The sequence below is a fragment of the Catharus ustulatus genome, chromosome 3, assembly GCF_009819885.2.
Source record: "Catharus ustulatus isolate bCatUst1 chromosome 3, bCatUst1.pri.v2, whole genome shotgun sequence".
Taxonomy (NCBI): domain Eukaryota; kingdom Metazoa; phylum Chordata; class Aves; order Passeriformes; family Turdidae; genus Catharus; species Catharus ustulatus.
Genome location: NC_046223.1, coordinates 98,754,350 through 98,898,528, shown reverse-complemented (window position 1 = coordinate 98,898,528; position 144,179 = coordinate 98,754,350). Strand labels below are relative to the sequence as shown.

General features: G+C 39.6%; 3 protein-coding genes across 7 annotated transcripts; 2 read left to right on the top strand and 1 right to left on the bottom strand.

Annotated features, from left to right (window-relative positions):
- The first annotated feature begins 51,580 nt into the window (after positions 1-51,580).
- ALKAL2 (ALK and LTK ligand 2) lies at positions 51,581-66,053 on the top strand. The gene is made up of 6 exons (XM_033054165.2): positions 51,581-51,824; positions 52,674-53,005; positions 55,329-55,382; positions 55,491-55,571; positions 57,972-58,038; positions 64,568-66,053. The coding sequence occupies exons 2-5, from the start codon at positions 52,723-52,725 to the stop codon at positions 58,034-58,036; spliced, it is 483 nt and encodes a 160-aa protein (XP_032910056.1). The 5' UTR covers positions 51,581-51,824; positions 52,674-52,722; the 3' UTR covers positions 58,037-58,038; positions 64,568-66,053.
- Positions 66,054-68,789: 2,736 nt separating this feature from the next.
- Positions 68,790-88,923, bottom strand: ACP1 (acid phosphatase 1). 2 transcript variants are annotated; one of them, XM_033054168.2, is made up of 6 exons: positions 88,780-88,923; positions 78,245-78,318; positions 77,859-77,972; positions 73,469-73,530; positions 70,768-70,873; positions 68,790-69,884 (listed from the first exon to the last, which is right to left on the bottom strand). In XM_033054168.2, exons 1-6 carry the CDS (start codon positions 88,820-88,822, stop codon positions 69,807-69,809), a joined length of 477 nt encoding a protein of 158 aa, XP_032910059.1. In that variant the 5' UTR covers positions 88,823-88,923; the 3' UTR covers positions 68,790-69,806. The 2 variants fall into 2 exon arrangements, with proteins under 2 accessions (XP_032910059.1, XP_032910058.1); XM_033054167.2 differs by lacking the exon at positions 77,859-77,972 and adding an exon at positions 78,028-78,141 and having other exon boundaries at positions 88,780-88,918.
- A 242-nt stretch (positions 88,924-89,165) lies between these two features.
- On the top strand, positions 89,166-140,690 carry SH3YL1 (SH3 and SYLF domain containing 1). Of its 4 annotated transcripts, none has more exons than XM_033054162.1 (10): positions 89,166-89,191; positions 102,643-102,753; positions 103,752-103,865; positions 104,374-104,438; positions 106,996-107,108; positions 110,179-110,307; positions 111,017-111,179; positions 111,815-111,884; positions 112,572-112,628; positions 140,105-140,690. In XM_033054162.1, coding segments are annotated over exons 1-10 (1,023 nt in total). In that variant the 5' UTR covers positions 89,166-89,190; the 3' UTR covers positions 140,305-140,690. The 4 variants fall into 4 exon arrangements, with proteins under 4 accessions (XP_032910053.1, XP_032910054.1, XP_032910052.1 ...); XM_033054163.1 differs by having other exon boundaries at positions 89,189-89,234; XM_033054161.2 differs by lacking the exon at positions 89,166-89,191 and adding an exon at positions 101,897-102,131.
- The last annotated feature ends 3,489 nt before the right edge of the window (positions 140,691-144,179 follow it).

Genomic DNA, 144,179 nt, shown 5'->3' with positions numbered 1-144,179 from the left:
TTAAAAAGTCTTCCCTTATCAAGAATTTGGGCAACCAATTACCTTCCATGGCTTCCAATGCTTCTTCATCCATAATCTGAATCTTGAAATGATGATGAAGTGGGGGGAAAAAAAGGTGGGGACAGAATAAGCTCACAAAACCCAGTAATGAATACATGGGCATGTCTGTTGCTTAGGGAATCTACCCAAGCTGAGAAGTCCTCATTTATGGTTAAATGCAACTTCCTTCAGTGTAAGGGCTGGTGCACGCAGATTACATATCCCATTCTCCCTCACAGTTTATCAGCTGTTCCTTCCTACCCTGCACTGTCTCACAACAAAATCACACAGCTGTTTGCAAGGTTTCCTGTTTTATCCTTTAAAAACCTGGCACCAATGAAAAATAACCCTTAAAAGATGACTCATTCAAGAAGAAATTGCTTCTAGCATTATTTTCTGTCTTTCACTCAATCTACTCACAGTTTAACACTCAGGATTTATAGAATGTTGGCCTCAACATTCCATCAAAATGTCTAAAGAAAAGCTATTCCAGATGAAGAAATTATATTCACATGTACAGAAGCTAAGGAAGTCTTCTTCAGGGACATTAAAACCAGGTTTCAATTCTCAGCAATAAATCTTGCCTCTGTGTGATCACTTCAGAAATCCGCAAATCCACTCACCAAAAACTGATATATTCAGTATTCAGCAACATTAAATTTTTCCACTACATATACATCAAATTTCTGCATCTATTCATCTACAGGCAACTCAGCTCTATTAGAACAGACAATTCAAGGGCACGTAAGTGTGTATATATATATATATATATATGTAAATGGTAAAGAATATGGAGGAAAATAAGAAGTAGGTCATGGTGTGGTTCCAGCTAGCAAAAGATTTAAAAATTTGAGTAATATAGGAAAGCTAGACAGGGAAATGGGAACAAAAAGGCTGGTATCATCATCAGGATAAAGGAAATCCAAAGACCTTGATATAAACTAAGAGTAGAAATTGGCAGCAGCGCACCTTACAATTGACTTCCAGAGACTTCTACTACATATCCTGGGATGCATTTTTATACGTTTCTTAGATATGCACTTAGACATGACTATAACTACAGACATGGTGTGACACATGTTTAAAATAAAATTTTAAAAAATAGGATCCCTTGGAGTTAAAGTATAATGCAATAATCTAAGGAAGTGGAGAGAGTATGAAGAGTCAGCCTTATCATAGATACTTTCAGTTACTGTGATATTGTAGCAGAGATTTTAACAGAATGCAAAACACATCTAAGTATGCAACAATTTTTTGTTTCAGAATCAGCTATAATTTAATCTGGCTTTATTTCACTTATACTATGGCCTAGTTTTCCACACACATCCACGTTTGTACTTCTAAATATATTTACCTGGGTTTTCACTATATGCATAATTTAAACCACCACAAAAAGTATGCAAGAAGAAATCAGTGTAAAGAAAAATGTACTCAGGGCTTTTCCACTGAAATTCTGGTTGAGCTGTGTCTTTAGTGGAATAACTTTCAATTTTTTATCATTCAGTAATCAATACTCCAATCAATAATATTAGGTACTCTGAATTTTAATGATGGAATTATTAAGGTTTTCTTTGTTTCATACTGCCCAATTTTCATGGATGTTTTTAGGAGGAGAGTTATTACCTGATATTCTCCTGATTATGAGATATTTAATTCCATATCGTCTTTACCTCCCAATATTACATTTTAGTTCTCTGTCTCTGATACTAACCCCATTCCCTGTTTCAGTTTGCCTATAACAGAACAACTTCTTCTCTTGAAATCTATGCTAGTATTGGGTGGGGTAGAATTACTTTTCTTCCCAGTGGCTGGTATGGGGGTGTGTTTTGGATTTGTGGTGAATACAGGATTGATAATACAGGGATGTTCTTGCTATTCCAGAGCACAGTTTACACAGAGCCAAGAACTTTTCTGCGTTTTGTACTGCCACAGTGGTGAGGAGGCTGAGGCCGTGTGTAAGGTTGCGAGGAGACACAGCCAGGACAGGTGACCCAGATTGACCAGAGGGATATTGCAGAGCATCATGCTTGGTATATAAAGAGGAGGGAAGAAGGGAGATGGGGGGATACATTTGAAGTGATGACATTTGTCTTCCCAAGTAACCAGTGTGTGTGATGGGACCCTGCTCTCCTGGAGGTGGCTGAACACCTGCCTGCCCTTGGGAAGTACTGAATTTATTCCTTGCTTTGCTTTGCTTGTATGTGTGGTTGTTGCTTTTCATATTAAACTGCCTTTTTCCCAGTCCAATAATTCTCTGTCTTTTACCCTTCCAGTTCTCTCTTCAGTCTTGCTGGTGAGGGAAAAAGCAAGTGGCTGCCTGGGCCTGTTTGCTGGCTGGGACTAAACCATGACAACATCCCAAATAACCTGCTTAAAACACATCCATTGCTACAAATGAAATAAAACGACAGAATCTTCCTCTGTTGATGCTAGCAGTATAATTTTTTTGTCCTGTTGGATGCAGGAAGATGGTTGCACTTGCAGTATAATGATTTGCCTCTACTTTCATTCAGATAAAAGCTCTAGGTCTATGACAAATTTATATTATGAGTCACTTTCTGTAAGGTCGCTGTAGGTGCATTACATCACAGGGAGAGGTACAATTCAGCATTGCATTTCTGTATTATATCACTGGAACAATTCTGCCAAGTTTTGTCAGCAGGATGAAGGGTCAGGTTCAAAGTCTGTGAGTTCTTTGTAAAATTACAAAATAAAACCAGATGAGTATTCATTCAAGCACCTGGGAAAATGAAACCCTTCCTTTCAAGGCCAAAGGTAGTCAATACTTTTCTCTTTTCAAGGAATTTATATTTTTGTGCATATAATAAACAAAAATAAAAGAAACCCAGAGCATTTATATTAAGGTGAAAGACAGCAGAAGCAGACAGGAATTAACAAAATCTAATGTATAAAGCACATAGCCCAAAATTAATTTTGACAATTAACTTTTTCCTTTGCTTCTTTTTGTACTGACACAAGTATCCATTGACATTTATTCAATGGACACACTGTGGACACACTTACCTCTTGGTTTTATTTTCTTGTGACTTGGATTTATTTCTTTCAGTCATTGAACACTCAGACTCAGGAATTCACTTCCATGGGTCCATTTTGAGCCCCTCAATAGAATAACTCAGTGGTTTCTTTGGACAGAGCTCTTCTGCTCTCATTTGCAGAGCTTTAGTACTAAAGAACCTAATTTATGATCAGCCCAGAGCCAACTTGTACATGGTCTGCTCAGACAACGGACAGAGGATCTTTCTATACCCACTCCATAAATGGAGTACACCCATTAAATGACCTCTTGACCACATCTTCAAGCATCTTTGCAATAAACTGGTGAACCATGAGCATTTACTTTCAGATTTTTGAATGCTGTGCAGAAAATTGTATTTTTTTCTCCAGTGAGCTGCTGTAGATAACAATCTGTAACAATTTGCAGCAAAGAAATTTTTGTGCCAAAATGATGCTGATTTTATCTCTGTGCTTATTTTGAGAACTGGTTAAAATTCTCATTCAGCTCTTGATGCAGCCTAGAGAATCAGCAGAATGTGTCTTCCCTGTGATTTCTCCTCTTGATTCAGCTGTAAATTGCAGAGTACTCATTTGGCTTTGACCCATGAACATAAATGGAGAAAAATGGTCCTTAGCCACCATTTGTTTCTTCTCATTTCTTTCAGCTGTGTCTAGAAGCTAGAAGATAGCAAATCTAGTTTCTTTGTTAGGTGTGGAAGAATGACTAGTGAAAGCTGAAACACTATCAGGCTTTAAGCTCTTTAGATCGGACATGTCGAATCAATTCTGAAGTTTGGTGATTGTATTTGTTGGTTCATATTCCAGTTGAGGATCTGGACCATAGTCTAAATAAACCAAATGTGATCATCTAATAGCCATAGCAAAAGAATAAAAAACTGAAATATCATTATTTCAAGTTTCCTCTGAGCCATAACCCATATAGCCTCTGATACTAGAAACAGCTTTCTATCAAGAGCTGCAGTTGGTTTCAGTGTAAAGACCAAACCATAGATGTTTAAATCTTAGAAGTGAAGTTCTGTTTCTGTTTGACTTCCTAGATGACCTAAGGTTATAGATGATTTAAAACAGATGATGCAGAAAGAAAAACAATGATACCACCAACAGTTAAAGATTGGGAATGAATTGAGGTTTTTTCCATATGTTCTTCAGGAGGTAAAGGAAAGATTCTTGGACTCACTAACCAGCAAATCTGTTCTACCTGGTGCAGAGTTTAATTCTTCATTCATTACTTGCCTTCATTTGGTGGATCCTTGTTTGATAATTATTTTTCTGTGTAAATAAAATGAAATAACGAAAATTATTTCCTGAAAAGTTCTTCACTTAAGCCTTTTAGCATTTTGTAACTCTCATTTATGCATATTTTCTACATGATACCTCATGAAATTGTATATAGAAATGAGAAATAAGTCACTTTCAAATCTGGAAAAAGATTCCTCTCCTGAAAAATAACAGGTCTCTTCCAGAAAGTAAGAGCAAGAAAAATAAGAATAAAAACTGAAAAATTATGCATTATTTTGGTTAAAATATGTTACAAAATACTGATTTATAATCAGAAAAGTCAGGAGATATTCATAGTTTCACTAAGTTTCACTAAGTCAGAGACAACATTTTGCTTGAAAGCTGTCCAACACTAGAATAAGACAGGTTCATCCCAGCATGGCTGCATCTGTCAGCACTCAGTAGAGGGCATAACAGGCAAATTATATGTCTTAAGTTATTTGTGATTTATTAGAAACATAGCTCTGCATCCATTCTGGCTGAAAACTTCCAATACAGAAGGACAAGGTCCATCAATACAAGATCTTTGATAAGGATTGTATTCATTAGATGATCAAAAATTGAATATTCTGATTTCAATTAATAAAAGGGATGTTTCTGCTGTCACCAAAAAGTATCTATTCCCTCTTTGCTGATAATCACAAAAAGCCTTCCTTCTATGTTGTTGCTCTTTTTCTGCAGGGTACTACTGCTACACATTTCCTACCATTTTTTTTCCTGATCTATTTCCCTCTTTTCTAAATAAGCATGAAAAGCTATCAGGAAGATTGAAGAGAAGACATGGTCTACGAAGCATATTTCGCATTGAATCTCTTCTACCATATCTGTCCATAATTTCTGAGTGACTCAGAATGTGGATGAAAATGTAAGTTTATGAAATGAAAAGGTATCATCTGTATAAAACATCAGAAAGCTGGTAGAATTGACAGAAGTGATTGTTCTTGTCACATGAAGCACTTTGCATGTAATTCTGTGAGCATTTTCAAGTGTTCTCAGGCTGCAGCCCATTGGCCCTTCAGCTCCTGGTAGAGATTATTTGCTAAGTGTTCTGCATATCTGTAATCACTACATCAGAATTAATAAACTTCTTCAGAAAAAAATAGTGTCAGTAACCTTCCCTCTCCAAAATACACCCCATTCTATTGAAGAGCACGACTCCACAGTAATTTAAAAAATTTTGGATAGCAGAGAACTGTTAAAGCTATTCAGGTCTTTTTGCTGTCGTGACATTGTTTTCATTCACAACAGAAGGCTACTTTTTTTTAAAGTGTATAAAGTCTGTTGAAGCAAGATTTTAAGAAAACTCTCAAACACCTAAAAATTCCAAAAAAACCTACTGAATTATGTACAGCATTTCAGTTGAAGATAATTTTATTTACTTATTACATATTATATTTATCTGTGCTTTCAGGTAACACAAGATCTATGCAAAACTTATTGTTGTTGATTCCAATTTTGATTATTCAGTTGATCCCACACTTCTCGAACTCTCACCTCTCTTTGCCAATAACAAGTGACAGAATTAAAAATGTTGGAGCATGATCTAAATTTTCAAGAATGGATAGTGATTTAAGATTGCTGAAACAGCTGGGAATCAAGCACATTAAATTTTATAAATGCAAGAGCTAGCTTTCAACCAGGGAACTTCTGAATGTTTTAGGGGAAATAAGCTTAAAAACAACACAAGAACTGAATCATTCAAAGAATGCATTATAAAATTCTGAAACACAACTGAGCTTATCTTTTCAGTTCTTTATTCTTGTTCTGAATTGCTGTGCAGTACAAATTTACCATACTGACAGTAGTGGCAATATCAGGATATAGACAATACAACGATAGACCTCATCTTTGTGTTGAAAGTGCCAATAGCAAAAATTGGAGACCAGCATAGTTAGCAGTTCAGTCCAATCCATTAAGAGAATAACTTTCTTAAGGATAGAATTTTGCAAAAAACAACAAACAAACCCAAGCAAAACAAACAAGCAAACAAACAAACAAACAAACAAGCAAACAAACAAACAAGGGGGTGTACCAGGTAAAAAAATAGCTTCTCTGTTTTATATCCCTTAATCCCTGGTTTTAAATGCAAGCAAATTAGAGTAGCAATCTTTTCAAAGCAGAGAATAACAGTAGTTTGTAAAGCTTTATTTCAAAATGGTAATATCTTTTTAAAGGTTTTTATTTTTACAGCATGGAAAAATATTTCCTGTCTATCTCCAGCAACAAAAAAGAATTGTGGCATTTTGTCAGTGCAGAAAATAAAGAAAGAGTAGATCTACCTCAGTCTTTGGGAGCCATGGAAAAAGTACTTCTGGACACTTGAAGGAATGTAAATTAATTTGCAAAGCATCCCCTGTTCTTTTCTTTAATCAGTTTGGCATGAGGAAAGGCTGGGGGCTGGGACTTTTCCCCTTTTCTGGACCCACTGAGATCGGTATCCCAAAGGTGGATGCAGGTCAAAATCCACACTGATGGCATTTGTTTGAGACCCTTCTGACCCTGCTAGAACTCAAGCAACAACCTCAGTTCCACTGAAAATTCACCTCCACAGCTAACCTAAATTTAGATTCCTTACATTTATACACTCAGCTGACTCTTATCAGACAGCTGAGTTATCTAATCCCCCAGGACTTCCACTTTGAATGATGAAAAGAAATAGGTGTCTACAGTAATTCTGTCTTATCTAAGAACACAGATCAGAGTGAACTGCCTTCTGAAAATATCTTTCATTTCCTCTCTTCATTGAACAGCAAAGTTCCTCAGTTTAGCAGTTGAAATTAGGAGAAGTAAATCTGAGCCTATCAGTCCCAAGGCACTACAACTTTTAAAAGTGCTAAAGGTCTGCTTTAAACTTCTGCTAAAGGAGTACCATGGGTTTGCTATTCTGCTTGTACATGGTTAAATTGTTCTCTTAACGATCTTCTTTCTGGTTGACAAAATTATAATTTAAAATTCTATTCTTTCTTTACATTTGCTCAGTTTATGCTTTATACTAGATACCAACCACGTGTTACTTGGAAATACAATACTACGAAAAAGACATGGTAGTACAGGATAGGATCTTCATTTTGTTGGACAAAGTGCTGAATAAAAGCAAACCATTTTACTAGCTGAGGTAATCTGTAATTGTAACAGTTCTTGTTAATAGAGAACAGAGATGATTCTTTGACTGTTGGATCTAACATGGTCACATCAAATTGTGTTTGACTCCTTTTTGAAAGTTGACCACTAGTGAAATAAAGTAGCTGATTGAAAAAAAAATCGATAACTTAAATTCAGTTACCCAGGGTTTTCATTATAATCTCAAAACTCAGTCCAGAGGGTTGTGTCCATATGGAAGAAGGAAAACTCACCATCTTAGAAAAAGTCTTAATGAAACCTATGACTGTTAGATAGGACTTTTCACACTAATCTGGTCTATCCTGATTTACATTTTTTAATAACCATAACAGTTTCTGGGAGATGATAATAAACTGGGCAAAGGGTGAGAATACATTCAGGTTTTTCCAATTCACAGCATTGTTGTTGATAAAAAACCTCACCAAATAACTAGGTTTTCTCCACATGGAAGCAAGTGACATATTTTTGGTTCTTCAATCAGACAGCATCAGATAATTCATATTTAAAACAAGGATTTTTCACTCATACATTCTGCAGCCTACTACAAATAATAATCAATAAAAATATTTACACTTCTCGCAGAACTTTGTGGATTAATTTGACACCCTCCAAAATTATGAACATAGTCAAGAAATCACAAAAGTTTTAAGTTTGGATGGCATCTCTGGAGATAGCCTAATCGAACTTCCAACTCAGAGTAGGGTCACCTGAATAGGGCACCCAGGACTGACTAATCTGGCCTCTACGATGGGAGCGTCTGCATGAGCGGCTAAAGAAGAGCAGCTGATGTCCTTTACCTGGACCTCTGTAAGGGCTTTGGCGTGGTCTCACACAGCATCCTAGGATGCTAAAAGGAGATGGATTTGAAGGATGATATATTTGATGGATAAGGGGCAAGCTGGATGAATGCACACAATGAACTGCAGCCAGTGATTCAATGTCCAAATACAAAACAGTATCAAGTGGTGTATCTCCACAACAGGACCAGTACTGTTCAATATCTTTATTAATGATACAGACAGTGATCAATAAAATCTTTTCAGTAAGAAATTTGTGGATCAGCATCCATTTCCCACTCTTTTTTCAGAAATATCTGGAGAATGAGATTGTAACAATATTCTACTTCCGCTACAAATACCGCAAATCTATGTGCATCCGTGCACTTTCATTTACCTGCATAAACATAAAAGATTAATAAACAGGCTAACTTATGCTCATCTTGACTGGAACTGGTTTTCTGATCCTTACTGATTCTTTGCTTTCAGAACATATTACTGAGCTTTGCTAACAAAGCACATGCTTCACTCACCTCATGTGCTAGCCTGCATAAAAATGAGTAATCTGCTATTGCCTAGTGTTAATGAAGACAACTGTATTACTTTATTGCTTGCTGTTATTGCTTTAGATTTGCATAGCTTCCAAAATGTAGTCTCATCCCTTAATTTCAAAGATGGAATTTCAAAGGAGTGATTTGTGATTAATTTTATCTTTTTTTCTACTTAAAGTGATAGAAAATTGGAAAATAATCTGTATTCAGACTGAAGATGGTAAAAACACATGGCTGTCCATATACTACTATTAAAGTACTTTAAATATAGGCAAAGTTTACCCAGGTCCATTCACATATGCTAAGAAATTCCTGCTTAGTACTTTTTCTCAGTAAATCTGCTGAGTAAATAAAACCTTCATGAATTTTTTGGTCTCTTCTCATTTGTCCTGTACTGTGGCTGCTTAAGTAGATTCCTTGGACTGTGTAATCCCTATCTGTAATGTCCAAAAACACCTAAAAAACACCTATCCAAATTCTTTTTTCCCACAGTTATTGTGCATTGACCCTCTGAATTTAGTAGACATCATGAGGTAAAGATTTACATCTACAATGCAATGCATCTTTATGGCATTTTTCAAAGTATGCTCATAAACCCCGTCTGCTCAATCATGAAAAACATCTGGTTGACTAGTGAACAAAATAGCAAACTATATTAAGCTGTATTTCCAGAATGTAACCCACAAACCCTTTATATCAATGAAGTTTTTCTGTCCTATCAGCAGTGTCACTTGCTACAACAAAGCCACAGATTCATGAGGCCATAGAAGGCCTCTTCCAGCTGCAACAAGGCTGAAGTGCATGGTCACAGAAAGAGCTGAGGATTTCTAATACTCAGGTTCTGAAGAGGTTTTTTTTGTTCCAGTTTTTGTCAAGACTTTATGTAAAAACAAAGGCAGGTGACAGAATCAGAGTTAGTATAAAGTAGAGAATATTTTTCCTGCTAGCAAGCAGTCAAGGAGTTAGCTGAGCAGAATGATCCTACATCAAGTTAGAATGGGCTGCTGGAGATATCCAGTGTGCCAGAGTCTAACATGCACTTAAACTTTTGGTTTTTTCAGCTTTGAACAAGAATTGCTTTTCATCTACAAGAAAATTGAGGAGACAGGACACCACCACTCCAACTTAGCACAAATAACAAGTGTGACATTTTTCATTCCCAGAGAGGTTTGAAGAAATATTAAAGGTATATAATTTTATTTTGGACGTCATTGGGCATAAATCTTTGATCACCAGCAAGTCCCACAGAGAAAAAGCCATGTTATCTACCAGGATCAGCAATGGTCCTGTTCTATTTACATCATCATGCAATTTCTGGATGTTCTTTTCAGTCCAAAACTGAGAAGGCCACTGTGATCTCTGAAATCCAGCAAATCTGTGACTATCAGGTTTTACCTGAATTTTCATGTTTTCTTTACCTAAACTTTTTCTTGTACCTAATTCATTCATGCCTTATGTCATAATCCAAATTTTACTCACCACAGGCTTTAATCTTTAGATTTTGTTACAACCTTGTTTACTAGATTTGAAAAGCTTTCATCCAGCAGTTTTCTGTTCCTTATGTAGCTACTCATTGACAAAAGTCAAGTTTATCTTTTGCCTCTTCTATGGGCAACTCATCTGAGCACATACCAGAAAGATCTGAGCAGACTTTACATTAGTTTTTTTGAACTCATTCTTACACACTCTGCTGTGGAATCATGACCTGATTTTCCTGTACAAACTTCTGTTTCTAGAGTATAGATGTGCATTGTCAATGACTTTTTCAGTGTCTTATTGAGAGCACAGTATCAAACATAGTAAGATTTTAGAAGAAACAAACATTTTACTTTATATTCTAGAATTATGAAATTTTTTATTCTAAATCCAAACAATTTCTGTACAAACACCTTTTACTTTCAGTGTTTTCTTTTTTTAGTTTTTGTTTAGGTTTTGGTTTGTTTGGTTGGTTGGTTGGTTGGTTGGTGGTTTTGTTGGGGTTTTTTTTGTGAGGAGGACGTGTTTCATTTACAAAACCTTTTTTCCTTTCTCAGAATTCGTGCCATCCCTAAAGTTTTGAAAAACCTAAATGTTTTCAGATTGATTCAACAGCTATTAAAATCAGTTGGAAAATTAGGCTCATCTATGGTGAGTTTCAAATCAAAAATAAAAGTCACTATTTACACTATGATGCTAAGTTACAGTGTTAGTTTTGAGTACAAAGAAAATTAATTTCACCTAAAATCTGTGTCTAAAAAGTTAGATGTTTAAGTCCAACTCAGTTACTCCCTTTATATATAATGGTGTCTGAAATGCATCATAAAATAGGTGCCTAAGATGAGTTAGTTACCTGAGTCACCCTCTCCAAGCATATTTTTTTCTTCGCTGACTATAGAAAGAATTATTGTCCTAGATTTAGAAGAACAGCTTTTAGGTATTTCAGGAATGATTCAAGTGCATATATATCAGACGTGCTGAAGATTATCTGAGCTATCCTCATGGGGCCAACAGAAACAATCCATCTGCCACACTCTGGGGACTCAAAGGTGAATCTCCTGAGGTTTTGGGAGGGTAATTTGACCAGAACCATGAAAGCCATGAGCATAGTGGAGGTATTCAGATGCAGATTTGTGTGCCAAAGCAGATATGCATAGGCATGCAAATTAAAGCAACTTAATAGGAGATAAAAGTGAGGGCAGGTTTCCTCAAGATCACTGCTCCACAAACACAGTTGTCCTCTGAGTGGTGATATTACACAGTGCTGAGCTCTGCAGATCTACCACCCACTAGGATTGCACTACGTATTAAACTACATTATTACTACATGTTAAACTTGAAGCATATAGAATCAAGAATTAGAACTTCAAAAGCTCTACCTTATCTAGCAAATTTCTTGAGAAATCTACATTTCTTTCAATCAACCTTTCCTGAATTAAATCACCAAAAGTGAAACAAGGATGAAAAACATTCTCTCATAGTACAAATAAATTGTCTGATCACTGGAATAATGATTCATTTTTTCCTTTTCCTCCTTCCTGTCTGCTCAAAAATAGTAATTAAATAAGTCAAAATAGAAGGGTTTTGTCTTTCCTTCTGGCAACAAGAAGAATGAGATTAAATGGACGGGTTTTGGTCTCTTCCCACTCAAGAAGGGCCAGTTCTGGTTTAGGCACTTAAATCAGGGACCTGATGAATAAAAATCAGCTTTAACTCAAGATTATTGCTTGAAGCTATGCTAAGGCACATGGAGGACAGGAGGTGATTTGAGACAGCCAGCACAGCTTCACCAAGGGCAAGTCTGCCTGACCAATCCAGTGGCCTTTCCTCAGTGGGGTGACTACATAACTGGACAAAGCAAGAGTTACAGATATCATTTATCTGAACTTGTGTGAAGACTTTGACATAGTCCACAAAACATCCTTCTCTTCAAATTTGAGAGAGATGGATGGACTGTTAGATGAATAACGAAGTGATTGGACAGTCACACCCGGAGGGTAGTGGTCAAAGGCTCAGAATCCAAGTGCATGTCAGTGAAAAGTGGTGTCCCTCAGGGGTCCGTATTGGAACCCGTATTATTTAATGTTTTCATTAATGACATAGACAAAGGAATTGGGTGTTCCCTCAGCAGATTTGCAGATGACACCAAGTTGTGGTGCAGTGACACACCTGAAGGACAGGAAGCCATCCAGAGGGACCTGGACAAGCTGGAGAAGTGGTCCCTGAGAATCTCATGAGGTTTAACAAAACCAAGTGCAAGGTGCTGCACCTGGGTCAGGGCAACCCCCGGTACCAGGACAGGCTGGGGATGAACAGAGCCAGAGCAGGCCTGCTGAGAAGGATTTGGGGATGCAATGGGGCTGAGGGGCTGGACATGACCCAGCCATGTGCCCTTGCAGCTGAGAGAATTGGGATTGCTCAGCCTGGAAAAGAGAAGGCTTGAGGTGACCCAATTGCAGCCTTCCAGTACCTGAAATGAGCCTGCAAGAAAAATGGAGTGGGACTTTCTAAAATGATGTGTTGTGGCAGGAAAATGGGAAATGGCTTCAAAACAAGAGAGTGAAGGCTTAGTTTAGATATTTGGAAAATACTCTTTACTTTGAGGGTGGTGACACACTCGAGCAGGTTGCCCAGAGAAGCTGTGGATGTCCACATCTTCTTGAACACATTCCTGGAAATGTTCAAGGCCAGGTTGGATGGATCTCTGAATAATCTGATCTAGGGGAAGGTGCTCCTGCTCTGTGCAGAGGGATTGGGATTGGAACTGGATGATCTTTAAACTAACTGAGGACATGGTTTGATGTATTGGAGTGAATCTATTGCACTGAGGTACCCAACCTGATGTGCATTACCAGCACATCTCAAATGTGTTTAAAATGCATTAGATTAAACTTCTCTCTCTGAAACTTAAAATAATACATTTGTCTTACATCTATGATGAATTAGGAATGTGTAGGTGGCAGCATACAAGAGATGGTTGACAATGGAGGTCTCTGCAGAGATTCTCTCTATCTGCTACCAGCCTTGAAGGAATTCAGTTCAGAATGCACCAAATGCAGGTGTTTACACATAAATATCTGTAGGTCTTCTGTTTCTCAAATTTTCCTTATATTTAATGGACTATTAGTCAACAGAATCAATCAAAATTAGAAGTTACTCAGCTCACCATAAAATAGGTATCTGGCGGTATAATCTGGAGTTGAATTTTGAACACTAACACTAAATATCAAAAGGTGAACCACCTCCAAGAGGTGATTATTTGTCTGTTCTGACTGCAGACAGATCCTAAACCAATAAATTAGCACAGAAGCCTAATCCTTACATGGCTGGAGCTGGTTTTATTGCAAGATTTTTCCTTTGTCTTACTCTCATATTCATCCATTGGACATTATTTCCACAAATTTCTCTGCTACATTTTGAGTGAACTGCTAACATTGTTAGCAGTGGTTGAAAAAACATGGGGACAAATCCTGATTGTTTTAATTTGTTTTCTCAAGTTTCTGTAAACCATTTTCAAAAGGAAAGAGGTAAACAGGTCTTGGCTTCTCAATGGAAAAATAATCTGATAAAGTGCTATTTTTCTAAAATATATTTTTGGTTTCTCAGAACAGTCAGACTAGGGGGAAAAAGTATTTGAAAGCAAAATGACTTGTAATGATGAATCACAGCTGAGAAAGGGGATATACCAAATCAACTTTTTGGCTGTATTGATTTCAGTGTACAGACAGCTCAATCTCTGATGTAATGGGAAGCATTGTGCATGGCACTTCCCTAAGGACTAAGAGGCTTTATGCTATTACATGAATGTCTCCTAAATGAGGATGAGGATTAATTTTCAGAACTCTGAAACAAATACTTTAAGTAAGTTTTGCTCTCTCACACTCAGCTGGATCTGTTACATAGTAACTCCCACTACTTTATTCTCCAAATTGCAGTAAATTGGCCCTGACTTTTTGAGAGTAGGCCTTATCTCATGTAACCCACAGATAAACCATTTTATTTTGTATTGTTTTTCTAAATTAAAAGAGAAAATTATACAAATTAAAGTCCCCCCAAAGTGTTCTGTTGAAAAACGCACCTAGACATGCTACGTTGGGAAAAACATGAACTCTTGATCCTTTTCTCAAAATCTGACATAGAGACCTGAAGTCAATAAATTTTGTTTTCAAGAGATACAGGGTTTGGGATTGTGTCTTTACTGTTGCAAAGTCATTGATTACATTAAATACAGTATGATTTGAGATCTAGTCAAATCAAGCACAATGCTTTTCCACAAAGAAATTCTAAGAGTCCACTGTTTCCTTGAGGATGTTGTTAGTGTTCAAATAGATACATACCATGTATAGCACATTCATGCAGAAATTCACAATACCCATTTCTTGTCTTTGTCTTTCTTCTTATTTGTATACAGTTTAGGGAGGGGAATATAATAATATGAGGTGTTGAGAGCACTGAATCTCCAAATAAAATATTTCAAGCAGCATGATTCTTATTGGCTCAGCACTACTACTCTGACTTGGATATCCCATACAAATGCAGGCTGTTAAATTATAGGTTCACATTTGATATTGTTAATGGAAATATATTTTTATGTATGCACAAATATGGAACAATGGCACACAAAATAAAAGCCATATCCTACTTAGATTAGGCCTTCATCTGAGTTAAAATCATTGAAACTTGATAATTTTTCTTTTGATGGAAACATGGCATTTTTTCTTTTTATTGAATGGTTTTTGGTAGGTGTCTTGTTAGAGAGACTGGCAAGGCAGACTCACACAGAGTAAATTAAAAACAAAGAGCATTTTTCATTTTAACAGACACAGATATTTTTAAAATGGAGATATCAACAGAGCTATGTTACTCTGAATCTTTCATTAATAGCATGAGTTGCCTTTCAATATTAAAGCAAATACAGCTGAATTCATTCAACATGCAACAACAGCCTGATGCTTCTATCACTCCACAGGAACCACGATAGAGTTTCAGAACTGCATACAGCTTCATAAAATTATTTTACTGAATCATTCTTTTAAGACAGAAGTCTAATCTTCATAGCCATCTTCATGTTTAAACAGTCTGGCAAATTAAAATGAATGTTCTTTGGAGAACAGCTGAAGAATACACTAGGAAATCCCAGGTGAGCTTCTGATCATGCATGAGATACTGCATGACGGACAGGCTTGTTCTTTCTTCATGTATGATGCATATAAAAGATCATGTTGGGTGACTTCAAACAGTAGGTGAAAGTCATTCAGAAATTAGGAGACACAGATCTGCAGGAGTTTCTGTATTTATGGCACTATAATCAGACTACATGCTTGGTATTGGCATGGAATTTATATTCTGATTTAAAATTTATCATATTAAAAATATATAATAAAGAAAATATATCTTAGTAAAGTTATGGACTGGTCAACATCTGACTACAACATCTGCCTACAACTGTCACTTTGCATATATATCACACAGGATGAAGAGACAGTGACATTCCTGTCTGACTGCTGTTTAAAAATTATCTAACAAAATTCATCTTGAAATCTGGCATGGAAGACCAGATATTTACAGCAGCATGAGATCTTTTCTCCCCACATTCAGTGTGTTATGCACTTGCACTCAAAGACAGTCAAGAGTGCTTGCAAGGAAGTTCCTCATACATAAATTTTCTTAGAAAATTTAAGTCAGTTACAGAAAAGGAAGGGACCCTTTAGTGACTTTAGTCTCACCCTCATTTGAATGCCACAGTAATTCAGTATTACTACTTAGATTGATTAATCATGTAGGAACTTTGTCTTTTGCACCATCACAAAGACTCCGACTGAATGAGAGGACTTTGGGAGAAAAGATCTTGCTAAGTATCTTTATCCTGATACAATTAATAACACTACTACAATATTTTGGCCTTGCCTATTCACTTACTTGAGTTCTTCAACATTTAAACTATCTTCTTTGTAACTCAGATACCTGAAACCTTGATTTCCAGTTCTTGCAGTAAAAAGCAGATAATAATTATAATATTTTTTTCTAAAATGTTGTTAAATGTTCAACTTTTCCATCTCAGAAAACCTTTAATTTCTAACAGGAGAAACTCGTGCTGTAAATTTTCCAAGAAATAACTTCCACATGGGCTGTGTTGAACTTTTAAATGTTTGCCTTTCATTTCATGATATTAATGATGAACCTGAAATACTTCAGCTTCCAAAAATGGCTTGACCTGGGCATAGGACTTTGCAAGATGACGAGCTAAGATTGTGGTAGAAAAAGGGGGAAAGAAAGAGTGTGGAAAGATGGCTAGGGGTTAATTAGAGGACACTGAGAAGTTATATTCACATCCTAAGAAGGTGTCATGGTGCAGGGATTTTAGAGTAAAATGCAGTTGCTGCTCCCTGTCTGGAATGCAGCTGCATGCTCAAAACCTCTTCCACAGTGATTCCCCACACACACACACACACCTGCTAAGGGATGGAACAGAGGGTGGAGCAGAGTGGAGACACCGTGGCCAGGCTCTGTTGAAATCCTTGAAGGGGAAGGAACCTGATGGTACTTAGCAGCTGATAAACCACATAACACCTGTCAGCCAGGGCAGATAGGGGAGGAGATGTCCTGCTGCTGAGCCAACAGCTGTGGTGAAATTGCTCTCCTCAGATGAACTTGGTTCACTGTGCCCTAACTGTAATATTAACACACACCTCCATCCCAAAGTTACTCATCTCCATGGTACAATCACCCCTCATGGGCATGTGCTCGAAATTCTTTTTGACTGTATCTTTAAAAGTAAAGCAAGAAAATTTTACACCAATCAGTAACAAAGACATGTATGACTAGAGTCACCCAAGCTCCCCCTAAACAAAGAGAAATAGTGTAAAATCAAGTTGAGAATGGGGGGAAAGCTAGGGAAGACTCTATCTTAACTGCTGGGTTCAGCTGATGTGGTGAGCCTGTCTTCTTCCATGTAGGGATGCCTGTTGGGTAAGAATCACACTCTGTGCAAACTGAACATACTATTGTGGACTAGAGATTGCCCATGTAATGCTTTGAATACATTTTTGCAGTTAGATACTATCACCAGCAATCCTTGAACTTTAAGCTGTTACAATTTTATATTAATAAAGAGTGATATTCCACTAACTGTTGGGCTGGCAGTCCCCAGAAAGAGGGAACATACTGGAGTAAAGAGGAACACCTGCTGAGGGGTCTCCCTTTTGCTGCTGGTGCATCTCCCTGAACAAGTCAGTCCTGCCCTTCCATCCAGCAGGACTGCTCAGTGAAGGGTCCCCATAATGGGGCACTCACAGACTGGCCAGGCACAAGAGTCTTGGCTTTCAGACACATTAAAAACTAAGGGTCAAGGAAACTTCCCCATTTTACATGACAAACAAACATGACCAGGGATTTATTTTTGAAACTCCAGATTTAGACATGATATTTTTGTTGTGTTTTTCCCAACTTGGAAATGAAACTAAAGATAATTTTAGTGAGGAAGTAATATAAAAGAGGATCTTTAATGAAGGCCTTCAGGAGCAGTTATGGAAAGATGTCCACAAAAGCCCACCCCCTCTAGGGGTGAGTACATTTTTATAGGTTTTAGGAAATTAGCAGAATTTATAAAAGCACCAATTAGAAGGACAAGTGGTGATGCAATTCCCCCCAGGTCAAGTCCCTTCTCTGGACTCCCCCCTTCAGCACTAGTTGCACTTTATCCATGAGAATGTATCTCAAAGAGTTGTTCTCAGCCTTGGTTTCCAGGAAGAATCAAGAAAGCACTGGGGCCTGTACCTCCTGGGGCTTGGAGCTATGGAATTTTTGTCTTTCTGCTTAGATAAAAGCTAAAGGAACTAGTGAGGTATGGCAATAGCACACAGAACATCAGATAAAGGTGAGAACACAGCAGTAGCATTATGAGAGGCCGGGGGGAGTGGTACAATATGGAAAGAGAGCAAGACCTGGAAGAGGGATTGGATGGGTGAGGCCAAGGCAGGCAGATCCAGGTCAGTGGAGAATGGAGAAAGGTTGCTAAACCATGCTATTATGTTTTTGTCAGGGCACCCTGTTTTTGTGCACAGATTTGAGAGCTGACTGAACAGGATAGGGTGTGACCATCCCAGCATCAAATCGCATGATTTCTCCAGATGTCTTGGACTCACTAGAAAGCTCAAAGTTCTTGCTTGTCCCATACCTTTCAAAAGGTGTGTGAACACCTCTGTGATTATCATTTGTTTCCTATTTGTGCATCCCCAGATTGCCTGCTGTCATGACAGTTACAAAGACCAACTCTACATATGGGTGAGTGTTCTGAGGTCCAGACATCCAGGTATTATGTTCTCCGAGTCCAACTTCAGGCACCTTCTCATTTCTGATAACAAGCTCCCTTATTGGGGTGCACACCTAACAGTCTGACCCTCAGACTATGTATCTTTCTGTTTATATGTGGACATCAGGACTGCCTTTCTCAAAAGAAATATCCATTAATAAGGAGTCAACAAAGGCCTTGCTTTTGATGTATCTTGCTAACTGAATATAATACCACACATCAGAAGAATTCTCTGGAATCTGGTGACAATTTGTGTAGGGAAATATCTTTTCTAAATTATGACACTGCACTCATCTAGACTGTGCAGAAATACCCAGAACATAGCCAGAGTATGTGACCACTCATCTAGGGAGATGTTAATTTGCTATTAAAAAGATTTTTAAAAGACCATCAAGTAAGATTCTCATTAGCCAAAATTAGGCTCTGACTTCTTAAGAACAAAGTTAAGAAATCATAAGAAATGCTTAGATTATTTAAGTTCTGCTTGAAAGTGGTATGGTCAAAGTTTTGTCTACAAGTCATCTGAGATAAACGAATGAAATTACATCTATTGTTTAATCAGACTAAACATCCTCGATAAAACAGGTGCACTAACAGAGATACTGTATAAACCTACAACATGTCTGCATCAATTTCTCTGTGTGAAAACAGAAACAAGTGGGCAGTGTTACATAATTAATTCTGTAGTCGCTTCTCAATTTTCAGTAATAATCTACAAAGATCTGTAAACAGTATTTGACCACCTTATGTGTTAACATACATAACACAACAACACAATAACATTCTGCATTTTAGACAACCTTTTCTCCTCATAAACCTACAGAATCCTTATATCACCAGTTTGATAGACTGAGGAAAGGATGGAGAACCATTTAAATCATAAATGTAAATGTCAAACAGAGTGGGCCCAGTATCAGTCTGTAGGGTATACTGCTAGTGACTGGTGTCCAGCCCAGCTTTGTGTTGCTGGCCAAGAGTTTGAGTCCAGCAATGCAGTTGTCAGTCCTCCTCACTGTCTATTTCTTTAGCCTATGTCTCACCATTTTTTCTGTTAGGATGTGATGGATGATAGTATCAATATCCTCCTAAAGTCAGGCAACATCAGTCATCCTCTTAAAGACAGGCAACAGTCACTGCCCTCCCCTTACCTACTGACACAGTCATTTGACTCTGGAAGACTATGAGGTTGGAAAGGTAGTATTTGCCCTTTGAAAATTCATGTTGACTACTCCAAATAATATTTCTGTCCTTCATATGTGTGAGAATGGTTTCCAGGAGCGTTTACTCCATTACCTTCTGAGGCACTGACAAGACACTGCCTGTGCTGTAATTCTGTGGATACTCGCTCTTGCCCTTCTTGAAGATAGGAGTGTTACTTGCTGTCCTTCAGCTGTCATGAGCCTCCCCGAATTACCATGACCATTTAAAGATAATTAAAAGTGGCCTACATGCACATTAGCCAGCTCTCTTGACACCTGTAGGAATATGCCACCGGGTCCTCTGGACTTGTTCATTTCCCATTTTTTGGAAAGCTGGGAGAAGACATATACTGGACAGCTGAGGCCAACTGCCCAAAGGGATATCCCGCACGTGTGGGATCATGCTCAATATATAAAGCTGGGGAACAAGGAGAAAAGGGCGTACATTTGGAGGGATGATGTTTCCCAAGTCACTATTATGCATGATGAAGCCTGGCTTTCCTGGGGATTGAACTGTCTGATAGGAAGTGATGAATTAGTCCTTTGCTTTGCTTAACCTGAGTGTGCAGCTTTTGCTTTCTCTATTAAACTGTCTTTATCTCAATGAGTTTTTTAGCTTTTACTCTTCCCATTCCACTGGTGCATGACTGAGCAATCAGCTGTGTGGTGCCTGGTTGCCAGCTAGGGTTAAACAAAGATAGTGCTACTGTAATTATGTATCTTTTCCTTTGACCATTTGGAGATAGAATTTCTAGTGACTTCTTCCCACAAAGGCTATAAATACCATGCATCAAGCCCCCTGAAGAAAAATGAGATAGTAAAAAACACTCTGTGGTCACTCAGTAATTAATATCTCCTTATTTGGAAAAAAAGCTTTCTTATGTTTGAATCAGCAAAATAACTAATCTCCATATATTCTGTTACAATATTTCCTTATTCTGTTTTGTAGTCTATTATGGAGAAGTCCAGCTGCTGGAAAGTTTTCTCTCTTGCCCCAGTCATGATGTTACCACAATCATCACCACTTTACTGCTGTACTTATCACCATAAGGTGATATGCATCAGGGTATCCTTGCAGAGGAACCTGAGGGGTCTTGACTAAATTCTTAACATGACAGGGAAAAGAATTTGCTGTTTCCTTCACATTTTCTCAATTTTAGTCTTGATCCTGTTGCAGACTGCAGCGTTTATGGGCCACAGAAACAACTGGTAGAATTTCCAAACTAATAAAGCCAATTCAAAAACTGTGCTGAAATCAGCTCCAACTGGGTAAAAGGAAATTCTGGCAAGGGGAGATTTGCAACCACCAACTCAGGGGCCACTGACACAAGAAACCCACTGACCCAAAAGAAGAGAAACACTGAGCATGGGGACTAATTAGCATGAGAGGCGAGAAAATCATTAGCCAACAGAAGACAGAATACTAATTAATAAGAGAACTGTGTAACTTGTAGCCAATGAACTCTAATTCCTTTGATATGTACAAATAGTAAAGATTTTTAATAGTTGGTGCATTTGATTTGAGGAATTCCACAAGTACCCAGGCTTGCATAACTCTGAAATAAATGATCAATGTCTCAATAAGCGTGAATTATTGGCTAGTTGCACACCAGGTAACAAATCCAGTTTTTGCATACAACACATGAACTGAGATCTCTTGCAGAGATTTACAATCTGAATAAAAATTTGACCATGAAAACCTATTGGAATGTTAAAAATGCCTCAAATCCTTACATAACTTGCTTGCAACTGGGGATTAGCAGTTACCTTTACTTGCCAGCAGATGCTGGCAGAACACTTTTTCCCTGGGGAGGTTTCTCTCCATCTGCAATTTTAAATAACTTTGGATTCCTCTTTTGATCCATTTATCAACAAAGACCAAAAGCAAACTTTTTGTTTAATGTTTCAAACCAACATCCTAGTAGGCAATATTGACATTATCACTGGGTAGTAGATATGCATGCTTACATATACTTACTGGGGTTTTTTTATACTGTAATTTGTTGCTTTTGTCCAGTCATTTGCACAACTGCTGGAAGAATGGGCAAAGTTCTTACATTTGCTCAGTCTTATGGCTGGTCAATCAGAATATTCTACTAGGAAACTGAAGTATGATGTTAAAAATTCTGTGAAGAACAGAAAATGAGTTATTCAGATTCTAAAAGTGTGCACATACCTCTAAATCCTTAAGTTGTAACCTTTAGCCTAGGAAGTCTTGTGTCAGGCTCATAACATGTGAATGGATCTCTTCCCCTCCTCGCTGAGTATCATCCTGAAGGACAAACACTAGTATTGTGAGTTCTGTGTTGGTCTCTGGGCTGGGGATACATGCCAAATGTACATTTTTTCCTATTGTGGAGCTAAAGACAGCCAGCCCTAGAGGATGGTTCAGTTGTGTCAAGATAGAACAAGCAAGAAGACGACTGTAAATTGTTCTTCCTTGTATCTTTTACCTGTCCACTACTTCCTCATTTAGAGGCATTGTAAATTTCTGATAAACATCAAGGTAAATTTACAGCTCTGGCATCTGCTAAATCATTTATATGTATATACTACAATGTCAGCTAGGTTGTTTTTGTGATGATTGATTCTGTGCTTATAACATTCCAGCTGACAGATAATACAGTTGAACAGATTGGAAAGATATTGTGCCCTTAACAGTCTGGCTTCTGTTATAAAATAATACATTAGATAAATGACATATTATGTTTAGCAATGATGTCTCAGCACAGTTTTACATTTTCAGTATTACCATTAGGTAAGCAGCCTTCACAGCATGCCATTATTTACACTCATGCAGTATCTTGGAGGGTAACATCCAAGAACAGATGTCAGGCATTCTAGCCTTGCAACAAAAGCCTCCAGCATATGATAAACATACAAAAGGAAATGTTCTTAAGTAGGCTGTCAGGTCCCTGCCTTTCTGGAGCCTATGAGCCACATAACACACAGTGGAGTCAACGAAAATCTTTCCATTAACTTCAGTGAGCTTTGGATTAATACTTCCAGTTTCTGTAGTAGTCCTGATCAGCCACTATACAAATGTTAATGAGATGAACTGAACAATACTCTCAGAAGCTGTGAAGACAGAAGACACTGTTTCATCCCTCTGCTTCTGACAAGGGTGAAGTGCCATGATGGAGCAATGTAAGGGGATACCACACAGCGTCTCAACTTGGGAAATGAAATTGCTCATTATAGTCTTTAAAAATCCTAAAGGATTTAGATGGAAGTTTCTATTGGCTCTTTAATAATTCCTCTTAGGGATAAATCCATAAGAGGAATTAGAATGGTGATAATGACTGAGGTTGATATACATTTGCTGAAATTTCTCTCCTGTCAGGAGCATGCCTGACATATAGGCTTTTAAACATTTCAGTACCACTCCTGAAGAGAAAAATACAGTAAATTCACGAATACAAGCCGCACTGACTATAAGCCGCATCTCTGGGTGTTGGTAAATATTTCGGTTTTTGTCCATAGATAAGCCGCACACGAATATAAGCCGCTCTGTCGTTCGCAGCGAGGACCCGCGTGCAATTAGTAACAGAACCGCGGGAGGGCGGGGTTTACTGGCTGAGCTAAGGCTGTGCAGGCTCGGCCCGCTAGGGGCCGCTGACGGGGCCAGATGGCCCAGCCCGGTGCTGCCGCTCGGGGCCGGCCGCCGCTGCCCCTGGGCTCGGTCACCCCGGGTCGGCGCTGCCCCGCGGTGGCAGGCAGGGACGGAGCTTCCCCCGCTCCTACGGCAGCAGCGGCGGGCGGGGACGGAGCTTTCCCGCGCGCGTGGCGCCGGCGACGGGCATGGACAAAGCACCCCGCCTCCTCCCCGAGCCGCGGCAATGGCGGCGCGAACTTCCCCCCCCTCCCTGGGCCGCGGCAATGGCTGCGCAGGGCTCCCGTCGGCTCCCGGAGCCGCGGCAATGGCGGCGCCCCCCCCACGTCGGCTCCCCGGGCCGCGGCAATGGCTGCGCAGGGCTCCTGTCGGCTCCCAGAGCCGCGGCAATGGCGGCACCCGCCCCCCGTCAGCTCCCCGGGCCGCGGCAATGGCGGCGCGGGCCCCCCGAGCCGCGGCAATGGCGGCGCTTCCCCCCCGTCGGCTCCCGGAGCCGCGGCAATGGCGGCGCCCCCCCCCACCGTCGGCTCCCGGGGCCGCGGCAATGGCGGCGCCCCCCGCCCCCCCCCCCCCCACCTCTCCTCCCCGGGCCGCGGCAATGGCGGCGCCCCCCCCCCCCCCTCCCCTGGGCTGCAGCAGAGGAGGAAAGAGAGCTCTCCCGCCTCTCTCCCCGCCCCCCGTGCTGCCTGCAGGGAGCCAGGGCAACACGGTAACACTGTAACAATTGCGAAATGCCGGCTTTTACTGGCCGGTGCTTGGCTCGGCACTCTGGCTGGCACGTCTGGGGTTGTAAATGTCAGAAAATTATTAATATATTAGCCGCACCCGACTATTAGCCGCACTTCCGGGTTTCCACCAAAATTTTTGTCAAATTGCTGCGACTTGTATTCGTGAAATTACTGTACTTGAAAGTAAGTAAAGTGATCACAGGTGATCACTCTGAATTCTGGAAAAAACCCTATTTTCTCACAATGCTAACTTGTTGCTACAGGAAATTCTAGATAATGAAGATATAAAGATGAGTTCAAAATTCTGGGGTATTTTGGAAGAAATGTTCTTCTAACAGTATTGAAAATGTTATGGATACTCAGCCCTGTGAAGCTTCTATGAAAAATGTTCATGTCAGGTCATACTTTGGAATACTATTTCCTAAGCACCCACTCTTGGCCTCTATCACAGAGTGGCTTAGAAAAACGGGATGTCTTGATTTTCAGTGCAAACTCTGAACTGTCTGCACCTGGGTCAAACAGCACATCTTAAATGTTGTGATTTCTTAGGGAGTGAGGCAGAAAATAAAGAAGATAGAACAAAGCCATTTAAAGACCTAAACAGAACAGCTGAGCATTAAGTGGAGGTGTCTCACTGGCATATATAGTTCATGTTACTCTTTTGCAACAGAAAAAACCATGAAAACATAGCAAAAAAACAGCATACGGAAAGCAGTAAAAACTTGAATAGAATTAACACTAGGTTTAAGGTAAATAGTCCCCTATGCCTATACTTGGTAAGGTTTTGGCCATTAGGCTGTCATTTACCAAGATCATATGTCTTGAAATATATATATTGTTTATGTCTTGGAAAACTTACAAATTGCTGTGTCCCCCCTTCAAGCAGGAAAACTTCAGTGGAAGAAGTTTCTCGCTGTTCTCATGTTAAAACTTCCTGTGTAAAAGCAGAAAAATGTCATGATGCCTATTAATTTTGTGAACCCTCAAATCATTTCCTAACATGAAAAGACAGGACACTTCAGAAAACAAAACCTTCACACCATTATAACATGAAGTATTGGCTATATCATGTTTATTTATTATTTTTTTCGTGTTTGTTTACCTGTACACTTCCAGACTGATTTTCTTCCAATATGTAGTATTTTTTTAATATAAAAACAATTAAGTATTGGAACAATCTCTGTCAAAATTGTGAGAAAGTGAAAAAACACACTTCATTTGCAAGTAAGATATGATTTTAAAAACTTTATTTTAACTCAAGAATGACTGGATGAAATTCTGATATAATTACACTGAATACCAGACTGAATTAATTCCATCATTTTCTTGGAATATGATAGATACCATGCAGGAAAATAAATTTGGAAATTTTAAACATACAGTGATTGACATGCCCTGTTGAAAGAATTAATAAAGTCACATGAAAAAATGTAAGAGAACTGTTTGAGTACCAATTACTCCCTAAATTCCTTGACAATAAGAAAGAAAATAAATTCCTACTAAGTGGAAAACTGCTCGCTTTGATGTAGCCAGAATCACACTCTATTTACATTGCAAGCCCATAAGTGAAATATTTTTACAAGAAGTCAGTGTCAGCATCGAAATATTTTTCAAAGAAATTTAATTAAGAAACATATTATTTTTCTCCAGAATAATTTATTGCCCATCTTATTATGTTTATGACCATAATTAAAAATATAATAGCTTGATAATGATGTCAGCATTTCGTTAAATGTTTTATATTTTTATGTATTAATCTTTCCTTGTTTTGTGACTTAGCGTCAAGGGTTTTGCCATAATTTCAAATGATAATTTCTTGTGTTCTTCTAGTGAGCCTCAGAATAAATTATCCTTTATATTATTGATTCCAAGTCAGGCATCTCTTTGAATGCTCTCTTTACACATCTAATCAGAGTTTCTGGTGGTCATTTGTTTACTTATTTTACTCAGAACAGCTAGACCAAAAGGATATACTGGACTTCAAATCTACTTTAATATTGAAATGCTGCAACCTGTTGGTCATCTCTCCATGGATGATAGCTAAGTCAGCATAATCATATCATAGGAGTGTCTCTTCTGTATTCCACAACTTTCTGTTCATCTGCCTATGGCAAATAGCAAAGCCTGACAAGAAACCCTGTCTTAATTCAAGACGGAAATTCTTCCTTCCTATTAAAACTGACCTTCCTATTAAAAACTGGAAATAGCAGCAACACATCAATGCAATCAGTGCGACAGTAAAATAAAAATGGTGTTCTGCTCATACAACACATATTGTTATTTGGGAATTTTATAGGAAGTTAAGTTTTGGAAATAAGTAATTTGTCCTATGTGGACTTCCCTCCCGTGACTGCTATATGGACAGCTTTGTTTCAATGTGCATCTTGCAGGAAGACAAAAGACTGTGACATTTTGACTCTGGCAAACAGAGACCTCCACCCAGCTGCATGCTCATTCTCCCTCCTCAACAGGATGAGGGTTAAAAATAAGGTGGAAAACTTATGGATCAAAGGAAGGACATTTAACAGTTAACATCACAGGCAAAAGAGACTCAGCTTAGGCATAATTAATTTAATTTACTGCAAATTCAAAATGTAGTGGGATAGTGAGAAAAAAAAGACCTCACCACACTCTCCCTTTTCCCAGGCTCAATTTCACTACTTCATTCCTCCTTTATGTCCTTCTCTCAACCCCAAGTGACAAAGGGGGATGCAAAATGGGCACTGTGAACAGTTCATATGAACTCCTCTCTGTTACTCGTTTCCTCTCCCATTTTTCCTCTCTGCCAGTCTTTCAGGTTAAACATGCTCCAACACAGTGTCCTCACTGGCTGCAGCTCCTTTAAGGTGTCTGCTCCAGCATGGAGCAGCACACATGCATGGCTATCGCTTCCTTCAGAACACATCCACCTGCTCCCTGTGGTGTCCTCCACGGACAGACAGCACAGTCCCCTCCATGGGCTGCAGGGGAACCACCTCTGTCACTGCAGGGTTGTGGGGAAATCTCTGCTCCAGGGCCTGGAGCAGCTCCTCCACCTCCCTCAGGTCTCAGCTTGGCATTCACAAGGTTGTTTGTCCCACGTGTTTTATCCTCACCACCTTTTGTGCAGCGTTTCTGCCCTTCCTTCCACACACAGTGCCCACAGTGACCCCACCCCAGCCATGGGCTCAGCTGCACCCCGCGGCAGGCGGTTGGATCCGGCTGGATCCAGCTGGAACTGGCTGTGTCCAGCTGGGGCAGCCCTGGCCGTGGCTCAGCCGTGTCCTGCGGCGGGCAGTTGTATCCGGTTGGATCCAGTTGGATCTGGCTGGATCCGATTGGATCCAGCTGTGTCCAGCTGTGTCTGGTTGGGGCAGCCCCGGCCTCCCCTCATGGAGCTGCCGCTGCTGCCGGGGCCTTGGTGTAGGAGCTCTGTGGAGCGTCTCTGGAGAACGTGGAACCAGCAGCTCTGAGCACAGACACCATCTCCAGACTGGCAAAAGCCACTTCATTGACTAGTAGAGATTCTTTAAAGTATGCCTTTGAGGGTTACATATCTTCTAGACACCTTAATGATTTTCTGTCACTATGGATACAGCCTGCCTACCGCTCAGTGTGGATAGTGTGCCCAGAGGCTCTGCTGCAAAAACGAGGATGAAATTTTTGTAAGTGCCCTGCCCGATGTCTGATGGGACCTGGAACCCAGGAAGGATGTTGTCAGGAGACTGCCATGGCTTGTCCGGGCTCAGACTGCTCCCCTGATTGCTCCATTGGCATGGACATGCTGGTCAGGAATGGCATTACCAGGGAAGATGCGGAGTGTACCAAGCATGACTACAAGGTTCTTGGGGCAATGGTCAAGGGCATGATGGCCCAGGGCTCTTTCTCTGTAATCTTCCTGGGTGAGGGGGAAGATTCAAGGATGGTTGGAAGGATCCTGTGGGTAAACAACTATTTGTAGACCTGGTATCATCATCAGGAATTAAGCTTTCATTACCATTTTTGAGGATTTGAGGACTCCTAGGAAGTTAGAGAAGCACCTGAGCAAGTGGGACAAAATCATCTTTGCCAGCTGACTGGCCAACCTGCTGAGGAGAGCTTTCAGCTAGGAAAGATGTGAGAAAGGAGGTGATGATCAACCATCGGATAAGGAAATGAGAGCTGGTGGCAAGCAAAGATGTAGGGTGATGTGGTCAGGAGAGATATGATAATCAAATCAAAATCATCACGGTAATCATTGAAACAGGGATGAAGACACTATGATGCCATAAATAAGGGAATGATGAGAGGGCTGCATTATGGGAAAAGATGTCACACTTCTGGGAAATCAGCTCAACACTAATTCATGTAGCATGGGAACAATGGAGGAGGAATTAGAGGACCATGTGCAGTTACTAGGCCTCTACAAAGCCCATTAAAAGAAAACTCATTCTGATGATTCATATGTACTTTATAACTTTGTCTCATCCACAATGCTGTTGTTTTTAAGATATATCAATGAAGTGGTGCTAATCTGAACTGTTGCAACTTCTTAGACTTTGATCTAGCTTATTTTGTTCTCTGATGTTTTGAATGACTTCTCTGTGGCTACAGCTAACGATGAGCTGTATGAGTGTTGTTAAGTCGGGTGGAAAAAAGAGATAGTGGGAAAGAACAGATGTCCTTTGAGATAGCATCCTTTTAAAGTTAGGAGGACTGTAAGTGACATAATAGAAAAGGTTTAAGTCACAAGAACCTTTCTTCAGATTTCAACTAGAATCCTTAATCAAAATTACCTCATCCCATTGACACTGTCAAATATGTTTAAAGATACACAAAGTTCACTTTTAAAGACAGGGCATTTGCAGATTAGATTTTGAGGCAGCTCCTTTTACATGAAGTTCATTCTTTATAAGTGTATTGGGTCTGTCTGAGCTGGGGCTCATTTTCCCCAGAGCAGTCCTCAGGGCGCTGTGCTTTGTGTATTGGTACCTAGAAAGGTGATGATTACACACCTGTTGATTACTGCTGAGCAGTGCTGGCACAGAATCAGTGTCTCTCCAGTTGGGCAAAATCTTGGGAGAGGAAACAACCAGGACAGCAGACTCAAACTGTCCAAAGGGACACTTCATACCATATCATGTCTACTCAGATGCAAAAGCATTCATTATTACAATGCTTGGCTTCCAGTGCAACTGCTGTATGTACTCAAAGCCTGCTTCCCAGGAAATGACTGATGGGAAGTAGAAAATAAAGCTTTTGTTTTCCTTTGCTTCTATGCCCAGCCATTATTTTTGAGTTTATTAAACTGCCTGTATCTTTATCTATGAGGTTTTTCCATCTTACTGCTTGGCACCATGGACAAGAACCTAAGATCCATCCTCTGACACCTCCTTTCAGATACTGACATTGACAAGGTCCCCTCTCAGATGTCTCCTCTCAAGTTTGAGCAGCCCCAGCCATTCTTTGTAAGAGAGATGGTCCAGTCCTTTAATCCTCTTCACAGGCCTCCACTGGACCTGCTCCAGGGGCTTCCTGACCTTCTTGTACTGAGGAGCAGAACTGGATACTCCAGATACAGCCTTACTAAGGCTGGGTAGAGGAACATGATCACCTCCCTTGAGCTGCTAGCAAAATTATGAGGAAAATTTTTTATGAACATCTCTATGGCCTAAATTGTCCCTGATGTGTTTATTTCCATTCCAATAAAGAGCTAAGAGGGATTTAATGTCTTATTCTGGCGACATACTAAGAATGCCATCTCTGTTTTTTTCTGATTACTGCAGACATGTGCATACCTATCCCTTGGGGAGTGTGGACTTTGTTCCTCAGTTTGAATGGGCCTCATGAGGACACACACATATACCTTAGAGTGACTCAGGCTGTTCTCTAAGACTTGTCATTTTGCAAGAGGAAAGGGCACTTTCTATATCTCCTGTAGACTCTTTCTACCTTGAAGCATTTAAGAATCATCCGTGATTTCAAATTTCTGAAAAAATAAAGATTTAATCCAAGAAGTAAAGACATAACATTGCTAGCAGGTGGCTAGGACAATCTTCTGGAAATGAGGAGAGCTGTTTATTAAACTGGTAACTACCCAATATAAAATGTAGATGGTGAACAAGGAGCAGAATTCCAATGCCTGGTCAATAATCTATGAAAGCACAGTCCACCCTCTGGTCTCTATCACTCTCTTAATCTTGAACCACTTCTAGAATGGAAAAACAGCTTCTGTAAGGATGCAGAATGCCTGGTCAACACCACCCAAAGCAGCCTTTAAATAATATTGTCATGGAAACGTAATCTTGTAATCACTGCACCACATGATTTCCCTTGAATAGCACATGGCATACAATTCAGGTTCACTGCTTTCTTGATGGAAGCTGTAACTATGTGCCACTACACAAAGGGGAAGAAAGATTGGACTGAGCTTGGTTAAGCTTGGCAGAAAATTGTGCTCATGTTTGCAAAGGCTTCTGTTTGTACAGGGCACCTTGCACAAGCTCAGCATCACCTAAACCACACAATGGAACACAAGTAAAGGTTTATGCTCAGAGTTCTGTAAATTCATCTAAATGTTTGAAGCATATAAAAAAATGGGAATAGTGCAGGGAAAGGAAGACTGCATGTTAATTAAGCATTTAAGCTGTTAAATTTTGTCTTCTTAAATGAAGAAATATATGAATGCATGAAAATATTTGAAAATAACTAAAATTTAAAAAAAAAAATGTTTTGGCACCAGGCTACTGAATGTGAAACTGGGGGCAGATGTGAATTTAAATACAAAATGTTGACAGAGTCAATCTGAGAAGTCAAATTATCTACATAGATGTTGGGCAGTCGGTAGAGCTAATACAAGTATTTTACATCTAAGGACTAATTATGATAGTTGTTACTGTTACCAGAGAGCTCTACACATTTAGACTGTGATGATTTTAATTACTTCAACTCATCTGCATTTAAAAAAGCACAAGTATTTATTGAAACAAGTGGAGGAAATATTTAAAATAAGGATTTTTATGCTTATATTTTTAAAGAAAACTCTAAGGTCTAGGGGGATGTTGAAGTTTGCAGGGAATTTTTTAATAACCTTTGAAAGGAAAAGAGCATTTTTATCTTATGAGGGCTACAAATGCTCTCAAATCCAGAGTTTGCAGGTAAGGGACAATTAAAGAGACCCCAACTATAATTAAATTTCATCATGCTCAGAGGTAAAAAAGACATAAAGAAACACCCACAGTGCTTTAGGGGTATAAGGCAAGTATTAAAAGAGAGCTCAGATCTCCCCAAGATTAATTCTATTGGTTCTACTTAAACATTCAGAAAGATCTAATAAAAATTAATAAGTTACTCTTAGACACCTAAAAAGAACTACAGAAAAAATAACCCTCCTTTGGTTTCAAATTCACACAATCAAAAACTTGGAAATAGCTACATTAAGGTTTCCTGTGCTCTCTCAGTTTAATTCTTTATGTTTATTATATGATCATTTTTTCCTAAATGTATTCAGTTGTAAGCAAAGCATGCAATGATACATGCAACCATTTTTAAGTACAAATTAACAGATATTTTTACTAGCATTTATTTGTCTATTGACACTGAAATTGTGGGTGGAATAGCAGTCTTGAGAAGATTTTCTTTTCAGCACCTATTAGTATGCTAGGACTGTGTTCATACATGAAAGAGGTCATTCTTAGAACTATTCTGTTGTTTAGGGCAATTTTTAGGGAAAGCAGGTGGAGAAACACTAAAAATGAAATAATTTTAGAAAAAAATATTAAGAAAATTAAATGTTAATTAAGTCTTGTAATATTTCATAAGGTCTACAAGCAATTTTGTATTTAGTTCAACACACTAGTAAGTCATTTTATTATATGTAACATATATTGGTAATATAAATTATGATCTCAGAATCTAAAGCTCTAGTTCTCAATTATACAAAAACAATAAGGTTTTTGAACTGTCATATAATAAATCGAAAATTTATTTAGTTACAGAATCTAGGGTGATGAAGGAAGTATTTTGAAACTTGGTATTTTATCATGGCATATAATGTATTTTTATATACTCTACCACAGTGAAGTGAAAGGTAGCATTTCATCTTGACATTTTATCTAGTCAGTATTTTTATCTAGTAAGCATTTTCACAAAGTTCACACAGAAAAAAAAAGGAAAAAAAATCACACCCAATTTTGTCCAATAATTCTGAGATTAGTGTTACTTTTTTCTTGGTTTTTTGGGTTTTTTTACAAGCAAGCAAAAGAATGTAAGTATTTTTAGTAAGCATCAATTCTGTATTCTGAAGTCTCTTGGACATGTAATGTTATTTAATAACTCACACATGAATACAAAATACAAGGAAGTATCTGTGAAAAGATAAAAAACTTAACTCTGATACAGAAAATAACACCATTTTAATTAAGTTTGGCAGCTGAGTACTAAATTTTTATTCTAAAGGTGAGCAGCAACCTTCTTTAAACAGTGAATTGGGGAGGCAAAGTCTGTTATTTAATGCATGTGAGAAGTTTTGACTTCAGAACATGGAATATTTTCAAACAATTTTATTACTAGGAAAAAGAGATTTGTGTATTTTGCAATGAGGACATATACACATCTATGATAAGGATGTAAATATAAGATAACCCCTGCTTCACACTTTTTTTTTTTAAATAGACTCCAACTGGGAGGGAATCTCATGATGCACTTCAGAAGTAAACTTACCACAGATTCCATGAAGTCCTGTGGCTGAGAAGAGAAACGAGGCTTTAGCTCTGTGCTCCCTGGAGTAGCACTGGCTAACTCCTGACAGTGATGCCAGGTTTGGTAGCAGCAGAGATGTATGCTAGCACCAAGAATGCTTAAAGTGCATTTAAAATTTTTCAATCGACATGAAAAATCTTTACTGTTACACATTTCCATTCTTCTTTCAGAAGAATCTGAAAAGCTAATTCACTTGCATTTGCAAGGCCTATAAAGTTGGTACAACAGTGAAGGCCAACAATAATTCTAGCTAGTTCCTTATCTTTTTGAGATATTTGCCTAAATTTGGAGTTACAATTATAGTTGGACTGAGGATCTAGTTTTATTTTTGGATTCAGAGCATAGATACCAGAGAACATGAGAAAATAGCATTAAATGAATTACGGAAGGGAATTCAGCCTCTTAGTAAGGCTAAGGCTGGATTAGAAATAGATTTAGCATCTCAGAGGAGAAGGCTGAAGATCTAGGTTAATTTCTGGATTCTTCAGTGCCTAGAGAGCTAATCCAGGGGTATATAAACAGGCAATAGCTTTTGCTTACTTTGGAGGCAGATGTGAACTGCTAGTTTAAGAAAAGCTGTAAGATCACCCCGGGAGCATAGTGTTATTGGCAGCACTTGAAAAGCACAAAGGGTTGTGAAAGACTTGGTGCTAGAGCAGCAAATTGGTTGGGGTTAAATGTCTAGATGTTATTGGGTTCTAGGTTCAGTTATCAAAAGGATAAATTTTAGCTCAGAAAATATGAGGAGAATTCACCAGCATGTGAAGGGTTTACCAGTAATGCTATATACAAGTATGAAATAAGTATATCTGAAGATAGCTTTGATTTAATGTTGAAAACATGAAGAAGTGAAAAAGATCTTTTTTTCAGGTTCCTGCAGTTTTGCACTCTAGAATCCACAATATCAGAGGCTTGATATGGATTACATACACAACTATAGAATACAAATTAAATTTCTATTTTGTGTGGCAGTTTAACTTTGAAAGCTGGAACTAAATTTTTCTGTTTGTTATGTGTGATTTACAGGCCCAGGATGATATGTTTAGCAGAGTTAAATACGTCAGAATGAGATGGACCTGGCCAACAAGTTGTTTGGTTTATATTCCATTTCAGTTCAGAGATTCAGACTAAGACATACTGAAAATGTGGGCTATATGTAACCCCTCTAAGGCTCACAGAGTCAGGGACAGAAAGAGTTAAATTGCTAAGACTATTTTTGGAAGAAGCACAAGGGCAGAAAACAAGATCTGAAAACGCTAGAAACAAATTTATTTTAGTTGATCTCCTGTCTTTAAAAATCCTAACTGCAATAAATAACCACCTTTTACCAATAATCAATGCCTATATCAGTATTAGACAGGCTTTCCAAGACATCCCTCATCTTGTTTTAGAAGATCCTGAACAGTTTAGCTCTAGAGCACTTGCTTTATACTACCATGAAACAATCAGAAATATAGTTTTAAATAAGATAGACAACCTAAATATGCTTCAAAACTTAAAAAAAACTCACTCACCCCTATTACTAAACATGTATTCCAGATCTGTGAGACTTGTAGTTCCAGTATAAACATAGATTTTGGGTATCATATCTTTTAGTTCCTGAGACATTCACCCTTCCTCTAGCCTTAAACACAGTTTTCTTTAAACACCAGTGGTTTTACCTATACAGACTAGGCTAATTAATTTTTTCCAGCTGCTGATGAACTGTTATACTCCCTTGCAATCATACACCCATCCTAAATTTATGTGAAGCACATTTGAACAAAAAATAAAACCATTTATCCAGGCCACTTGTGGGATCACCCTAATTCTGCAAGAATTAAACCCACAAAATTCCCAAAAACCTTCAGCATCTCTTGCACAGAACCTATATTTCACTTTCAGTTGTAGCCCTTGTCTCAGCTATGCTTTAAGGACCCATAAATTCCTTTATAACCTCTTGGTCCTGTGTGCTTTGCTCAGTCTCACAATAGGCTTAATTCTTTTCTCAGATCCTCTCACCTATTTCTATTCCTAAACCTCATTAGAACAGCAAATTCTCCAACACAACCATCATAAAGACTCAAAAGAAGTAATTCGCAACATTTACCCTCATTCTTCCTCTTCAAATTGCACCTTAAAAGACATCAGTCCCTGCTGTTCTTAGTACCATGCCACAAAACTAGCACCAGATTTCACCTTTTACAGAGAACTACGCTGCCTTCCCTTGAAGAACTAAATTTCTCATTCAGACCAAACTCAGCTATAATTTGTCTGGTCCTACAAATTTCTCAGAAAAGATAAAGTCATTATCCCAACTCTGCAGTTATTGTTACTATAATCCTTCTTATTTTTAAACTTGTTAACAATAGTGTTTTCCACAGGAAGGCATCTTTAAAGAGTAGCTTTTAGGAAATAGCTCTGTGGCTACCCCAGCCTGCTACTGTGCAGTTAAGATAAAGGAAAAGATGGTGGTTATGGCAAAATTCATTATATTGTCAAGGAATGCTACTTGGCAAACTGGGACAGGCAAGGTGTTGTATCTTACAATTAATGTCCAGGTTATTGTAGGCTGCTGAAAAGTCTTAAGAATAAGATTTGACTTTGGTGTTCATAGTACTGTTGGGGAGAGGAGATCATAGAATTTTTTGGGATATAGCAACAGTGCTTTCACCTGCTCTCCTGGTACCTCCAATGTCATCATTCCCCAACCCTGCCCGCCCCCCCCACCAGTTTTGAGATTAAATTTAAGAAGAGGAGTGATTGATTTCTTGAGGTTATTGCTAGCTCCTAATAAACGTGCAAAAATTTGATGAAGGCTATGTCTGGAATGCCTTTATCCTTTTTCTTCTTAACCTGATTATCAAGGCATCTACCTACCTTTAACCAAAACAAAAATAACCAGTGTTTCAACTCATCTTACATCTGCATGGCTTGTAAGATGTCTTCAGTATCAAGTTCTTCAGTATCTCTGCTGCCTGCATTAATTCCATCACTGTTCCTAATCTTTGGTCTCACTCTGCATCTATTAGTCATAACTGCCAGAGAATGAGCCTTGACTTCCCCACTCCTGTTGGGGACCAGTTTTTATTCCAAGACTATAAGCCTTTTTTCCAATACTGTATTATTAACTATTTGGTCCCACCTTTATAACACTTCATAATGTGGTGGGCACTATTATCTTACCTAAGGATTTAGGGAGGAATTAAATCTCCTGGCTAAGTGTCTAGGCTTTTGGAAAAGGTGTGAGGTTCTCAAATAAGACACAGTAAAAACTTTACTTTTCCTGAACTCTTAAGGGCCAAAAAGCAAAACTTTAAATGACAGAGGTGGATGCGTTAAATGTAGTAACTTCCAGTCTATAATTCCCATCTATCGAATTCTCAGTGTCACTGGTTTATTGAAAAATCTGTTTACAGTTTTAGTAAAGGTTCTATTAAAAGCATAACAGATATAAATTCAAAACTAGATGTGCTGGATGTGATACACACAAATGTTTTAGAGCTGCTTATCTACCTACTAGAAGTATCTATCCTTTGGTTTGGTAAAAATGGGTTTGGGTTGAATGTAAGGGTCTGATAAGGACCAGGGACAAAGGCCTGAACTGGAATTTAGCTCCTCAGCTAGCTGAGGCCTCCAACACAGCCTCTTGTAGCTCTTCCACAAATCCTCCCGCAGCAATCTGCTCCCAGGTTACACAGCTGCACTGTATCAAAGCTGGCCTTGACCATGGGTGTCAAACATCTCGGAGAGGGGAGAGGAATGAAGGGGCTGTTGTTGGCACTCATGTCCCTGACAACAAGAGTGGGTGGGGAACACCTATCCAATTTTTTAGCAATAAACTCTTACCACGAGAACTGAATGAATGAAATGAATGCCAAGGGAAGAGAGGCACCTAAGAAGGCAGATCAGCCTCTCAACTAATTTCTCAGTTGTTATTTCTGTCAACATTGTTGCAGTCCATGCAAAAGAGAAACCCTCAGGTTAGCCGGCTGATATTTCACCTGAGCTAAAGACTCAAAAAGTTCCAACATACACAGAAGATAACCGTGGTATGGTCAATACAGAGTCAAATCTCCTGCCAAACTTTGTAACTAATACGGTTGATCTAATCTATTCCAGATCTAACTCTTCAATATTCTTAATACCCATCTTTTGATGTTATTTTACTCCATGCTGCAGGCTTTCTATATTCAGAAGTTCTGCAGCCACCTATGCAGAAGTGTCCAAAAAGCATGCATGTCCTTAATCACAAAACAAACATCTCTAAAAACTTCTGAGGCAGCTGCTTATCTTTTCTCTTATCCTGAGGACACAATCTTCATGTCTGTTACTGTGCCTCATTCCTGAAAATCAGGTGCTAGTTAAAGCATCGACAACTTCTACCTATAATAGATCTACACCCTGTATATTATAACCATCCTTTACAATATGCCACAGAATTCCATGAAGATCAATAAATTAATCACTCTTAAAGAAGTAAAATACAGTGTTTGTTCATGGATAGTCTAATAGTGCCTAAGAATGCTTTTCACGTTCAGAGTAAGATCTAGCCTTCACTTTCAGTCAGTGGTAGACCACATTTGATGCGACCTTACATTCCCTGCAGGAATTCTGGCAGCAGATCTGGGATTTTCCAAACTGTCTTCCACAAACTGGATAGGTGGACAACCTAAAGGTGTCTGGATCACATTAAGTTCTACAAATGCTTTCCGGTTACCCTCAGGCTGATTTTATTGGGAGACAACCATTCCCTGTGAGTTTCAACATCATGCTACTTACTCTGCGCACTGGTTTCCTTTTTATTGTGGTCTGCTGATCAGAACAACCACTTTTAATCCTTTTCCTTTGTTCTGGAGCTTCTTGCTTTTAATGTTCCTCCTGTAGCAATTGTTCTTCCTGTGCCACAAGTTCTTGCAAGTGCTCATAGGTTCTCAAAGCTTCTACTGGGTCCGCTGTTGCCACCTTTAACTGCACCTTCAGGTACATTTGCTGCAACTGTTGCTGGTGGTGTGTTGCTACCTTCTGGTTTTCTCACCAAGGAGCTCTGAATCTGCATTTTCTATTGGCAACACCTTGCTGCAAACATTTCTTCCTCTCAGGTGGTCTGCCTTTTCCTATGGTCATCACAGGATCGCTGGTATCAAGAACAACTCTTGATCAGTGTTTCAACACAAAGCAAATGCAGCAAGGCTACACAGGGAACAACAACACCAAAGTCTTTCTTCCTTGACTACAAATCATCATTTCACTTATTACAGAAGAATCAGGACACACATAATGGCAGTCCCACACTTTCAAAATCCGCAAACATTTGAAAAATTGTTATGCAAGCTCTTTTACTCCTTCACTGGGGTAAGAATTGACAAGTATGTGTGTATCATTTTATTATCAAATACAAATAGTCAATTTGCTAGATTCAAAACAAAACCACATGAACTCCATTTGAGGGAACTAAAAAAATTAGTTCTTGTGAGTCATCACTGTATTACTGGCAAAGTGAAAGTATTCAGAACAGGAAGAATAGATTGATCAAACTTGAATTCTGCAAAGCTCATATAGCTAAGATAAAACCAGGAACCAATAGGCATAATATGGGCTTTATTTTATTTTCTAGCAAGTATTGATAGGTGGTTTATAAAGCCACCAGAGCTGAAGAACAAAGCATATTCATCTACAAGAATATAATGAAGGTCGGAGATCATAACTGTTATGGGTCTTCAATCTAGAGTAGAGTTAGTTATGCTTCCAATTAAGGTTTCTCAACAGAAATGGCTGAATCTTTTTTAAGAGAGATCTTCAAGATCTCCAGGGATGCCTGTACATCTGGAGCTATGATGTTTATTTCTGAAACAAGTATGATCATATCATATAAGAAATATAGTTGGTTTTCAACAACTCAGATTATACTGCATGTGATGGCATCCTGGATTACTATTAAGCAAATGTTTTTGTCTGAAATGGGCTTGGGTTAGGGACTGTAAAGACCTAGGACAAGTGCTGTACAATTTAAATATTTAGTTGGGTAGGCTGAAAGCTGGATTTAACAAGCATGGGGTTTTGGTCTTTTTTGATGCCCCATGGTGGGCAGCAGCCACTGGTGTCAGGACTCCCACATGGAAAAATTGCCCTTGTCTATTGGTTGCTCTCCAAAGGAAAAGGAAGGACCCACAACCTGTGATCACATCATGGTGAAAATAGATGTCCACCACCCGTCAAAAGTCCCCGGACTCCCAGGAAAGACAGACACCAGAAGAGAGCAAAGACCAAGGAACTACCTGGTGCAAGGAAGCAGGAGTTGAAAAGGAAAGCCACAGACAGTCCTGAGGAGTCCCTTTGAAAGAGGAACACAGAAGAGAAGGAGGAGAGGAAAATGACATCAGGAAATGAAATCAGAAAAAGAATCAAAATCATTGCAGTCTTCAGCAAACAGACTCCAACAAACTGAAAGCATCAAAACTTCATTTGAAACCCAGAAAAAAATATCTGCTGCTCCTGCCACTGTCACATATGTTTATTGTAGTCTGCACCAAAGTCAACCAAGATGGCCCAAAAAGAGACACATAACTGAGACTGACAAGCTTCCTGCCATACATAACCTTGCCAGGAATAAGAACAACCACAAGAATCCTTTGTTCACCACGCAGAGAAAAGTGAAAAGAAATCACACAGAACTGTCAAAAGGTGTCAAAGGATCTGCAGGAGATATCACAAATCATTTCCCAGTGCTTTCTTTACCAAATGGTACCTTCAAGTCAAGGAGGCCATTAACCAATTCTGAAAAACTTAATTCGGAGAAGTACTATTTAGAAAAGGCCAAGAGGCTGAAGCACAAAGCTGATGCAATGACCAACAAAGCTGGAAATGCCTTTCAGTACCCAGCAGAGATTGCCCTTTTACTCATCAAATATGGGATTGCTTTGAAATTGGATGTGCTGGAATCAAAATCAGTTTACAGTATATTTAGTGACACCATAGTTCTCATCAAATTCATTACGGCATTCAAACTATTTGCAGACACCACAGTATCTTCACAGGGAAAAATCTTTGCCATGTTATGAACGTGTTGCCAGTCCACTTTTCAAATGGCCATGTTTGGCTACATTATTCCAGGCTCCTGAATGACCGCTTCAAGAGTAATTCCACAGTAAAACAAGTACCTTCTCCAGATGCTGCAAAAAACAGACTTGCCTTCTTCTCTTTATCCAATACCTTCTTCTGCTGATTTTGTGAGTTCTGAGCTGTGATCAAATATCAACAACAGCATTGGCAAGAATGGTATTGTCTAGAAGGTCTTTACTTTTGAATATATTTAAGCTCTTACCATTTTGATTATCTTGTGTCAGGGTGTTTTGCAGACAACCACAAGTTAAGAAACTGTTCTTATCATCTGTTTTGAATCTAAGGCCTTCAAATCTTTCATTGGAAAGCACAAGCATTGCCTTTTCACTACTCTATCAATAGCACTCTTGATTTCATAAGCCTTTACACATGCCATCAATCATAACTTCCGTGTTGAAAGTCCTAATGCATTTAGCTGTTCCCAGTTTAGAAGCTATTTCAAGTATCTGATCACCTCTGTCAAACTTTTCAAAGCCTCATCCAGTGCTAACATATTTCTGCAGTGGGTAAGGAGGTGGGAACATACCTGCAGACAGATCACCATGCTTCATGGAGAAGGAAGGAGAGGCGTCCATCACATTTGCCTGTTATTTTTGAAATAGTTCTTAATATGGACTTGATTTTGAGTAACAGGATGACATTTTTAACAGAGCAATAGACTTTAATTCAGCGACAACATTCAGAATAATAATAAATCTCCTTTCTCTGTAATATCCGTATTATTTACCCCATATATTTTGCTGAACATCAGATCTATCCGTACTGAGTTTCACCTGTCATTGCAGTGATCATGCTGTCTTATATGGCTCTTTCCTACTTTTTCTATGGTCAGGCTTTCCTTAATACCTTAGTATCAGTAGACATTGTCACATTTCCCAAGGAATGGATAATTCATGAATATGCTGGAAATCATTGATCTTAGCACAGATTCCAGAAGGTCTGTTGTTGTGTTTTGCCCCAGTGAGGGGCACAACAACTCCCCCGGGCCCTGGAGTCTCGGATCTCTGGCAACCACTAATGACCAAGAGAAAAAGATGACAACAGGACAGGTCTTGGTTTGGCAAAATCCAGGACTCTTTATTGACCCAGAGACCAAGAAAGCAACGAGGGTAGAATGATGGCTTTTGTATGCCAGGGTAGGGGTGGAGTTTAGGGTCAGGCTTCAATAGCAAGAGGAGCAGGGGAATGTGAAGGGGTGGGTCGAGGAGGGCAACCAATGGGAAGAACTAAGGTGGGAACACTGCAGTAGGACTTAAACCAATGAGAGTACAGGAAAGGAAGAACATTCTGGGGCCATTCCTTATCTGGATAAAATGGGGTGGAGTGTCTTTTCTACCGGTTTGCGGAGGCACGCCCCACAGGGTGGAGAGGTGGAATCATCTTTTAAGTCACACCCCTCACCCAATGCTGTCTAGGTAGAATGCCCACCTCCGGGGGAGGGGGCACTCCATAGTCTTTATTGATAATTTTACAGAATCGCAGAATTAACTAGGTTGGAAAATACCTTGGAGATTATCAAGTACAATGCATGACCTAACACCACCTTATCCTGTCACTAAGTGCCATATCCTGTCTTTTTTTAAACATCTCCAGGGATGGCGACTTTACCACCTTCCTGGGCAACCCATTCCAATGCCCAACCACTCTTTCTGTAAATAATTTTTTTCTAATGTCTAGCCTAAACTTCCCTTGGCACAGCTTAAGACTGTGTTCTCTCCTCCTGTTCCTGGTTGTCTGGGAGAAGAGACCGACTCCCACCCAGCTACAGCCTCCTTTCAGGGAGTTGTAGAGAGTAAAAGTTTACTGCTTAATCCAATGTATTGCACTGTGAAATTTTACTGCTTGCTCCACTTTCCATTTTCTGTTGTCTACACATCTACATGTGTAACAACTTTTGTTCTTATTCAGTGGATGCTTTATTTATGTAGGAGGCTTTTGAGATGGCTTGTTGACAATATCAGTCAGATTTCTCTGATGTGTGCTTATTTCTCAAACAAAGAACAACAGGTATTATGTAATTGTAAGGTATGACTTTCCTCTGCAAATTTTGTGTTAGTAATATTGCAACACAAAACCCACCTTAACTGAAACCACCTAGACCATAGGAAAACTTACAACAATAGAAAAAGATCCATCTGCAGCCCAGCTAAGAGTAAGGAATTCTAATGCACTGAAAAATAAATGCATCATAGCAATGAAACGGCCTTTTAACTAGACATGGATTGTTAAATTATTAATAGTGCAGAAAAGGAACATTTATTCAATTAATACTTCTGTTCTGTCTTTAAAAGAAAGCCCGCTAAGATACATGGGTCACATTGGAATAAAGGAAAGATTTTTAATTCACTAGCAACTGAGAAAGATATTAGACAACATTGCAACCAAATAAGCATCTTACAGGTGCATGCTTCCAGTAACACTTAATTGTTTGCTGAGGAAATATCTACCCTCCTAATTTGAATTTTATTTATTTATTACGGTGACAATAAAACTGTAGAGGACAGAAAACACCGATTTTTAATTTTTTTTTGTCACCATTCCGGATGAGGAAATGGAGTGTTAATTTATTAGTCTGATTCCAGTCAGAAGTAAATTAATCAAAAATTATTTCATAATCAATAAATAAAGAATTAAAAGACAGGGTTCTAGTTAATCTCAGTCAAAAAAAATTTTAAATACATATTTTCAAATAAGACAGGATGGATTTCTTCAGATAGTATAGATAATAATGACAATTTAAAGAATATATAGATTTTAGATATTTTAGATAGTATATTTTAATTTACAAAAGTCTGTTAACCACATGAATACTGTATCATTAAGGAATTAAATATGTGCTCTTAACATAATAACTGAATGCCATCCTGTAGCAAAATGACTGAATGAATTTGCACTTGAGTTTACTAAAATGAGATACAAAACTGGAAATCCAGATACAGCAAGCAGTGATGAGACTGTTACTGTAATACTGTGACCTCTTGATGTTTCCTTTTTTACAAAAGGTTGTAGGGGAAAACATGGAAGTCCCACAAAAGAGGAAACATAAAAATAATTAAAGGGTTGTAGAAAGTGTGAGAAGAAACATTCTATATAAATTGGAACATGAGTCAGGTACACTTGCCTCCAATAAAATGGGAATCTGTGAAAATACGTGAACACAGTAACTTATCTGTGTAATCTTCCATTAACTGATGATTAATCCACTGATGTTTGAATAGTTAATTGGACTGGTTTCATTAAGACCTTTTCTGGAGTCATAAAGTATATGGATATTTCATCAACTCAGAGAATTAGAATCAAGATTAATGTGGTTTTACTGAATTAGGTATCACCTGAGTTTGATTTTCTCTAGGTATTCCTTTGGGTAAGAAAAGAAGGAATCAATCAACTTCACTCTCATGGCAACAAAAATGTACTGTTTTCCATATCATCTGGAGCAACTAATAAAAGCATCCATTTGTTCCAGACACATGTATTATCAATATTGGAATAACATTTCTTTTCCAAAATATGCTATATAAAACTGTTTGCCGTTCTTGTGGGATACAGTGGTGACAGGGACATCTCACCTTGAAAATAGATTAAGAGGAATACAATGACAATACTGATTTTTTTTCATTAATATAAGACCCCAGAACAACTTCTGATTTTTCTTTATACCTTTCTGTTCAATACGTATCTGCTTGCCTACACAAGGACTTATTTGTTCAATACAGTGAGTTTTACCATCTTTGCAGAACAATAAAAAAACCCCAAACAAATAAACAGTGGCAATATTTAGTGCCCTACTACTAAGAAATATCCTAAATGGATCATGCTCACTTAATTTTTTTCCTTTACCCAGTTTCTCAGACTGAGAACTTCCTACTGTATGAAGAGAGCTAGTAAAAAGTTTGCAAATATGGCAGTATTTCATTCAAGGAACACTTCTTTGTTAAAGTGCTGCAGAAATATTTTGCTTTCTATCAACCTCTGATAAATCACAAATGCTGCTTCCTAGTAGGCTGCACTACACAGATCACTTCAGAGTCCAGCAGCTGGGCACTTAACAGATGGAACAGTCAACCTCAAGTTTCTTGGCACAGTCAGGAATTGTAGAACATTATGCAGCCAATAACACAGCAGCCTTGTGCAATCTATATTCAAGCTTTAAAGAACCTGGAAACATCTTCAAGGCATCCTGTCCCACATGTTGTGCTAGTCCTAATTCTGGGGAATTCCCAAGAATGCTCCCACTTCTGAATGAGACGTGTGCACTGTTTAATTTTGGAAAAATCATAGGATATTCGGATTCCCTAAAATTATTTTAATATTTATTTTCCACTGTCAGTATCTTTGAAGGTTTTTTATTTGTGAAATTGTCTCAGATCAAAACTAAAATATTTTGAAATGTTGGACTTCTTCAGACAATGAAAGTTTTATAATATTTTATAATATTTTATCTAGCTTCTAATCATTATTACTGTGGTCATGATCTTTTTCCTTTGAGTATTATCCTCTTGCTCCTCTAACGTGTGAGGAATGGACAAAGAAAAGGTGACAAATAGCTCCATCTGAAACAAGGTGTTTTTTCTTTATTGTGAATCTCATGTTTTGAAGTAGAATAATTGCATAGGTCATTGGGAAACACTGCTCAGGGAACATTTTTTTCTTTACTGTATTATCACAGAGACATTACAACCTCTCTCATTGGCCCAGCTTTGGCCAGCAGCATGTCCATCTTCAGAGCCATTGGGAATTGTCACTGCCAGACATGGTGGAAGCTTCCAGCAGCTTCTCACAGAAGTGAGATGTGGGGCCCCCCAACCAAAAACCAGGCCATGCAAAGCGTATAGAGTATGTTATACATTTTTAAAATAATGTAATGTAAGACAAAGTAATTTTCTGTTTAGGACAAAGACCAGATTGTAATGGTTCATATATATATATTTTAATACTTTCTTTTTCTTTGGACTAAAACTAAAGATATTGATAACTTTGGCCCATTGCCATACAAGACCTAAGAGATCTTGCATTTATTAAAATGGTAGACTTGAGGGGAAAAGGAAAAAAAAACTTTTTATTAAGTTATGTAACTAAGTTGAGTTCACTGTGGTTCTGCCCAAATTGCATTGATTCTTTGCTGCCTCCAGTGGAAGCTGTGTACAGCTGCCTGACCGTAAAGACATGGAAGTATTTTTTTAAACTGATTTCAAGTCTTGAGGCCGCTTTTTGAATCTGCTGCAGTTACCAGTTCCTGACACTTATTTTATTCCTATTTAGGGCATGATGCAAAAAATGTTCATGTCAGTTCTATAAACTGGTAAGGGTCCCCAAAGCTTTTGCCTCTACCCCTTGCAACACAGGTGGGACCCAGAGGTTGTGACTATAGCAGAAGACAAATATGAAAATTGCCAGGGAGGTTTCCTGGCAATGGAACCCAGCCGTCAATACTGTAAAATTGTTAGGGCAGTCCCTGGAATATGGTTAGTCTGTGACACCTCTCCTGATCGATCCCGGCGTACTGTTGGGAAGCGAGGCTGCCCAGAAAGTGTTCCTAATGAGTAGTTTGCGTAAGGCTGTCCTCTTGCTGGCAGTAAGGAGGATGGACAGAATGGATGTGGCCTATCCTGTGCCAGCTGGCTTAAGTGCCACAGACTTTATCAGTGCTCGCGAGCGCATTATACTTATTCCTGCAGATGTATCCTGTGTATTCCAGGCCCTTGGCTTCCTGCAGTTGAGCTGAACCAAGACGTTTTCTCTCCTCTAAAGGATAGCAAATTTACATACAAGAAGAGACAACATTCACAACCCTTGACTTTTACAATACAGTATATTGAAAATATAGTCTGCACTTTAATATCTTTGCATCACTTCAAGTGTAAAATCAAGAAAAGCTACAAGCTGGGCTCTGAAATCTAGACAGCCCTTTATATTTTTGTGTTGCTTTTGAATAAACTTTCTGCCTTTAATGTGATGACAGCTCAATCCCATTATGAACCTGCTCATGAGGAGGCTGCCTAGGTACAGTTTGGGAATGCAGTGCTGGTTTCAGGAAGAAGAAGACCTCTGATCAACAGTGAACATGTGTAGGGGGCTCAGTGTTGCTACAGTTCTGCAGTAGTTGTACAACTGTTTATGGCCTGAAAACTAGCTGCCTAGAAGGGGATTAACCCCCCTTCCTTCCTCAGCAGCCTTTGTAGGCACATGATTTTCCAAAGGGTGTGTTTGCCTACAAGAGGTCTCTGGAATACGGTCTGGCCAGCAGGCCTCTTCTGCATCTGATCTGTAAGAATTTATTCAGCTCTCCACTGGATAATCATGAGGCCTGCTCACTAAAGCAGCAGTGTGCCTGCCTACTGATGACCTGCAGAAGGAAGCAAGTACCTCGGCTTTTTATAGTTCTCAGTGTTTGTGCTTAGCATTCATATGCTGATGGTGAGTCATATGGGATATCCTTATGTTGCCTGAGATGGCATTTGTTTTTCAGCATAAATTTTTTAAGAAGTGGTGCAAAGACAATGTGAGATAAAATTCTCAGATTTAGAGTACACTATCAAAACATGTCATCATTTATCAGCCATGGCTCTAAAAAACACATGTGATCCACTTGTCTCTTCGAGCTAAGAACCATGGCTGTGATGAAAGACGAAGCTACTCTGCTTCTAAAATTACTAAGTTCTTACGTACACTGAAGCTATCCTCTTTCCTTCGGCACAGAAAGACCAGAGTAGGCCAGAAAATGTAATGCATTATATCAGCTAATGAGACATCAGCTAGAGCTTTTACTTGTAATCTTAATTTGTTGTAGAAAGAATTTCTGCTGCTGCAGTTAACTAAGTGAACAGACAGGAGTCCACAGTGAACCCACATGTAGCAGGCTCAGAGCTGCACAGTAGCTACAGAAGGTAGTTCAGAAGGTAGTTTCATAGAATGGCATTAACCTCTAAGCCTCACTTACCTGCTTAAAAGTTCAGGGTCTGGTCTATGTTAGTGTATTCCTGTAGGCAACAGTCTACAGTTGGAGAGGTTTGACTGGCTTCACTGGGACACTTATCTTTACTGTGTCAACCAAAGTACCTCTGAAAACCTAAATACAGAATAATTCAGTGGGATGGTCTCTGGAGATTTTAGGGCGTACCCTGAATACCATAAAAAGCATCTAAAAAAGTGAGACTATCCTCTAAAGACTTAAATTTTGTCCTGCTGGATCAGCAGGATTCCCAAAGGAGCTTTGTGTTGGTGCAGCATGTTGCCCTGCTGCAGCACTGCAAAGCTGATTGAGCATAACTTTAAAACTGGCTCAAAAACTGATGCATTCACCAACTCAGAGCTGTCTTTAGCCTTCAATTTACAGGCAGAGAAAAGTTCTAGCCAAAAATATGGTTGGGAATTTTTGTTGTGGTTTCTTTTTTCAACTTACTACCAAACATCAAGCCGGCCCTGGCTGCAGTTCTGATGAAACATTTGGGAACTGTATCAAAGTTCTTCAGTTTTGGTTGCAGTGATGATTAATGGGATTTTAATCTTGCTGGCATTTGCATCAGGTAGGAAGTGGGGAAAGCCCTTAAAATGCTCAATTGGCTTTAATACCCCTAACATCTGTTGAAGCTTTTGTTCTAGTTATATATGTTCTCTGGCTGATTTCAGTGCTATAGGAATTCTTACTGCCTCATCTTTAGTCTCCCCAGCAGCTGTCATTGGGCATTGCCTCTGAGAGTTGGAGGCTCACAGAGATGACTGAGCCAGGTGCATAAATATTATTTTATACTTATATACAATACATTATATTGAAAACATTCTGCATTTTCATTAACTTGGAACAGGGATTTTGGAAAGTATCATCTGTTGGATGCAGGGTGTGCATTTTTCTATACAGATTTTAAAAGTAACTATCGCACATGCAGATTCCGTGTGTGTGGTCAACATTTTGTGAGTTGAACTGCCATGTCAACCAACTGTTACCTACTCAACCCAGCAGAATTACCAGCCCCATCTCACTCCATAATGCTAACTTCAACTGGGATTGGTGTGTAAAGATTAAATATATTGCTTTTCTTTTGTGAGGAGTGAAAAGTCTAGGTTTTAAAGTAAGAGTTCTGTGAATCAATTAGGTGTTTAGAAAAAAAATGTATTTCAAAATATTTTTTGGGGTTCTGAGGTCGATAAAGAGCAATGCAAGAAGAATTTCTTTAGCCTAGCCGTATAAATGTCCATTGGAATTTTCTTCTAGGCATACACTTAGTTCATGTATTGGTTATGAGCCTGATTTAGACAATCAGCTCTGCTCTGCAATCACTTCAGAAAATGTTGCACTTGCTTTTATTAAATATAGATAGGAACTCTTATGTCTGTTATAATCAGCTGAAACAAGAGCATGCTTAAAACTGTAAGGCTCTTAGCATGAAAATTTCACCAGTCGTAGACAACAGAACCAAAGAGAACACATTTTCTTGTTTTCATGTACACCATGTAAGTAAAGGAAGTCAAGATATCTTTCCTTTTCTATCTCAGTATGGCATACTAGAATGGAATACTACAATGGAATTGGTGGAAACAGTGATTAATGTGTGTTATTCAACAAAACTAGAAATTCTGCCTGGCATTTGTTCTGAATCCCAAATGTAGTGCATTTGTTTCATAACCAGGGAACAGGGAAGAGTACATTGGCTAAAACTATCCATCAAATGCTGCATTTGATCTCATTTGTGTATTCTTACTTCATGAGGTCCTTATCCGAAGGATCACAGTATTTAAAGACATCACATTTTTAATAATATTGTAGATCAATCTACACATAGATTTCGACTGTGGAAGAGTTAACTAACTTGATGTCCTGTAAAAATAAGACTTAAAATATCCCATCATTCTAAATGAAAACAACTCCTCCAGGACAAGTCAAAAAAACTTAATTGCGTAGCATTAACTCTAGGGATCTGCTCTCTCAGGTACTTGTTGCTTTTTGAGACAGTTTCGTATGTCCCTCTCCACCTTCTTTCAAGGAAAGCAAGCAGGTTTTTGTCCTGGCAGGGAAGGTGTGTTCGTCTTTCATCTCTGCCTGAAGGGATTAAAACTTACATCTTGTAATTCCTGGAAGAATGCTGTCTTCACCATCCTGGCTGCTTAGTGCTGACAAGAGTCAGGCGCTTCCCGGCATCCAGGGAAGAAGTCCAAGAACCTGTGAGCAGCCATGGCAAACAGCGCACCTACTCACTTTAGAAGCCTCAGGAGTCATACTGAGGGTGGATGGAAGGCTTGGGGATTGTAGTTTTGACAATATATATGCAGAGTAGGAGCTTGATAGATACAGGCAGTTATCATCTAGATGACTAGCTTAGGTGGAGCCCTAACAAAATATACTTAAGAAATACCTGTTGGAATATTAAATTACCATCCTAAACCTATCAGTGGGAATTCCAATTTAATTATATTGAAGTCATGGGAGATATTACATATCTGTGTATAATTCAATGTAAACAAAGCAAAATAGACCCACGCCTCAGAGTCTGCATGCAGAAAAAGAAATTGTTCATATACCTCATATCTCAGCTAATACCTTCATTGTACTTTGAGTCTATTTTTATATTAGTAAATTTAAAAGGAGTATTCCTCAGCATTGGAATTCAATTGTTTATGACATTAACTTATCCTTGGTGTGTCTTAGGGCAGTTCCAGCTATCCCATATCCCATTCATGGTAGAGTTATCTCGTAAAAGGGATTAATGCAGTTTCTGCTAATGTCCACTGTCTTTTCAAAAGGAAGACAGCTATGTAAACAATATTACTCAACAATTTGCTGGCTGTTCCTTGAGAGCTGGTCTCCATGCCAGACCTAACAGGCATGTCTGGGTGCATCTGAGATAGTAGAAAAGATGCAGCCCAGCATTCCTGATGTGGTGTGTACTCAAGACACGGGCTGCTCCTTCTTTACACGATGGTGACCAAAAACGACATGGAAATTGTAGCTCTAAGGAAGGGGACAATCCATCCAAGTGTTTAGCTGAAATCCTCTTTCAGTTCTGTATTTTATCTACCTTTTTCCAAAGAGATTATTTCAGGTGAAGGAATACTTGCAATGTAACCTTAGGAACAGAACACCAGGCTGTATTCTGCATGCCTGGTTTTCCATTTTCCCTGCCTCCAATTGGTGACCTCAATGTGTCAATATTTGGAATGACTAACATGTAAATACAGCCATACCAAGTTATGTCATGCAAAGGGACATTCTTTCTTACTGTTGAACTGATTGTTCAATTTCTTTTTTCCCCTGAGTCTTCAGGTGACTGAAAACAAACCATGAAGCCAAGAGGAGGAAGGATTCTGGAAACCTGACAAATCAGTCTTGCTCGGTCTTGCCTCTGTGTCTCTTTCTTCATCATGTGGTGTGCATTCTTTTTTTGTACCTTCACTGTGACAGCACGGGTTGAGATTTTTGTAGCTAGAGACCTGTGCCGTTCATGCACTGGTTTTGAAGACAAATCGATGGAAATGACGAAGCGGCCGGGGAGCCCAGCGGCAGGAGCACTGACCGCGGCCGCCCCTCACCTCAGAGCCGCGCAGGCCGGGCCGGCCTCAGCGCCGGGGCCGCTCAGCGCCGCCTGGCGGCGGGTGGCGGCAGCGCCGGGCGCGCGCGGGGCGGCGGCCGCCGGGGGTCGCTGTTCCCGCGGCGCGCGGCCCCGGAGAGGCGCCCCCGGGGGTCGGGGAGCGCGCGCGGCAGCGGGGCCGAGGGACAGGTTCACCCACACGGGGCGGGGGGGAGGGAACTCCCGGAGCTCCGCCGGGTCGAGTTTCAGCCTCCCCCCCGCCGCGCCCGAAGGGGCTACGCGGGGAGGGCGGCAGCCCGTGTGTGCTCTGGGGAAGGGCTCTCGCTAGAGGGGGGCACGGCGCCCCTCGCGGACCGCCCCGCGCTTCAATGCCCTTGGCTCAGGCTGTCACCTCTGTCGAGGGGCCGGCAGCTGCAGGAGCGGACAGGGCGCTCCCGCCGATGGCACTGCCTTCGTCGTCGTCGTCCTCCTCCTCCTCTCCCGGCCCCGCTGGGAGCGCTTCCAGGCAGCGCCGCGCTGGGAGCTCAGGAAGCCGCCGGGCCACCCGGGACCGCCCGTGCCAAGAATCGGCGAAAAGAGGCGGCACCCCCGCTCCCTCCCTCCACCCAGACCCACTCCAGCCGCCTCTCCGCGGGCTTCCCGGCCGGCGGGAGCAGAAATAGCCTTGCCCTTCCCCGGCGGCTCGCCCCCGCCCCAACACCTCCCCTTCCCCGCCGCAGCCGGGCCCGGAGTTCCCGGTAAACAGGCGGCTTCCCCGCCCGCCCCCCGCGGGGCTGCGGCCGCGGGCCGGGGACCCGCCTGACGAGAGCTGCGCCAGGGACATCAATATTTCAGTGGCTCCTCAGCGCGGTTCTAATTAAAGGCTCGGGTGATGCGCGTCCCCCCCCCCCCCCATCCCCATCTTCCCACCGCCGCCCCCTCCCACTCCAAACACACACACTTGGGACCGTCTCCTTACGTCGGAGAGCAGCGAAGGAGTGACTGAGCCCTGCCCGGGAGAACCGAGCAGGGGGAGGGACGGGGGGGACCGGGGCGGGAGGGGAGAGAGGGCGGGAAGGGGGGGGCTTGTGCAAGCAGCGACGCTCCTGAGGTTGCCAAGTGGACTTTTATTGTTTTCCACCCACTTCCAAGTCGATACTATCTGCCGTCTCATGTCCATCCTATAGCCTATATAAGCGGCTGCGCTGGGGTTGGCGGCGATGGAGTAGTTTGTGGATACGGCGGGAGCGCAGGGACGGGAGGGGGGCGGGCGGGCCAGCCGCGGAACACTCGGACTCCCTGCCGTTCGCGGGCTGCTGCCGTCCGGGGAGCGGCTCCGGGGTGAAGACACCTCGGCTTCTGGGACAGAGACACAGGTAAAGCGGCCGGCGAGCGGCAGAAACCTCCTTCCCCTCTGTCTCCCTCCCCACGCCCCCATCCCTCCCGCCGCGCCGGGCCGGAGCTCTGCGTGCGGCGGGACCGCTGACAGCCCGCGGGCGGGAGCGGCCGCCGCCGGACCCCGCCGGAGTTGGCAGGGCAGAGCCGCCGCACGGAGCGGCCGTGTGCCAGGGGCCGTCAGTCGCCCGAAGGCGAGCGGCGCCGGGATGATGCTGGCCGCCGCTGCGGGCTGCTCCTGCGGGGAAGGGCAGCGAGGAAAAAGGGGAGACTGGCGGTGCTGTACCCTGCCCGACCGGTTCCCCCCCAGCCGCGCACCTCGCGTCCCGCCGGTCCTGCCCGCAGCCCGGGCGCGGGGCCCCACAGCGAGGGTGGGGACAGCTGCCGCGGCTCTCCGGCAGAAACTTCGGGGAAAGTTGTCGCCCCTCGGCCGTGCTCCTCCGCTCGGCGGCGGGGCGGGGAGAGGCGGGGCGGAACGCCCGTCCTGGTCGGGGATCTGCTCCGCCGGGGCACCCCCAGCGCGGCCCCGCTGCGGGGCTGCGCCCCCGCCCAGCCGCGGGGCCCGGCGCCGCTGCGGGAGAGCCGTGCGGGCGCTGCCCGCCGCGCTGGGGCGGCTCTGCCCGGGGCCGGCGCGGTGGGGCGCGGGGGCAGCGGCCGAGCCCCGGACCCCCCGGCCCGTCCCGCTCCGCCAGCTCCCGCAGCCCGGAGCGGGCTGTGCCCCCGCCTTGTGTAACCTGCCAAGCGGTCCCCGCTCTTTCCTCCGCTAATGTTTCCGATTCCACCCCCACGAGTCTCCCCACCTTCGACCCACCCCCAATTTTCTCTTCCAGTGAAACAGGAGATCTCACATAGCAGCGGGTCCTTCCTCTTCATCCCCTCATGCGCTCTTCAGGTCGGACTGCAATGAGTGGACTGAGGTCTTCTGGGCTGCTGGGGCTGGTACTCTTAATGCTCTCAGCAGGATACTGCAAAGAAAAAACGGACTCCACAGATTTGAAGGACAAGCAAAGTCTCTTAAATCTCATCATGGAGATCATTCAGGAACTGAAAAGGTACCACCTGGAGAAGGACAGTGGGATGCAGTACTTCTCCAAGCATGACTATAACTTGGATCGAAGGGAAGTGGCTGACTACGGAGGATACCAGGACGAGCAGAGAGTTGGTAAGTCACAGTCCTTTTTTGTTTTTTCTCTAGGGTGCCTCGGTGAATGAGGTAGTGCATCAGGTTACTAATTTTGTATTTTGTAAGAATTCACCACTCAAAATACCTGCATATTCCCTTTGGTATCAGAAACAGCCACAGATGGCAAATTTGGAATAGAAAACCTCCATTCACCTCTCAGAGTCTTTTACTCTCTGGATAATGTGCTCAACTCATAGTCCAACTTCCTGTGGCTTTGAACAAAACCTAATAATATGGGAAAATACTGAAATGGGCTGAGATCAAAGAAACAAGGGATGAAAATGCTTTTTCCTGGAAGGTTACCACTTATTATCATGTGCTTGGTTTAAGTGTTTCTTGGAAATGACCCTAGCAAGAATTCTCCTGCAGGACTGTAGCATATCCTTAAAGACCTTACATATAGAAGTGCTCCCTGCACCTCAGCTTCACTGAACTGTTCACCCTGCTTGTTAGTTCCTTTTGTACTCCAGAGGTAGCACCTTTGAAATACTAGGGAACTGAGCCAGTACTCCTCTGTCACTATGCAGGCTGTGACCAGTTTGGGACACTCCTGTAGTCATCCTTCTGCTCATTTGACAGGCTCTTCTCTAACCTACTTAGTTTGGTGATGTACTTCTGTGCATCCAGTTGAAACTTAATTAGTTTCTCCTGCTGCCATGTCTAATTTAGTGTTCCCTGTCACTCCCAAGCCCTTACAGCGTAACTGCCTCTCATCTGACCCCTCCAACTGAAAGTGACTTCCGGAATATTTTCCGGCAAATATCTACTCACCTTTTCCCAAAGTGGCTTTAATTTTGATAGTATGCTATTTATTTTGTCTTTATTGATCTCGTAAAGCTTCATTGTACCTTTTTGTCATTCATACTCGAATATCCTCGTAATTTGCATTTACTGGTGGCTGTCATGAGGATGTTGCTTCTCCATTTGGATGATTAATGAATGCAGGAAGACAGTTTTATTCTACTTAAGGTCAACATAGGAGAGAACATTTTGTTTTAAAAATGTTGAAGAGGCAAAGAGGCCAGACCATGATCTGCTCAACTCTAAATCTCATCTTGGAATGTGGGCATAGTTTTTGGTCACCCTGTTGGTGTGAAACATCTGGCTTGTGTGAACAGTTATCTACAAAATTAATAATCTTGCTTCAGAACACATTAGTTGGTAGTGTTGCTATTGATTCTGAAGCAGGATTTTTCATTCTGTTATTATAATGGAGTTTTTCCCAGCAACTCTGAAAAAGGAACTACTAGTTAGAGTCTTCCATTTCAGTTTTGGCATCACTTTCCTAGTGAGCTTGTCCCATGGGAAATTTCTGAGTGAAGCATGTGTGTTTTTAATGCTCTTCATGACATAATTAGGTCAAATAGGATAAGGTCAATTTTACTTACACTGACTAAAGTTAGGAGTAAATGAAGAATGACTTTCGAGAAGTGTCTAAATTCACAAGTGAATCGGATCTGAATGGAAATGCTCTCTGCTTTATATCTGATAAGAGGTGCCAGGGGAATGAAAAAGGCTGCTCAGGCATTCATGGTCAAGTAAATAAAGCACCATATAGCGTATCATACACAATCAGCACTAAGCTATCAGCATAGAGTTTGTAACGGAAAGCAATCAAAGATAGCTGTAAATCAGGAAGTCACAAGCAGGGGTTAGGGCTAAAATGGATTTCAGTAAACCAGTTTCATTTTGCCATCTGCTGAACACAAAACACAAAGCGGTAAACCACAAACATAGGGAGCCAGAAGAGAGCAATTTGCTTGGAATCATTTCCTGTGAATTTTATTTACTGCTGGGGAGGAGGGAGGGAGGAAAGATTCCTGTAAGTAGATCAATCCAGTTTCATGATTACAGTAGAACAGTGCTTCAACAGACATACCTGGGACAGAATAGTGGTTACATTTGCATAAAAAGATTAGAAGATATAACCCCAAACTTGAATATATCTTTGGGTCTTTACCACTCATATAATAGGAAAGAATTTAAATCTAGGTAGACTTGGTAATGTAGTCCATAGAGAGCTAAAATCTGACTCTTAGTTAATAACCATTGTCATTAATGATTTCTCACCTAACAGACATTGTTCCATCAGTACTGTGTTTTACAGAGCATTTTACAAGGTCTCCCTAAGTAAAGTGAATGCTTGCAGTTTGGCCTGCTGTATGCAAGGACCTTTGACTTCCATGCACCTGCCAAGACATAGTGGTGATGTTGCTGGACAGAGTATTCCCTGTCCTCATTCTATGCTTGGCAAGCATAAGTCCAATGCAGCTGAGTAACTATTCTTTTTTCTGTCCAACAGAAATAGTTCCCAGAGATCTGAGGATGAAAGACAAGTTCTTGAAGCATTTAACAGGTATGTTTTAATTTTGCATTGGTATCCATACTTCACATAGATACCGTAAGCTACACTACTCACCTGTGAGCTCTGCTGATTCATAACTTACTTTTCTTTACATTTCAGGTCCACTCTACTTTAGCCCAAAATGTAGCAAACACTTTCATCGGCTTTATCACAATACAAGGGACTGCACTATCCCAGCATGTAAGTAAAAGGAGCACACACTTCCTTAAAACAAGAGGAAACTCTAAAATTTATTAGCTCTATCAAGTATCTGGAGTGATACAATGTCAGAATGCATCCCCTGCAAAGAAAAATTTGGTCTGCTCTAAAATGTACTAAGTATCCTCTACAGCATTGCTAGAACAGCATCAGCATTACAGAGAGGAAAATGGAAATAAAACTTTCTCATCGCAAATTCACTATGTAGAATGGCTGTGAACACTGCATCCTTAGGTACTGATTTATTTGCCTCATGGGTTCCAAACCAAGTGTTTGCTTTTCGTAGGAACATGACTCCTCTCACAAATACTTTCTATTTAATATCCAGTTCTGTAAATTCAATATGGGATCACAAATCCAGGTGGGGTTATTTACTCTTCATCTATTATTTATATAGGACACATTTTATAGACATTTTCTATTTTGACTGTTCAACTACCAATCTTCCAGTGATGCTGACAATGAATCTTTGCAACATTTTTCTTCAGTGAATTATAACAGTATAACTTCTTAGCTTAGAAAAAAAAAAATAAGTCCAGATGAACACAACTAAGCAAATGCAGCTTATGATACCTCATCACTGTTAGCAGTAGAGAGAATTAAATAAAAATCAAACACTGACTTTTATCAGCCAGTAAATGTGACTCCAGATTCATACTGAGGTGGACCTGTTGAGTAAGCAGATGCTATTTTAGTACGGGCTTTTCAGAATGGAAGCACACTTTATTTTACTTGTCTGAGGTCAACCAGTTGGGTCAGTAGCAGAGCTGGGAATAGAAACAAGAGTTACAGATTCCAAGGATCAAATATTAATAAATAATTCAGTCCAGTGCATTTTAAAGGCATATTTGGTAAGAATTGTGGACATTTGCTCTGTTTGTAAGGCTTCAAATTAGGAATTCCTTGGAAAGACAAGGTTTTCTAGATGACAGGTAACCAGATCACACTCTCTTTACATGGGTGGAGAAGTAAGTTGTTCATAACTTGTCTGTTCTGAACAAGCAACAGTCATACTACCTTTTTCATAAGGATCACAACACAAACATCATTTGGCTCAGCACTAATGAGTACTCCAAGCTGTGAAGCTGAAAACTAGTTGGCCTTAAAGGCTCTAAATTAGCCTTTTCCTCCTGACAGGTGACATATCCTCCAACATAATGTCTGGATAATGGAGGATAATTTGTATGGGTGGCAATTATACCATAACTATGCTGTGACTTGGGGTTTGTTAACATTTCACCGCCAGAAAACATTAGATGTAGTTAGTCCTTAATGAAATAATGACTAACAAAATGAACATCACTTATTGGGCTGGATTGACTAGCATCTCTTTAAAGTAACTTTCTTCTAGGAAAATGAGATGAACAGCCTGCTTTAACTCTTCATGCACAGAACAATGCTACTTTTTGATTATATCCTGATTTCAAATTAGACTTTTTCTTCTGTGTAGAAATCTGAAGGCCAAACAGCAAAGAAACAAAGTGTCTCTGATGCTGCAGAGCGGTGGTAGGCAGTACAAAAGCATTGTGTTGGAATACTTTCTAGTACTTTGTACAGTGTAGTAGCATTGGTACCTGAAAAATAATTTACTTTTCTGTCTGTCCACAACCAACTTTCACAAAATTTACTTTCAGTTTTTCATGTAAATGAAAAAAATCACCAGCATTTTTAATAATTTCTTTAGCTTTGCATTGGTTCTGTGTCTTACTATGAATGCGTCAAAAAGTTGAAAGTACCTAAAATATGAACAACTAACAATAGGGCTACTGTGGAAAAAAACAATTTTTCTAGTTTTAAGATGAAACTTGATACTCTTATGAATGTTTATGATATGGTCATTTACTTGGGCTGGACTTAAGATCGGTATGACTAGAAGATGTTATTTGTCTAATTTAACAGCTTTCCCAGGAAGAAAATGTATTGGAGAGTGGCATTACTTAATATTAAGTTGACAGACTTGCTCATTGAGGGCTGGATTTCAAAGGTGGATGAGCACTACTTATTCTTTCTCTAATATGGAAATACTACAGTCACATGTTTAGATCCCGCACGGAAGCACAGGCACAGATGTATAAATTTTTATACATACATACATACACTTGGAGAGCCTCCAGGCACATTCATGCTGTTTGTTTACAGATAGAACATGTGCAGAAGTCAGTTGCATAGTAACACGTGCCATTAGACACGGCTTTTAGTTATTACCCAATTTTTACACATTCCTCTTGTAAGTCAAAGGAGTTGATTTTTATTCTGTTGCAAACTAAGGTATTCCTTGAACTTTGCTATGACACAAATTTGCATACTGAAAACAATTCTGATTTTAAAGGCAAATTTTATTACTTTGGTAATCTAGTCATGCTTTTTTTTTTTTTCATACAGACTATAAAAGATGTGCCAGGCTTCTTACTCGATTGGCAGTAAGCCCTATGTGCATGGAAGGATAAAGGTAAGCTTTTTCTTAGCAGAAATGACATTCCACTGCATAGCAAAGCAGTGGATGTTGTGTTTCGTACATGAAAATTCATGGGAATATAATAACAACTCTCCTTCTGATAAGGTATTCCCCTCCCAGAGGACTTAAGTAACTGGCTTAATCTGGCAAATTTTGGCATTAAGGAAAGGGTACCCCCTACTGGAAGTTATTACATAAACAGCCATTTGCATCATCTGTGAATTATTTATAACAGCATACAGTTAGCAGATAGTGAATTTGTTGTTACAGAACAAAACACAACAGCTGTGGCTTATTTTTCAAGAGTTTACTCAGTATACAATTGGCTGTATCGGCAGCAGCAGCCACCCTTTTATGTGTGCAGCTGTAGATATGTGCTGTACTCAGTCCTCAGTAGTATGAGTTAATGTATACATAGCTACACACATCCAAGCTTCATAAATGCAGGTGCTTTTCTAGTAATTCAGTTAAAATGTATTGATAGTAGCATTGATAAACTAACTTCAAGCTATTTTGGTATTTTGGGATTTCCTTTTGTACACCTTTCACGTCTAAAGGTTAATTCCCTCCTTCTTTGCATAGATGGGCCTCTATTTCCCACAAATGCTTAGGAAATATCATGCACTAAAATGAAAAAAAAAACCTATCAACCAAACCAAAAACTCCCAAACTATCTGTATTTTAGAGAACTGTAACGTAAGAATAAAGAAGGACTAATTTACATTCTGACTTCAACCTTTACCTGAGACAAAATGTGATCTTCGACAAGGGATAAATAATGACCATGCAGATTTGTCAGTAACAAATGCTGTCAAGCCAAGAGGCTTTAACTCTGTGACAAAACAGACATCTTGTGGAAGGAATCAGTAAGAAAAAAATAACTATTAAGCATTTTATTTTATTTTAAGCATTGGCAGTTTTGCGCTTTACTCTTACAAGGAAGCTGGGGAAATAGGATCAAGATAAATGTAAAAATCACTGGAAAAAAGATAAGTAAGTTGCTAGTGCTTTATTGTCATAACTGGGAAAATGTACTGACCAGTGTCACACAGCTTCATTATAGGTTTGATATTGTTCAGTATTTTCATTAATAACTTGGGTGATAGAATACTGTATTTATGTACTTCAGTATTACAGGACAAGCAACCATGATACAGTACAACCTTAAAATTAAAAATAATCTTGGAAAATAAGCCGAATAGTCTAAAACCAGGATAACAGATAACAAGCAGAATTATGAGGTCCTGGAGGATTATTCAGCTGCAGAAATACATGGAATTTGGTGACTAGTTAGATAGTGCTGTCGAAAACATAGGTTTTGTCATGGACTACAAACTAAGCAAGTTAGCAGTGTTACACTTGGAGAAAGTCAACCAGTACTGGAATTTATAAATAGAATCATTGTTTATGAAACTCTTGGCATAATTACTGTCACTAGAATCCTATACTTAATTAAGGACACCACACTTGAAGACATATGGATTCTTCTTGTAAGAGTCCAGAGAAGAGCAACATGGATGACCAAAGGTCTAGAAATCTCAGTATAAAAGAACAGTTAGCATTATTTAATCTAAAGAAAATTAGCATTATTTAATCTAAAGAAAACATGACTGCAGGAAAACCTGATGGAGCTATTAAAGTCATTCTCTCTAACTAGTCTGGATAAATGAAACATAATTTGTTTAATTTTGCAAATAGGTGAATAATGTTATTACCTTACCTGTTACCAATACCAATGAGCAGATACATTTGAGTGTGAAATTCTTTTCTCCCTTTCTTTAGAAAATCGTATCTGTATCTTAACAACCTGTCATGTAAACATGAACTTGTAATGCGAAGGAATGGCAACTAAAGTAGTTCATATCTCAAGCTGGGAGTCTATTCAAAAACGTCTATCTCTCAAACAACCTTTGCTCAACATGTTTCTATGTCAGTAACAACTGTCCAGTTTTATTCACACATCAGTGTGGTAGATTCCTTAAGCAGCCTCCATTAGCAGATAGAAGACTATCCTCTACCACATACATCTGGAGATGCACTGGTGTCTCTCTGTAAGATTAAGCCTCTTTTCTCCTCAGGGCTTTTCCACTGCATCAGTTCAATTTGTGTGAAACAAATTAGGTTTTTCCAGTTCTGTTCAGTATCTGATCTTTGTTTAATTTCAGGTTTATATAAGTGGGCTGGGCTATAGATGGACTATTACTTTGACAAACTGGTAATTTTGTTGGATTTTTCAGATCTATGCACATCTATCCATGTTTAGAGATCAATTTGGAGAAAAGAAAAAATATAATTTATTTTTATTCGTACTTAAAGTGCATTTTGGACTAGTACAGCTTCACAGCACACAAGACATTGAAACTCAGAACTAAGATCAAACAAGAAAGTAATATATGAAAACAGGAGTTAGACAAGTGACTGTCACAACACATACCTAAGTGGGCATATTTGTGTTTATGTTACAACATGTCTTATGGAGCCTTCACTTTTCTCACATATCTTATACATATATAACTGAGCTCCATCTTTTTTTTTTTTTTTTTAAGAGTGTATATTCCCTTTCTCCTTTCTGCCTGTCCTTCAGACAAGAGCAATGCAGGGACCCAGTACAGCCCTTCAACTTGTTGAGATTGCATGAATGAAGCCAGAGCAGCAGATTTGCATTATGCGATCTCTCAGTAGTCCTTTTTTTTTTTTTCTTTTCCAGTCAGCCATCCAGACTGTACTCCCTGGCTGCCACCAGCACCACCTCTAATTGATTTATTCTGTAATCCCTTCTCATGGTCAACACAGCTATGCTAGAGTCCTGTCCTTGATGCTTCTTTTTTTTATTCCATTCTGTTCTTCAGCCTCTTCTGCTTCCTAGTAATTCCTGTATTCCATGCTTGCTTTGCTCCACTCCATGCAGATACATCCCCCAACTGTTAAGTTGCCCATATCTGCAGTAGGTAAGAGATGCCAGGAACACGATTCCTGAAGTCTTCACCTAAATAAAATTCACACTTCAGATCATGAGCAGTTCCTGTGACAGACAGTGCTGAATCTGAAAACCCCTTTGACAGCATTTGTCACAGCCGCTTTGAAACAGATTTTACTGCTTCTGTTTGAAAACTGCAGGTGCTACTGTTTGTGCCCTCCCTTTTCCATTACCTGTTCTTTACGTGATCTGATAACATGTTGAAAATTCCTTGCACTGTGAGGAGTAGTTCAGGGACTAAGGACTGCGTTATCATATACTTCTGTTTTGAAGATTTCTTCTTATTTCTGTATTGACAAATATTAATGGGGTTTTAAAAACTTCTAATGCATCTACAGATATTTCAAATAAAGTAAAACTAATGACACACACTAGTAAATACAAGAGTGGTGCAAGCAGTTGGAGTCTTGGGCTAAGCAGAGAAAATGAGGTTTATATATTATAAAAGGTTTATTAAAGACATCTACCAGTTGCTTGTTTCCTTAAGATGCAGATGCAAATAATTAATATTTGTACATACAGGTCAAATATTCTTTGCAAAAATCGCTAACAAGCTTAAAACTGAAACTTCCTTTGGAACTCAGAAAAATCTGTGTAAACACCTCAAGATGTATTGACCATACTAGTAATGTATGTGACAAATGTTGAAAATACAAGATAAAGTTGGAAACTTTAACATATATAAAGAAACTTTTAACATATATAAAGAAAAAACGGAAACATTTCACTAAATATCCCATTCCTGTACACCATATTCATTAATTTTTTTCAAATTATTCTTAAACCAAGATATTTGAGCACTTGAATTTTGCTTCAAGTATTTTGTAACAATCTAAACAGCAGACTTAAATTGCATTCTCCTGTCGACTGCTGTTTTCTCAGAGTAATATTGAGTGCATTGAAGAAGTGTCAGACACTTGAATTCCATAAAAGTGAAGGTGAAATTAGGATGAGGGGTTTGTCTATTATTCAGTGAAGACCTGTTTTCTAGAAAGTATAGCTTGATCTGTTTTATAGTGTTGATCATTATACAGCTGTTCAGGGCATGTTCAATCACCTCTTCTTGGTGCCAGGAAGTGGTTCCCAAGTTAACCAATTTAAGATTTTTATCAGAACTACTGCTTTGAGTTAAAAAGACAGCCAGTGTGCATGGTTACTAGTGTGGCATTGTCCAGGTTTATTAAAAGGCACCTCATAGTTTTCCCTGCTGTGGGATAGCTGTGGCTGGCACCATATTGAACATTAAGAGCTTCATAATCTTCAGTGCATAGATCTCTGTGATCACATTACAGCAGAATTCCACCTGGATGTGCACACATGGGAAATTTTATTTTTTTTAATGTAAGCATGGGAAGTTCTACTACAAAAGCCTACTGGCACAGTATTTTAAAGTTTATATTGATATTTAAACCACTAAATTCTTCTCATATAGATTAGCATTTTCTTAGAAAACTTATCATCATGCACAGTAATAACCAGAATCAAATTTGGAAAGCTGTAATATGCCTTTACAGTAGCTTGCATTTGTGCTTTTAGAAGTTAGCACAGTTGGCTGGGAGCTGTATGCTCTCAACAGAGGCAGTAGTCAAATTGCATTCAGGATCTCCACTAAGACTCTCCACCATCCTTCAGCTAAGTTCCAGCCTAACATTCCTAGACTGTATAATAGGAATATAACAGATTGTATGGAATATAAAAAAAAAAATTAAAACAGATTTATCAATGCTAAATATCTGGGGTCTACTCAAGGGTTTCTGAAAACACTAGGGATTTAGAAAACTGTGAGTTACCTGATACAAAACTGTTAAGTTACCCATACAAAAGCAGGTGTAGATGAGATGACAAATGAGCATCCTTACAACCATTTTTCACCCCCAGTGAGGTGCATATTCCCAGTAGTAATGAAAGAAGTTTTTATTACATTTTCAGTGTTTAACATGTAGATTGTACCACACACTGATCAAACCAAAAGCGTGTGAATTTCTTCTAAACATCACTTTTTAACATCATATTTTAAATAGGCTACAGTAGGAGCATACATACAGAAAATAAGCTAGATAAAAATGCAAAGTTTACATCAGTTTCCTCCTCTAAGGAAGGGTATTAAAAAAAATAAAGGTAATTGTCCTATCTGCAAAGCCAGAAAAAATCCCTAGATTACATTAAGATTTTCTGTAACATTATTACATTTCCTAATAGCTTTCAAAAATTGCACAACTTAATGTTTAAATACTACTAACAAGTATTTCTGTATGCACCAATAGCTTGATATTCAATGGATTATGTCAAGTCCAACTGACTTCGCATACAAATGATTCCATTACAAATAATACTAAAGCAGTAGAAAATGTAGAGAAGCTCAGAGTATCAGAGAATTCACACTGATCATGGGGAAGACAGTTGCCAATGTTCTGACAGATAGTATGAAAGTTTAAACTGTGAAAAATATAATCAGCAGAGTTCTAGTATTAGATTACCACTGTTTTTTTTTATCTCCCCTCTGAACTTTTGATGGCTGTAAGACACCAAAGCTTCATCTGGGTCTGTTTGCATGGAAGCGTCTTTCAACTGTGTAGTTCCTGCTGACTGAAAGAACCCTGCACATTTTTTACTTCTAAGTAAGAACAAAAGGTATAGAAACACATGAAACTTGGTGCAGACTTCCAGCATTCAGTGCTCACTTGTCTAGAAGAGGACAGACTTCTTAGATACTTGTATATGCACTACATTTTACACTACATTTTCTTACAAGCTCTAAAGGTGTGGTAGGACTGTGAAAACCGTCACTGCTTAACCTTTGAATCAACATTTCTAGAATAGACAAAATACATACATAAGCAATGTGGAAACCTGTACTTTTGTATTGGTGATTTTGATATCAGTGTCATAGACATGGTGATTTCATTCCAAGAAACTCTTCTGGAAGACTTAACAGAACAGGCAGCAAATTGAACCATTGCAGCTCCTGCTTTTTTGTGGTGGCTGAGTGTTGGCATGTTCCAGGGGTAACAGTTATTCAACCAACTCTAAAAAAGTTACTTGTATTTGTTTCTTATTTATGTGAATTCAAGTTTCTTCACAAGTGGGCTGCCCAATAAAACATCAAATCCTTCATAGATCCTTCAAACTGGACACCCATCTCCTTACACCAAGGCATTTAGACAGCATTTTACAGTCTGTTAATGCTGTTCCTGAGGTTTATTCAATTCTTGACTTCATAGATGCAGTCATTGGAACAGATTAACTATGAGCACATTTTTAATAGGTAGAACTGGATTTCTCTAGTGTGTCTACCAAAAATGAACCATCAAAAAAAGTGATGCTTTCCAGAATTTTAGCCTTGATTAACAAAGAAAGTATTAATGTAACAGTCAGGCTGATATGAACTGAGCTAAATCTGAAATTCACTGTTGATCTTTCCAAAGTTATTACTGAATTCTCTAGTTTTATTTACTATTTTCACTATGATAAACACATTCTCAAACACATATATGTGAGTATAAAAATGAATGAAAGGCAATTTTCTTCTTTCTTTTAATCCACCAGATGTTAATACCATGACAAGAAACACCAAGAACCAAGAGAAGTGCCTTGGAAACCAACAGGGAAATAGAACTTACTACCTTTTAGTGAATTCCATTGTGAACAAGAGATTTATTTTTGCAGATTGACAGACTACTTCCCATAATTCTTTTAACATGCATTTTGTATGTCATCAACAGTTTGCAGATTGACATTCTCTACAGTAGCATAACTGCCAGTAGTACTTAATGCTCCATACTTAAAAACACACTACAATTGATGTGTAATGCTGCCAAAAAATATGTTAACACAAATATTTCACCATGAAAATTCATGTTCTATTGCTTAATTCTACAGTTTTAAGGAATGTTTGTTTGTATATTTAGAACTACGAAAGATCTGCTCCACAGTAGTTGTGGTCACTTGATATCCTTCATGCTTATACAATTTTTTAAAAGTTTGGTTAAAACAGACTTGCATTGGGGTCACATTGTACCCTGGAGTACAAATTGCATGACAAACAGGAACGTAATTCCAAGTAGACATACTTTTTGGGACAGTGGAGCATGGATTTTGTATACAAACACAAGCTGCCATTAATTTACTTTATATAATAAATGTATAAAACATTCCAGCAAACGTGCAATATGTAAATACTGTAAATAAGCATAAGTAATAAAGTGTTTGGTATTAATTTGTTCTCAGTTTGCTTTCTGTTCACTGAATCCAAGTAAACAACCTACCTTCTGGTAGCTACTATCATTTATCCACACTTAAATTTCTTTGCACAAAGAGTTCACTAGTGTAAGAAGGAAAGGTGTACTCACTTCAGAGTTCAGTAACTTGGACACGCTGGATTTATGAGGATGGATAGATCTGTTTCAAACCACAGAATGTCCAGACTACAAGGCTGCTCAAATTCTCCACAGCATTATAAAATGGAATATTTTTGTAGACTAACAGCTGTTCTGAGGTTTTTGTTTGGGGTTTGGGTTTGATTTGGGGAGGGGCTTTTTGTTTGTTTTTTAATAATGTGCAGTCTGTTCATGATACTGCAAGGCAATCTAATCAGAAAATATCCAGTAAATCACTTTAGTATTGTGGAATTTTTAAGGAGTTAGTGTTACTCCAAAAACCTTGACACAGGTTTCCTTTTCTTCCTTAAATCAGATATTAATTCCAGTTGTCACAGTAAAATTACTTAAACAGGAAGAAAATTTTTATGTGCAATCCATAAATCCATGTAATTGTGTTTGCATGGCCAGGTTTTGGTAGTTGAGGGCTAGAAGGGTGGCTTCTGTGAGCAGCTTCCAGAAGCTTCCTCCATGTCCAGCAGAGCCAATGCCAGACAGGCTCCAGGATGGACGTGCTGGGACATCAGAAATGGTAACACCTATGGGATAACACAGCTGAGAAGGGAAAAGTTACTGCACAGTTGTAATTGCAGCCAGAGAAGAGCTGGGTGAGAACATGTGAGAGGAACAGCTCTGCAGACAGCAAGGTCAGTGCAGAAGGAGGGGCAGGAGCTGCTCCAGGCACCAGAGCTGAGATTCCCCTGCAGCCCCTGGTGCAGCCCATGGTGAGGCAGCTGTGCCCCTGCAGCCCGTGGAGAACCACAGGGATGCAGAGATCCACCTGCAGCCCATGGAGGATCCACAGGGATGCAGAGATCCACCTGCAGCCCGAGGATCCACACTGGAGCAGGTGGATGCCTGAAGGAGGCTGTGACCCATGGGAGACCTGTGCTGGAGCAGGGTCCTGGCAGGGACCTGCAGACCCATGGAGAGAGGAGCCCACACTGGAGCAGGTTTGCTGGTGGGACTTGTGACCTTGGGGGGGACCCAGGCTGGAGCAGGCTGTGCCTGAGGGATGCACTCTGTGCAAGTGACCCACATGGCAGCAGTCTGGGGAGGGCTGATGCCTGTGGGATGGACTGACATTGGAGAAGTTCATGGAGAGCTATTTCCAGTGGGAGGGACCCCACGCTGGAGTAGAGGAAGGAGTCCTCTACCTGAGCAGGAGCAGAAACAACTTGTGATGAACTGACCATAACCCCCATTCCCATCTCCCTGCACTGCTGGGCGAGGAGGTAGAGCTGGGAAAGAAGAGTGTTTTAAGGTCTTATTTTACTTATCATCCTGCTCTGAATTTGATAGCAATAAGTTCAGTTAAAATCCCCAGCTTAAGTCTCTTTTGCCCATGACACTATTTGGTGAGTGACCTCTCCCAGTTTCTCAGCCCATGAACCCCTTGTTTTATTTTCTCTCCCCTGTCCAGTTGCAGAGGCGAGCAAGAGAGAGGCTCTGGTGAGTACCTGGCATGCAGCTAGGGTCAACCTACTACAATAAACCACAGGTACTTTTATATTAATACTGGCATTTATAGTTTCCATTCTATCCTCAGTTTGAACCACAAAATGTATAACCAAAACCAAACATAACCCTCCTCACCCTGAGAGCTACAGGAGCTGAGACTCTGGAAACTGACACTTCAGAGCCTTCAGCACCCAACTCTTTAGAAGAAAAAATGGCAGAAGTACAAAATCCCATCCTGGAAAATAGCTGTATTTAGCATGGGAGAAGTACATATTTTTATTTGCTTTCAAATGGAATGGATGGAATACATGCCTGCAGTAAACCTGTTAGAGGGATCAACTTCTACAGGATTCACTAAAGCTGCTCATCTACAGTAAACATGGATGGAACTCCGTGCTTCACTGTGGTTCCTTGGGCCAGACCACGGGTTAATACTTAACACGGGAATTTGAAATATTGTGAAGCTTGCTTTCTCTAGTAGGATACCCAAAATCTGGCTAAACAAAAACCTTCTAGAAAATCTCCTTGTAAAAAGGAAATAGCAACTTATTTAATGATTTCATCAATTTATATAAATAAATTAATCCCCTGGAACTTTTCTCTAGATTTAGCAGAAGCCACCATACTCTGAGAGAAAACACACCTATACTATAGCAGACTTTTTTTTAGTCTTAACTCTACCACTTAAAATACAACAAGCTGCAGAGGCAGGGAGGGAGAAACAGGAGTCAGTTCTGTATTTTTTCATTTAAAATTACATTTTTCATGAGTGATATTTTGGATGTGTGAGCGCTTAGTCATCCGTATGATACATGATTTGTGTCTTAATCCTGTGTTCACTATTTCTCTTTGAACCCAAATAATGGTTCTGTGTAACTGTCCTTCCCAAAGGCAATCCTTGTTCTGTATTCTGGGCTTCTAGAAATTTGTATAAAATACCATAGTGCTCCTTCCCATCTCCATAAAAAAAATACTGATTATAAAAATATTTCAGCCAGCTTGTTTGTCCTAGTAGAGGTGGTTAATTACTAAGTCACTAGATTGCTTGCTGAAAATCTGTCTCAAGGCTGAAACTTTTAAAGTGTTAACTGAATTTAATGTGAGTTTTGACTAAGTATCACTTTACAGGAAGATTCCTAAGCCTAGTGAAGGTAAACAACAATATCCTTTTATTTCCTTTGTTACCCCAGCAGCTCACGGATAAAGATTTAAGACTTTCAATCTTAGCCTTAATAAGTAGGAAACCATAGGCTGAATTCCTACATAGTCATAAATAGGAAAGCACAAACCATCATGTCCTCAATCTTATGAGTTATTTTACTTTCACTGGAATATCTGAAATGGTCCTTCTGGCATAGAATAACATCAGATTATGCCTAAATACTTCCACCTTTGAGGTTAGTGCATCAAAAAACCACATTTAGGATGTTTTGTCCCTAACTGCTCATAATTTTTCCCCATTTACTTTGTCAAAATATTAATAAAAGGAATCGAAAATAATTTTTCCAGAGTCAGTACTTAATTGTATCTGAAATAGTGTATTACTCTTTCTCCCTGAAAAGTGAAATAGCTATTAGCTTCCAATTCATTTTTTAGAAGTCAAAACTGATGGTAATGCAATAATGCATTACTGAATTTCTGTATTTAAGTATTCCTTTTACCATCTGCCTTTTCTAAGTGGGTTCTGAAGTTTTATGTCTGATTGAAATTTTAGCACAAAACAAACTTCATTAACACAAACACATCTATTCTACAGCATCTATTCATCCCCATTATGAAGTCTGCAACACACAGAGTGACACCAGGATTCCAACCTCCCCAAGAATAACAAGATCTTCTGTGGAAATTCATCTCTCTCCCAGAACATTGAGCAGATTACAACTACAAAGACTACAAGTTTGGAAGGCAGCAAGAGACAAAAAACAAGGCTGAATAAGAAAACAAATTTTATAGATCCAGTTTTACAGATAACGTGGTAGTGCTAGTTCATACCGATGCTCAGAATATTCCAAACACAAAAATCATTATGGTATCACTTATATTACTGATCTCAGTACATTTACATGTCTAAGGCAGACAGGAAGGGTCATATTCAGAAAAGCAGGCATAGACTTTTACAAAGCATTAACATTTTGCCCAAGAGCAGAACTGTCTTACTGGCCTTCTGCTAATTTAGTACTGTATTACAGATAGACTGTCTCTACACTGAACTATACTCTCAAAGAACACTTTTGGCAGGCTGTATATTCTCCTGAGTAAATCTGGAAACACTGTCTGAGACTCATGTAGGAACTGGGATTACAGCAAATTTCTCATCCATTGTATTGCATGGACTTGAGTATTTTACTATTGTGAGATACAAAATGTAATTTCACATGTCAGCTTTTAAGCTGGTATGTTTTCTTCTGTAAGTAAATGCTGTGTTACGTGTGCTTGTGTGTTAGGAACTGACCAGAAGAGCAAAGGAAGACTTAGCCAGTTCTATCAGGCAGCAGATCTTTTAGTCTAGCAGGCTCCATGTGAAACAGCTTCCATCCTAAGGCTGCCTAATTATACTGGGATGACACACCTAAGCTACACATCAATTTATTTCACACACTACCACTGAAAGCTGACTGACCTCAGTTCAAGTTAGCATTACATAAAAAGAAGCAAGGTGTTACTTTTGCAGTGCTTGTGAGAAAGCACTAGAAGAGTTTACAAGAAAATTTATCCTGAATTATATACTTTATAACTATACTGATGCATGACAAAGTGGTGGATCATGTAATCCAATTGAAACTTTTCTATATTTTTTTCATTAGATGAAAGAACAGCTAAAATTCAAAATTAAACTGAAGTGTTGAATGTAGAGGCATAATTTTACAATTTAAATACATCAATCAAGTAAACTTTACATATTTCAGGAGAAGCTAATTATTTCTTTTTAGAAATTATATGATGAAGCATTAATGATACTTGTCCAAGAATGCTTTACAACATCTAACACACTGCTCATAAACAGTTTCAAAGTCCTTTTCATTCCCCTAGAAAAGAAGAGAGGAAAAAGACTGTAAGAATAACAATACTGGCTAAAGAGCAAATACAAATTGCAGGCTGGTTTCTCCATCGTCAGTAATTGCAAACAACAGACATCAGTAAAAAATAAAAACAGTACAAATACTTGGTGATAGATTTGGCATATTTCTCTCTAATCTGAGCTCAGGAATTTCCACAAACTCTGTGACTTTGTATTCAACACTCCTGCATGACTTTCCTTCATGTATTTCTTCATTTTTGAGCTTTTTAAGTCTCTTCCTTTTTTATGTTCACACTAATCTGTCATGTTGAGTTTCGCAGTTTAATGAAGCACTGTGTGGAAACAAAAATCCCACAACAAACGTCTTTTTGTTTTGAACCTGCTTCCCACTAACACCATTTGATATTCTCTACTTCCTGGGTGATGAACAGCAATTCCTTATTCAGCTTTCCCCATGATATCAAGCTTTTATAGAATCCTACTGCATTTTCATCTACTTCTGCTTCCTAACCTGAAGAACATTAGACTAATTGTTCGTTCCTGGCTGGTATTACCCACATTTTTTCACCACCTGTGTCAATGGCTTTGTCTCTAACTTTCCTGATCACATCCTCTTTGCAAGGAGGCTGATCAAACAGGGTTTCACCCAATATTGAAAACATAGGTGCACTGCATTATTTAACATTTTAATTGCTGTTATAAGCACAATAACATTTTCCTTTCTTATCCCAGTAATTTATAGTTTTCTTAAGTCATTAAAAAAAAAGTTTACCCTTTACTTTGTGTAACATCAGATTATGTATCACATGCCAACTGTGGGATCTGGGAAGATTATATACTACAAACACACATTTTTAAATCAAGCCACCCAAAGAATTTCTTACACATACATAGTACGGATCTTCAATGATAAGCTGTTTCTGTGGATCATAAGTTCCAAGCAGCTCAATTTTGGCCTTGCAGTCTTTAACTTGGTTGCTTTTCCTGTTCAAATCTCTGTAAAAGAGAAAATAAAATTTTCCCCTGAATTTTCCTTCAGAATTTTGGCATCAGTACGAGATGTTCATGACTGTTTCTAGACAAAACAGACAAATAACGTGTCTGGACTCTGTCAATCCTGTGGACTTTATGCTGCTCCTTGTTTTTCTTTTTCTTGTTATGTGCGGTCTTGTTAAACTGGGTATGGAAGACAAATTGAATTCAGAGCATATACAAGCAGTCAGGCACTTGACCCACAGCTTAAAAAAACTTTGTAGCAGTAAGTTCATCAAGTTCTTCCTCAAATCAATTGTTAGTATCTTCACCACTCACCCTTAGCTTGTATTGAACAAAAAACAATGGAAATTATCTAGGTATTTTTCCAGAAGTACAAGTAAGATTCTCCTATTTGCTCAAAGCCACTGTTTTAGATTGGTATGTTCTAGCTCACATGAAATCCTACCACATTCAGTTAACAGAAAATGGTAAACCAGTTTTCCTTTTGATATACTTTAGCATTTCACCAGTTGTCACATCCTCTTCCTTCTACATTGCCTCTCATTGATAAAACATTCTAGTTTTGAGATGGCATTTCCCTATTTGCTTAAAAATGATCATCTGTTATCCCAAAGGCACTTAAAATGCACCTCTCATCATCTTCAGATTAAAGGCAGCTTAATACTATCATCTTCACAATGAACTCCCAGAACATACTAAATTATTTTAATATTACACATCTCCATACCAAATCATTTTACTTACTCACCATTAAAAAAGTCAAAGAAACCCCTTGTGAATACTTAGTCATAACCACATCAGTTTTAAGAAATTAAATTCAATTATTAATTCTGATTTAAAAATTAATTTCAGATAGTTTAGAAATAGCAATGAGTCCACAGCACGGGTTTTGCTTGAAGAAAAATCTGAGATCCTCATCAAGTTATTGCATGAATTTACAGTTTTTTCAATAAATTTTCTAGCCTTTTAGTATTAAAAAAATGTCAGACCATCTTCTTAAAGGCTTTTGGCATACTACTTAATGAACAGGAGAGGGTCAGAAGGCTCTGGTACTAAAGAAAAGATATGTCCCAAATTTTGCTTTTCTGATATGACAGGCATTCCATCAACACCTGGAATCAGCTTGCCCTCCTATGATACCTTGGGTTTTAGCTTTCATATTTTTTCAGATCCTCTGCTGCTTGGTGTGTAACTCTGAAACTTCATATTAGGTGTTAGTAAATTCTCTTCACGAGTAGTTAGACAAAACAATCCCGTTACCCAAAAAGCATAAACAACAGCGAAGGGAAGGGAGTAAGCCAGGGGGCTAAGACTTATAGCCTGGGGCTGTGGTTGGACAATTGACCCCAACATGTAGATGAACCAAAACTTACACAAGTAAAGAACTGTGACCAAGATCCATCTCGGATTTGACTTGGGTGTAGCCCTGGCTGGGCTCCTGCACTGCACAGAGTGTATCCTTTCAATAAATACCTATTTTATTCCTTTGGCTCTGACTAGTCTGTTCCAGGTCAGTCTTTCCAGGCATCACCTAGAGCTACAAATAAGCATTTCTAGGCAAAATGGTTGAACTCAGTGCAAACTAAAGGCAAAAACTTTAGCACAGCAGCAGCAATAACCCTGTTACAATTCTGATGTTTCTTCTGCTCCAGAGCTCATATAATATGAATTGTTAATTCAGACTTCCTTTTAAGAATTCAAGTGAAAATAGAAGGAAGCCTTGTCACGTCATTGCCTGAGACACTGCAACCAAGCCACGTGTTACATACCCTTCATTCATGAAGACTGTGGAAGAGAGCTTATTCAAGACATTCTAGAAAATTCAACCAAATCATACTTATTTCAGCAGTTAAGTGGTGCTGCTTCTAGAAAACTTTATGTGCTACTAATAGGGTCTTTATTTAAGTTTTGTTCTTGGTGTGGTTTGAGCCTTTTTAAACTAACTTGACAATAGCCCTTACAAGCACTTTAACACTTGTAGTTTATTAAATTTAGCTCTTTAATCCTCAATATGTATGTAAATGAGTAGAAATTTTGCTAGTGATATCCAAATTTTTACACTAGGCAGCTACTTAACCAGATCTTGCTAAAGTACACCTAACTAGAGCACTGCTAACAATAAAACAAGACTTCCACAAGCTAGCAATTTTGCTTATTTCAGAGCTCCCTCTCTTTCTATTAAAAAAGTAAAAAAATTGCACCAAATTTAATCCCTTCCAAATTCCCAGTTTGTCTTTTAACTGCCACATAATTAGAAAAACTGATCACTTCAATCAAGACAGTAAGTACATCCTCAATCTTAATTATACAGGCATCAGCTGTATATAGCACAAAGTAACTAAATTTCCATGTCCTTAATCCTTGAGTGGCATGTATCACACAAATAAACCATTGAGTTCTGGCTCATTAAACTTACTGGAAGTGAAGAATCCATCCATTAGCACATCATTCACACACGTGTAAAAAAAAAAAACAACAAACAAAGAAACCCCAACACAAGCTAAGCAGTAAAATGTGTCATCTGCCTTCAAAGTGACTTATGAGACATCACTACAAGTAATCCATGTGAATATATTCCATTTCTTCATACAGTACCTTAGATTGCTCTCATCCATACAAAGGATATGATCAAAGGTCTGAAAATCCTCTTTGGTAATCTAGAAGTAAAAATAGGTGCCTTAGCTTACAAACTGCATTAGATTACTAAAAAGGAGAAAAAAAGTGTTTTCAAATTCTATAGCTCTGATTTATTAAAAAAAGACACAGATGGAAGGAATAGAACTGCACCTTCATCAAATTTACAATAACTTAGAAGCTTTAAAATATACTCTATTGTGATTATTTATCCATTCCTGCAAGTATTCCACAAAAAAAGGCCAGCTATTTAACCAACCTTTTCTACTTTTTTTTTCTTCTACATTTCATGCATGAACTTAGAACACCATTAAAAGCCACCTTTCCAGTACTTTTCACCTACTAAAACTAAAGCGATTTCCAATCATGGGAGCCATGCAATAAAATAGTTAAAAATAAAACAGAAAAATTACTTTCTTCATAGGACAACAAAAATGTAGGTAACCTGGAATCAACTGCAATACTTCCAAACTAGCAATCAGCCACTGCACAAGAAAAGACACCAAGTGAAACTTAAAGTTGAAATATGATGGTATGAGTTACAATCTCTTAAATGCATCCACAGTAATTTAGACCATGTAAATTCACAAAATTTGTAGTATGATATGAAAAATTTTGGAATCTACTGTACATCTTCCTACCATCATATCATCTGCTCTTTTTTTTCTTGTAATTTATTGACTCCACAACATGAATAGCAATTACATTCTGAGATCTGAGTTCACAGTCATGTAGGCAAACACAGCAGATAAACCACTGACTTAAATACTAATGTAATCTTCTTGCTGTAAGGATGGCTACAGATGTTTGCCAGTTGTCATTTTATTTCTGTTCACATTTAGGCTTTAGTTTAGGGTAAAATCTTCCCAGACCATGCCCACAATGCTGGTATAAAATATCTGAACCAGGTCCATAATGAGAATGAAGAAACAGAATAAAATCTTTAATATCAGAGTTCATTTTAAAATTGCCTTTCATGCATAGTCGTATGTGAAGTATCATAACCAAGAAACTTGGGAAGGTCGCTCAGAACACATTTTTCTGGCAGGCATCCCTACGAAGGATGGGCTAGAGAAGTGAGTAAGCAAATAAACAGCTAAAAGGCAAAACACATTATCCTATAAGTCAGAGTTTTAACTTGTAAAAAATATTTATGTATTAAAAAAAAGATTTAGATGGCAAAACAGCCACTATATTTTTTTGTGCAAACAGATACTGATTAAGCTCCCATAACCAGGAGTAAGAAAAGACAGACAGAAATTATCATCAGAATAAAGCTATAAATGAAACATTACACACAAAGAGAATTGAAGAGGTGAGATGTGTCAGGAGTGCACATGAAAATAAAGAGTTAATGATGAAAACTAATGCAGACTTGTTTATTTTCACTGTAAAAATATTTGCTGTATTCATGCAGTGCCTCTGACCTATGAAAATATTTTTGCAGTGGAAATAGCTCTGTTTTCCTGGCAAATCTAATGAGGACTTCTACAAGCTGCTTCTGATTGCTGAACACTTGCCCCTGTGAAAATATGAGGGCACAGATTTCTTTGTTGTACAGACAAATGGAAGAATAAACTAGGAACACTTGACAATGTGACAGATATTACCCTATGACCAGCACTAACACAGTTCCAAATGCAGTCCTAAAACCAAGGTTACCATTTGGCTTTGTGCTTTTAAGCCCTAACACAGAGCCAGATGAAAAAAAAAAAAAAAGCTTTAATTGAGCAAACTCCAGTGAACTGAAGGTACTCTTCGAAACTACTAAAAGTAGTATTTTGGGGGATGAAATTGAGGACGCCAAAATTTAGATACATTTTCAGAAGTGTAGTGGAGAATTCAAGTAGTCAACTTTGGGTGAACTACGCAGATTAAAAAATTTTACATTTAAAAAATGCATATAACAATTATTAAATTATTAGTGAAACATTTTCCTTTATTTACAGAAGGTAAATCTCATTTTCTCTGTCTGCAATCCACAGAGAGGTAGTAATCCTCAAATTTATCCAGTTGTGAAACAGTATTTAATACAACCTGCTTCTAATCTCAATTTCATATTTAAGGCAAATGCATGGTATGAGTCACACCAAAATCAATTTTTGCCTCAGCATGAATAAAAGTGAAAATGATTATAACCTCTCTGGGTTGTGCATGAAGAATAAGAGCTTAGAGAATTTCATACAGCAACCTACCATTAACTAAAATGGTAACTTTATGTACAAATATATACATTTATTTTTATACTTCACTTTAACTTAGAAGATCACTGTATATGATGGCAGGACATTTATTATTCTCTTTTACATAAACGATTGTTGTAGTACTGAATTAAAAAAACCCTAAAATCCATGATTATCATAATTACACAAAAAAATTACATGAGAGAAGGTGCCTTTCACTGGGTGGGGAACAGTTTTCTGAAGGACTGAAGAGGATAATTGTACAAGGTACTTATCTTATGACAGTACTTTGAAGGCAACAGAAGATAAATCCCTACTCACTATTTCTGCAGCTTCTGTATTAAGTCTTCCTTAATCTGTTCTGAAACAAGTGTCACAGAAAATCCTTAAGTTTGTCTCTAAAAGTAAAACAAATACAGTTCCACTTGTACTAATGTGACCACTCTGAAAAGTCCTATTCTACACTGTCAAATACCTCTTTTTTCAGAAGTACCACAAGACCACATCAGGTCTGCAGTTCAGAGAATCAGCAGAGACCATCTGACAGAATTTAAGGAAAAAAAAACCAAATTTGGAGTTACATTGTTAACATCAGAGCAAAATAAAGTGTTACCTGTAGTTCAGGGATTTGAAGATTTTCTTTACAAAAGAAACTGTGTCTACTGGAATGATTTAGACAAATTTTCACCCTGTTAAGTCTTTCTTTTTATTGCCTCATTTTTAAATTTTCTCTCCCTGTATATGTAACATTTTAAGTTCTTCTGATTGAAAAATCTCTTCATTTGCCAGAATGTATAAGCAAATGTCTTCATTAAAGTGTTTTCATTCTTTTTCTGCCAAAGGAGGATACAAAGATTTGCTTCAAGACAGAGGATCAAGTTGTTTTGGGTCCTTGGCTTAAATTTAACTGAACATAAACCACTCTAGTAATACCTAGAAGAACAGTGCTCAAGTTTCCAAGGCATATCTTCTAAGAAGACAAACATGACACACTACTGTCATGACTGAAACACTGAGTGAATAATTTCAGTACCATTTAGCTTGTATATTGACAAATAATGATGTTTGTACACACTGATAAACAGTAAATCCAGACCTTGTAACAGGAAAAGATCACAACAGACTTTTTTAGTAATCACTCTAATAGTAAATTACTGAAAAATCTGAGATGGTGCTGTGCTTAATTCTGTTTCATATAAACAGAGATTAACATCAGCAGAGGTCAGCAGAGGGCAATTGACTAATTGAGAGAATTTATTTTTGAAAGTCAAAAAACTAAACATGTAGTCTTTGAAAAGTGAAGTAAGTAAATATGACCTCAGTGAGGTCTAGAAAAATTCTGAAGGGAACAGAAATGTAAGATAATAATAAGACTACTTGATCTTTTTGTCAATACAAAAACTAGTGGCGTAAACTCAAACTAAGTGAAGGTCAAGCCCTAAAGGAATATCTTATATCCAGAGAATAGTTAACTGAAGTAAATTATGTGCATTTATATGAGTGTCTGAATGATTTAAATAGATGCAGACACATTTACTTCCAATCTCTCTGGAATGCAGTATGAAAATACATGTTCTTTTGTTAATGAAAACAGATACGAGTTTAGGCAAAACTTAGAAGATTTCACTAAGTGGCAAACCTGCCTTTGACTTAAGAATGTTTGAAGGGTATGTTTTCCTCTGAAGATCCCACCAACTGTGCTACTAATTTTGAGTTTGAGTGCTTTTACTCTAATTTAGCACTCCAGATATTTTTAAAAGAGCTATATGCAAGCACAACCTTTTTGTGATGGATGACGGTGTATTCTACTTCTTTTTGGAACTACTAAATAAATATACAATTCCTTGCTGAAGGATGCATCACAGATTACTAGATTAAGTCCATTTTTAAAAAGTATTTCAAAAATCCTCAAAATACTAAACATTTGGAGGCAAGAGTTTTCTATAATGCAGAAACTGGTTCAATGCTTTCCAGTTATAGTTCCAATGAACCTTAATAACAAAAAACTCTAAGCTCAACTAGAAGAGTTAAGCCACTTTGGAGTCCTTTAAAAAACTGCACAGAGTATTTACAACTTGATGCTTAACCATGCATTGGTCAAATGACCTCTGTGACTGCAATGGTTAGGGCATGGGTATGAATAAGGAAGAAAATATACTCTCTTCTACCTGTCGTGCTTTATGTGCAGTCTCAATGCCATGATTTCTTAGACAACTTAAAGCCCTTGAATCTGGGAAGCGCCCCACGTTCCAGTCTGAAACAGCGGCACTGTCTGTCCTCCACTGTAACAACAAAACAAATACATATACAGATTGTAAGAAAATTAAGGTACAGTACCTGCCTGGCAATATGATTCATGGTAATGCCATGCTTCTTCATGCAATTCTGTCCTCGATAGTCAGGAGGGCTTCCTATTTCATAGGCAGATGTCGCTGCACTGTCTATCCTCCACTACAGAAAAACAAATTCATATTTTTATGTTTCTTTCCTCACTGCTTATATTTCTGACTGGCTATGAGACCGTTATTTCTTGGAATAGAACTCAATAGCTTACCTTATGTTCAAGCTTTTCATCACTTACAAGTTTTCTGAAAACTGCTTCAGCTATTGGAGAGCGACAGATGTTTCCTATGGAAACAAGAGATTCAAGTGAATTTTCAGACTACGGAAAACAAAAAAACAGTAATTGTGTGGATTTTGCAGCCCAGATCACATTAAAGATTTTTATTTACTCAGACAGAATGCAAATTGTGGATGTGAGAACCCAGAGTCCTGCGCCTGGGTTGGGGCCATCTCCAGTACAGACTGTGACATGAAGGGACTGAGAAAAGCCCGGTGGAGGACTTGGGGACACTGGCGGGTGGAAAGTTGGATATGAGCCAGCAGAGTGCACCCACAGCCCAGAAAGCCAACCATATTCTTGGCTGTATCCCAAGCAGCATGGCCAGCAGGTCGAGAGAGGAGATTCTGCCCCTCTACTCAGCTCTCATGAGACCCTACCTGTACTAGTACATCCAGTTCAGGGGCAACCAGGACAAGAAAGACATGAATCTGTTGGAGGCCCTCCAAAGGAGGGCCACAAAGATGATCAGAGGGCTGAGCACCTCTGAGTGAGAACTGAGGCTGTGCAGTCTGAAGAAGAAAAGGACTGGAGAGTTCAGATCTTACTGCAACCTTTCTATATATAAAGGTGGCTGTAGTGATAGGACAAGGGACAACGGCTTAAAAAGGAAATGGAGAAGACTTGTGTGGGACATTAACAAGAATTTTTTTTTTTTTTTTTTTACAGTGAGGGTGGTGAGACATTAGAACAGATTGCCCAGACAAATTGTGGTGTTCCATCCCTGGAAACGTCCAAGATCAGGCTGGATGGGGTTTTGAGCAACCTGGTCTACTGAAAAGTGTCCCTGCTTACAGCAGGAGGTTGAAACTAGACGAGATCATCTAGTTGATGGTCCCCTTCCACCCAAATCATTCTAGAATTCTATACTATCCACCGGTCTCTTGAACAAGACCAAAACACAGCCACCACCATTGTGAAAATGTAGCAAAATGGCTGAACAACCTGTAGTAGAAATGTTCTTGGTCACTGAAGTCAAGTCACTACAGGGGAAACTGAGTCCTCATCAGCCAGAAACCCATTCTAACCCTCAAAAATTGAATTCAATTACACAAGCTCTAAAAATATAACAGGGAAAAAAAATTCCAAACTTTTTAAACCCAAAATACAGAGAATTAGGAGCAAAACCTAACACATGGCAAAGCTTAAATGCTGTCAATCAGCCAACAAACAGTTAAGATACTTATTCAAATACATAAACAATCTTCCCTTTCAATGGCTCCAACTGCCCTAGCCACTTGATCTGACCTTATTTTCAAAAAGAACCTATTTGAACAATGCATTACAGCCCCATTAGAAAACAAAAATAATGGATCTACAGCATATTTGGTCTGAAATTGTAACTACAACTGTAACCATCTATGGCAGACCTCTTAAAAATGTATGCAGAAATTCATATTTGAAAAGAATGAAGTGTCTCAACAAGAAGAAAAAAGTCTATTTAACTATTACTTTAGCTCTTTCTACCTTTCCATCCTTCAGAAATTTTCAGTATCTAGATGGATATTCATATTTGATATGTCACACAGATGGCAGTAACTCATACACACAAATCTTTAGTTCTCATGAAACAAAATGTACAACTTTGCTCATCTCTGATTTTTAAGCAGATAAGCATAAAATACCAGAAATGGCAAAACTCATCTCTGTACCCTTAAATAAATCACTCTCCTACTACTGATTAAATTCTTTCCAAATCTCAAACTGTAAAAAGAAAAAACTGCCAATGAACAAAGCTAAATTTCCATCAGCAAAAAGAAACTTTCCCATGAGGCACTAATCTCATTTTCAAACAAAACACCAAAGTAGATATTTCACTGCTAAGGAGAGAAACTGGTATGACCTGGGCATTTAATAACCTGCAGTCACACGTGAACTATAAAAATCACAATGAGGGAAGTGAAGGTCTGAAACAACACAAATTGACTGTCAAAGATTTAGAGAACATCAAATCAACTAAAAGGCAAAAGGAACAGGCTAACCATTGAAAAACTGATCTTGCCAAAACAATAAAGCAGGAAAGTTTTGGGGCTCCCTATGTGATTAAGTGAGAAAAGAAGTTAGTACTATTAATTATGAAAACGCTTAAAATATGGTAGTAAAGTATAAAAATAATCTCAGTTTTTAAGTTAAGCATTAAACAATACAGTCTCGAAACATGGTAACATACAGCACAAGACAGAAAATAACCTTCCTATCAATTAACTCAATTCTTTGATATTGTAAGCATATGCAGCATTGCTCCTCTTACAAACACAACAAGTTCCATTTTAAAAAGCATCATTTATCTTAAAAGGCTAATCCAGATACTAATTTCCTGTGGTAGCATAAGACCTTCCAGTTTCAACTTATTCCTGGAAGTCTCTGCTCATCTGATCTTGGTTAACACTAGTCTCTGTCTTTCCTTCAACAGATACAGAACCCTTGCCAAGCATAGCTGTGCTAAACTAAATAAACCAATCTCTTCATGAAATTAACTGACCTTATCTAATCACTCCAGTTAAGTCAGATCGCCTCTTCTTCTAATTTGAATTTACTTTTCTTGAATACTGACAAATAAAACAACATTACACTACAGGAAAAGTTTGCTTCAATTTGTTTTTGAAATAAAACAAAAGTCTGTAATAAGTACTTAGAATTTTTATTTTCGAAAATAACCTGAGAACTTCTACAATCACCTCTGACTCATTCACAAGCTTCAAATTTAAGATTATAACCCCCTATTCATAATTTTTCCATTTCCTCTCTTTCTCTGTTACTTCAAGTATGTCTCCATTACACCAGTTGTTGAGGCCATCCATTTCTTCTGTGTATGAATGATCCCACGTAACTGTGCACGAACAGTAACCTTCATTACTACACTCATCATTTCAGTAAAAAACAATGATTAACATTCTTGGACCTAGTAATTCATTAACTAGCTCCCAGAATTTCAAAACAGTGGTTTAGAAATAAATCCCTCATGCCTTTTTCCATTTTTTTAGCATTCTGCTTCATATGGATTGAACTTGTTCCAAATTTTCACTCTTCTACAGCTTGCTCACTTCTTAAAATAAATGCCATAAATATAATCTTTCATGATATTATATAAGATACTATAATGAACAGCACCCCTGATTAAACATGATCACTCATGATTAAACATATTAACTACCACTTCTAGCAGTAACTAGAAACTTCAGTTGTATAATTTTGAAACCAACATTTAACCCAGTTTGTGACTTAAAAATTAATGTCTTCCCTGATGACACATTCCAGATATTAGCAGAGGTATGAACACTCTTAGGGAATTTCAATCAGCATTCAAATCTATTCTTGGGAACTACAGACAGAATCACAGAACTGACTGAACAGAAGCTCTGTTCCCCACATAGTCTGCAATATCATTTTCCTCCTAAACAACTTTTACCCATGCTACTCCTTGAACTGTTATAATTCATCTCAAGATTGACGTAAAAGCCCTATTTTATCCCACTAACACATGCAAACTTAATCCTTGTTTTCCAATCACTTTCCTCACTAATTTCTATCCATAATCAGATACAGTTTTACATCCCACACCGGTTTCCCAAGCTTTGTTGAGGTTCCTCACAGAGTACAGTATTTCCTAAGTTATGGATTAACAAACATATTTGGAGAGAGAATGGTAAATTTCACAAAGAGAATCATAGGGCAATTACCTTCCTCCTTGGACTTGAACCATTCTTTTCCTTAAATGTTATCTACACCTTATCTTCACTACCTATCCTCCTCTGGTGTTCCTTTCCTCTTTGTTGCATTTCCAATGATCTGATCATGCTGGCTTTACGTAGAAGGTAGCAGCATTTGAGTTCTCAAAATATCCATCTTCTCCCTTCATTTTTTTTTTTGCATATCAAGTTCTTTAAGTTGTAGTGACACTTTCTATCATAGAAAACTAGTGGCAAACTACCTAGAGTCCACCAACTGTAATTAATCCTACAAGTATATCCAAACACAATGATTCAAGGACTTGAGAGTTCAATCACAAAATCAGTACTGGAACCATTTGTCAATCACTTTCAGTAAGTCATATGTTCTCATTCATTTTCTATGCACAAGGCCTCCAGTGACAGTGGCCTAATTTTTTGAGTTCTTACTCTGGTCTCCGCACTAATCTTTGACTCACTTTCACATAGAAATGGAAGCTCTGTTTCTACTGGCAGGAGAGACAACTTGAATCCATTTCACACTCAGTTCCATTGCCCATCTCTGAGTATGCTGATCCAATAATTTATTCTCTCAATTGATTTTGTATCTTAATTGTTCCTTATTCAGGTCCCTACTTCTTTCAGAGCTTCCCCAAATGCAAACAAATGCTTTTTGCTTGTTCCTTTCTTTTTCTGTCTGCTGTTACCTACAAAAGTTTTACTAGTCTGCACCCTCTCACATCAAAATGACTGGAATATGCTACCCAGCATCATTTGCATCATTCATCAGGTCCCCTTCACAAGTGTTTAAAACTGACCAGTAACTTTATTCCATTCTGTACTCAAATTCCTGTCAGAACTTCATCACAAGTCCTAGTTCTTTCCATCTTGGCACATTCAGCATTCAATTGCTTTTGTGAGGAACCATTGAAGGCACAGATTTTTGTTCAGATTGCCTGGTCTTTGCATTTGTGTCTCAAAAAACTTTCCTTGCAGCAAGAGTAATTATCCTAAATTATTCAACTGTTGATACATCATACTTTTCTAATAAACCTAAAGGTCCATCACCAAAAAACAAGTTTTCAACACGTAAGCACGCAGTTACAACCATCAGACCCTTAACATGGTTTAAGCATAGATTTTTCAGTTCCAAGATTACTTTTACAACCACACTTTCAACTCTCTAGACTACTGCATAACTTTGAAACATAGATTAAATAACACACTGTATTCTTACAGCTGTATTACCAATACTGCATAGAAGAAAGGTAATTTTTCTTACATTTATCTAACATTCTCTTATTTATTAAAAAAATGTATTATTTCTCTTTGTCAACTTGCCAAGAACTCTCATTACAGCAACTGTTTTTCATTACTTCAGTGTCTTACCCAACCTATTGCTTTTCCATTAATCAGCTGTAAACAGCACTTTGCCCCATGAAACAGTATTTGGCTATATCTAAATGCATGCAATGAACTGTGGTAACTGAACCAGGAAACTCAAATCTCTCTGTAACTGTCATCTAACATCCTCATACCCACTAAGTTAGTTGCCATTTCAGAAATAATTTTATGCAGACTAGATCCCCAGGGACAATACTTGTACTCAGTGATTCACAACATGCGTTAATCTTCTGAAGACCTAGCCAAACTCACTTTGCTCAACAGTACACCCATCTTATAACTGCTCCTCCATCTCTGGAGGAGATCAGAAAGCCTGGTCTAAGATAGTCAGTCAGCTTGTTGTGTTACAGTGGAGGAACTGTCAGAGAGAAAGAGGCAGACTTTATATAACGCAGCATCATATTAAGCCCATTTCTGGAAGGCAACTATTAATTACACGAGCTATGTAAGTGTAAAATGAGCAAAGTACGTTTTGGTTCACCTCCACTTTTAATTATTTCTTTTCTTAAATGAAAAAAAATATTTTCTGGTGCCTTTTCATATGTAATTATATATGTTGCTGGGTATTTCAATTATTTCTCAGTGATGAGGAATCCTTATCATTAATGCAGTTGTGCACATTAACTAGATTGTATTTTGTTGTGTAATGACTATCTGCTTATTTCATTACAAAGAACACAATCAATAGACATTTCATTCAAAACAATGTAGAAAGAAAATGCAGTTTTTCATGAAGAAATGTCCTTTCTGGAATCCACTCTCACTACATGTGGCAAACTTTAGAATTAATGTACTGCACTGACCAGCAAAGAACACTACAGTTAAATGCAGTTGTAGAAATCTGTTTAGTACTTTTCAACAATAATCTCAGCTATTATTTCTAGCAAAATTTAGGAGGAAAAAGGTATCACTCTTGAAGAATAACAAAAAAAAATTAAACGAACTTAGGAACAAGAAACAAGTTGCCTACAAAATTTAACTGAGAAGAGTGCATATTTCACTGGAAAAAAATAAGTGCTTAACATGTCAATTAAGTTTTTTACACCACATATCACTAAGGTTTTATTTTTTTATAACCTAATAACACAGAAGAAGAAATTTAAAAGCTATTTACATTTGATTAAAACAATCCATTCTATTAACATTGGTAGGGATTGGTACTTGTCCACTCTTTCCTCGTGTCTAGTAATTAATACAAACTATTATATTATATTACACTAAAAAGAGCTCCTGTATTACAACCTTGTTATAGTGCAAATCACCATTGCGGGCTTACAAACCCACACATATTAATTATTTCACAAAATCATAGAATAGCTTCGGTTGGAAAGGACCCTGAAGATCACATCTGACTGTTAACCCAGCACTGCCAAGTCCACCACTAACTCATGTCCTCAAGCACCATGTATACAAGTCTTTTAAATACCTATGGAGCCTCAACTATTTTTCTGGGGAGCCCCTTCCAATGCTTGACAACCCTTTTGCGATGAAATTTTTCCTAATACCAAATTTAAACCTTCCCTGGTGCAACTTAGAGATGTTTCCTCTCATCTTGTCTCTGTTAACTTATTTCAGGTATTGTAGAGAGTGGGTCTCTCCTGAACCTCCTTCTCTTCAGGCAAAACAACTCCAGCTCCCATAGCCACCCCTCATCAGACTTGTGCTCCAGACCTTTCACCAGCTTTGCTCCCCTTCTCTGGACACACTCCAGCACTTCAATGTTTTTATTGACTGAGGAGCTCAGAACAGGATACAGCACTTGAGATGCAGTCTCACCATTGCCAAGTACAGGGGGACAATCACTGCCTTGCTCCTGCTGGCCACACCATTGCTGATACAGGCCAGGATGCCATTGGCCTGCTTGCCCACCTGGGCACTGTTGGCTCGTGTTCAGCTCTGGTCAACAAGCACTCCCAGGTCATTTTCCACCAGGCAGCTTTGCAGACACTCTGCCTCAGCCTGCAGCACTGCAGGGGGCTGTTGTGATCCAAGGGCAGAACCCAGCATTTGGTCTTGCTGAACCTCCTACAGCTGGATTGGATCCAGCCTGTCCACCTCCCTCTGCAGAGCCTTTCTACTCTCCAGCAGAACAACACTCCCACCCAACCTGGTGCTGTCTGTCTGTGAACTGACTACAGCAGCCCTCAATCCCCTTGTCCAGATTACTGATTAGGATATTAAACAGGACTGATCCAAATACTGAGCCCTGGGGAACCACTACTCATGACTGGCTGTAAATCCATTCACCTCTACTTTGGGCCCACACACAGAGTTTTTTACCCAGGAAACAGTGCACCCATCCAAGCCCTAAGTAGCCAGTTTTTCTAGGAGAATGCTGTGGGAAATGGTGTTAAAGGTTATAGTGAAGTTCAGATAGATAAAATACTGCTTTCTCATCCACTAGGCAGGTCACTTGGTCACAGAAGATCAGGTCCTTCAAGCAAGACTTGCCTTTCCTAAACCCATCCTGCATGGGTCTGATGGCCTGGCTGTCCTGTGCCACGTGATGGCACTCATGATGATCTGCTCTATGACCTTCCTTGGCACCAACATCAGGCTGGTAGGCCTGCAGCTCCCCAGGTCATTCTTCCAAACCTTCCTGTAGATGAGTGTCACGTTTGCCAACCTCTGGTCAACCAGAACCTCCCCAGCTGAGCAAGACAGATGGCAAATGATTGAAAGCAGCTCAGTGAGCACTTCCAGCAGCTCCCTCAGTACAGGAAATACGGCTGGAAGGGAGCCTGTCAGAAAAAGAGATGCTGGTTGACACCCACCTGTTGGCAATGTGCCCATGTGGCCAAGCAAGCCAGTGACATCTGGGCCTGTGTCAGCAATGGTGTGGCCAGCAAGACCAGGGCAGTGATTGTCTCCCTGTATTCAGTACTGGTGAGGCCACACCTTTAATCTTATGTTCAGTTCTGAGTTCAAGACACTGAGTTCAAGACACTGAGGTGCTGGAGTGTGTCCAGAGAAGGGCACCAAGGCTGGTGAAGGGTCTGGAACACAAGTCCTGTGAGAAGCAGCTGAGAGAGGTGGGATTGTGTAAGCCGGAGGAAAGGAGGCTCAGGGAGACCTTATTGCTCTCTACAATACCTGAGACTGTAGACAGGTGGGAGTTGTCTCTTCCCAGGCCACTCAGAAGAAAAAATGGACTCAAGCTGCACCAGGGGATGGTTGGGTTGGACAGTAGGAAGAAATTTTTCACTGAAAGAGTGGTTAAGAATTGAAAGGAGCTGCCCAGCAGGTGAGGGAGTCCTTGTCCCTGAAGTGCTCAAGAACTAACTGAATGTGGCACTTAGTGCTATGGTTTAGTTGACAGACTGGTGTTTGGTTAAAGGTTGGACTTGATGATCTGGCAAGTCTTTTCCAACCTTAGTGAATTTGTCAATCTATTCTGTGAATCTGTGATACTACTTTCCATCCTTGTTTTCCAGCTCAGGGAGCTGGTATACAGAGGTGACCTGATCTTAGTGTCCAAGACTGAGGCAAAGAAGGCATCAAATTCTTCAGCCTTTTCCTCATCCTTTGTCACTATTTCCTCCTGCATTCAACAAAGACGCAGATTCTACTTAGCCTCCTTTTGCTGCTGATGTATTTATAGAAATATTTTCTTTTGTCTTTTATGGCAGTAAACACTTTCAAGTTCTAGCTGGGTTTTGGACCTTCTCATTTTTCTCCCTTCATAACCTCATTTTATCCTTCAGTCCTCCTGAGTTTCCTGCCCCTTCTTCCAAAGGTCATCATTTCTCCTTTCTTCCTTCAGTTCCAGCCTGAACTCCCAGTTCAGCCATGCTCGTCTTCCTACCCACTGGCTCACCCTTCAGCACACAGGGATGGCAACTACCACTATCTTTAGAACATCATGTTTGGGAAGGAAGATTCATATTAATTAAGATGCTTTCATACAACAACATTTGTATTGACCAGTAGCTTCTAAACACACAGCAACTGATAATCCCTTACTAAAGAATGTTTTCCCTGGATTATTATTAAGGCTTGATTTTTACTCCAAGGTAAACATCAGAACATATTTCACAAAACTAAATTCTTGTTTTGCCATTGAACTAATCTGCATGTCTCCTATTACAACAACAAAAAATGTAGACAGCAAAAAGCCCAAACATTAACTAATGTTTTGCAATAGGCTTGGCAAAATGTCAGGGATTCATAGTACGTGGGTAAGATTATGTGGCTAGGAAGCAGAAAACGTTAACAGCCTGCCTAGATCAGAGCAGAGCCATCCAGCTTGTTATGCACTGAAGAAAGCAGAAGTTTAGAGAAAGCACATACAAAATGGGGTATGGCTCTGTAATCAATGTAGTCAGGCTAGCTATTTGTTGGTTGCTATTATCTTGCTTACCAGTAATTAATTTTCCTAAACTCCAGAAAAGCACTCAGGTGATTTCTGATCCCATTTACACTTCCATTTTCTGGGACTTTGCGTGACAAGATTTACAACTTAATCATACAAAATATCAGTAAAAGAAAGTTTCCTATTTCTTCATTTTGGTAGCCTTTCAAAAAAATTATTCTTTTCACTCATTTTCATACCAGATCAATAATTTCATTATTAGATCCTAAAGATCAGCCTCCACCAAGTTATTTTTCTTATTTAAAGTCCTACCCTTCTTTCCCTCTTTCTAGACTGGCTCTAATACTAACTTCAGTGGTTCTTGCTGTGTTTTTCTCTCCCTTTCCCATGGCAGGTGTTCCCAACAGCAAGCCTGAGGGCAGGCTCCCCATTCTTATTCCACTGTTCCAGAAGCCAAGTGCTGCACAACCCATCTCAGAAAGCTGTTCAAAGCCACCTCTCCGTGCTGCCCCCAAGCAGCAGCCTTAGGTCAGAGCTAGTTTATGCCTATTTAGGTGTTGCACTTCCCCACACAGAGCGTTTGTCAACACAGTGTTTTATTTCCTTTACTGTTTCCTACTGATTTCACAGAATCACAGAACTATTAGTGTTGGAAGGGACCTGTGGACATTAGCCAGTCCAATCCCCCTGTCGAGGCAGGGCCACCTAGAGCAAGTTACACAGGTGGGTTTGGAACGTCTCTAGAGAGGGAGACTCCACGACCACCCTTGGGCAACCTGTTCCAGGGCTCCGCCACCCTCAACACTAAAGCTTCCTCGTTGTTCCTCTAACAAAAAAGGCGCAGGTGTATTCTGCCTCCCTTCCTAGCTACTACTCCGGCCCTCCCCGACAAGGCAAACCCGCGGAACCGTCCGAGGGCGGGACGCCTGCGGCACCGCGGCGGGCCTACCGCACTTCCCCCGGTCCCGGCCCTCGCCCCACCGCGCTCCCGCCTCACCCTGCCGCTGCCCCGGGCCGAGGAGCGGCGGGCGCAGAGCAGGAGCGACGGGCGCAGCACGGGAGCGGCCGTCCCTCGCCCCGCTCACCCAGGCACACGAACAGCACCGACTTCGCCTCCCCCGCCGCCATCTTCGCTCAGGGGACCTCGCGGCTGTCGCGCCGCGCGCGCCTCGCTTTACGGCACTGGCTGTTATAGGTGGCTGAGAGACTTGCCAGTTTCGAGGGGGGGAAGAGGAGCCAAGTGTGGAACGCGCCCGGGCCGGCGGGAAGGGAGGGACGGGACGGCACCGGGCAGCGCCGCTGCCGCCGAGGAGCCGCTGGCGGGAAGGGGAGCGGGCGCTTCGCAATCGCCCCGGCCCCGCCCGCCTCACCTGCGGCAGGTGCGCGGCTCAGCGGGGCCGCCCCGGCGCCGCCCAGTGAAGCTGCGGCGGCAGCGGCGGCAGGAGAGAGGAAGCGAGGGGGGAGCGGGGGAGCGGGGGAGCCCCGGCCCGGGCAGGAGTGAGTATCCCGCGGGGCAGGTGGGCTCCTCGGCTGGGCAGGAGTGAGGATCCCGCGGGGCTGGTGGGATTCTCAGCGGGGCAGGAGTGAGGATCCCGCGGGGCAGGTGGGCTCCTCAGGCGCGGCGGGCACGGAGCCGCCCCGCAGCCCCGCGGGCGGAGCGAAGGCGCTCGTTCACCGCGGGCAGGGCTGCGCTGGCACATCGCACCCTCTTCTCGCCCCGGGTCGCAGCATCTGCTGTGTCCTCCCCGTAAAATTCTAAGAAGCGTCGAGTGCGGCTTTGGCCTCACCAGGCTACTGGTGAAATTGAGCGCATGGGCGCTTCGCTTTCCAGGGCAGCTCGAGTGTCTGGTTTTTGGTTTGCTTTATTTAGTTGTATTTTATAACTATGTATAATATAGATGGGTTATATGTACCTACTATGTATTGGAAGATATATGTATATGCACTTATATTTTATATTTTATTTATATTTAGTTAATTATATAATTTTTTAAACTTTTGTATGTATTTATTTCTATTTTTTGTGCTGGGCTATCTTGTACGCTTATCTGTATGCCTGGCTGGGTTTTGTAACACCAGCAGACACAACCCTACCACGGCAGGGTGTGGCCGGGACTGGATTCCTCTGCTGCTTTTTATAGACTTGCTTGGCTGGTCTTCTGGTCAAAATGCATCACTTTGGATGTTAAATAAAAAGTGCCAGTTTCTTAATTTTGTGCCAGATCTGTGACTTGCAAATGAAGCTGAAAAGCTTATATAACATTTGCTGTGGAATGGAACAAACTGCACGTTTCCTTCTATGCAGCTCAAAATGCTGTCCTGCATATGCTGCTTCTTCTGTAAATACAGTTACAGTACAGCCACATTTTAAAAAATTATCTAGTTATTTGACTTTGCAGTGGAAGTGATTGGTAATCAGCAACGTGGGTTTTGTCCCTGGTGCTTGCAGCGTCCTGCTGTTGTCAGGCCAGCTCACAGGTGTTGGGAGTGTGAGGTGGTGGAGCCAGGCAGGGGCCAGGGCTCTGCTCACTTGTCACACATGGCCTTGCTGAGGGAGGGTGAGATGGGTCACTTGTGGCATTCTCACATGTGGCTTTGCCATGTTGTATAACTGAGCAGTGCAGAGTGCCTTTAGTCCTGTCTTGTGAAGTCCCTGGTGGTGTCAACACTGGAAGCAGATTTCCCCCCTACACCCCTATTCCTATGTGGGTTGGGGAAGGTAAGGCTCTGTATACAAGTGAGTGCTTTGGAAGGCCATCCTGAGTTCCTATAAAACCCAGTGTTTGTAGCTGTGTATGTCACATGTAGGCACATGCCTAGCTGTAATTTTGAGACAGTGTCTTTCATGTTTCCCTGTCTTTGGGAGGGGACTGGGGAGGATCCTTATGTGTTATCCTGCATTCTTAATTGAAGGGAACAAGCTGTCCAAGGAGGTGGTGGAGTCACCATCCCTGAAGGTGTTCGAGGAACAACTGGATGTTACACTTAGGGCTGTGGTCTACGTGACAAGGTGGTGTTTGGCCAAAAGTTGGACTTGATGATCTCAGAGGTGTTTGCTATCCTAAATGATTCTGTCATTTTCAGCCCTCAGCAGTGGAAGAGAGACACAATTTTTGCTTTCTTCAGCTAATGGCAGCTTTATACCTTTGAAATGGACTGTGACAGAATTCACTGCTGTCTTTTGCATTGTCGTGGTTTGTCACCATTAGGAATTACTCTTTCTGATGTAATAAGCTTTCCATATTGGGGGGCTTTTGAAACAGTTACTGCATTGTTGTAAAAGAGCCTGTAATGCAGGGCTGTTATGAAGGATAACCTGTATGACTTAGTGGAGAAGAAACGCTCTTGTGAACAAGATAATTTAAGAATTTTGGCTGAACTAGGGCTCTTCTAATTATTGATTAATAAATACCAAGCACCTTCACTTTTTAAGTGTCTATTCCTTTTAGCTTGAAGAAATTTTTCTTGTGTGATTAATTGTAGGAATTAATTAGTTCTGGGAATTGGTGACTTCTTAGATTTGATTCACGCACATAGTGAATTGGGACATCTATGAAGTGTGGAAATGAGAGAATCAGAATGATGGTGACAGTTTTCTTGACAGAAGTTTAAAATATTTTCATTGGGAAATAAGCGGAGTCTATTTTGTTTAGGTAGTTAGTATTTTTTCATAGCAGTATAGAGGGCTATTGTGTAGTACACATCTGAGTTTCATCTGTTGCATTTTTATTCCCTCTGTACTTCTGGCCTTGGTGAGAAGATAAACAAGATGTTTGTTTAGGATTTTTGTAAAAACAGCCTTGTTTTAGTTAAAGCTTTTAAGTGCAAAGGGTAATAACATAATCTGTTTGGGTTGCCTTGAAGTTTATTCTTCATTATTAAAATACAATTAACAAGTCAAAATTAGGATTCCCTTTGGGCTTTTCCCCTTACTCCCCTGTGTAAATTTCACATATCATACCAACTCCTGTATTAAGATGACATGAGACAGGTAGAACTGAATTTGTAGCTCTGACTTAGCTTCAGTCATGCTGCTCATCTTACTTGGGGGGTAGGACCCCTTTGGTGCCAATTGTTTACACGTCCAACATATTATAGTAAGCATATAGGAAAGGGTTTCAAGTGGACAGCATCCTGGGGCATGGGTATAGTGTGAATAGGTGTGGTGGCATGTTCTGAGCCAAAGCCTGCAGTTCTTTTTGTACAAATTCTTCCTAGAGCTCACACGAGTCTCAGACAACCCCCAGCACAACTCTGCCTTTCGTGCATGTTTTAGAATACATCACTGTCTCTGTAGTCTTGAAAATCATGGTTTATGATTATTTTTGCACGAATAGAGTGATTTCTTTTCTTGCCACTTGTGTTTATCCTGTCATTTAGTGCAAAGCTACAACTTGGTTGTGGAACTGTGGACTTGGGATTTTAGTATTCTTACAATTGCTAAAAGTTGTAAGAATTTTTGAAGACTTTTAGCTGCAGCTATTCCACTACTCTGCCTCCTGTGCAGCTGAACAGATGTCTAATGTACTTTTTGGAACAAATCCTCTGTGCCTCAGGTAGGGATCAACTGTCTTCATATGCCACAGTTCCTTAGAAATAAGGAACATCACCTAGTTGAAACATCTCGCATCTACAAGAGGAACACATTTTTCTTTAAAGTATAGTGTTCAGCTTTGTCACTATAATTTTCCCTCATGTATTCCAGCTTTCATCAGAAAAGGACATGAGAGTAAATTCAGTATTTCTACTTAGAATTTTCTCCAAGCCAACTTCAGTACGAAAACTGATGGAAGCCCAGGTCGTCAAATGCTTTTAATAACACAGGAGACTCTGTGTTACAGGGCTTTTTTTTCCTTGACTTTTCTCAGGGAAATAGTTCATTCAATGTAAGACTGAGGTCTGATACCACATAAAATTACAAAGTGATCAGCTTTGTGTTTGAATTAGTTCTTTCCTCTCTGTGGAGAAAAGTTATAAAAATTATACCATGATGAAACGAGGCATGCGTTTTTTCATGTTGTAGGATTATTTTAGCATTAACAAAATGAATATTTCATGTAAAAAATATTGAGCTCCCGTGGTCTAGAAGTGCATATGTAATTGGTTGCAAGATTTGAAAAGGCAGCTTGTAAATACTAGAGCTGACCAAAAATCTTTGATGCTTTTGGACACTATATGTGACAATAGTCACACTGATACAGCTAACAAGCATTCTTACTTTTATCACATTTCATACCATGTAATTTATATAGGATAGCCTGTGCAGTGCCTAAGCTTATTTTGGATGTATTATTTTATATAATTATAGCATTTCAAATAAATTTTGCTTTGCTTTCCGAAAGGTCATCAGCTAACTTTTCAATTTCTATCTCTGTAAGCCTGAATTTACAAAATACTTTTGCTTAGAGAACAACAGCCTAAAAACTTGACCATGAAATTTACTTATTCCTTTAAAAAAGTCACAGCAAAAAACCTTAAACCTACATCCAGTTCTTATCCTCATCAAGTTTGCTGATGGCATGAAGCTTACCAGTGCCATTGATACAACAGAAGGATGGGAGGCCTTCAAGAGGGACCAGGACAGGCTGAGAAATGGTACCACAAGAGCCTCATGAAGTTCAGCAAGTCCAAGTACAAGGTGTTGCACCTGGGCCAAGGCAATCCCAGATACAGATATGAGCTGGAAGAGGAACTCATTGAGAGCAGCACTGCTGAGAAGGACGTGGAGGTTCTGGCAGACAAATGCTGAACATGAGGTGGCAATGTGCCCCCACAGCCCAGAAAACCCAGCTGCACCCTGGGCTGCATCCAAAGCAGCATGGGCAGCGGAGCAAGGGACAGGATTCTGCCATTCTACTCTGCTCTTATGAGACCCCCACCTGGAGGGCTGCATCAAGCTCTGGAGTTTTTAGCACAAGACACATGTGGATCTGTTGGAGCAAATTCAGAGGAGGGCAACAGAGATGATCAAAGGGATGAAACACCTCTCCTTTGGAGACAGGCTGAGAAAGCTGGATTTGTTCAGTGTGGAGGAGAGACAACTTCAGGGAGAGAGGTGATGCTTAAAAGGTGACTTTTTACACACTCAATAGTGGTAGAACAAGGGGTAGCAATTTTCAACTGAAAGAGGGGAGATTTAAATTAGATGTTAATACATTCTTTACTGTGAGGGTGGTGAGGCACTGGGACAGGTTGCCCACAGGAGCTGTAGATGTCTGTGGAAGTATTAATGGCCACATTGGGTGGGACTTTGAACAACCCGGTCTAGAAGAACATGCCCCTGCCCATTACAGGGGGCTGGAGCTGGACGATCATTCAGGTCCCTTCCAACAGAAACCATTCAGTGATTCTCTAATAAAGTCTGTGAAGAATTACTCATCTTAGAGCACCAGCTATCTTCAGAAGTATTTTAATTTCCATAACTCATAGTAATATATTATTAAAAAAACCTAAAAAGGCACATAAAGGAAGAAATCTGCTCATCTATCCCCATTTCTTCGTTTCTACCAATGAAAGGCCTTCTGTGTTTGAAATGGTTCTTTTTTCAGTAAAGACTTGTGATTCTTTGTATTTTGGGTTGATTTCATGCTGTGTATTTCATGCCAAAGTCCAAATGGAGATGCCTGTGTTACCTCTCATTGTCTGACTTCTTAGCTGTCTTGCAATGATCATGCAGATGTAATGCAAGTTTGCATAAAGATTTTCGGAAGTTTTAATCTTAATGTCATTTGTTATTCCTCCCTCCACACAAATTGCTGTGATTTAAATGTATAAATATATGTAATTGTGGAAATAAAAGTGTCACAAATTCTATTTAATTTCCTATTACAATGTTCTCCATTAAAAAATTCTTCAAAATACTGTAAATATCTCAGCTTTCTGTATTGATAGCAATGTCTGTGAGATTCTCCTCTTTGAGATATATAATTGTTGGACTGTTTAGCTTTTAGAGAAGGTGCTGTATTCTGTTATGTGTAATTCCTTTTGTATATTTGAGTTCTTGAAGGCTGAATTTAGTTGCAATTTCAATATGCTCGTGAGATTTTTCCTGGGCCCAGGCTGTCATCAACAGCTAACTTCAGAAGGTCACTGCAGGTAAGACAAGGAAAAACAGGCTGGTTTTTAACATGAATAAGAGTGGGGATTTTTTTTCCATTTTCAGCTAAATTTTTAAGCACTTTTTTACTTCCTATCACTGGAGTGTTTGGACAGAATATATTTCCATCTGTCTGAGGTAAACCTTAAAATACTTCCAGCTCCTTTATTTCTGTATGCTATCAGCTGCAGGTCCTGCCGAACTTTCTGGTCTGTTGTGCTTCTCTCACCACTACTACATCACCAGCTTAAGGCAATGCCAACCAGTAAACAACTTGTAATCCAGGGTGGGGAACAAGGAAAGTGTAGTTACATTAATTCACAGTATAAAAACCATTAGGGTTGTGGAAGCTCACATTAGAGTCTTGCAGTGCAGCTCAGCTGACATGCAAGGCCATGTAGTGCTTGCTGTTGTACTTGTACCCTGCCATAACTCGTACTGTCACTGACAGATCACTGATTTCTCACGCTGCTGTTGATGACCAGTGAAGCGTGGAAGCTGGTAAAACTTCAGGAATCCAAGTGAGAAAGATTGTGGTAGAAATACATGAGCATAGTGACAACTTCAGTGTACAGATACCCTGTTTTCTACTTCTCAGCTCTGCTTCCATTGCCTTACACTGATGTACGATGTGTTATCTCCTGTCTGCCTTGGCTGTTCTGGGGGTGCCTATGTCAGAATTGTGCACCCTTGACCATTGGCTAACCAGTGTGTCAGTGATGCTTTCTCATTCCCTGCTACTGCTTTTGTAGACTCCTTGCCTATACCATAAGCAGGATGTTCAAAGTGTACATTCTGAGCCTTTCTGTGGAGAGCTAGGGTAGTGCAGGAGGAATCTTCCCCAATGACTTGCAGCTGTACTGATTATCAAAGACTGGAAACATCTGTGCCAGTTTATAGCATATAAAGAAGTAGGTTAGCTTTCCATCAGTTACGGGCGCTTGGAGATGCAGGCAGATCAGGAGACTGCTGGCTGTGCTGTGAGGAGGTGAGGGATAACAAGGTAAGATGTTGTGTGAGGGACAGTTAGGGGTTAGGGAGACAGCTTGGGGTTAGCCAGTCATGCAGAAGGAAAGAAGGAGTTAGAGCTATGTGAAACTGCCTATAAGAAAAGGAATCAATACAAGCTGCCAATAAGAGAAAGGCGTCAGAATTAACAGAGAGACCTATAAAAAAAGGAGAGGGAGTTTTATATGAGGAAAAGTTGTGTAGAAGAAAATGTGTAGAGTTTGTGAATGAAGACTGGTAAGAAATGCCAGTGAAAGGGCTGATGGTGTTACTAGCCCTATCCATCTTAACTTAGCTGTGACACCTTTCCTTGTTTGTGGTCCTTGGAATCTGGAGGAAACAATATCTGCTTGTTGCTGTTGGTTTCAAACCAGGCTCTGACAATAGTAGTCTGCTGGATTTCAACTAAAGAGGACTGTTATTGCCTTTATTTTTTAACATCCTTTTCCTCTAGGGTCTTTTTCAGCTTATTCTGCTATTTCCTTGAACCTCACAGATCTTTTCTTGACGTCTCATTACCCTGGATTCTTTGCCTTCAATCATTGACTTCAAGTGTTGGAAATCATAAATAGAGACTCACGGAGACATGTTTAGCATAGACTGCTGCTTGTCATCCATGTCTCTTGTGTTGCATCACTTTTTCTTGGGCTGGGCAAAATGCTTATGATGCATATCTGGCATGCTGTTCCAGGAATTCCACGTACCAAATGAATCCCGAGGCTGGAGCTGGCTACCACAGTATCATGTTGTTACATGTTTGCGAAACCAAAATTGCATTAATCTCTAATTGCAATGCCAAATTGAAATTTGTTGTTTAGGCCCTTTTCCAGTGCTGCACAGTCTTGTTTTTCAGGTTTCTCCTTCCCATTACATTGTTGCTCTTTAACTTTTCTTGACTCTGTGAGTTTTCATGTTTATGAATGTTCTTATTTTGAATGTTCTCTGTTCATATAAACCTTTTAGCATTGATGTTCCTGATGTAACCATGGGTATTTGCAAATCAGCTGTGCTCTAATGTATTCTCATGCTGTTTCTGAACTTCTTAGTGAAGTGAAAGCAAAGATTGAATTACTGTATGGGGCTCATAGAGATATTTGTCATTGTTTTTTCTTCTTTTTGTGGCCAAAAAATACCCACAGAACCACTTTTCACCGAATTCTTGAAAGCTCAAATGTACGTGGGCAACGTATGTGAGAACTCTGCATGCAAGTCTTTTTCTCCCTTTTGTCATCCGTTCTTTGAAACTGTACTTTGATGTTTGGGTTCTTATAATGCTACTAGGCTTTACTTCATCTGTTCATATTCAGCATAATTTTGATTGTATCAGAATTAGTTATAGCTTTTAGGTAAAAAGGCTTTATTTATTCTTTAATGCACCTTGCTCAGATAATTTCACCAAATGTTCAGCCAGCAAATTATTACTGTTAGTCAGAATGTAAATTAGAGGCTGACGCACTTGCCTCATCAGCTTACAAATTAAGCAGTTAATCAATTTTGGTGTGATATTCTCCCATGGGGTTTGTGTTGCTGACTCACATATGCTCAATATCTTCTCTTTTCAACAACAAGCAGGAGGGCAAATGAAGCTTGCTCCCAGCTGAGCATTCACTGGTCACGGTATTCCAAATCCATCAGTCAGTGTATCCTCCTGATAGATATTATTGTCTTATTGCTCCTGGTTACCTCTTTCCTGAGCAGTGCTGGAATACCAAGCAGACAATTAGATATGCATACTTAAAAGCTAATAGTGAAGACAGTGCTACAGGGTTATTACGTATGTTATTGATGGGGTAAACTGAACACGGAAATTCTGCTTTATGTCTAAATATTTCATACAGTGTTTTTGTTAAAAAATAATATGTCTATATGATTTTTTCAATAGACTTGCGATATTAAATTAGTTTCTAAGGAACTAATTTTACAATCCAAATCTGAAGGCAAGCTTGAGGGGAAGGAGGATAATTTGATAGATGAACAGAAGTTGAAATAATTTTTGAGGTCACAAATCTGGTTTACAATTTCCTCCGTTATAGAGTGATTAAAATAAATAAAACAAGAATTTATTTGTCTGCCCTCACTATAATATTTATTTTACTTCTATTGTATTTTAGGACAGATGTCTTCAAATTGTCTAACATTTGTGCTATTTTTTATTTACTAGGGTTTTTTTAACTAAAAACCAAATAATTTTCTTTGCCTTTGGACAAAGTTTTATGAAATCAATTGATCTAAAGTAAATTAAGAGTCAGACCTCAACCATACTATATATACCCTATACATCAAACCATTAAACTTTGCTTTTTTAGTGTTGATTGTTGACTCTGTCGTTACGTAATAAATGAACTCTGTCAAGAAAATCCTGAGTGTGGCATAGCCCAAGAGGGACAATCTCAGTAATAAAAATACTGTTTCTTCTACTGTGGTTCTAGCATTCACCAAATTGGGAGTCCAGCCAGGCCTTATCAAGCATCATTATACATAATTGAGGACAGGGTGTGGATTTGTTTGGGGTTTTTTTTTAAACAAGTCATCAGTTCCTAAAGGCTTCTGTAGGCATCCAGCCAGTTCCTTAGTATCTACACAATGTTATGGAAGTAAACAAGGAACTCAAAGTGAGCCACTGGGGAAAGAATCATATGGCTACCACTTTGGGTAACTGGGTTGGTTTGCAGCATGAAAGTGTTTAATCAGGTGGTTTATTCATCCTGCCCACTGTTAAAACCTCTCTGTGCCATGTTTGATTGCCCATTAATGTCACTTTAATTTTCATACTTGCTGCTGTCTAAATTTAAATCTTACTTGCAGCCCTTCTCTGCGAGGTGTAGCTTTGAGCTCTGCAGTTGGTAGCATGTTAAACCTCTTTCTTTTTTTATTCCCTTTTCCCCTCTCTGTACTTCTGTTGTGCTTTAGAAATATTACCTACTTTTTAGCTTCTGAAAGTGCACGAGTCTTAGCCACATGCGAAGTAACTGCAAAGTGCAGAATGCTGTTGACAAATGCATCTGCTGTGTCTTAGTTCAGAAAAATAATTCTGTGTTACTTGAGTCTGTGACAGGAAGGGGAAAAGCAAGGGATAAATGGAGGAGTGGATTCCTGTAACTACCTAAGGAGTGCAGAAGAAATAATAATGCAGGAAACAAGTAATACGAGGAGAAAATGAGCTTTATGATGTTGGTTTGAGGATGGGAAGTTAAACTTTCCTGTGCTTACTGTTGGGGTGTACAGCTAGATGAATGCCTCTCCAGTTTCTCCATTCCCAGGTGATAAAGGTACCCCACACTATGTGGCACCAAAAAAAGAAAAATCCCCTTTTAGAAAGGTTGGAGTAGAAATGCCTAATTTTTAATTTGCTTAAGTAATGCTATTTTTCTGTGCAAAATTTGTGTTTTAGGATACAGTTTTTGGAATCATAGTGCAAGAAAGTCATAGAATGGTGTGGGATGGAAAGGAAAAGGACATGTAATCCAACCCCTTCTGCAGTAGGCAGGGACACCTTTGACTAGAGCAGGTTGCTCTGAGCAACCAGTTATGTTTTGAGAGGTGAAGGAACAGTGAAGTAGTATTACTTGTGCTGACTCCTGAAGTTCAGCTTTGAATTGTCTTCAATCAAATAGTAGCTCCTATGTGCACAGTGATATGCACACAGTGTTTTCTGGTAACCATCAAACCTTTCTGAAGCAATTCTGAATCTGAAATGTGATAATGCTTACAAAAGCTGTAATGTGATTTTATATTTTTTTCCCCATTCTGTTCTTGCTGTTTGCAGACTTTCAGGTCTGAAAACACCTCATTTTCTCAATGGATTTAGCTAAGGGATTTATCTTCTAATCTCTATGAAATACGAGCTGGTGGGTTCTTAGGGGTTTTTTTGTTTTTTTGTTTTTTTTTTTTTTAACTTTTTAGGAGTAGGAAGAATAATTGGAGATGTTTCTCCAGATTCTGAGATTAGCCAAAGAGAAGCAAAGGGGAGGAAGGAATGTGTGGGTAAACAAGAAAGAGTTTGAGAAGAGTACAGAAGTCTATTTTATTTCTCTAAGCTGGATAATACTTGGTTTTGCTTGGTAATGTTTTTTTAACTCCCCAGTGTTTTCATCTCCCCAGTGTTTTTTTTTTAATCTTCAGTGTACAGGTCTTATTTTCATTGTCTTGATCACTTTCCTAGAAGTCCTGCATGGTCAGACACATAGCTGTCCATTTTTCCACAGTTTAATCTTACTGAACCATGAGAAAAATTGTGTACTATGAAATGTGTATTTTGGGTAGACTAGGTAGGTGAACCTTCCCAAACTTGAGACCTCTAGACCTGAAAACAATCTTAAGTGAAAACATACATGTAGAAGTGTTCACCTGATTTTGCAAATGGATGTGCACTGTGTATTACAATGTTAATTATTAGTTCCAAATTAGTTACAAATATGCTGGATTTATTCTTTGGGCCTTCTTGGGAAGAATGGTGTTGCAATATGCTTTTTGGGACTGCCTCAGTTATCTCCATAGAGATATCAAAAAGCAGAAATCTTATTTTTCTCTTACAACGTGCTGGTCATGTTTGCCCTCTAACCCAGAAAATGCAGTGTGAAGTACAAACAACAGAACTAATGGAGAATATGCTCCACCCCAGTTTGTTAATCTAGCAAAAGCATTTGTGAGTTCATGTTTTATTTGAGATACCCTGGCCTCTCCTCTTGCCATGTAGCCAAGTTCCAGCCTGGGGAAGCCTTCCGACCACAGAAGGAATGCATGTTCAAAACTTCTGCAAGCAGTTTGACAATTTTAGTGCTGTAACATTGTGAGAAAATTCACATGCCAAGAACTTTTCAGAATATCTGGCACTCTGAGAGCTTCACCTTCTCCTATCCTTTCACACTCAGGGTCTTGACTATCATCTTAATTTTCTGGAAAGAGAGAGAATTATTAAGAGATAGAATTAACATTTCTACTCTGATAACTGCAGTGTGGTTTAGCGTCTGTTGCATTCTATACATTTCCTTTTGCTCCCAGAGGCTGATATTTCTGCACAGTCTTATGATGACTGATGTCACTTCAAACTCTCCAAGATTGTACCTTCACCAAAGCCAAATGTCGCTGCAAGCTCTCTCAGGGGATGTCAAAAAAATCTCTCTTCTTGGAATCTTCCTTCTTGCCTGGAGAACATACTAGAGGAATATTCACTTTGAAAAATGCAGATGTATTGTATTCTAGTCAATGGAGCCTGGACAGAAATCTGGCTGATTTGCTGCTATGTGCTTTACTTGTTCTGAGCTGAATTGTTCTCTAAGCTTCATGGATGTAACCTCAAAATGTGTTTAGTCCTCATCTTTTTGGTTTTGGGTGGGAATGTTGTGCAGAGTGAAGAGAAGAATGAATGTTCAGTAAGCACCAATTAAAAAATTAGTCCACATTTGACTGAATATTGTTTCTCTACAGACAATCTTTTTTATGTTTATGAATTTAAGAACAGTAGAATTTTATGGAAATGCTACCATTAGTTTTTTTCAGAGATATGATGTGAGATTAGATGCATCTTTTGTCTGGCAATATATTTATTAGCTGGATGATTTGGTTCTGATAACTTTAGAAATAGTGAGTGTTATGTCCAGACAGGAAAACAAGAATAATTTAAGTAGTTCTGAGGGGATTTAGTAGATGTAACAATCAATTCTAAACTCCTATCTCTTTAACTGCACTACAGCTTCTTTTTGCAAATATACAGGTATAACATTACTATTCATGCATAAAATGGTATTTATAATGTTGCAAAATACTAACAATTTATAATACTTGATTTTGTCTCGTCATTGACTAGTGACAGCAGATCTGGTGGATCAAATTGGAATAAACAGACTTCTGTAGACTTTATGATCTCAGTTTGGAGGCTAGATTTCAAGATTCTGTGTGTTTGCTACTGTACTCTGCAGCTTTATAAAGTAAACATGTCTAACCTGTGCTTTTTCTTCAGTTGAAATACATGAGGGGCTTATGTTGCATCATATTGGGAGGAAAGTATTGATAAGACCTTCAACAGGAAGTAGATCTCTAAAAGAAATTTCTTGATCTGAAACAGAATTTTGTTCATTTTCAGAACATGCCACATGTTTAGCTCTTAAGAGAAGCGTCCTGAAGAGATGTGAAACTTTTAGTGTTCATGAGTCAGCAGTTGCCAGCTCCTCTGCTGTTTGAAGGGCGGCAGAGTTGATGGTGGTGTAGAGAGGAGCAATTAGAGTGGTCAGTGATGGAACAACTACCTTGAGGAGAGATTAAGAAGGCTGAGACTCCTGCAAGAGTGTAGGAGGCTGGGGGCTTTGACTATTTGTAAAAGCATGAAGGTAGTAGGTAAGTTGAATGCATTAGGTATTCACCAGAACTTGTGAGACTTGAGCTAGCAGGCATTTACTGTAACTAGCAGATTAATTTAAAATAGAGCACATATTTCTTTAAGTAGGAGGTGAACTGCTACTGGTGCAGGAATTCTGATGGCAGAATATTAACAGATTTGAAAAAGTGTTAGACAAATTTGTATGCAATAAATCTATAAATAAATAGTGACAGGAACAAATAAAGATGTGTCTCAAACACCTTGCTGTTACCAGTGTGGATTCTGAACATATGCAAGATAAAAAGATTACATAAAAGAATCAGGCTTGTGTGTTTTATCAAGTGGTGTCTTCAGTTAAAACTGTCAGAAACAAAATGTGGATTTGATGCAGAACATAGCTTTTTATATTCACTTGTGTTTGTTTGATTTACTCCTTATTTGTAAAGAACCACTTTTCCCATACAAATGATACTCTTTCATATGAGATATCCTAAACTGACCATAATACATTTCTTTCATGTTTTACAGTGAACAACCCTATACCTTCCAACCTGAAGTCAGAAGCTAAAAAGGCAGCTAAAATACTACGAGAATTTACAGAAATAACTTCCAGAAATGGACCAGATAAAATTATACCACGTGAGTAAAGAAGATTCAGCTAAAACCTTCAGTGCTCCCTGTGTTGCAGTCATGTTGTCTTTACCAATTCCCTGTTTCCACTGATCACAACTTAGAGATGAATGAAAATTTCAGGCACCATAACTTCTTTGAAAATTTTTTGGAAGTAAAGGGTTTCAGTTTGCTTTATTCTTGGCAGATGTTACTTACTGGGAGAGATCTTTTGAATGTTTACTGTTACAAGGTACCTGCACTGGAAGGCTTCCCCCTGGGATGGACTGTTTCATGCTCAACCCTGTGAATGTATGTCCTTCAGAGACTACCTGGAATGCTAGCTCTAGCTCTTGAATATCTGTGTTAACTAGAATTAGCTAGATGAAAATAAGTTGAAGCAAAGAAATCAGGGTGATTTTCCTTTTGATACTGGTTCAGGACTCTTACTTGCTGCTGTCCTCTTTATTTTTGCAGTTGTTACTCTATGTTTCTTCTAGTGTCTTCATCCACCTGGTATTGCTGCTTGTGGTTTCGAATCCTTAACTGTTATGTTCTGGAAGGTGTGCAGTAAGATTTGCGGGATGATGACACATTAGTATTTGCCATAAACACTGTCTAATGATACAAGCTTGTTAGGCTGCTCTGTGTTGCTGTGATTAAAATTTGGACTCCAAAAATGTGTGGAGATGTGGTTGTCAGGTATTCACTGCCTGTTTTCTGTATATCTTGCCAAGGGTACTCACACACAAAGTGTGTGACACTAAGCAAACTAATTCTATACAAGCTAATCAGGGCAGGTGAAGCCCTTGTGGCAGTGTATAGATTTTTACAGGCTAATGTGACCTGCAGCTAGGTTTGTGGTTCTCTGTGGTGGAAGTGTCATTATCAGTTCAACTTTTTTTGTGGTTTTCTTTAGGCTTTTACTTTGATTATTTGACTCTTGTCATATTTGTTGAATGTTTTGTTTTCCCCTTCTCTTAGAACTTCTCTTACAATGTCTTGAATAAATAATTTTGCTATTTCAGCTCATGTAATAGCTAAAGCCAAAGGCCTTGCAGTTTTGTCTGTTATCAAAGCTGGATTTTTGGTGACTGCTCGAGGTGGAAGTGGAATTGTATTGGCTCGTCTTCCTAATGGAGGTAAGTGGATATTTTCCTTTTGTACTTCATGAGAGAATTAAAAGAGATGAAAATATATTTTTTGATTATTCTTTTCACAGCATAAAACGGGAGATATGTGATGAGTCAGACAAGTAGGTGACTGGTGACAATGTTTGGTGTGTTGGTGTTTTCAAATCTTTGTACCTTTGTTTGACCAAATGTAAATGCTTTCAGTATCTTTGTGGAAAAGAATGAAATATAGAAGTATATAGCATAAAATGCATTAGAAAAATTGATTATATCTGGCTATGAACAAGTGTATGATAAATTATTTATAACAAGGAATTGTTTTGATTGTCAGGGTTTCTATTTCTTAAATCCTTTCCTGTAGGATAAAGCATTATAGTTATGATTCTATTGTAGCTGTTTTCAACATCGTTTTAAATAGAGATTTTTTTTAGCATTTTTTAACTGTAAAAATAAAATTAGTGTTTTTTGTAATATATATGGTAAAAATTCCATAAATTTATTTTGTTTTACATGACAGCCTGGTCCGCTCCCTCTGCAATAGGAATTGCTGGTCTTGGTGGTGGATTTGAAATTGGAATTGAGGTACAGTTTTACATTTGAAATACTTGTTGGTAACTTTTTTTGCAAGAAATTAAAATACATTGAAAAATATCTAAATGTTAGTGGGATAGTAGAATCTACTTTTATGTACAAAATATTATTATAAAATCCATTTATGCAAGACAAACAAAAGAGGGATTTTTAATCCCACCAGTGAAATTATTAAAGACATTTAGAAGAAAAAAAGTGACCTGACACTAATTTCCTTGATTTCTCACTTCTAGCAGACTGAATTTTTCACTTACAGAGAGCTTCCTGTCAGTGTTCACATATAGGACAATTGAAGTTAATTGAAAAAGCAACCTGTAATTAGTACTGTGTCAAATGCTTTACTGAAGGGCACAGGGACTCTATCTGGCAAGCAACAGTGGAAAGAACTGAAGTTGGAGTAAAATGGACTTCACTTTATGTTACTGTACTTCCCACATTTCTCACTCACACTTGTGAGTACTGACATGACCTTTCAGTTTGAAACACCAAAACTAGTGATGCTTCTTCTGAAGGAATACTATAGAAAAGGACTCAGTTCCAGCTAGCAGGAATGCTTAGTAAAAGGACTCCCAACATATTCAGAGAAACCCTGGTGAGCTGAGCCCTGACAGCGCTCTGCCTCTGCTTCCCACTTCTTCCTCACAGCTCCTTCACACTTGTATGTTTTCAGCTTTCCTCTGCTTCCCCACCCTAGCCTTCAGACTTTTCCTTCTCTTTGTTAAGCTTCTGTTCTGCTGATTCCCAAAGAAAATCAGAGTAACAATACAATGCCAACAAGATCTCTTGCAATGGACATTCTGCTCTTCAGAAGAATCCACGTATAGCTGATTTGGGTGATCGTGCCAGCCCCCAGTACATCTACAGCTAGCCAACTATCCCTGTCCTGTCAGCCAGCACTCACATATTGAGCAACAGATCAATTTATTCTCCCCTCATTGTTCACTGTGTGATCTCAGGCATTATTGCATGCACTTTTTAAAGGATGATGTGAATACAAAAGTCATTAATTTTTATTAGGGATTTTTACTGGTTCTCATTACTACAGGATCTGAATGCATTTTAAAGTGTTCAGTTTGAGCTCCAGAGCTTGTTTTGTTGTGGAGTTTGGTTTTATTTTTTCTTTTAAGCTTCTTCATGTTTTGATTGATGTATGAAAATTTTCTTTTAATCATCCTCACCTGATATTTTAGATAACATAGGCATTTCCTATTGATACCGAATCAAATAATTTCAGTACAGAAGCTATTTGTGAGAGGGGCTTTTCTCTGAGTAATACTTAGTGCCCTTTATTTGAAATTTTAGTCAGCTTAAAAAATACTGTTTCCTTACTGCCATTATAATAACAGAATCTTTTTTATTTCTTCTAGAAAATGTTATTCAGAAGTACCTGAGTGACTTAGGAGCCCAGAGTCCCATTTCAGCATTCTTCTAGTCCTATATAAACTCATGTTCTAGAAACTAGGTGAAATTTATTCCTGTAGGAGAGATTATAGTCGACATAGTTGTAGTGATACTTATGGCTGTTTTTAAAAAACAAGGAGATCATACCTCAGAAGTCACAGTGACTTGGTACTTCAAATTGAAGACCAGTTTTAAAATTCATAGAAGTTCTTTCTTTGAAGGCTTTCTTGCTATGGATTTGCTTATCTTTAACAATGGATTCATCCTCTTAATGGGTAAGAGGAGGAAGCAGTTTCCTGAAAGGCGTTCTCCCTCCATCGCTGGATGATTCACAAACTGCTTCTGTAACCATCTTTTGTTTGGGATGGGGTGGAGGTTACCAGGGGGCTAATAACAAAGACCTCTCTTATGCTATGTGTAATACTTCTAGGCCAGCCTTGTTTTGCAAATAATCTGGTATTTCCTCTTGTATTCCCTGCTGTCACTGTTTGGATTTTGGGGTAAGTTGAAAGTTTTTTTCTGAACCTGGCTTTCAGTCAAGTCCATCAGGTGGAAGATCAGGTGCAGTAGTCCTCGGGTATATTGCTACCTCTTCAATTATTAGGTTTAATAGGTTCTTGAAACAACTGACTACATCTCATATTTTACTCTTAAAACATCAATTAATAATTCATATACACACACAGATATACAAAACTCCTGTCATGAAAATAGTGTTTGATCAATAGTATCCTTTCTGCTTTTTGTTCTTCGGACAGGAATTTTTATTTTGTAAGTTCTGTCTTGCCTTTATTAGTTTAATTATTGAAGGATCAAAATGATTTCACCTCTGAAAATGTGCCTTCATAATTGTTTATATAAACCATAGAAAATAAAAAATTGTCCATTAGGAATTTTGAATTAACATAGAGTTTCTCTTATAGCTGTTGTTTATCACATGCTGACCATATCAGCACTTTGAAAAAAATCAGTCAAATTTGATTTAAAAAGTAGTTGAAAGGATTTTTCATTCAAAATGCCTTGCAGAAAAAGAATCAACTTTGTCATGAAAGCTGTTTCAAAATAATCATTTACAAGAAAGGAAGATCATCTTCTGTGTTGTTCTTTCTTCTTAAAAAGTGTAGTACTTTTATTTGATATTTTATAGGTCTCAGACTTAGTGATAATACTGAATCATGAAAGAGCAGTAGAAGCTTTTGCCAAAGGAGGGAATCTTACACTTGGAGGAAATCTTACTGTGGCAATTGGACCTCTTGGGAGGTAGGTAATATGTTTTCCTAATAAAACATACATGGAAGATAATTTTTACATGCCACATGGGTGTGGCTTTTTTTTTTTAAATATACTACACAACAACCTGGGTAACAGGTTATGCTGACTAGACCATATTGTTCTTGCCAATCTTCTTTTTTTCTTTTTTCTTTGCTGATTAAGGAATTTATTGGTAGAAGGAAAGTGTTCTGAGATTTCTTTTTGTAGGAAACTGCTTGGCTAGGCTCAATGAAGAGCACAGATAATTCTGTGCCTCATAGAACTATGATTTTTAATGACATATGGATCTGTGCTTTCTGTCACCACAGATCTGCCCAACATTAAATAAAAACTACACCAAATAATTTCTTTTAAACCTTTAAATGTTTAAGCCTGTTTACTTTGAAGGATGAGGTGAAATAATCACTGAATAATTTTACTTGGAAATGAACGTTGCAAGACTTCTACTCCAACCTCCTGCTCAAAGCAAGGTCTGTTACTACTTCAAATCAGGTTGCTCAGTTCTTTTTTCCAGTAGAATCTTGAGAATCCCCAATTAGGGAGATGGCTTGGTTCTCTGGGCAACCTGCTCTGCTATTCAGCTCCCTGCCTTGCATCCAGTCAAAATATTTCTTCCTTCTTTTTACATTCAAGAATATTTTATTCTTCCTCCATACACTGCAATAAAGAGCCTAGCTTCATACTTGAAGCCTGCTGTTAGGTTAGCCCCAAGTCTTCTCTTCTCCAGGCTTACCAAGCCCAGCTACCTCAGACTCTGCTTATGGAATATGTACCTCCTTATGGCTTCTTTTTTATGATTATGAAATTTTTACTGCTGGCTTTTAATACTTTATAATAAAATAAAAGGGTGATACTTATTGCACAGAAGAAAAATAGATCTGTGGATCAGGGAAGGGCAGTGAATATCATCTACCCTACAGGATCACTTAGTACACTGTCCTGCAACAACTGTGTCCAAGCTGGGACATCAGTGTCAGGGTGGAGAGATGAGCGAACAGGTGAAGAACCAGATCATCAGGTTAGAAGAGCAGTGGTAAATGGTTCATGTTGAAGCCTGAAACCAGATTTCTTTAGAATTCCTCAGGAGACTCTTCTAGTACCTCTCCTGCTTGGTATTTTTTATCAGGGACCTAGAGGAGCAGTTGCAAAATACCCTCTTTAAGATTATGGATTACTCCAAACCAGGATTTGCAGCCAATGCACTTCAGGGTAGGGCCACCATTCAGAGCAATGCACCTAGAGAGTGTAGAGGCAAGATCCAACATGAAACCCTATGAAGTTAAGCAAGGACAAATGCAAAGTTCTGCACTCCTAGTTGGATGAACCCCCTGTCGGGTTGAGCAGCTTCCCTATAGAGAAGGTGCTGGGATCCTGGTGGGCAGTGGGGCTGAGCCAGCAGTTGATTCCTGACAGAAAAGGCAGTGAACAGTGTAGGGGGTTGCATCAACAGGACTGTAACCAGTAGATATGGGAAGCTATTTTTCCCCTTCACTTGACATTTCATAGACTGTGCCTAGAATATTGTGTTGAGTTTTAGCCCTGCAGAAAGTTGTTTATAAACCCGATTGTGTGCAGTGCATTACCTAAATGGCCAGGGAAATGCAACATGTGAACAACAAAGCTGGGAGAGCTCATTCAACCTGGATGAGAGAAGACCTTTGAGGCTGCATTCCCAACAGAGCATCACCAAGAAGACAGACCCCAATTCTTTATGAGAGGTAGTAGTCATATATTGAAACAAGGAAGGTTCTTACTGGATGTGAGAGCAAAATTTGACATGAATAAAATTGAGTACTGATACACATTGCTCAGAGTGTCTGTGCAATTATATCCTTAGAATTCTTCAAAAACTGGCTAGACAAAGTCCAGAGCAGCCTTCTTTTAATTTGATGTATCCATTTTGAGATGACAGTCTTTAAACCTAAAATATTATGTGATCCTCTGAAGGACAAACACTGCAGTCTTCCAAAGCTGTTGAGGTTCAGTGTGGCCTTGCTTGAAGTGTTTGTGCTGACCATAAAGTCTAGGAGGATTTGGAAATATTGAATAGAGTTTCAGTCACCAGTCCAAACATAATCAGATCATTTTAAAATGTGATTGAAGTGTGGCTTAATAGTTTTCAGAGGAAGCTGTTAAGATCCAGTTATTAAAATTATTAGAGAGATGCCTCTGCCGAAATAAGATGCAAGCGAGACCATATGCTGAAGTCAATAGTATGGATTTTATTTAACAGTAAATGTGAGTGGGGGGGAGAGAGAGAGAAAGAAATGGACAAAGAGAGAGGAAAGAGAGTGACAGAAAGAGAAATTGAGGGGAAAAATATCACCTCTCTGTGGATCCACAAACAGTGTCCTGTTGATCCTCTTCTTCTGGTCTTCTCTGTGGTAGGGGTTCCATGAAGCTTAGCGTTCAATGGATGTATCTTCAATGGATATGTTCAGGCTATTTGGGAACACCCAGGTACCTCCTCTGCTTGGGAAGTTTGACACTGTCTCTTGCCACAGGGCTCTGACTGTCGCATCCCTTTGCATCACATTCAGTCTTTTGGTGCAAAGCCTCAGGATTCAGTCTGAGGGTGCTTTGGGGGTCTTTGATGGTTTATGATCCCTTCTCAGACATGACAGCTGCCTTTCTTGTCAGTGCATTGAGTCATGTCCTATCAAACTTTCCTCAGGGAGGAGTTGGGAGTTGTGTGAGGGAGGACAATTACCATGGTATTGATAAAAGGTGCCATCCTATCTTGCAGGATTTGCCTCATCAGCCTGAAAGCCTGGCTTGCAACCTCGTCCTCTGTCTTGTGTGCTTCTCACTGCACACCCAAACTCACCTCCCCTCGGAACAAATCACCCTGGAGCGTCCTTGATTGTTTTGAGTCATAAACCATGAACAGTCTAGTCTCTCAGGGACCTAATAGGGAGCATTCATATGAGGCAACACTTTTTCTGCTTCTGTCTGAAAATAGGGTAAAAATAAAATGAAGGATTAAAGGAAAAAAATGATTGCTGTTCATGCTAGAAAACTGTTTCGACAAATATCAACCAAAACTTTTTCTTTCTAGAAACTTAGAGGGGGATGTTGCCCTGAGAAGCTCTGCTGCTGTCTATACATACTGCAAATCTCGAGGACTGTTTGCAGGCGTATCTCTGGAAGGAACCTGTTTAATTGAAAGGAAAGAAACAAATCGCAAGTAAGCTCTCCTAATATCAAAAAGGTTCAGTGAAAGCATGGTGACAGAATTAACTAGGACATGTTCACTTTAGAAAAAGAGGTTTTTGTGAAAGCATATGTTCAGTTTAGAATTTCTTGAGGACAAGAGTTTCTTCAATTTGGACATCTTGCAATGGGTGTTGAGATGATGCTAAATGTCAGCTGTGGGAGTTGACCTTAGCTAGCCACCACAAGCCAGCCCAGTTGCTTTGTCTCTTCCCCTCTTTAACAGGATGAGAGGAGATAAAGTAGGATGACAAACTCTTAAATTGAGATAGAGTCAGTGAGATTTCTTAGCAATTTCTATTTCAGTCAAAAAACCTCCGACCTCATCCAGGGGAAATCAGTTTAATTTATTTACAGTTAATAAGAGAATAGGATAATGAGAAATAAGAACAGATATAGAAAGCAACACATTTCCCACACAAGCCTTCCATCTTTACTGGGCTCCACTTCAATCACAGCTTCTCTACCTCCTCTTCCCAGTTGGTGCAGGAAAATTTGGTCTGTGGTCAGTTTTCCAAATTTACAGCTTTCAAATAGACCTGTCATTTCTCAGTATATGGCCAGTAGGAAAAATGCAGGATTAGGGATAGAGATAGGAAGCATTTGCACAAAGTGAATTTATCTAGAAGTTGAAATGTAGTAGTAATCAAATACCTGCAATCTTTATTTTTTTTTTCTATCAGGTTTTATGGGCAGGACATTCGTGCTAGTGCCATCCTGCTTGGTGATGTGCCCTTGCCTGCTCAAGCAGATGATCTTTATGAAATTCTGGCATCCTTCACTGAAGTGTATGAAAATGAAGAGCAGAAAAACAATCCAGGAAAATCTGTAAGGGAACAGAGAAGGGTTTGTGCATTTCTTTTTCACATAGGTGTTTCCAGTTACTGAGCTGTTCCTAAACAGTTAATGCTGATGTTCATGTGTCATTTTTAGCTTCTCTATGGGATGACTGAAAGTATAGCACATGTCAGTTACTGCATGTGGAACATTTGTTCAAATATTTCCCTGCTAGGCTCTTGGGGACAAGAATGTTGCTGGCTTTGCTTTGCATCTTCCAGAGTAACAAAGTATATCCTTGTTTTGTAATTGTGCATAATCAAATCTGAGGTGATGATTAGGAATGTTTGATCAAGTCTTTTTAGTGAAGTAAATTGCATATTGGATACTCTTAGCTTTTCTACTCTTTCTGTCATCCATTCAAACATTCGCATTTATAATGTAATACGGATCCTGTAGAAAATTATTTTCTTACAGATGTTGATGTAACTGATAGACTTTCAACTTTGTTAAACCCATGGTGATTTACTTCAGTATCATGGGTATGTCACTTGAGTTTAGTATATTTCTTGAGTTCCTACAAGTTCAGGGGAAAAATAATAATTTTAATTTTTTTTTTAGTGTAGCTTGACATACTTCTAGGCTCTGAAGTCATGATGTATATCTATGATGCTATGATTTGTAAAAAAAATTGTGTACTTTAGGTAAATGACCGACCTGCTAGACCATCCAGACCAGAGCCACCTAAACCCGCTGTTAGACCTACACCACCAGGTGAAAATTTTTGATAATGGCTAATTATTTCTCTTCATAAAATTAGAGCATTCAAGCTATTTAATACTATGCAGTTATTATAGCAGCTGCCTCTAGAAAAATGTTTTTAAAATACTCTTCTTTGGACAAACACTGAAAGCATATTGGTATAGTGCCATGAATGATAAAGATTAAAGGATTTGTTTGTTTTATATTAATAAACCTTTTCTCTCTGACAGATTTGCTATAGAAACAGTGTTTTTATAGTTACTGAATCATGTAATAATTCAAAGGAAGTATTCATGTTACTGAATACATAGAAGCTCCATAGTAAAATGAAACTTTTTAGTAAAAAGAACAGTCCTACTAGAAACTGCTAGTCCTAGTTCTAGAAACTTCTGGTTTCTAGAAGTCATAGTTTCTCTTTAGGTTTTCATTATCTCTTAATCATTAGAGGTTTTACAGTAGAGAAGAGGCAGAATTTTGGCTCTTTTAACTTTAAATGAAAGTGGGACTTTACTGTGCAGCTCCTCTTAACTTAATTCTCTGGTTAAGGATATGAGGCAAAGTCTGTGTTTCTTTATTCTGCACTGCTCCTTAATTAACTGCAATCATTTAATAACTGTTGAACTTGTATTAGAGCAGTATACAAAATATACAAAATATGTTAGCATGTCATGTAAGTTGTTATTTTATTTTCTCTTTCAGCTAAAAAGAATACAAATAAACTTTATCCTGAACTTCCCAATGATTATGCATCTGTGGGTAAGTACTAAGCTTACACTTATTTTATTAATACAGTGTAGAATCTGAGAAGTCCTAAAAGTACATTGAAAGAAATGTAAAAATATCTGGCCATTGATATTTTTCTTTATTATCCATGTGTTAAAAACAGATTCAGGTCTTGTATGATCTGCTGAAAATATTTCATAAAAATTAATCTTATTCCCTGGCTTAACATTCTAATGATATTCTTTTTCTGAGCAGCACAAGTTCTTTTGTTTTATTCTGTGAACTTGAAAAATGCACTTGAAGTAGTAAAATTGTTTTATGATACCATCTAATTGAAATGAAAAAGGAAGCTGATATAACAAGCTTCTGTCAGAGTCCTTATGCAATGTACAATAATTCCTGTTTTAATTTTAAAAGTGCTTCCACAGATGATACCTGATTATGCTGGCATAAACACAGATTTACATTGCTTCTTCAGGTTTTTTATACCAGAATAACTCTGTGTTGCACTAAAGATATTACTTGTTTGTTGTTTTATTGATTCTCTTATGTTTAAAGCACTTTCAGCTCTTAATCAGGAGAATCTCACTGTGCAGTATTTGATTTCATATTACATATATATGAATATGTAATTACATTTTCATGTATTTCATGCTCACTTGAAAATAAAATTAAGCAAAACATCTCTTTTTTACTTCTGCTAATAGAGCTTGATAATAGACCACCATGAAAAGTCTGGTTCAGGCAAAGAGTAATTGGAACTTTTCACTAAAAATTAAGATAAATTATGTGTCATTGTCTTTACATTCTTTTTCATATCTTCTCTTCATACATGCTGTTGATATGTGTGTTGAAGGGGCCAACACAGGAGTATCCTAAGCTGAGCTGTCAATGTGATGTCTGCAGATCAGAGACTTCCTGAGAATCAAGATTTGCTATTGTGTTGTAGGAATTTTACAAGGAAAAGAAAGACCACCTGTACTCAATGGCTGCCAAGAGAAAACTGGTCTTCTGGCCATTAAAACTAAACTTTCCTAGTCTTACCAAAGCCCTGATCAACTGAGAACAGGTTTCTAAAGCTTGTACACATTTCCTATACTGAAGGGAGTGTTCTTCTCTTCAGGTGCAAGTGACATGGTAAAAATATTCCAGAGCCATCTGTTGAAGGGCTTTCAATATTCTTTGAAAGTCAAATATAGACTCAGTCTGCTACTGGGGATTTCTAGTAATCAAAATACACGAGTTTATCTTTAAAGAATGAGAGGGGCAGTAGGATCTTGTCTAAATGATGGCATGGTATGTTTGGCTTTCTGTTGCAGATTACATTTCCATACATAACAGTTCAAATACTTTCTAAATCCACAGAAATACTCTGTTTCTGAAGGCTTAAGTTGTTTTCTTATTGCAGGGAACAATCAAGTCAAGAGTCACAGTCCCTTTCAGAGGGGATGTGTTAATGCTGGGGGATGTCAGTAATCTGTTCCTGCCTCTTTATAGTCCCAATTATTTCAATAGAGCTACCTAGCAGTTATAGCACATATATGTCAATCTTTATTGCAGGAGTAATTGCTGCTGAACTGATGATCTACAGTGATCTGTAAAAAACATATTAAAAATTTTTTGTGTCTTTCTAGTTTAAAAAATACATACAGATAACCAATAGAGGAAAGAATGAATCTTATCTTTAGGAAGCTATGTGTTAGCTGGTGGCTGGTGTGGAGGTAGATTTTGGTGTTGAGCAACAAGCTGGTCTGGGTTGCAAGTAATAAGGACTTGACTTTGGTTGGGGAAGGGGCAACTTGGCGTTGGGTTGCCAGCATTTGGTTTTGCAACAGTTATATAAGTAGTAGAAAGGCTGAAATATTAACTCTTCTCATTAGACGAAAGAAGAGCTAGATTTGTGGATGAAACATTTTTAATTATTTTCTGTGTACTTGAATTATATAGATAAGTAATGTAATATAACCTATTCCAAATGCAAGAAGAACCATAAATTAAAAACATGGTTTTTCTAAACTGATAACATGATACTTGAATTCAGAAGCAAGGAGATTGTTTTCATGTAACTGGATAATGCTTAAAGTAATGCATTTAGTTGTAAAATGAGCTTAAGTAGTGTCTTAAATGTTTCCAGAAATTTGGGAATACCACACATTTTATTTAGATGCAGTTTAAAAATTGCACAGACTTTTTACAGTTCTGGGAAATAAAACCTAGAAACAAAACCACTAAAAACACTGCAATAAACTAACAGCTGATACAGTTATTGTGATTCAGTAAAGTATGAAGTTTCTACACTAGTAAACATTTTTCTGAAGGCTCATTAAATAAAGAAATTTTATTTGCTTATGAGTGTGAAAGTTCATGCCTTCTTTAATAGCATTAGGCATTTGCATCTTCATTTTTCTGCTTTTCCCCTCTTTGTTGTAAAATCTACCAAAGGACTGACTGGCCCTTCCAAGATTTATTACCACAGCCTAGTTCTCTGGACATCTATAATACAAACAAGTCATGATTCTTTAGTTACTACTTGGACATTGTAGATTCAGGAGCTTATTTCATTAGGACAATTATTTTAGGTACATTTGTCACACTGGAATATCTAATCCTAGATACTAGATTTTCATTAGTGTTATGATTTGTAGTTTTTTTTCTGCTCGGGGTTTTGCCATGGAGCAGCAAGTAACCAAAAATTTAGCTAAATGGTTACTTACCTGCCTACCCTCCTAACAGTTTGCTGAATAGTATGCAATTCAGAAAATGTTACAGTGATGTGGTTTCCCAGCTGAACTGGTAGCAGCAAGAGTAGTGATCTGCTAGTAAAAGTTAGACCTAGGTTGAGGTGAATGTTGGTGAGAACTGAATCAATAACAGTTTGTTCTAAATCAGAAGTCAGATATATTTCATTTTTTCTTCAGCTCAGCTAATCAACAAAGGACTGTTTCACGTTTGTAAAAGAATCACTTGAAATTGCCAGGATGCTGAAACAGACTTGAGACAGGAGTGGGGATGAAAATGGAAGAAATTTCTTCCTTCCAAGCAGTGTTCTTTCACTATTTATTCACAATTATCAAATCTCACCATAGGCTTAAATTATTACAATATTATAAGACAAAATACTCATATTAAACACAAAAACAGTTCTTCTGATAACAGTGTAATCTTTTGGAGAAAGTAATGATGCTGTCTGCATTTTTAAGGAGCTGTATGATTTTCTCAAGAAACCCATAGGAACTTGGGGCTGTGAAGCCTGAATATTTAAGGCTTTTTGGGTTTTTTTTAGATTACTGTCAGAAACACTTACCTTCCACAATTATTAAACTGAATATTTTAAAATTTTATCTTGAGAAAAATATTTTCTCTCTTCTTTGGATTTTTGAATGCAATAAATTACCTGCAACCATTGAAATTTTTAACTATTTGCATCAAAATCAACACACCCCAACATGAATACAGTAAAACAAAAAAAACCCTGAACTATGAATTTTGACTAGGTTTTTTCTCAGCAGAAATTTTTCACTTTGAAAATGAAATAAAATATTATCAGATTTTTATTTTCCCAATAGGCATATATTTATATTCTTGCATACTGAAATAAGTGCTATATCAAGCCTGCTGATGAGGATATGGAGGCAGATGAGAAAATTGTCACTGTTTTTAAGAAGCTAAAAAAACACCTTCCTTCAATGATGATTTGAGTGATTTGTCAACCTCATTATTAAAAATTCATACTTTCCTACATGAATTTGTCTGCAGCTTTTAGACAATATTTGTTGTGGTTTGCTTCATTATATTAAAGAGCCCTTTGCTATGCAGAGGAGTTTTTGTTCCCCTCTTGTTCTCTTTGAGACGCTTGTGCTGTAATCAAAGCACTTTTTGGTCTTCCTTCATTTTTCTTTTGATTGCCAAACAAATTGATGAACTCTTTGTCAAGAGTAATTTTTTCTTTCTTCTCAAATTTTAAGTGATAATACAAATACTGAATTCAAAGATCAGTTAAATGACTGAGATCAGTAAGATTTGGGCTTCTAAAAGCGCTAATGAATTTGCACTAAGCTCCAGTCCTTGTGTTATTTATATTACAGTAATTTCATTTATACAAGCCGCACAGACTATAAGCCGCATCTCTGGGTGTTGGCAAACATTTTGTTCTTTGTCCATAAATAAACCGCACCTGAATATAAGCCGCTCTGTTGTTTGCAGCAAGGACCCGCATGCAACAAAGTTGCCAAATAGTAACAGAACCGCAGCAGGGCGGGGTTTACTGGCTCGGCTCGGGCTGTGCAGGCTCGGCCCGCTAGGGGCTGCTGATGGGGCCAGGTGGCCCAGCTCGGCGCTGCTGCTCAGCGGGGCCACTCGGGGCTGGCCGACGCTGCCTCGTGGTGGCAGGCAGGGACGGAGCACCCCCGCTCACGCAGTGGTGGGCGGGGACGGAGCCTGCCTGCTGCTGCCGTGGCAGGTGGGGGCAGGAGCCCCCTGCTTACCCCACGGGCCGCAGGGATGGCAGCACGGAGCCCCCCCCATCTCTCCCCCGGGCTGCGGGAGAGGAGGGAAGGAGGGAGCTCCCCTGCCTCTACCCCCGCCCCCCTGTGCTGCCTGCAGGGAGCTAGCGCCACCCGCGGCACAACAGAGTAACAATTTGTAACAATCGTGAAATGCCGGCTTTTACTGTCCGGTTGCTCGACTCGGCGCCTCGGTTTCCACTTCTGGGCTTGGAAATGTCAGAAAATTATTCACATATTAACCGCTCCTGAGTGTTAGCCGCATTTCCGGTGTGGGAGCAAAATTTTAGTCAAAATGGTGCGGCTTGTATTCGTGAAATTACTTACTTATTTTAATTGTGTTGTGTGTTCTTTCTGTTTAAAACAATTGCAACAATCTCGACCCTTTTTGATTAGGTGGTACATGAGGTGTAATTTCTGTTTGTGTTAGCTAATGCATCAGAGATGCTTTGCATGGTTGCAGTTCTCCAGGAATCAGCTCTGGCCCACTTCTCTATAATTTCAAAGATGATCTCAGTGTTTCTTTCGGTAATCTATGAATGCCAGATGGTTCAGTAAATCTGTGAAAATCTGCTTCCCAAGAGAATTCCAAGACAGACTTTCATGCCTCCTGAAGCATATTTTGTCAAGGAAAATTGAGGGTCTGTATATGAATATGAATTTGCCTTCCTTAGTACATTATGGATGTTTTTGTGGCCAGCTACAAATTATTTAACTAAGCCAACATAATTATATGGACTAAGAATTCATAGACCTCTTCTGAGGTAAAAAGCTCTAAATCTTTTTTTTTGCTTGTGATTTCACTTATTTTACTTGCATATCTGTTCTGCAGTTCAGTTTACATCTTATTACCTTGGTATTTTGAAAGCTACTACTCTCTAGGATAATATTGATCAAACTTGGAAAAGAAAATATATAGTGGAACATGGACACCATTCTAGCAGTTTCTGCATTAATTAGTACCTCTACTTATGTGTGATGCTGAGCTTTTTTAACACAGTATAATGAAAAATGAAATTTTTAGTTAGAACTACTGAAAGAGAGCATCACTCTATGTGCTTGCAACTTTAAAATAGGCTTGTTTTGGTAAGTATGTACTGAAGCAATCACTTTATTTTTTTAATGTATGCATTTCTCAACTCAGGTTTAACAAAACCAGTACTATTTTGGTGACTCAGTTTTAACTGGAAATCTAACTTGCAACTACAGTAATTTTACGATTATAAGCCGCACTGAGTATAAACTGCATGTCCGGGTGTCGGCAATATTTTGGTTTTTGTCCATAAATAAGCCGCACTGGATTATTAGCTACACTTTCGTTCGCAGCGAGGACCCGCGTGCAGCTTTCACACAGTTGCCAAGTAATAACAGAATCGCGGGATCATGGGATTTACTGGCTCGGCTCGGGGCCATGCGGGCTCAGCCTGCTTGGGGCTGCTGCCAGGGCCGAGTGAGTCAGCTTGGTGCTGCCGCTCAGTGGGGCCGCTCGGGGCTGGCTGGGCTCACTCGCCTCTGCCTGCGCTGCTGGCGTCGGGCAGGCTAGCCCTGGGCCGGCCCTGGCCCAACGCTGCCAGTCTCACTGCTGCTCTGTGTTCGCTCCCCCCAGCCCGGGGCCCGGCGCTGCTGGCCCCGCCCTCGCAGGGCAGACTGACCCTGGCCCGGCACCAGTCCCACCCCCACAGCATTCGCTCCGCCCAGCCCCCGTCACATCCGCTCCCCCCGACCCGGGGCTGCCCACCCGACCTCCGCTTCATTCGCTTCCCCCGACCCGGGGCCTGGCACTGCCGGCCCCGCCCCCACCACGTTCGCTCCCCCTGACCCAGCGCTACCCCACTGGGGCCGGGTGGGCTTGGCTCGGCTTGGGGCTGCTGCCAGCTCGCATTTCCGGTTGGCAAATTTCAGAATTTTTTATTACATGTTAACCGCTCCGGATTACAAGCTGCACTCCGGGTTCGGACCAAAACTTTAGTCAAAATAGTGTAGCTTATAATTGTGAAATTACTGTATTTATCTTCACTGTGCAGTTCCACGTTTAGAAATGCCCACTGACAAAAATATTCTGTCAACTGTGCTACAAGAGAAATGTACAGTAATTTCACGAATACAAGCCGCACCAATTTGACCAAAATTTTGGTGGAAACCCGGAAGTGCGGCTAATATTCCGGGGCGGCTAATACATTAACAAAATTCTAAAAGCTGCCAACACGGAAGTGAGAGCCCGCGGCAGCCCCAAGCCAAGCTGGAGCCCGGCCGGCCCCGGCAGAGGTGGGAAAGCCTGGCAGAGGCGGGGCCAGCAGTGTCGGGGGCGGGCGGCAGAGCCCGAGCCAGCAGGGCGGGGGAGCCCGGGAGAACTGGGGCTAGCAGTGCAGGGGAGCATGGCAGAAGCAGGAAGGCCGGCGGGTGGGGCTGCCTGGCAGCGGGGGAAGCCCAGCAGAATCGGGGCCAGCAGCGTGGGGGAGCCCGGCGGTGCAGGGGCCTGCAGTGCCGGCCAGGGCGAGGAAACGCGGCGGCGGTGCAGACGGGAGGGGGCGGCCGGCGAGCGTGGTGGCGGCGGCGGCAGCCCTGCCGGCGGGGCGAGCGAAAGCGGCGCTCGCGAAAGCGCCGCCGCTCGCCGCGAACCGCGAGCCGCGAAAGCGCCGCCGCGAGCCGCGAGCCGCGAAAGCGCCGCCGCGAGCCGCGAGCCGCGAACCGCGAAAGCGCCGCCGCGAACCGCGAGCCGCGAAAGCGCCGCCACGAGCCGCGAACCGCGAGCCGCGAAAGCGCCGCCGCGAGCCGCGAACCGCGAGCCGCGAAAGCGCCGCCGCGAGCCGCGAACCGCGAGCCGCAAGCCGCGAGCCGCGAACCGCGAACCGCGAGCCGCGAACCGCGAGCCGCGAACCGCGAGCCGCGAAAGCGCCGCCGCGAGCCGCGAAAGCGCCGCCGCGAGCCGCGAACCGCGAGCCGCGAAAGCGCCGCCGCGAGCCGCGAGCCGCGAAAGCGCCGCCGCGAACCGCGAGCCGCGAAAGCGCCGCCGCGAGCCGCGAGCCGCGAAAGCGCCGCCGCGAGCCGCGAACCGCGAGCCGCGAAAGCGCCGCCGCGAACCGCGAGCCGCGAAAGCGCCGCCGCGAGCCGCGAAAGCGCCGCGGGGCGGGCGCGGCGCGGGGCGGGCGCGGCGCTCGCGAGGCGCGGCGCGGGGCGAGCGAAAGCGGCAGCGGGGCGGACGGCGAGCCCGGCGGCGGCAGCCCTGCCAGCCGGGCGAGCGAACGCGGCAGCGGGGTGGTGCTGACGGGAGAGGGGGGCCAGCGAGCCCGGCGGCGGCGGCAGCACCACCCGGCCAGCCCCGCCGAGCCGTGGCGCTGAGCTGGGCCACCCGGCCCCGTCGGCAACCATGAGCGGGCCGAGCCTGCCTGGCCCCGCCCCGAGCCAGTAAAGCCCGCTATGCCGTGATCCTGTTACTAATTGGCCAATTTGTGAAAGCTGCGCACGGATTCTCGCGACAAACGAAAGTGCGGCTAATATTCGGGGTGCGGCTTATCTATTGACAAAGACAGCAACATTGTCGAGGCACCGGGGGTGCGGCTTATAATCCGTGCGGCTTGTATTCGTGAAACTACTGTAAATGTGCCCAAATCTCCTCTTGATGTGTGACTTTTGACTTGGGCATTTTTATTTTAAATGAGACTAAGCACCACAACAGGGAAGTAAATCTATTCTGTGACTTTTGAAACAAACAAAATCAGCTATCTATGTGGTCTCAGACTAACTTTCTCCTAGTGCAATACCTGAATTTTTGCTTTTCCTTTGTTGTTAGAAAGCATACATGTTGGGTCTGCCTTTCTAGCATATTGTCAATATTTCATTATTTGCTTCTTTCTGTCTCTTCTGGATCAAGATGATTTAAAACGGTTTCATCATTCTGAAGTTTTCTTTACCAACTTGAATTGTAGTAAAATTGAATCAAAAGCTTTTACCTTTTAGTTAAGAAAGATTATAAAATGGTTTTTGTACCTGATATCTGCCTAGACCTGGAATGGAGGAGTCCACAACCTCTTGTTTTTAAGGATGGAGGAAGACTGTGGTTCACAGTGAGGGGAAAAAATCCATTTTGCTTTTGAACTGGAAATTAAATCATCCATGAAAACATGACAAAATCAGATGTGTACATACTCCTTTAGGTGTTGTAGATATGTGCTGTGAATCTGAAACTGGAAAAAAAGCCACTTTTTATTCTTCAGTGTATGAATTACTCCTTTTCCAAGAAAGGAAGGGATTTGCAGTAGGATCAAGCAGAACTATAGTAAGGAAGAACTCTCACCAAGCTGTGCAGTAATCTGTTCCTTCAATTCTATAATTTGATGAGGAAACTCTTAGCAGATTATAAACTATAAAATCAATACAACAGCTCAGTGTGACAAATAGGTATTTGTTTCAGAAAAATTTTACAAAGTAAGACATATAATGCTTCTGCCATAATCCTTCATGGCATTGTCTACTAATTTGGTAAAGTGTGGGAGTTTTTGTTTTAAGAGTTTTAGCTGAGCGTGGTCTATTTTTGTGGTTTTCATAGCAAGACTTGTGACATATTTATATTTAGTTACTAGAAAAATAAAACATCCATCTGGTGGTCCCCCACAGTATTAATTTTCTTGCTATTATGAGCTCTTTCTTAATACTAACCAAACCCAGGAAATCCCAGGAAATTATTTTTGAGGCTATTTTTATCCCTGATTCACTTTTACTAGGATCGTACTATTACTATCATGAATGTGATAAGTCAGATAATCAAGCTGCTTATGGATTATGTTGTGGCAAGCTGAGAGGAAAATATGCAGCGTGCAGGCCTTCACTGGTCATACTGAAACAAATAACTTGATGCATATAATCAGCTAACTCAAAATACAACAAGGCACAGAGAGATTGAGGTCAGACATGCTAGAATGAAATTGGGGTCTTTCTGATGTATGCGTGGGCAGAGAGCTGTTGTGCTAGCTGTGAACTAGCTACCCTGGCATGAGTAAAATTTTTTTTTCTTGGCATTTTTTTAATGGTTTGGAATAAAAATTAGGAAAGTTGAACTAAAGCACGGAAAAAAAATCAGTGCTATCAATGCATATTTTGTAAGTGTAAAGCACCACTAAGGTGATAATTGTGATTCACAGAATTAGAACATGAAATTGTTCACTGGACCCTATAGATGTTACATAATATAGATTGAAGTTTTGTCTGAAACCATTGTAACTCATACAGATTAATGCTTTAGCATCTGGAATACTGCTTTAAATGTTTCAAACCTGAATACTGCTGTAGATAGTATTTGCTTCTGTGTTGTTCAAGCAATAGAACTAAAGCAAGCTTACATTGCTTTCCTGTCTATTATTCAGAAAAGCCTTTGGGAGTATGGAAACTTCTGCTTCGTTTATAGAAGCCACACAGAAATTTTGACTACCTCAAGGAAGTGATAGATATACAGGATTTCTCTCCAGAGTGTGGTGAAACGCCTTGTGTCTGACTGACTTGAGACAAAAACTAACACTATTGTAAGAAATGCGGGTCTTTTGCAGTAATGGTGGGCTGGCACTTTATTGCAGGGATAAGAACATCTACTTTATGCTAAATGCTAAGGAAAGACTTTCTTTTCTCTGGGAAATTAATATTTTTGCACCTGATGGAACACCCCCTTTAAATATATTTTCCTATAAGCAGTAAAGTTAGTTGCCATGGTTCCACAAAAAGTGGTGTATTCTCTGTCATGGAGGGGGTCCTGCATCTACCTTGGCTGTGCTGGTTCAGTGTTACCTCATGCAGGTCAGCCAGCTGGACATTGCTGATTGAACCAAGGTCATTCACCTTTTGTGGAAATGCTGTTGGTCCCTGAATAAGAAATAGGAGGCCATAGGGGGGAAAAAAAGACAAAAAACAAAAAAAACCCCAGACACTAATGTAAACTAAATTTGTACAGCAAATAACTGTTCTAGAAATGGTGTAATGATGCTTTTCATTTCTACAAAAAGACAAGGTTTCAAGAAACTTCTTACCTTTGCATGGAGCGGTCATGCAAGGTTTGCATTCAGACTTCTCTGGTTGTATTTCATTTGGTTTGTCTTTCTCATTAACAATTTATTTTTTTTTTTCCTTGAAGAAGCACAGATAGAAGTGACCTCTCCTCTTGTGGAAAGGAAGTGTTATTTTTTTCATAGACATTGAGATTTGCACCTCTCTTCCCCCTTTTCTCTCAGTGGTGCATGTTTGTGTTTTTAGCAGCTCCTTTGCTAAGTAGCAAGGAAGGTGTCAAAAGAAGACTAAAAACGGGAAAATAGAAAACTCCTCTGTAAGGAAAAATATAATGGGAAAACTTACTCTGGTCCACAATTTCAAGTATTGGTCTCTGCCATAAGGTTTAGACTTTGTCTTCTCTAGTCCCGGCATTTCTGGCTTTTGTCAGCAACTACAGAAAGATGAGACAGAATTTGAAGTTGAGACAGCAGAGTAAGTTTGGAGATACTGTTGAAGGAAAAATCTGCCTGCACATTGGACAAATGTGAACCAGTGGTTGAATCCCATCTGCAAGCCTAAATTTCCTCTTCCTTGAACCAAGGGATGTGATTACTGTTAGTTTTGTCTTTTAACAAGCATCTGTACAGCCAATATTTCACTTGAATTAAAAGCATCTGAAGAATACTATTATTACCATTCTTAAATTTCAGCTGAAAATTGTGGTACTGTTTGCTTTTTCATTTCAGGAAGTTTATCATAACTGACTAGGGCAATGTAATGAGTATTCTCATTAAAAAGTTTGGTTTTGTTTAGCTGGGAGGTGTAATATCAGCACTCCATGGGGGATAATGAATGTCCAAGATGCTGCATCCATGTGATGGTGGATGTTGCAGAGTTTTCACTGGTCAGATTAGGCTCTAGTTTATGGTTCTGTGCCATTTCTAGCTCTTGCTGAAGCTGTTCTGTAATGAATAGGGCTATCTGCTTTTCTCCTACCGGTTTAAACTGTGGCCAAACGATTACAGGATTGTACCATAGGATATACTGTACATGGAAGTACAATTGCTTGAGCCACCATTTGACACAGAAGGGGAACATTGATTGAATACCTTTTGAAATTAAAAGTTGATGGAGCCTGTGATATAGGTAGAGTTAATAATGGCTGTACTGCTGCTGAAGGAACACAAAAGCAATGAGAATTAGTAATTGTGCCAAGAATAAATCCTAGCAGAGATTTCAAAAGCCCTTATGTCCCTTAGTGCAGCTAAAGTTAACAAGTTTATATATATATCGCAGGTGTTCATACAATATAAATGTTATCATGAAAGTGCTGGACTTTGTATTAAAACAGGAGGTACTTGTTCCTTTTACAGAAAGCAGTTTCTGAATCTTTTACAATGACTTGAAACTTTCTCCTTTTCATCTATATTTTTTTCTTTTCAAGATTAATTATTATTTTCCCATGCTTCCTGGTTCTCTAGCAAAAGTACTTTTCTGTCTGATTTCTTTGCATGGTAATAGTAACATCTTTAATTTGTTTTATTCTTTGAAGCTCATTCTCATTTTGCCTTGAAAACAGGTTTTCTGTTCTTGGTTCGCTATTTTCTCAACCAGTTTTAAACATTGATGATTAGGAATGTGAATGTGAACAGACCTTCAAATGAGGCCTTGTACAGTACTATTACTTAGTATGTTTCCATATGCGATATTCTTTGTCTCATATAATTTTGATATTTTAACCAGTGCAGAGAAATATTTCTCCATGGAAAAAAAAAAAAAATCAATCAGTATTTCACAAAGGATTAACCTAAGAAACTGCCAGAAACTGCGTAGAATTGTTGCCTTAAATACTCTTTGGTTTATTTCTTGAGGTTGTAGACTGTTGTAAAAGCTAATACTTCTATGAAGTGAACCACCTTATGTGCCTATAATACCCTTGAAAGAAATTTTGAAGCTGACTGCACAGAGATTTGAGAAGCAAAATGCAGAGACTGTGTATTGAGATGCTAACTCGGTATGCGCAGAGGAAACATGGAGAAGCTTGTCAACATAAAGATGATTTCTAAATCATCAGTTTGATCTGAATAAAACAGAGCTCAGTTCTTGTCACTGTACTTTGCTTTTCAGAATATGAAGGCTGTGCTTATCATTGCATCTCAGTTTTTGCAATTTGATTTCAGCACAGACATTATTTTTGTTAATGTAGTCTTGAGCATGATAAAGCCCTTGACATTGATATGGTTTATTTGACCTTTTCACTTTGAATGAAAATTTGTTTTTTGAAAAGACAGAAAAAACCAAAAAGTAATCAGCAAAAGTACTGTTATGGAATTGACTCTTCCAAGCAGGAGGTAGCGGTTTTTTTATATCCTAAATATCAAATACATCCACAGATGCTTAACAAAAAAGGCACTTCTTTAATGCAAAAGCTGAGTGTGCTGAAACAAAGATAGAAAGCATTCCATCAGCAGATGAAGATGATGAGCCAGCATGTTCCCTAGTAGGCCAGAAACTCAAAACCAGCGAAATACATTTCATACTGAATGAGCTAAATTTGCACAGTGACTTAAACTTTAAATATAGTCAGGTCTCTGTTTCAATCACCAGTTCTGTTTGCTAGACATGACACTGTTCAGTAACAACACGAGTTGGTAACATGGAATCTGCTTTGAAATGATCCATTTCTAGCTTATATAGAAGAGGTCAAAAGAACATAAGCCTTTTCATGGGTTTTGTGAGTCTCTTACAAAAATGTGTATAATATCTCATTCCATGCATACAGATTTTCAGCTGATGATGAACTTTTTATCTGTTGAGGCTTTGCTGCAAAATTGAGGTCTTGTACCTTATATGGAACATCTGTGGCTAACTTTGCCTTAGTTTTTTCCAGACACTGTTTCTTTATTAATGGAGAATGTAGTTTTTAAGTTATTCTGAAAATCGACTGAAGGGCTTTGTAACACTGGAAACCTGGATAAAGTACCCAGTTAAAGTAATACATAACATTTAGCACTGCAACTAAATCAAAAGATAGGATTTGCTGAGGCAGTCCTCATGGAAGTGGAAGAGGGCTTAACATCTGGTTTTGCCTTTCGTTCAAGAACTTGGGTGTACATTTAATACTGAAATAAATTAAAGAGGGTAGCTCCTGAAAAGGAAGACATGGTACACCTCTTTTAAAAAGGTGGAAAGGAGGGCCCCAGGAACTACACACCTGTCAGCTTCACCTCTGTGCCTGGGAAGGTCATGGAACAGATCCTCCTACAAGCTATACTAAAGTACAGTGAGCCAGGGAGGTGATGTGAGGCGGCCAGCATGGCTTCACCAGGGGAAAGTCCTGCATGACCAATCCAATCAACTTCTATGATGGAGTGATTGTGATGGAGTGGACAAGGGAAGGGCTACAGATGCCATTTATCTGGATTTCAGATAAATGAAATCCAAACCAAGCCATTCTTTGATTTTAAAATTGCCTTAAATCTACAGCTGCTGTAACACGAGCCTTCAGGTGTTCTAGGTATAGAACAATTCTTTGCCTATAAGTGAATGTAGAATAGAGTAATGCAATTTTATGCCTTCTCTCCCTCCTTGGAGCAGGTTTGTTTAACTGAGCACAAATAGGCATTTGTGGGGCATTTAAAGACTACTGTTTTATCCCAGTGACAGTGAAACTCACTTAATGTAAAAAGTCTATCTTCATTTTCTTAGTCATGAAGAACTGATTTGCAGACTTCAATATTGAATTTAAATACTTGAGTGTCTTAAGAAGCTTTTATTCAGAAAGTAGAGAAATACAGGTGATTTTGTTTGCTTGGCCAAAACAAACCATAATTATTGGCAAAGAAACAGCTAAGCAAGAGATTTTGTTCTCAGTGTGGTTTGTTGAATATCGTGTCTCCTGACTTTTGATCAGATGAGCATTATTGGGGATTATTTGGATCAATGGTGGCATATGACATACTTCAAGTATCTGTACAGAATATATCTGATTATAGCAGATTAGTACCTGTAGATGTAAAATATCAAATCTACTGTGCATATCTAGGCCTTCCTAAACATCTGTTCAGTGATATATGAGGTTGTTTTTTGTATGCAGAGGGTTTTTTGAGGTGAGTTTACATTTAAAAAGCAAAATTAAAGAGTCCATTAAGGAAATTAGTAGTTTAATGTGAATAGGACATTTGAGATTTCATTTGTAAGGCTTGGTTGAACAAACACTTGGTTTGTTATTTGTCCAGAAACAACTAAAATTAAATTTGTAAGTATACATCTGTTCTGCTGTAGAAGATGAGATAAACCCCATTTTTCTTAAGCTAAAAGCTAAGAATATTGAAAATGAGCATGTTGGGTAGAGAAAAGAGCTCATCTTATACTGGTGTGATTCAAGAACTAAAATTTTTTTTATGACTTTTAGTATTTAGGAAACAGGCTACTATTTTTCTTTTTAAATGGAAATTGCTTGAAGACTTTTTCTAAGTAACCATTAGAATGTGTAGTATTTTGTTGCCATATAGGAGTTGAAAAGTTAATTTCTGCAGTCACAGTGTATAATACACTACAAAAATGTTCTTCTTTACTCCATTTTTCCCTAGTCCTCACTGGCTGATGTTTTGTCTTGTCAAGGGAGGAGAAAGCTATGAAATCTTTTAATTTACTGACCTCTTATTCTCTGTGTAGTAATTCACATGACACTTTCTTTCATCCTTTCTCTGACTTTCCCTACTTCACTTCCTTCATAAGCTTTTAAACAGATCATCTGACATTTTCCCAAGATGCTGCTATTTTAGGCCTAATCAGGCTTTTAGACATAGTGAATGGTAAAACCTGAGGGTGGATATTCCCCAATAAGGGCCCAGTAAGTGAATCTCAATGTTCTAATGTGTTTTATTTCTGCTTATCATGACATTGCAACTTAGATAATTCAGTAATTTGACTTAACTTCTGTGCATCCTAGCTGTGAACATGAATTCAACATCACCTTTGTGGCTCTAAGCTGCAACTTTAAGCCAAAGCTGACATTACCTAAATTTGTTAGAAACCACTTACAAATGGTAAAGCCTTGAAATTCAAGCATCATCAGAACTTGGAATATTATTTGCATTAAACTTCTTCAACCATAAAATATTTATCAGTATACATATTTAGTGAACTGAACTTAATGATGTCTTAATCTCCAAGATGCCAATTTTTTGAAAAGTCATATGGAATGAGATACTACCTCTGCCATGCTCTCATTATTCTATGTGGTCATAAAGGGGACATTTTGAGGAAGTGTTGTTTAAATATTTCATGACTTTAGAATTGTTCGTTCTTTGTTTACATTCCAGAAAGTAAATAACCCAATCCTTTTTCATAAAATTATTACATAATGTATGCAGATGTTTTTAAATTTGAGAAGATATTCAAAATGGTAGTCACACCCATTGAAAACTGTGTACAGTAATTTCACGAATACAAGCCGCACCAATTTGACCAAAATTTTGGTGGAAACCCGGAAGTGCGGCCAATATTCCGGGGCGGCTAATACATTAACAAAATTCTAAAAGCTGCCAACACGGAAGTGAGAGCCCGCGGCAGCCCCAAGCCAAGCTGGAGCCCGGCCGGCCCCGGCTGAGGTGGGAAAGCCTGGCAGAGGTGGGGCCAGCAGTGTGGGGGGCGGGCGGCAGAGCCTGGGCCAGCAGGGCGGGGCAGGGGGGCGGCAGAGCCCGGGCCAGCAGGGCGGGGGAGCCTGGGAGAACTGGGGCTAGCAGTGCAGGGGAGCACGGCAGAAGCAGGAAGGCCGGCGGGTGGGGCTGCCTGGCAGTGGGGGAAGCCCAGCAGAATCGGGGCCAGCAGCGTGGGGGAGCCCGGCGGTGCGGGGGCCTGCAGTACCGGCCAGGGCGAGGAAACGCGGCGGCGGTGCAGACGGGAGGGGGCGGCCGGCGAGCCCGGTGGCGGCAGCCCGCCGGCCGGGCGAGCGAACGCGGCGCGGGGCGGGCAGCGAGCCCGGCGGCGGCGGCGGCAGCCCGCCGGCAGGGCTAGCGAACGCGGCGCGGCCGGCAAGCCCGGCGGCGGCGGCGGCGGCAGCCCACCGGCAGGGCTAGCGAACGCGGCAGCGGGGCGGTGCTGACGGGAGAGGGGGGCCAGCGAGCCCGGCGGCGGCGGCAGCACCACCCAGCCAGCCCCGCCGAGCCGTGGCGCTGAGCTGGGCCACCCTGCCCCGTCGGCAACCATGAGCGGGCCGAGCCTTCCTGGCCCCGCCCCGAGCCAGTAAAGCCCGCTATGCCGCGATCCTGTTACTAATTGGCCAATTTGTGAAAGCTGCGCACGGATTCTCGCGACGAATGAAAGTGCGGCTAATATTCGGGGTGCGGCTTATCTATTGACAAAGACAGCAACATTGTCGAGGCACCGGAAGTGCGGCTTATAATCCGTGCGGCTTGTATTCGTGAAACTACTGTATTTTCTATTTAAATAACAGAAAACTGATGCAATTTTCATCATTTTCATTGTTTTCAAAAGTCATGAGTGGAAAACTTAGTTACAAAAAAAGAGATTAATTTTTTATATGTGCATGTAGTATTATGTAGAATGTAGAATTCTGTACTTTTTAAACTTGATGTCTTTACATATGAGAGTATCTTTTTCTGTGTTTTCGGAGTTATTTAGTGAAAATTTAACTGCTATAACATAAATGAAATTGTTTCCATTGCTTTGTTTCTAAGGGGACAAATTTAATTGCATGCAGGTATTCTTTCAGATACTGACACAACTTTACTTTTAGATTATCAAAAGATGTAGATTGGTTTTGGAATATCAACAAAGTATCTTCAATTTTTTCTTTATTATAACTTAGAGTGCAATTTATCAGACTTATTATGATCAAGACTACTATAATTCACATATTTTGAATTTAAAACTAGTATTCTTTCCTGTTTTAAAACATTTAAAGTACAGTAATTTCACGATTATAAGCCGCAACATTTTGACTAAAATTTTGGTCTGAACCCAAAGTGCGGCTTATAATCAGATGTGGCTTATATATGGACAAAGAACAGAAAGTTGCTGTTTTAGGAGGACAGGTGTCTGCTGAGAAAGTCAGGAACTTCTCTTTGAAATGGAGCATATAAACCCCCCTCCCTCCAAATTATTATAATTTTGAAATAAAGGGGCTTTCAGGCAAAAATATAGGAATTAGGAATAACAGTTCTTTTCTAGGGAAATTAAAATAGAAATACAGGACTACAAAGAAACAAACTCCAAACCCTGACAAAGTCAGAGTACAACCTGACACCCTGTCAGGCAGGGTGTTGGTAGCAGTCCCAATAAATGGTGGCTGCATCCTCCTGCAGTGACAGATGGGATTCAGTTGAAGCAGTGCTCCTGCAGAAGGTGCGGTTTCCCTCTAAAGGTCCAGTGGTGATGTGGAGAAATCTGGTTTTCCTCTGAAGTCCAGTGGAGAAAGGGGCTCCCTTAGTGTCCCAAAACCTCTGTTTATATCTTGGTAAGAAATGTTGGGCTCGTCCCCCTGACTGGAGCAACTCCCAATGGGATGCAGCAATTTTACCAGTCACACAGTGGGACTCAATGGCCATTAGCAGAAAATGACTCACTGGAGGAAGGATGGTTTGTGAAAAGATAAAGAACAATGCCCTGCCTGGTTTCAATGGATGGCCCATTAGCAGAATATCTGCCATTGAGATAAGGATCACTGCCCCCACCCTCAACAGATGGTGATAGAATAGATATCTTTTATCACACCCTGTATTGTAAGGTGGGGCTTATAATCAGATGTGGCTTATAATCGTGAAATTACTGTAATTAAAAAATGTAATAGCAAGATAAGGTGTGAGATCCTTAGCATTAAGGAACTGAAAAGCTTTCAGGAAAGTGGTATGTTGGAATAATTAGCGGTTTCCTCAAAAACCCAGCACTAAACCTTACATCTTTCTGCCACACTTTCTTTTCAGTTGCCTTCGAATGTTTCTTTGACTGTCCCTAGGAAATCAAATCTCTTTCTTAGCTGCTCTTTTACGTAATAATTCAGAAATAGACTTCAAATATAAAGAAAACCAAGAAGGTAAGTTTAGATATAGTGAAAAGTAGATGCTGCCCAATATGACTGATCATACATAACCAAGATAGTGGATTTGTCTCATTGAAAAAATGAGGCTTTGGTAGTTTTGGCTTCATAATTCTTTGGAGAAAAGAGCAACACAGAAATAGCATGGTATCAGACAATGCGCCATCCAATTCCTCTCTCTGTATCAGTCTGGTACACAATTAATGCTGTGACTTCAACCTGATTAATGCTTTTCTTAAGTATTTTCTAAATTAGTATCAACAGTTTTAGGCTTGTTTCCTTACTCTCTCTGAAACAGCTGCACCATTTGCTTCACGTACTAGTATTTTTTATGGTCAGGGAACAGATCAAGGCACTAATCACAAAGACATCTATCTTCCGTCTTAACTTTGCATCCCTCTAGTCTTCTGATTGCTAGGGGGTTTTTGGCGGGGGGGGTTGTGTGTGGTTTTTGTTTTGTTTTCTCTTTTTGTAACCTTAAAATAGTTACAAATCCAACCAATGACTTTTTGTTGGATTAACTAATAACTAATGGGGGTAAAAAGAGAAGTGGCAAAAAAGGCAGTTTATTATCTGGCAACACACCAGACTCTGACCTAGATCTCAGAGGATGTGGTTCACTTAGTTATGAGCTGGTGGTCTCACCTGTATGGAGGCCTTGCATTACTAGACCATTCAGGTCTTAGCCAGTGTCTGTCCCCTCTTGCAAGTTCATATTGTTCATCTTTCAGGAGGATACTGATGCAGATATGATGATTTTACTCATTCTCAGTTCACATCTTCTCTAAACTTGAGAGTTTTCACAGATGGAGAAGATTCTCATTGTTTTATCTCTTCTCTCTCTGTGTCCCAGGTATCTGTCTGATCTAGTTGTTTCTTTTTAACCCTCCAACTCATAATATCTCTTCACAGTATTATCTCATCCTTCATCTTATGAAATCCAAGGCTGATAATATTGCTGTTACCTAATCTTCTTTTATCTTGCTTTGTGGTTTTTCATGTGCTTCACCTTCTTTAAAGCAATTTCTCTTGCTCCCAGTTCAAGCCATTGGTTCTATCTATGGTGATAAATTAGTCTTTGCTAATTTATCAGCATCAATGCCAGTGTGATTGGGCACTGGAACTTGGACTCTGATTTGGAGACATCAAGTGCAATAACGTGGAAAGGAGTGATTCACTGATGTAACTGTTGCTTCCAAGTCTCTGCTGACCTGTGTATAACCACATATTATAAATTACATTCCATCCTTCTGTATGTAACCTGGTAGATTAATATATATCTTCTGTTTTCTTTGGTCGCACTTATGATCCCTGAATTCTGTTGCTGGGCTATGGCTGTAATCACCTTTATATCTATATTTTGGGTGTCTCACTGAGAAGTCATCCTTATTCAGCCCTCTATTTTTCTGCTAAGTTTTCACAGCTAGCTGTCCTTTGGTGCTTTTAATTTGCTAGATAGAAAAGAACTATTTTTCCTTTACTGAGGTATTCTTTTGTCAACTAGTTAAGAATTAAAGATAAAAATTGTCAAATAGAATCTGAGACTTCCTCTTGCTGATCACTGCACAGCTCTTGTGTTCTTCAACTTGAATTTCTTTAGAAGTTTTCACTTTGGTTATAGGAACAATGAACCTACAGATGTTGTCTGAGTGCCATTTTAAAGGTGCAACCTTTTCTTTCTGTCTCCACTTTTGTCCACGCTTTTTTCCTGTTATGATTCAATTGTTGCAACATCCTTCTCTCTGACCTTTGCAAATTCAATTTTTCTTTACTCTCATCTAGATTCATTTCTTCCTTCAAAGTTACAGTAATTCACGATTACAAGCCGCGCTAACTATAAGCCGCATCTCCGGGTGTCGGCAACATTTAGTTCTTTGTTCGTACACAAGCCGCACCCAATTATAAGCCGCTCTGTTGTTCGCAGCGAGGACCCGCGTGCAACAAAGTTGCCAAATAGTAACAGAATCGCAGGATCGTGGGGTTTACTGGCTCGGCTCGGGCCATGAGGGCTCAGCCCACTTGGGCCTGCCGACGGGGCCAGGTGGCCCAGCTCGGTGCTGCCACTCAGCGGGGCCACTCGGGACCGGCTGCTGCTGCTGCTGGGCTTGGTCGCCTCAGCCCGGTACTGCCCTGCGGTGGCAGGGGGGGCACAGAGCCCGCCAGCACCCACGGCGGCAGGAGGGGAAGGAGCCCCCCGGCTCCCACAGCAGGCGGGGATGGGAGCCTGCCTGCTCCTGCAGCAGCCGTGGCAGGCGACGGGAGCCCCCTGCCTCCCCCTGGGCCACGGGGCTAGCAGGAGGGAGTCCCCACCTTCCCCCCCGGCGCTGCGGGCACAGAGCCCGGCTCCACCCGCCGCGCAACAGAGTAACCAATTTGTAACAATCGCGTAAAGCTGGGTTTACTGGCAGGTGCTTGGCTCGGCACCCTGGCTGGCACTTCCGGGGTTGGAAATGTCAGAAAATTATTTACATATTAGCCACTCCTGAGTATAAGCCACATTTCTGGGGTGGGAGCAAAATTTTAGTCAAGACGGTGCGGCTTGTAATCGTGAAATTACTGTAATTTCCTGCCCTATCATTTTGTCCATTTTTTACATTCCCCCCTGGCTTTCATGTTAAGTATATCATTGAGCTCAGACAGAACCTATAGCACCCCCTGACAGATCTAGCATTCATCTCAATCTTGTAAGCATCACAGGTTAATTCACCTACCTACTTCAACTTGAACTTTAACTGTTTCTCTGCCTGCCTTTAGGCATCATCATGACCCAGTGCTGCTGCATTTCTCAAGTCAGAAAATTAGTTCTTCAGTTCATCCTATCATGAGCTCTAACACTCCTTCAGGAAGTTGTCCTTGTCCTTAGTAGTTACCCTTATGCCTTCAGAATTTACTATCTGCCATTTCCTTTGCTATCCCTTTGCTTTTCATATTCTAATGTATAATGTGCTGCATCCAGCATAAAATGTATCTCTCTGGGTTTTGTAGTCCCTACCCAAATCCTATCTAAAATAAAACTCAATAAACCTTGAGGCTTATCGAGTTCAAACAGAACCAAAAGTGCTCCCTGACAGATCCCTCTTCATTTCAAGGTTTATTGAAGGTATTATAAAGAAGGAAGGGACTATAACACCTCTAGGAACAGTAAGTGGAGGAGCTGAATAACTGTTACTTTCTGGATTCCATACTATGATTTTAGTTCTTCCCTTAAAGCTGGCTTCGACTGTAATGCACTAACTCACATGGCTCAGAATAAGCCATAAGACAGTTTTTTCTCTTTTCCGTCTTTCACGTGTCCTGCAAGGAGCCAGTGTTACCTTTTAGGTTTTTAGATCTAGCTCCATCTGTTGAGGAACGCAACAAAGGCTGACATACCTGTAAGATAATACTTACTCCTGCCATTTACTGCCTCATCTCACCTCTGGTATTGCTTGTCCACCAATGAATTTTTCTCTTCAGCCTGTTATTTTACTAAACTCCAATCTAAGAGTTGCTATGTCAGTCCTAGGCTAAACTGATTTGTTTGTGTGCCAGTGCAACTCCCTACAACACACTGATCCATATGTTGACAAGAAGGTCCTGACAAGATGTCCCATCCTCAGAGAGATGTGGGTCCCTATGAGGCGTGCTCCATGTGGCACTCCCCTAGCTGGATACAGGCTAGTCAGTGTCTGCTCTGTCTGGCCTGACCATCAGATGATGCTGACAGTGTGAGTTCCATTAGTATCAAATTGGGTTTTGATTACAATTGTTCTAGTCCAAACTCCCTACAATTAAAAATTTTCATGTTCCTTTAATACTTTCAGGTAACTATTTCAAAAGTCTCTTTAAAATGTTTCACCAAATTGCAGAATGTCTGAGGTTGAAAAATGCCTCTAGATATCATCTAGTCCAACGCCCTTGCTGAAGCAGGACCGGCTCTGTATAGCTTTTGGATACCTCCAAGGATGAAACACCATCAAGTCTCTGGGAAACCTACCCAGTCACCCTTAGACTAAAAAAGTGTTTCCTGATGTTCAGTCAGCATTTCCTGTGTTTCAGTATGTGCCCATTGCCTGTGTTGCTGAGCATCACTTGCAAGAGCCTGGCTCCACCCTATTTTTACTGTTCCTTCAGCTATCTAGAGATACTAATAAACTTTTTCTTCCTTAGGCTCTCTCAGCCTTTCCACATAGGAGAGATACTCCAATGGCAGCTTCTACATGGCTGGATTGTCTCCTGCATGTCCATGTTTCTCTTGTACTGAGAAACTCAGAACTGGACTGTACTCCAAGTGTGGCCATGCAGTGCTGAGTAAAGGAGATCACCTCCCTTACCTGTTGTCAATACTTTGCCTAATGCAGCCTCGGATACAGTTTGCCTTCTTTGCACAGGCTCATCTATAGCTTTTGAATTGAGCTAATGTTTTTTTTTCTCTTTAACATGTTTGTTTCTTTTTAATATGATCTTTTGGACCAAACATCCTTCAGGCATTTTAGTATAACCAGTAAATGTATACGTGCAGTATTTACACTTACTGTAGTAAACCTTACCACACTTCTTAGCAGGTGGTGTTATCCAGACCATTTTCTGAGGTTGGCATTACAATTTCCTATCAAATCTTCATTGTTAATGGCACCAACTATCATTTCTTACTCCAATTTGTGAAGGGCCCAATAATTGACCTAGTTCTTTAACTTACTTGGGATTCTTTCCTGAACTCTGATTATAAACTCTATACTAACCCTTTCCAAGCAAAAGCCCATGATGGGTAAAGAGCCAATGTTTGTCTGTTCACTGTTAGTTATATCTCTCATGCTAAACCTATGAGCAATACCTGATCCTTTCAATGCCTCTGAAGAGTGTACTAAACCTTTCTGATATTTGATATGTTTGTTTTCCGAAGCACAGGTTTTTGCATCTGCCTAATCTATTAGTTGTTTTCCATCATTTGGTCTGTTTGTTGGTTTTCTCTTACTTCTGCACAAACAGGTCCACGTGGTTGCTTAGTTTTCTAGGTCTCCATTTAAGCAATGAGAATTCTATTACAGCTTGGACAGCTGACCCCAGCTGGGTAAAGGGATATCCCACAGAGTCATGCTCAGTATATAAACCTGAGGGAAAGCTACCTGGGGGGCCACTGCTTAGGAGCATGCTGAGCATCATCTGGTTGGTGGTGGGCAATTGCTGTTCATTTGCATCACCTGCTTTTCTTGGATTTTAGTTCTTCTTGTTATTTTCCTTCAATTACATTTTAATGACATTTTAATTTTAAAAAATTATTTTATTTAAATTATTTTAATGTTCCTATCTCAACCCATGAGTCCATGAGTTTTCTTACTTTTAGCCCTCCAGTTCTCTTTCATATCCCACTGAGGGGGTGGGGAGTGAGGTGTGTGTGGTGCTTGCCATTTGGCATCAAACCATTACATCAGTGCACAGATGACCCACAAAATCAAACTAACTCTCAAATTACTGACAATTAGTGAAATTTTCAAAGTGGATGTTTAGCAATCTCACCATTAACCTCAAGTACATGAAACTTATTTCGGTTTTATTGCTGTGTCCATGGCCAAAAGCAGTGTGTCTTCTGCAAGATATTCAGCATCAGATATTTGATGGCTTGGGGATATATGCATCTATTGCGAGTAAAATTAAATTTGGGGCCCACAGCTGAACTGAATAGTTCCAACTATTCTGTGTTCCAACTTAGATATGGGTTTTGAAAGTATCATAAACTTAAGCCAAAAGTTTCATTAGAAACAGCCTATGGCTTTACTAATATTTTATAAGCCCTCATTAGAACGCGGAGCTAGTGACTACTATATCTACTAGTAAATTAAACAGTGTGAAGGCATGGGCCCAAGCATTGTAACTCATTTACTTAAGTGGTTGTGTTGTTAGAAAATGCCTTGGCATTATTCTTACCTTGCACTTTCCCAAATAATTCTGAGTTGTGGTTTGGCTGTTAGTCCAGTATAGGAACCAGTAGGCAGTTTGCCTGTACCTCGTCGCTCTGGTCAGTGTTTACTGGTATGTATGTGGCCAGTGTGCCAACTGGCCTTGTAGTCAAAGACTGGCACTCTTAACTGAGTCACAGAAGTGTACACAACTTTAAAGAAAATGCTTTTATTGTACAATAAATGTACCATAGTTAAAAATAGTTTTATTGCTCTTTCATTTGTTCTGGGGTGGCTGTATTGTAGCACACTCAAGAGGCCATAAATTCACTCTAGTTTATACCCCACCACGTCTTTTATCCATAGCAGTGGTCCTTCACAAAATCTTCAAATCATTGTGGTATGTAAAGATAAATAAAATGGAAGGATATTGTGGTCAGAGAAGTTTGTCATCAAGCACATGCCATACCTGTGTATGCTGGAGCATTGAATATATATGCTGGCTACTGTACTAATTTGTCTTCAACCAAAATGTCTGTATTTCTGTTTTGACCACCATGTTTGTGGAAGCATGTATTCAAATGGCAATAACAAATAAGAGTTTTCTACAATGTTGTTTGTTATTCTTGCAGCGTGCATACTCATGAATCTCAATTATTTTAGTATCATATGCTGTATGTAGCACTGTAGCACCATCTTGTGTGAGCTGCAACTGTCGTTTCTGTATGTGCATTCAGCAATCTTCATGTGGAATATAACAATTATACTTAAAACCCTTTTACATAAAACTGACATTGGGAAATGAGAACACAACATAGATCCTCCTTATAATCTATGTGGTAGATTTCATAATGGTGTGCTCATTTAAGGTACCTCATTGTTAGGAGGATCCATATAAATATGAAGCATGGGCTGCTGAGCTCTGGAGGCAAAAAATATGCATTTTGTCTGCACTGTGCTACAAAACTACAGAATTAAAGCAGGGAAATTGGAATCTTTATGTGAAATAAAATGAAACTAAAATATAATATGGGAAAAGGCTACTAGGGAAAATTAAGTAGAAATGGCTTTGAAAGAGCTGACAGAAATAAAGATGAAAAATGCTTTTAAATTATTGCTGGTAGCAAATGGTCATGGGCCACAGTATTTTCTGACTATTCTTCAGTTAATGCTAGGAGTAAAAAGTTGATGTTTTATTCTTATGGGGTTTTTTTATTTCTTTGATCAAAATATCTAGCTTCAAACCACACTGTGCATGAGAGCATATCATATATCATCCCAACTGCATTAAATGCTTGGATTCTTGGAGGAATATCATGTAATTCCTGCATATTCAGTCTGTCAGGGTTTCAGATGTGACAGTAAAAGAGCTATTTAGAAAAACTGCAATGATGCCTTTTTTGTAAGAGTAACTGATAGAAATATGGACCTGATAAATTTGATTTTATTTTCACAGTAAAAGAAATAGTGTTGTGTATGACTTTAGATCATGACTGTAGATATCAGGAGAGAGATATTGTGTGATCAAGAAAGCTAGCATTTGACTTCTCTGCAATCAAATCCCTCCCAGCTCATGGCCAAATAATTTTCTATTAGTCTTTGATGATTGCTAAAAATGCAGCTTGTGAAGATAAAGCACTAACCTGTAGCATGAACATATATATTGACAGGTGCTGGGGGAAGTAACTCTGTGCTCTTTATGCATACATTTGTGGTTCATTGTTCTTTACTGTCCTCTTTGGCTACACTTTGTGAGCCTTAGGGAAAATTTTTTTCCACTTTATTTTGAAATGATAAAAGGAACCAGAAGAAAAAAAATCTGCAGGTATCTGTTGCTGAAGACAGATTGCAAAATTAATATTAAAAAGTTGTATCAATGCTTCTCCCACCTCACTTTCTAGCTCTGCTTGCAATGTGTAGACTAGTGAGAGGCTGGGTTTCACCTTTTGCAACAGTTTTGACAGCAAGAAGGTGCAACTAGTTCTAAAATTCTTTAATCTCGTATGCTTGAGCATTTATGCAGCCATCATGTCAATATGAGCAATATATCCTGAAATCTCTCTACATATGTAAACTTTATTTCCTTTTAACTAATCTTCCATTGCACCTTCCATTTTTCACTTTTAGATTCACTCATGTGAGAGATTTAACTGTTTTCTAAATCTACATTAATCTGAAGCAACTACTTCCTATAGCTCAGACAGTTAAAGGAATTGAGAGAAAATATAATTATTGTTAAATTGAAGATACTCAGATTAAAATTCAGTGGTAATAAACATTGGTTGAATAATAAATATTGGCTAAAATTTTTTTTACAGCAATGGAGGATGGATAATAGTATCCAAGATTTTGATAGGTTTAAAACTAGTTTAGAAGCCTCATGGCATGACTCCAATCCCAGCTGAGGACTGAAAGAGTTATGTAAGAGACTGGTGTAGAGAGAATAAAAGCCATTTGTATATGTGGTTGAAAATACCACTATACAAACCGAGTCACTTCCAGTATATTATACTATAATCAATTCTTTCTACTGGCACATTTTGTGTGTTCTGTTTAACATCTGAGATATGCCAAAATCCTTGGCATTGCAAAGCCTATGGAACAAGAAGGGAAGTGCTATGGATATTTTGTGTTTTGCAGTCCTATATCCTGATCTTTGATTAAAAATTCAAAATTTCTCCTTTGAGTTTTGCAATTTCCGTGAAGAAGCTGTCACAGAGAACACAAACCAAAATTCAAACCTGAGTAGTGGCTCTGATTGCAGTCATTCATGAAACATTAGTTAGTGCTTTCTTCAACACACAACTTTTGTTCCCACTATCTCTGACCTTATGAAACATACAGAAAAATGGCTGATCTTTACTTTGTGTGGGGTATTATTTTATTAAAGAGACTGTGCTGATAGGCTGGAATTCAAATTTCACTCTCCTAAGATTGTTGTGGAAATGGAAGGGATTTTTCATTGGTGGTTTATATGCTCATATAGATTATTTTAGTGGGTTTTTTTCACCCTTTTCTACTGTTATTTAAGAATATTCTATTTAAGAACTTAGTGTGTATGCTGGCACTAGTAATTTCCTTTTTGTTTAATTTCAGATAACTCTCAGAGTGATCCAGTAGAAGTGACAGCACTCTATTCATTTGAAGGACAACAGCCAGGTGACTTGACTTTCAAAGCTGGAGACAGAATCACAGTGACAACTAAAACAAATTCCCAGTTTGATTGGTGGGAAGGAAGTATAGGAGGGAAAACTGGCATCTTTCCAGCCAATTATGTTGCCATAAGTAACAACTAAATTTGTACAAAATGAAATGTTGAGGTAGTAATATATTTACACTGAAAAATTTATTTTAACTTTTCAGATTTTATTAAAATGAGATTTTAATAAAATTTCAATAGTATTCTAGCAGTATTCTAACAAAAAAAGGTGAAATGCTTTGTATGACCATAGATTTCCCCTAAAGTTATTTCTTAAGTAAACAGTAGGTGATAGTAAATTTAGGAGTGTTTTATTTTTGAGCAAGTTGCCCCATAAAAAGTAATCCAATTTGTGTATAATGTGTACATGAGGGAAAAATTTGGAAATGTTCAGAATTAGATATGCTGAAAAAAATGTTGATTTCTATTAAATTGTAATTTATGGTATCTTTCCTTAATAAATGCTCTTAAATTTGCTTCAAACCATGTCTGAGTCAGAGTTCTTTACATAGTAAATACAGATGCTTTTTCACAGGTATGGTAGATAAAAGCGCCTTCATATTTGGTTTTAAAAACCACTCTAGATATTGCAATTTTTTGGTAACTGCTTTAGGTCTGTAATGTTTCTCAGTGTTAGGCCTACAGAGACCTTTTTTTAAACAACTCTGTGGCAGTTAAACAGTTCAGTTTCTCTGATAGCTTGCCTTATACTGCCCTCACCTTTGGAGAATTTAGGCACTTCTGAAAGTTTGTTTAGTAAAATGCATGAATAGTCCCTCAGAAAACATACAGGCTTATCCTTGATTCCTGTAGGAACTTGTTTCACAGATCTCTCTATCCACAAGATAGAGAAATTTCTGGTTCACAAGTGAGCTTGAATTCTTCCTGCTTCTTCCTATTTATAACTTTTCGAATGTTTAAGAAAAGAGCAACATGAAGTAAACTACAGAGTAAATTGAGAGTATTTATAATAGTAAGATAGGGAAGATGTTTCTGTAGGAGACATGGTAGTAATTTATAGCAGTATCATTCTCAGATTTCAACTTCATTTTGCAGATACAGATGCTGCCTTTAAAGTTGTTGTGACAAATCAGAGCAGAGGTCAGAATGAGACTTTGAGTTTTTTAGAACCAGTTGAGTTCCCTTCTCAATGTTGAATATGATGGATCTGCCTCTTATATGGAGTTAATGCCAAGATGATAATTATGCTCTCTCAGTCTCAGCTTTTCCCCTCTTGAAAACGTATTTAGTCCTTGTTTCTTCTATGAGGACCAGAAATTTAGTATGTGTGATCTTTCCAGCAACCAAGTTATAGTCGATCTGTTGTGATGCACTAATCTATCAGGTAATCTTTAAGTTATCCCATCAGAATGTAGACTTACCATTAGGAAGTTATTCTGTTCTGCTCATTGTCAAATGTTTCTGTATTTCTTTCTGACTGGGCCAAAATACATTCATTCAAGATGAGACAGAAGAGACTGAAACCATAGTCAAATGCATTTACAACCTTTCAGTGAAAATCCTTCATACACTTTGCCTCATAATTTAGACAGAAATCTGTCTTCAAATAGATACCACTGCCATCTGTTTACCCATACTGTTTGCACGTTTTTTTAGTAAATATTTTCCAGCTAGTAGGAAGAGTTATACAACCTCATGTAGCTGCAGTGGAAATGCTAATATATGCCTTTGGAAGAATTGTTGTAGCATGTGCCAATTTGAGGTGAGAAAGCAGGTTCTGTGCTTGCCTGTCTTTGACAGACTGCATCTATTGCTTCTTAAACCAGAAAACACCAAATAAGCCACTATCAGGACTCAGTGAACAGGATTTATAATAGTGTGGTAGTCCTAGAAGCTAGGCATTGTCACATATTCACAATGAATACCTCCTGCATTTATATCCTATTGCTGCACTTTAGTTGTACTTTATAAGCTGAACCATCCACTAGCAGAATTCTGCTGTAATGCTTCATTAGTCATTTCCAGAATGCTGGCTGCTTTTTCAACCAGTGTACTTGCCTTTATGTAGAGTTGTTAAAGCTTCTTAACTCATGTCAAGTGTCTTCTTCCATGAAACTGTCAGAATTAATGAACTTGCACAGTAAAATCTTTTTTTTGTTTATGTAAATTCAATTTCTTGGATTGTCATAGCTGAGTTTGGGGAAAAATGAGGATTGTCTAATCTCAGTGTTCATGATAGTCTGTAGACTCTGCAGGATATCACTGATTACTAAATCCAAGCTGCCTTTTGAGGGGGAAATATTAGATGGAAAGGATATCTTATAACTGGAATGTGTCTTCATTTACATGTAATATAGGAAAGAGAAGATTCAGCAAATTAACGTAATGCAAGAAAAGTCATTGGTTGTCAAAAACAAATCATGAAGCACTACAGAACTTTATTGCTGATTCTAAATGTCATTGACACGGGCTGGATCAGTTCACATCAGCGGGCTTAGGCTAATTCCAAAAGTGCTTTGGCAGTAAAAACACTTTACAGTAAAAGGCAGTCTGCACATTTCAGTAAACTTAAGAGCTCTGTAAGGAACAGCAGTTGTAGCTCAGGTTCCCTGCAGTAGGTCTAGGAACAAAAACCTAGAGATACACAGAGTCACCCATGAGACACATGTTCTGGTAAGAGAGGTTTTCCATCAATGAAAATCCATGTATGTGTTCCTTTGCTACAGGATGCCTGACCAGATCCAGGAGAAAGAGACTGAAGAAGATGGTGCCTCTGGCACAAAGTACTTAATGAGTTATGAAGTGTCTGCTATCCAGCTGTTAGTGGGACTTGGGAGGATAGATGTATGCAGCACCAAATCAGTGGAATCCGTACTGGAAGAGAAAAAATGAGTTATGGAGCCATGGGATTCCCTCAAGGGGATACTTAGTAAAAGGCAGAGAAGTACTTCTGTGTGTTGAGCAGGTTCAATAAGCAGTTTTATAAGCAGCTACCTTCAGCATACAAAACAACTAGTTTTACTGTTGAAACGCAGTTAATCAGACAACAGTAATTTCTATACATACAGTGCAGGTACTTTCCATATTTATTTTGTGATTATATTTATATATGGCAGCTCAGTTTCCTATCAGTCCTTATGGGATTTATCTTGAGCAATGTGATTGCTGAAGGGTCATAGTTAGGGGTATGTGCTCTGTTCAACATAAAAACCGTGTGCAACTATTGTTAAAAGCTCTTTCTTCCACATCCATTTTAATTAATGCATCCACTTTAATTAACAATTTAAAATATTATCTATAGTTTCAGAGATTTAAAAAATTGTTTTGAGAATCTTTTTCGTTTTGTTGAGAACTGCCTAAACAGCAGATCCCAAAGAGTTTTAATGAGTGGCATGGGGTATAATTGGAGGCCTGTTACTAGTGGTGTCCCTCAATACTGGGCTCAGTATTTTTTAATTTACCAAAACTTATTTGTTCCTCACTTGGATGAAGGAGCAGATACATCCTCATTGAGTTCACTGACAACACAAATCTGTGAGGAGTGTCTGGTACACCAGAGGGCTGTGCAGCCCTTCGGAAGGACCTCGGTGGGTTGGAGAGATGAGCAAAGAATTGTGAAATTCAACAAAGGGCAATGCAGGGTCCTGCACCTGAGGAGGAACAACCCCATGGACCTATGTGGGCTGGGGGCTGATCTGCTGGGAAGCAGCTCCGTGGAGAAGGACCTGGGGGTCCTGGTGGACAATGGGCTGCTCATGAGCCAGCAGTGTGTCCTTGTGGCCAAGGAGGCCAAAGGTATCCTGGCGTGCATTGGGAAGAGCTTTGCCAGCAGGTCACAGCAGGTGATCCTGTCCTTCTACTCAGCCCTGGTGAGGCACATCTGGAGTGCTGTGTCCAGTTCTGGGCTCCTCAGGACAAGAGAGACTTGGAGCACCCAGAGCAGGTCTGATGGAGGGCTACAAAGATGATTAAGGGACTGAAACATCTCTCTTTTGAGGAAAGGCTGAGGGA

What these genes read in the sequence shown, in the direction of transcription:
- ALKAL2 (XM_033054165.2), top strand. Translation starts at nt 52,723, where the DNA reads ATGCGCTCTTCAGGTCGGACTGCAATGAGTGGACTGAGGTCTTCTGGG. An exon ending in GTTCTTGAAGCATTTAACAG is followed by an intron (nt 55,383 to 55,490) that starts GTATGTTTTAAT and finishes TTTACATTTCAG; the next exon opens with GTCCACTCTACTTTAGCCCA. An exon ending in GGACTGCACTATCCCAGCAT is followed by an intron (nt 55,572 to 57,971) that starts GTAAGTAAAAGG and finishes TTTTTCATACAG; the next exon opens with ACTATAAAAGATGTGCCAGG.
- ACP1 (XM_033054168.2), bottom strand. Translation starts at nt 88,822, where the DNA reads ATGGCGGCGGGGGAGGCGAAGTCGGTGCTGTTCGTGTGCCTGG. An exon ending in ATGGATGAGAGCAATCTAAG is followed by an intron (nt 70,874 to 73,468) that starts GTACTGTATGAA and finishes TCTCTTTTACAG; the next exon opens with AGATTTGAACAGGAAAAGCA. An exon ending in TCATTGAAGATCCGTACTAT is followed by an intron (nt 69,885 to 70,767) that starts GTATGTGTAAGA and finishes CTTCTTTTCTAG; the next exon opens with GGGAATGAAAAGGACTTTGA.
- SH3YL1 (XM_033054161.2), top strand. An exon ending in ACCAGATAAAATTATACCAC is followed by an intron (nt 102,754 to 103,751) that starts GTGAGTAAAGAA and finishes TTGCTATTTCAG; the next exon opens with CTCATGTAATAGCTAAAGCC. An exon ending in AGGAAAGAAACAAATCGCAA is followed by an intron (nt 110,308 to 111,016) that starts GTAAGCTCTCCT and finishes TTTTTCTATCAG; the next exon opens with GTTTTATGGGCAGGACATTC.